The following is a 144179-nucleotide window of genomic DNA, read 5'->3' as shown; positions in this document are numbered from 1 at the left end:
CACATGACTCACGTTAAAAGAACATTTTAAAATATATGGCTGCAATTTTTCTGCCAATTCTTGGTTTTAAAACATCATTAACCCTTCACCCTTGCAGTAAGAGGAAGCTGGAGTCCGGCGATTATCTGGCCTTTGTTTCAGGTGATCTTTAGCAATTAACCTGAACTTTCATGAGATACAAGTATAGGCAGTATCTGTTTAATAGAATTGACTTAGTACAGACTGTAAAAGGTCATTATGGCAACATAATATTTTTTTCCCCAATGGCTAAAAATATATAGAAGATTTGCAATAAACTACTCAGGAATACTGCATAAAAAAAGGCTGAGTTTCAAGATTTCGAGGTGTTAAACTTACTTTATATGAAAGTTGTTACATCTATTCATAGTAATCCTTTACAGGATCATTTCTCATGCTACTGTACGAACATTATTCTGTAACTCCTTTGAAAAAAATATTTACTCAATGGTTCTTACCTGTCACAAATCCCTTCGTGAAATCAATGCTCCCCCTTTGGGGGCCTGTAGAGTGAGTAAAATTGCGGTAGAATTGAGATTCTCGGGTAAATAGGCATTTTCACAGAGGTTAAAAGTTCCATGGATTGCCTTTCGGCAAAATTAACTCTTTTACACAACAAACAGAACAGAGATTACATTAATTCATTCTGCTATATGATGCGGTTGGGGAAGGACTGGGAACATCTCAGGTCAAACACTGTCTCTGTCATGTGTGAAATACTGTTTACAAATGTGGATTAAGGTCCTGATTCAGAGGCTCTCGCTATTTGCGAGCGCTCACTCTGAATCAGGGTGGATTTTTAATAAAAAAAATCCGCCTCCCGGCCGCTCGCATAGCTGTAGGTGACCACCCACAGCTTGTGCGGGCAGCCTGACAATGGTCGCGATTATCATGACCATCGGGCTTGCGACAAGACCCTTGTGGTAGGGTCTCATCCACCGCAAGCCCCAATGAACTTCCTGCTCTAATAGAGCAGGAAGTTCACTACTGACATCACGTGTGATGTCAGTAGGGCCGCCCACAAATGGCAGGCGTTCCTTCAGGAATGCCTCCATTTGTGCAGCCACCCCTCTGACCTGCCTACAAAATGGGGCGAGCTGTTGATCAACATCAACAGCCGCCCCGTTTTGCTGAGAGCACCAAGCAAGTGAAGTTCTCACTCGCTCCAGGGCGCGAGCATGAGCAGTGCGCACGCCGCGTGTGCACACTGCCTGACCCTCGACCCGCTTCCAAGCGCTATGCACTTGTGAGTGGGTCTTAATCAGGCCCAAAGGTCAGTGTTGGCTCCTACCCTATGGGGCTACCCGTGCTGAAGTCTAGACATGGAGGAGACAGTCCCAGGGCCTGTGTAATGGATCAGACATGCATCAGGACTAGTACATGTGCACAAACACTGGTGGGACTGGCAGTGGTGCATGTGCACATACACCAGCTTCTAGTGACTGCATTGGCTGCAGCCCCTAGAAACCAATTAGGGTTGACGGTAAGGCAGAGGAGTGGCTTCCTATTGGAAGCACTATCTCTGTTAATCGCAGCCAGGACTGGCAGTCCCAGGGGTAGAAAACATCTCACCCTGGGACTGCCTGTTCTGTGAGTGATTGGCAGGTAGCACTTTCAATGAGAAGGCACTGCCAGTGAAGCCAGTGCACGGACTGACTGGCTCAGTAGAGGAGGTTGAGATTACTAGGGGATTCAGCTCTGCAGCCCTTTGGTGAACTCCACCACTGAAAAAGATTATTTGCTTTTACAGCAGTTTTCAAATATCCACAAATCTCTAGTGGTTCCTGACATGCAACCTACCTTAGATGGGGTTATTGTTCTTAATTTAGTGATCCCTGAGCATAAAACCAATCTACAGTAAGTAGGGGTTACTATCCTTAATCTAGTAGTTTCAAAGCATTAAACATATTGTATTTAATCTAGTGGTCCCCAACATGAAACCTATCTAAGTAGGGGTAATTATATTTAATCTAGTGGTTCCAACATGAAACCTATCCAAGTTGAAGTTATTGTCCTTAATCTAGTGGTCCCCAACATGAAACCTACCCAAGTATGGGTTATTGTCCTTAATCTAGTTGTCCCCATAATTTAGGCTCCAATGTTTTGTTTTTCTGCCTCAAAATATTCATATTCTTTGTGTACCATTTGCATAGCATATTGACAAATAGAATTTACCCTGCAAAGATATCTGAATGGTCTTCTGGGTGCCGGATTTAGAACAGCTTAAATTCGAATCCTAGGGAGGGATAGTCCTAACTTTTAGAATTATCCTGGATTAACCTTTGAATACCACTTTTGATGATATATCTGTGTACAATTTGTGGTATACACTAGATGGTTAATAGTAGACACCAGAAAAATCAGCATATGGAGTGGGCCACACAGTGAGACATACCCAGCCTGGATTCAGGTTTATTGATGTGTGCAGATGTACAGCCATACTTACAGTATCAATAATAGGTGGTAAAGCAGAGTTTATAGCACACCGTCATATGAACAACAGTATTTGGGTGATAAGTGATCTTTCCCTGAGCTTAGTACCACACAGCCATGTAGAACTGTGGCACTAGAATACAGCAGAACAGATGGCGCCACACATGTGCAGAAGACATATCAGTGGCCATCTTGGTAAATGATCTAATGCCTCAGTAAAGGCATCGTGGAGGCAGGGCAGGAGCGCACTCCTTTTCCAACATCTTTCATGAGACATAAAGTCAAAATCATTTCTGAATTCGACTGCCCTCTTAATCTCTGGCTTGCAGGATACCGCATCACATAATAATGAGCAATTTAAGTGAAAGTTCTGAGTTAAACATTCTGAAGTATGCACAAAGGACTCCTAGTCCTTATTTTGACAGACTGCTCTTTATTATTTGCACCAAGAGCTGCAGGTTGCTAGTTCGCAAAGAATCTTTCCCTTAAGGGAAGAAGACGAGATGAATATACTGAAATCAACCTTTTTTTTTTCAGGAAGTGTCTACAGTGATGTTAGGTACAAGTTACTTGGGGTCAACCATACGTTTAAATAACAACAGAGATGAGCAGAGCCCCGCTAAGATGCCACCATATCTTCCAACTGTCACAGAGCAGATGTAATGGCATGACAAGCGAAAACTGACTCACATAGTGTATATTAATGAATTGTCAACAGTGCTGTCAGCTTGAACACCTATCATATTATTTTTTTTTTTTTTTAATACAAAAGCTCTAGACACTTCCAAGCACAGGCAATTTCAAATCTGTGAAGTTCTGTCAGCCAGGAAAACTTTTACATATATATTTGTGAATATTGAAAAGGGCCCTTTTCTCCAGGAACAAAAATGCCTTCAAGAATAACAGATATAAAAATGCATTTTTTTAGATGATAGATGTACCTTATATTTAATAAACAAGCTTTTTTTATGATTAGTTGCTAAAATATTAGTAACCATTGATTTGCTGTGAAGTGATTAATTGTCCATTCCTGAGCACAAAAAAAGTAAAAGCAATATACTTTTCTAATATGAAAACATAAAATAGTTATCCAAATCCAAGCAGTAATAACATTGCTCTGGTTCTGTCTACAGTATCTATCTATCTATCTATCTATCTATCTATCTATCTATCTATCTATCTATCTATCACTAGACAAGGGTGCCCACTGTTACACTGATCTTTGCTTTGGTTATTGAACCCCTTGCAGCTCAAATCTGCCTTGTCTCAGATATTAGGGGAATGCAATTTGGAAAGGTAGACTATAAAGTGTCCCTTTTTGCAGATGATGTTCTCGTAACTGTAAATTCTCCTCATGTGTCTCTTCCCAAACTCTTTCAGACCTTGGTTGACTATGTTTCCCTCTCAGGCTACAAGAACAACCAACTTTTCTAAAACTGAGCTAGGAAGCTTTCTCTCGTAGCTGGACGATTTTCTGCGCATGCGTACACATCGCAATGCACGTGCGCAAACCAGTGCAAGAGATCAGAAAGCGTTCACTCACTGCGCATAGACAGACAAGTAGAGTGAGTAACAGGAGAATCCATTTGTGAGTGGTGACAGGGACTGGCTATGAACAACGGTGAGTGGAGGTGCGAACGCAGGCATGCCTGAGTGTCTTAATGCCGTTTCAGAGGCATGCATAATTAACAGGCAGCATCATTGTACACGTCACCTGGTTGTATTTCACAATGAAGTAATCGCAGTGCTTTCGGCAGGGTATAGTCAACCTCAAGTGGTGCGATCGCATCCGATGGTCCTCTACACTTCCAGGAGATGACGTGCACAAGTGGGCATATTATAACAGGCTGGTGGGCATCTGCATAAACAATTCGATCACATGCCAAGACATAGTGGGCGTGCTTATGCCTTGCCATGCAATTGCCTGCTTTGCTGGGTGTGTGCCGGATTTGCATAAGCTGGGTGTGAGCGAACGCATCTAGCGAGTGGGTCTGAATGAGCTCCTGAGTCCCTCGCTTTCAATAGCTCACCCACGACCTTAGATCTCCTGCATCACAATTAGAATTTTGCCTGGTACCCGTCTAAAATCAAATATCTAGGAGTCTATATAACAAGTTGGTACAATACCCTATACACAGAAAAATGTCCCCATATCTTTAAAACTATTAAACTAAATCTCCTTCATTGGTGGGAACTCGTCAAGTCCTGGTTTGGCAGGATAGTGGCAGTTAAGATGAACCTTATACCCAGACTACTCTACGCCTTCCAGACGCTCACTGTTGCTGTCCCAAAATCGATTCACTTACAACTACACAAGTGGTTTTTCCAATTTGTATGGAAATCTAAACCTCCACTTATCAGTTTTCTCACTCTCTGTCATCCTACTACCAATGGTGGCAACGGGTATCCTGACGTTGATCTCTATTACTACAATACCCACTTAATTCAGGCAATAGCTTGGTTTGTGTCTTTCCAGTTACCTACGTGACTGGAAGTGGAAGCTAACTCATGCTCTATCCCCTTTGTGTCTTCTACTGTAGGAATGGCTGCATCTGATAGGCCTAAGTCTGCATGTTCACACCCAGTTATTGTCTTCACATGCTCTCTTTCGGATCACTGTAAATCTCACTATGAAATTACCTCCTACCCATCCCACATTATGCCTATGTGGTTTAATCCAGCATTTTCTCTGGGTTTCAAACTCACTCGCTTTTCTTTATGGCTTAGTGGAGTTGTTAAAGTGACATCTGGACTCCTTGATATGGGTGGATTGGCCTCTCTGGGTTCCTTACAAAGTAAATATGGCATACCTTCTATTAACTCTTTTGCTTACATTTAAGTCCAACACTTTGTTAACTCCCTCCTGCTTAGCTCAATTGATAGATCTCTATCCTAATTTGAGTCTTTGTGCCTCCATAGTCCTCTCATGAAGGGTTTTATATCTGTTCTTTATAACTTCTTGCTCTATGCTAAATTACCGGACATTATGGGTCATGAACTCCAGTGTGAAGAAGATCTAGGGAGCCCACCTGATGAGAACACACAGTCTGTGGTACAGGAGAGGGTATTTAAGTACTCTATTTCCTCCTCAATAAAGGAAAATGCATACAAGGCCTACTATAGATGGTACTTGGGTACAATGCCCATTTGCAAAAAATGTATAATTCAGCCGCTGATCTGTATTGGAGAGGTTGTGGGGAGGTGGGTATTTACTTACATATATGGAGGTCATGCCCTAAGATAGCCCAATTCTGGGACGGGTTACCCATCTCCTATCAGAAGTTCTTAAGGTACCACTGACTAAGGGGTATATTCAATTGGTCGCGAGCTTTAGCAAGGTAAAAATTCAATTTTGCACACTCCTGATACCTGCAGTATCCAATAAAAAAAAGTGGTTGCTGGGTTTTCAGTTCTGATAACACTGCAGCGCGAGAAAAAAAAATCTTCACTTACCTGGCCAGGGGTCTCAGGTAGTCTCCGCGGCTCCCCGTGGCCTCCTCTCCATCTTCTCACTAGAGAGGGGGCTGTTGGGTGCCCCAGGGCTGCTGGTAGGCTCCAAGGACTGGTGGGAGGGGCAAGGGCTGCTGGGATATGTAATTCTCCCAGCGCCCATTCCGGGGGGGGCACACAGACTCTGGGGGATCACAAACACCGGGGGTCAGACACACAACACTCATACACACACTCAGTCACTCATATACACTTACAAACAGTCACACTGACATACTCACCCTGCAGCAGAGGACCCAGTTTTCGACGCTGGATGAAGAAGAAGATGCAGAAGGCAGCGCTGCAGAAGGTGAGTAATTATGGACTAATTAAGCTAATTTTATACTTCCATTTACTTAATTAGTCCTCAGGGCGGGGTGCCGCCAAAGTCCCAGAGCAAGTCCCAGTGATTTACCCCCAAAATAAAGATTATGGGAAAAATCACACTTGCTCTGGAGGTGCATGAGAAAAAACCTCACAGAGAACAAAAATGAAAAAAACCAGCAACTAACTGAATAGCAAAATTCCCGCACCAGCAGGTAAAACCTCGCAGGTGCGGGATTTTTGCTATTTATGCACCCAATTGAATATGCCCCTAAGTCTCCCTGGTCTTTTCTCCTTGGCTGCCCACTTGAGGGCCTATACAAACATGCTGATAAGCTCTCTTTACATATCTTAAATGTGGTTCAAAGTCTAATTGCGAATGGAAGGATATTGACCCCTCTTCTGTCCAGCAACATATAAATACAATTTGGTATGTAGCAGACATGGAGAAAATATTGGCTTATCTTCACAATACCTCCTAGAAGTTTCTTATGGTTTGGAGTGACTGGTTTTTATATAATAGCACCACACCACATGGGACCCAACCCTCTGGCTTTTTGGACCTCCTGCTTTAATGTTACCTGTTTTCCATTCTACCATTGTGATTATTTTTACTTTCTTCTTTTACATAGTATGGGGGTTTTTATTTAGGCTCCCCCAATGCATAACTTAGACCCGGATTATGCCTCTTTCCCTACTTACTCTGTCCCTCACAAGACCCTTCTCTTCTCTTACATTTTTTCTTCTTCCACTCTGTTTCTTTTTTTTCTTCCATGCTCTTATGATTCCCATTCTATGCATTGAAATGTTATTTCAAGTTTATTTCAGTATATGCTTTGGTATTTAACGGTTCTGAATTCAGAGTGTTTCACTCAGAACAGTTTATTGCTAACTATGTACCTATATGTTTCTATGTAGATCCATGTGTTTTGTTTTTGTATATTTCTGATACAGTATATTATTTGCCTATGCACATATCTTTCTACTATATTTATTTCTGTAAAAATTAAAATAAACACGTAAAAAAAGGTGAAACATGTACCGTATTATCTTATTCATAAAATTACCTCCAGCATCAGAACCAGAAGTCATGGCTGTAGTATGGATTGTGGGCCTGACTCTGGACATAGGTCAACGTGTTTCTGTATTAAATGAGTTTTAGCAAACTGTCAATGTGCCATAGCAAACGTTCATATCGTTCTGCATCTCTGAGGGATTCTGTGTTGAACGAATCTCAGACGTTTCTCTACATCCATGATATTGGCATTTCTGGGTGTCAACCAGGCAGCGACTAGGCATTCCCATGGAAGAGAACCGTTTTGTGGGAGAGTCGTGGGCATGGCATTGCTGCTTCACCAGTTGCATCCTATTCTCGGCCATGCGCATACCAATGGGACACGATTTTCAGTCCTCTCTCTTGCACCTAGTTTGTTGTAGGTGTAAATGCTGATTCTACTCTACGACTGTGGGCGGAGCGGTCGCAGAGATCCATGTGACACAGAATATGGCAGGAACTCACATTAGATTTCCCGATTGCGGACAATATACAGAACTTTGGCAGGATAGTTTGCAAATCAAAATCAGGACCTACACATGCCTATTGACATTAATTACTGGCATCAATAGATGAATGGATTAGCAATGGTCAGATTATCTTTATGTTGCTGAGATGCAGAGAGCAGAGATTGTGTGATGGAATTGGTAACTGGAGAATGGTGATTCCCCCACACTACACTCCCCTATTTGCTACTTTTCTTCTCATTGCTATTAGAGCACCTAGGGGGTATTTTATTAATTATCGGTTCTTAGACCTGAAAATGATAATTTACTATTGCTGCTAATCGTGGCAATAATAAATTATGTACCACCCGCATGCAGGGACAGGGGCTCTGATGCTATCACTTTACTTTCTGATGCATTACCCCCCACATGACAGAGGTCATTCCCAGAGAGAGATCCTATGAATCCTATAGGCTGCAATGACCAATCCCATCTAAAGGTACATTAGCTATCCATGCCAAGCTACGGAATGCATTACATCCTCATAATATAGCAGCACCCATAGAAACCTATGGGGGCTGCTACTGTGATCAGAAACTGGGCAATCTGGGGTGCCTACATTTTTTGGGTATCCCAGAAAATGTCTATTTTTGGGGGATTTGTCGCAAAATTAAAGATGCTCCCAATCCTTAGTTTTACAAATTTTGGAATAAATATTTTAAACTCAGCTATCCCATTTTTTTTTACTTTTACACTGTTTAGTACTTATTCCCAAAACCAAACATTTCATGTAGTCACCATTCTGTTACCTTTTTCTAACCAGACTTCACTCTTTCCTCCTTTCATTCCTCCTGTCTCTCTCTCTCTGGGGTCTATTTACTAAGGTGAGAGTTTTTAGAAGTGGAGATGTTACCCTTAGCAACCAATCAGATTCTACTTATTTGTCTTGCACCTTCTAGAAGATAATATCTAGAATCTGATTGCTTGCTATGGGCAACATCTCCATTTCTAAAAACCCGCACTTTAGTAAATATACCCCTTAGATGGAGATAAGGTGCCAGCCAATCAGCTCCTAACTCCCATGTCACAGGCTGTGTTTGAAAAAATGACAGGAGCTGGTTGGCTGGGACTTTATCTCCATTCACTTTATCTCCATCCAAGGCTTAGTAAATACCTGACCCCTCTTTCCCTTTGCCCCTCTTGTCTCCCGCCAGTATCATGTTTTATATATGTGCTATCACATTTTCTGTTTCTGCTTTAAAAAATGAAATAAACAATAAACAATTATTAAAACATATAGGGCCATATTCAATTTGGAGCAAAAAGTTGGAATTGGCGATAATTTATCGCCGATTAAGTCATTTTCGCCTATTTTAACTATCCCCGTATTCAATTAAAGACTTTTTGCCAGGGCGAAAAGTCTTTGTAAAAAAATGGGGATAAGTTTTCACCATGTTTTACATGGCAAAAAAAAAGTGCAGAATTGGGGTTTAGGGGTGCAGGCTTAAAAAAAATAGCCTGCACCGCTGGGAGTGTCATGTAAAAATAAACTGTCAAAAAAAGTTAAAAAAAAAATTGGGACACCCCAAAAAATTGAGTTTAGTTTTGGGGGTGAAAAAAAAAGGGGGGATAAACTTCTAAAGTACCTAAATTAATTCCAGAGAGTTTTCCAAATATGTGGCAGGTGTTTTCTTCATTGCGGGCGGTTGTCGCAGGTGTATTTTTGCAGAATTTAAAAAAATTACTTTAGGGACTTAAAAATATGCTTGCACCCATTTTGGTGTACTCCAAATTTGATGGAAATAGTTTAAAAAAATATATATCTAAGTGCTATTCTTCACCCCTTTTTCTTATTTATTTAAGCACCTGCCGCAGCTATTACAAACCCAGACTTCCTTCAGCAGGTAAAAATGGGGGTAGCCATACTGTCTAGATATCTTTAGGTGGGTTCAAGGGACAATTCCCGAAAATTTCAGTTTTTTTGCAATAATTACCTTTCCGCTGGCTCCCGTTTTCGCACATTCCTAATTGAATAAGTGGCTAAAGCGGGCACGCGCCCGATACTTTATCCCCGTCAAACCTCTGATGTGGAGCGAAAAGTCCAGCACGGACTTTTCGTTCCCATACTGAATACCCCTTATAGCCACTTAGACTGGATCCTACCAGTAATGCACAATACTGTATGTAGTGAATAGTGAATTTACCGGCACATATTTTAATACCAGGTATCAATTGCTGCACTTGAAGAGGGCATTTTGAACCCCAAAACATCAGCTACTTTCAAGATGTTACCCTGTTTGTCTGCTCTGTTTAATAAAATAGCTCTAAATGAGCATGTTATGATATTGCAATTCACTGTCGTGTAGCCTTATCATTTATGTGGATAGATGTATCATGTCTTGCAGAGTGATTAAGTGAATAGAGATTTAGGGGAGAATTTACAAAGCAGCGTCTTCTGTAAGTTACTGCTTCCCAGAGTAGTGCAGGTGAATGTTTTACACGTTACACGTCATTCGGAGTCAGGGTAGAGCCAGGCGTGCTCTACACTGACTCTGGCTGCCATTTTAAATATGTACCTGCAATCCGCCAGGAAGTAGCAGCTTACAGAAGCCACTGCTTCGTAAATTCTCCCCAGAGTACCAACCAATCAGCTTCTAACTGTCACTTTGCAGACTGTTTGAAATATGACAGGAGCTGGTTGATTTGTACTTTATCTCTCTCCAAGCTTTGATAAATCTTTGAATTTGTAATCATTATAGCTAGTGATTTATACATTTCCATCAAGAATATAGTAATTTAGATGAATTTTGCATGATGCCTGTTGCCTTATTATAAACATGCCAGTGGGGAATAACACCCTTCTGCCCTTCTACACTCCTTTGCTATCAATGATGGTAATTGCTCTGACAGACATCATTCCATAACTCATCCACCAATTCCATTAATAAACTGGGGATAAACAGGGATATTCAACATGCCGCCCTCCAGCTGTTGTTAAGCTACAGATCCCAGCATGTCATGTCACAGTAACGGGATGCCGTAAAACAACACAGTGGTGGGGCATGCTGGAAGGGGCATATTTATAATAGGTGCAGGGTGTGTGGGGCACATGCAGTGCACACACCCTGCACCCATAAAACGTACCTCTCTGGAGCCCCATGTCGGCTCCGGTGTCTCCACCTGTAAAAATGGCTGGAAAATGTCCACCATGGCCAGCTTCCTGTCGTTTGTGCATGCACAGTACAGGGAAAATGGCCGCCATGGCCATTTTTCCGGAGACCTGTGCATGCACTATAGACGCTAGGCACACTCTAGTGCCCAGAGTCTATAAGTGCGGCGCTGGATGAGAGGAGGGGGCCCGTGTCAGAGACTAGATATGCCACTGCATTCTGGGATATGTAGTTCCACAACAGCTGGAGGTCTGTATGTTGTATATAGGTTTATGTAATAGGGTGCGAGCTGTGTGACCTTAGCATCACTTCTGTGATCTCAACTGAAGATTTAAAGAAGCAGTTATTGAAAAGGCAAAACCAGGTTGTTATTTATGAAATGTCAGCAAGTTCAGCAATTGTTACGACTGTGGTCCCTGAAAACCTGTCCAACAATCAACTTTCAAAGTCAATGAGATATTTTCTTTTCATATGATCAGAAGTTAATTACTTAAATTATTCAGAAAGTACTTGTATGGCAGCACCAGCTTTCCATGTACTTTGTTTTCCCCATTAGCTGAAGATATTTCATTATGTTGGTAGTAATTGTGTATATTTCTTAATGGATTCTATGGGGTAAATGTAATAGCCTAGTTTTGCCTTTTAAATGCTGGCTAGACATGTCTGATACCCATATGCATTTTTTATCACTGTAGTTGACTTTAAATTTTTCTAATGTTATTTTATTTTGCCGATTGATGACTGTTAGTGGATTTGTGTGATTATTACCGAAGTGATTTTGAGTGGTGAATGACACTGATCATCTAGGATTCCTCCAGAAACACAATGAAACACAAGGAAATGTATACATTTTATTTTTGTTCTTTTTAATTACCATTTCACATACGTTTTGTATTGTTCCCTCAGTTTCTTATGATGGAATGAATAGTCCCATGCAGGTGGCGTTGATATATTACAACATTTACAATTAAGGATGAGAACAGCTAATATTGTAGCCAATTTGGAATATATTGTGTGTATAACCATGATAGATCTCACATTTGAGCTAATCGTTGTATTAGTTTAGTGCTCGCTTTATAGACCTAGCTAACAGAGCCAAGCCTTTCTAATATAATTGCACAATAAAGAATCCGATTTTGACTAGAGGTGCAGAGGCCAATTTAACAAAGATTAAAACTCTTTCGATCAAGGCCAGTACATTGCTGGCTCTTGTATTAGAAAATAATACAGGGATAAAATCTTTAATTTCAGAAGCAACTGTATCTGATGTTCTAAGTAATATTTGCAGGTCATAAAATGTGGACTATGATATTGGATTTTAATGCTGGGCACGAATTTCACGAGCTGAGATTATTGTAAACCTTTGCAGGGATTACACTAGTAGGAAGATGCTATCACTCTTGGTTATATTTGCTATGGCACAATGTACAGTATAGCGTGAAAGTCCCAATATCTGAACAAATATGCCGGCATGGAGTAACACAATGATAAAAACATGATATAATAGACAATTAATTTTTCATTTTTTTATTAAAAAAAAAATTGGTGATTTTAGCGATGATCCCTATTTTCTTACAATATATATGGTGCCTCTTGTAACCAATGGGTGCTGGAACAAATTCAGCTTTATTGTAAATCATTCTTCTAGGACTTTCTAAATGCATGTACAAAGTTGTACATTATTTTATGGCAAAATAAAAAATGCACAGAATGAACTCTATGGGAGGGTTGCAATGGGGAGGGGGTATTTTCAATGACTTCTAACTCGTGCAAGTCATGGTAACGTTCCAGTGACTTTGGACTAATAGTGCAAAATGTAATAGGCGGCGATATAAGCGATTGCTACAAATTTTGTTTTTCCACTGATTGGCCGTGAACTGGTTCCAGCGAATAAGTGACCAATCTGCTAAAACCATTGTAGGCATTGGGTGTTAGACGTTACATGAGTTTGATCACTATATCCCTGTATAACCCTTGTTTGGACACAATAAACTTTGATAGGTTTGGGAAGGAGCGGAGTGGAGAGTTTGTTTGGCATTTGTTGGTATTGGTGAATTCAGTTTGGAATACTGATTTGTTTTTCCTTGTGTATTTCTGTATCTAGGTATTTTGTTTTATATAAACTTTTCTTGTCCTTGTGTCTGTTAGACTGTCCAGTTTTTTGTGTGTAATTGTTGTGTGCCATTGTATGTTTTTTAGCTTTTTATTCTGTGTTAAATGTTGGTTGTTTTCTTTAGTGTATAATGTTGAGTGGGAGGAAAGGAGAGGCTGAGTTTAGTGATGAGGAAGATGAGGATGGGGGGCCCCAACACATACAGGGGTATATTTACTAAGCAGTGTTAGGAGACACATTTGTGAGCATCAGTGTATAGTTCCGTACTCTCACTGGGCTATGGCACAGAGAAGCAGCAGAGACTGATGGGGGTCCACCACTTGGAATTGAGTTCTACTCTTATAATGGACCAAGACTTCCAACCAGAGATCCTCCCTGGCCTTCATGTAGAGGGCACCGATGGACCACTGTCGAAGTCCCAGCCTGGTGAGTAACAAACATTTTTTACATCAAAATATGTTTTTATATTTTGCATTTTGAAAAGGACAATTATTAATCCATAATTGTATATGTTAAAAAAAAGAAAATTATTTAGCCTCACCAAAACACAATCTGAATTAATAAAAGGTTTTTTTTTTTTTAAAACAAACACAATTCATCTTCATTGATCTTATTGGTAAGCAAGTAAATAAAAATAATCTTGAATCTGATCCAAAAACTGTAGTAGTAATGGCTGTACTTATTGTCTTGCTGTCCTGACCTTATTGTTTTTGTATTTTATTTTGTACAGTCTATGAGTAGGCTTAAAATGAAAATGTACATACACACATATTATAAATAGCTATTTAAAATAATTTTTTTAATGTAATAAACTCATGCACTTTATAAAGCTTAAAAGTAAAAATAAAAAAGCATAGAGTCAATTAAAATAATCATGTATAATATTTTTTTTTAAGTATTAAATACAATCCTGCATGGTTAGGACAAGTGCTGTTGGTAATTATTTTATTGGAGATACTACATTACAATAATATTAACTGCTTTTGTTTGTTTGTTTGTTTGTTTGTTTGGTTGTTATAGGGGTAGCCTTATCCATACATCTACAGCCCAGATTACCCATTCTGCTGAACCGATCCGCAGATCGCAATCAAAAACACTGATCGCTAATCTGTCAGTGAATCATGGAAAACAACATGTAAAAAAATCCCCAAGTTGCCAATTCCCACATTTCCAACATTTTGGATTTCCCCGATTCCCCGACCCCCGGCATCTGCAGAACGGTGAATTGGGGCAATATGTGCCCCTTTAGGAAACCTCCAAATGTTTTATTTAGAGTAACTGAAAATTATGTCTTACAAAAGTTTGTAGTCATTTCAAGAAAAAAATCATCGGTTGTTTATGATGACAAAACAAAGAAAGCGCCATGCCAGTAAAAATTTAAAAAAAGCTCTGTATTATGTATTTGCATAAAACAATGTTACATTGGGCAGTGTAATACTTACACATTTGTTTGTCTTACACACAATAGAAGTTGCTCTATTAATTTATTGGACTATCACATGTACATAAACTTTAGGGGTTAATATAGACAAGAAAAAACAAGAATTTGCTTGTCTTGTCAAGTCCATCACATCTCATCCTGTAACGACCACCAGCAGTAGAGCCCGAGGAGTCACAGGAGGGCATTTTTCTAACTGTGGTGAATTAATAGCTGACTTAGGAGGCCACAGCAGAAACTAATAGCACAACATGCTATTGCTCAACCACAAGGACAAGAATTGTCAATTGCCAGTACTGTATGTACAGGACACTTGTTGACTTGGCAAACTGCAGTTTGACTTTATGCATGAACAAACAAAGCAATTTATTTGCATAACAATGCTTGACAAGGGGCATTTTAGCATCCCAGTTCACTAAAACAAGACTGAATGACACTTTAGAATGAATAGACAGATGTATGCTTGGCCTCATGCAAGCTATTTGTGATGAAAGCACAAATCAACAATTTGTGTTGCAATTGAGAGTCAAAAAGGTAAAACAAAGCACTTAACCATGACCAAGTGCAGAGACCACACCAACATTTACTCCAACCCTAAGGAGGACAGAAGATATAAATGCCAAAAAGTACCAATGTTGGGGAGCATTCAAAACAAATATTTTGTTGTATGATATAAAGATTAACTATTTTTGTATATTCCATTTTAATTATAGTAAAATTTATGCTATTACTCAAATTTGTGATACTTTATTTTTCTAAAAAAAATAAAAAACATATAGAACACACATTATTTTAAAAAAGAACATTCATGCTTGATTTCAAAATGTATCAGTTATATAACATGCATTTCACTATACAGTATCTGGTGAATTTAGTATACAACATTAACCCATCAAAAATGTTTGAATGTTAATACAGGCAATGTTCTGAGAAAAATATTTATAGTTAATTTTACAAACTTACCAACATAAAGGGGAGCCTGAGTAAGGCCAACATCTTATGTAGGAAGAGAGGTAGAATTTCTTTATTTGAAAAACATTTGTAACAGTGCTGTATTTGTAGTGAAATGGTCTGTAGGCTCATTTCAATTGGTTTTGAAGGGTATATTACTAAAGTACGGGCTTTTAGAAGTGGAGATGTTGCCCATAGCACAGATTCTAGCAATTATTTTCTAGGAGGTGCTAGATAAATGATAAGTAGAATCTGATTGGTTGCTATGGGCAACATCTCCACTTCTAAAAACCTGCACTTTTGTAAATATAGCTCTGAATGTGTTGAAATAAGTCACATACATAATAGGACTTATATGTCAGTTTCCATCATCCAAGCAGACCTGAGGCCCATCTGTTTTTTTGCTAGTTATATTGGTGCAATTACTGGAAAAGTTTCATCTTTAATATTAGAAACATCTGGAGGATGAGATGCATCTACAGGCCTCAATAAATTTTGCCGTGATTCTAGTGAGTTTGCCTGTAGTCTCATTCCATTACATATGGCGACTTGAAACTTGCTGAAAAAAATTTCAGAAATGTGCCATTTTTGCAAAATCGCTGCCTATTACATTTTTTTTTGTACTTCATAGCAAAATTAGATTTACACCCAATTATTATTATGTACAGTATGTTAAAGTTCAAAGGTCCTGTACCCAGTCAGCAAGTAGCCTTGAACAATGTAGTGCAAGTAGAGTTTTTGCAAACTTAAGGGCCAATCTATCAATGAGTTTTATCATACACAACAAGTTTTAAAACTCATTGCGTACGATAATGGTGCTCCAGCCAATCAGCTCCCAACTGTCATCTGTTTGAAAAATTACAGTTGGAAGATGATAGGCTGGAGCACAATTTGTCATACACAAAAAGTTTTGACACTTGTTGCGTATGATAAAACTCATTGATAAATGACCCCTTTAGCATGAATTACATGATGAGGAATAGTGGAATTTCAGTTTTTAGCAGTGATTGTCATTTATTAAAAACATACTGCATGTGTATTACTATGAATTTAATTTACCTGATTGTTAAAAATGCCAAAATTAGATTACTATTACTTCATTCATTAATAAAGATGAGACATAGGAGGCCCTCTGGGTGTTCCTCCCACAATCCCAAGACATATGTGTAGGTTAATTGGATTCTGACTTGATTGGCCCTGTTAGATGTACCTGTGTGCCCCTGCAAGGGATTTTATATTACTTGAGCAGGTACTAGTGAAACTGAAAGAGTTATATGATTTTACAGTGTTGCAGAAAATGTTGTTTCTATGTAATAATGAATAATAATAGCAACATGTATAATGTCAATATTTTACAGTATGGGGTTGTGCCCATTCAACATTGACCAATGATAATGATCAAAGTTACAGTATAAAACAAAAAAATGGTTAATCAGGGCATACAGTAACTCACACCCAATGAACTAATTACTTGTGTACAATTCCACAATGGAACTGAAGTCCCAAATAAAGTTCCATTGGGTAGAAACATGCAACCGCATAGTCTGCTCCAACTGAATTTAAATCTGTAGGTGCTGATGTATACATAAACTCCTGTAAAAATGATCTATATAATCAGTTGGTTCTAATATCATTGCTTATGACTGCTTATCACTACATTGTATACTAGGAGGAAATGTGTATTCAGGGAATATTTACCATTGATTGGGAATCTGATGATGATAATTCCTTATTGCAGCAATAAGAGCTCTGGTCGGATCTCATCCCTGTGATGTGTAAGAAGTAATTGCTAATGCCACCATGTTACTTCTAGGCACTGGCGTTACAAGGCAGGTGATGGGGGTGTGGGCCACACCCGGGTGTCACCAGCTGAGGGGTGACACCAACATGCTGGCTCCCCCTTAGTGACAGGCGCTTAGTGCTCCATTATGTGCATCACTCAGGTCCTAGCACAGTGAGGGAGCCTGCACTTCACACAGGCTGGTCCCCGGGGGCAGCCTGCACCTCCGGCACCCCCAGTGTGACAAAAACTGGTGGTTTGGGCCACGAGGCTACGCCCTCACCCATGAGACCATGCCCACATCCATGAGGACATGCCCCTTATTTGCCAGCACCCAGCTCTGCTGCGTGCAGTACAAGCTCCCCGACGCTGCCCGCACAGGGTGCAAAGAGAGGTAGGGATGCCACTACTTCTAGAGTCAGATGTACTGCACATTTGAGGTCTGCTGACTATGCATGTGCTACCAGAGCAATGCATAGCCCCTTGCCTACAATGGCGGATGCCATCTAAAGATTGTTAGCTATCATGGCCAAGTTCTAGAATGCTTCACATTAGGGGTGAGCGGGTTCGAATTTCGGAAATCCAAACTCCCCCGAGCCCCCCTGATCCGAGGCCGATCCGAGTCAGGCTCGTCTTTTCCCGCCTGACTCGGATCTGAAATCGAGGCAAAACGTCATCATCCCGCCTTCCGGGTCTCGAGGGTTTTGGATCCTATATAAGGTACCCACGTCAGCGCCATTTTCTCTCTCGGCTGTGGACAGTGAAGAGGGAGGGTGGGAGTTAGTGCTGGCTGGGCTTTGTAGTGTAGTGTAGTATTGTAGTGTAGTGTTGTAGTGTAGAGCAGTGTAGTGTTGTGCTGTGCTGTGCTGCGCTGTGCTGCTGTTGTCCATAGGTGCTGTGTCCACTACTTCAAAGTACATAGTGGCTGGCTGGACTGTGTTGTGCAGTCAGTTGTCCATAGGGGCTGTGTCCACTCCAAAGTCCTGTGCAGTGTCCCAGTCCTAAAGGGGTGCTGTAGTGTTGTCCAGGGGGTGCCCTGTCCATCAGGGGTGCTCCCCCAAGTGCTAAAAAAAAAAACATTTTTTCTGTGTTTGTGAATTGTGTGCACTGTGGCTGCACGTGCATCAACAAAGGAGCAGCGCCAAGCGTGCGCCTGTGTCCCATAAGTAAAAGGCCGGCTGGCTTGTCTGTTAAAGGGTGCTGTAACCCCCAAAGGGCACTCCATACAAAATAAAAAAATATTTTCTGTGTTTGTGAATTGTGTGCGCAGTAGCCGCACGTGCATCAACAAAGTAGTGCCAAACGTGCGCCTGTGTCTTAAGTAAAGGGCCGGCTGGCTTGACCGTTAATGGGTGCTGTAACCCCCAAAGTACACTCCAAACCAAATAAAAAAATATTTTCTGTGTTTGTGAATTGTGTGCGCAGTAGCCGCACGTGCATCAACAAAGTAGTGCCAAGCGTGCGCCTGTGTCATAAGTAAAGGGCCGGCTGGCTTGACCATTAAAGGGTGCTGTAACCCCCAAAGTACACTCCAAAGCAAATAAAAAAAATATTTTCTGTGTTTGTGAATTGTGTGCACTGTGGCTGCACGTGCATCAACAAAGGAGCAGCGCCAAGCGTGCGCCTGTGTCCCATAAGTAAAGAGCCAGCTGGCTCATTTCTTAAAGGGTGGTGTAACCCACAAAGTGCACTACTCTCCAGCAAAAATAAAAAAAATATTTTCTGTGTTTGTGTGCGCCTTAGCCGCACATATATATCAATATACCATAAATGGACGACCAAACTTTCTCCGATAAAAATAAAATAGGGAAAGATCAAGAACCACTTCCTCCTAGTGCTGTTGCTGCTGCTGGGAGTTGTTCATTATCCCAGAGAGGAAGTAGGAAACCACTACTTTTACTAAACAATTGACCCTCCAACAGTCCCTAGCGATGAGGATGAAGTACGACAGCAGTCATCCTGAAGCAAAACGTATAAATGAGGCCTTGACTGCTATGTTGGTGTAAGACGTACGTCCGGTATCCACCATTAGTGCAGTGGGATTTAGACAATTGATGGAGGTAGTGTGTCCCCAGTTCCAAATCCCGTATAGATTCCACCTGCATCCTCAAAGCAGCAGCGACAAGCGTGCGTCTGTCTGTTAAAGGGTGGTGTAACCCTCAAAGTGTGCTCCACAAACAATAAAAAAATTCTTCTTTTTTTTCTCTTTGTGAAATGTTTGGGCTGTAGCCATACCTGCATCCTTAAAGCAGCAGCGACAAGCGTGCATCTATCTGTTAAAGGGTGGTGTAACCCTCAAAGTGCGCTCCACAAACAATAAAAAAATTCATTTTTTTTCTGTCTTTGTGAAATGTGTGGGCTGTAGCCGCACCTGCATCCTTAATGCAGCAGCGACAAGCGTGCATCTATCTGTTAAAGGGTGGTGTAACCCTCAAAGTGCGCTACACAAACAATAAAAAAATTCCTCTTTTTTTTCCTGTCTTTGTGAATTGTGTGGGCTGTAGCCGCACCTGCATTCTCAAAGCAGCAGTGACAAGCGTGCGTCTGTCTGTTAAAGGATTACATCGGTGACAGCATCCAAGTAGGCATGTCAGACAGTCCGTACATGTAGAGGCAATTTGGAGGCCCCTGTACAAACTTCCCTCCAGTGTGCACTTCGAAAGAGTGTTTAGTGCAGCCGGGAACCTTGTCAGCAAAAGGCGTAGGAGGTTGCTTCAACAAAATGTGGAGAAGATGATGTTCATAAAAATGAATTATCAACTTTTCCAGGGAGACCAGCCTCCAGAACGTACAGAGGGACCTGTGGTGGTGGATTCCAGCGGGGACGAATTAATACTCTGTGAGGATGAGGATGTACACAACACTGAAGAGGGTGAGGAATCGGTGAATGAGGAGGATGAGGACGACATCTTGCCTCCGTAGAGCCAGTTTGTGCAGGGCCAGATTAATTGCCAGCTTGTTTTATGGGGGCCCAAACGAACCAATAATTTCAGCCACAGTCGTGTGGCAGCCCCTGGCGCTGAAATGATTGGTTTGTTAAAGTGTGCATGTCCTGTTTATACAACATATGGGTGGGTGGGAGGGCCCAAGGACAATTCCATCTTGCACCTCTTTTTTTCTTTGCATTATGTACTGTTTGGGGACTAGTTTTTCAAACTGCCATCCTGTCTGCCACTGCAGGGTCACTCCTAGATGGGCCACGTGTTTGTGCCACCCACGCGTGTCGCTTAGCATAGTCATCCATCTACCTCGGTGCAACCTTTTGGACATAAAAACACTATTATGAGGTGTGAGGTGTTCAGAATAAACTGGAAATTAGTGGAAATTAAGGTTTTTGAGGTTAATAATAGCATAGGAGCTGAAAAATCAACACATTCTGGATTTTAGCTGTTTTTATGCTTTTTAAAATAAAATACAGATCCAAAACACAAAACCCAGAACCCAAAACACCGAAGGGTGGTTTTGGCAAAACCAATCCAGATCCAAAACACGAAGAAAGATCCAGATCCAAAACCAAAACACAAAACACGAAAAGTGGCCGGTGCACACCCCTACTTCATATACTGATATGACCTCATACACTGTGGCGCATCAGGTCTTGTGCAACTCAACAACATAAACTGTGACAAAACTACTCACCTAGATCAATTTTATGAGCGACGTTTGTACATTTATGGGTAATGAGTCTGCATCTGTTTACAAAGTGCTACCTTGGACAGCCACGTTTTTATCTCACGCCAAGTTCTATTGTGTTCCATTTGTGACTTTGAACTGTATGTGTAAAATGAATTATGGTACGGAGAAAGTCACAGCCCAGAATTTCTGGTACACTGTTAGTGGCTCTACGCTGCATCTGCGAGGTGAATAAGATGCAAAATGTAAAGAAAAAAAGACAGTATGCTACATCTCTCAGAGCGGCTCAGTTGCGCAGGGCACCGTGCGCCACATGACCTATAGATGCTAGGTGTATAAGGACACCAGCTTAGTAAGTTTAATTTTAACAGTCTCCATGGAGGCTGCTTTTGCAATCAAAAATGGAGGGATCGCAGCAGATAGATTTCTGCTGCTGCCCCCTTTTCTTCAATCCTGGGGATACATATTTTTTGTGGGTACTACAAAATCCCCTTAGTAATTACGCCTTTATAAAGACTAATGTAATGTAAATGATCCTACCTCTGTGTCTGTCTGTTATTAACAAGTTTTGTTCTATACATTTTTCCAATTGTGAAGATCAACGGAATATTTTGCGATACATAAGAAACTGTTATAAATAAATAAATAATTATACTTTCTATTACAAGATGTTGTTATCCTTGATAGGGAGTCAAAAGAAATTAATAGTTAATTGGCCACTTTTTTGTAACATTATCAGATGTTATATCTTCATTGTAAATGTATGTAAATGCTGGCATAAAAGTATTTAGAGGCCCATTTATCAATGAGTTTTATCATACACAACAAGGGCCAGATGTAATGGGATGCAATTTTGTAACAATGCAAGTTTAGCACTAAACTCACATTTTCAACACACCCGCAAATGTAATAGGGTGCGACTATAGATAAACTCATATTTCTTGCTTTACTATTACTCACAAGAAACAATCTCGCATCCAGATGTTTTCCCATTCACAAGATAGAACTCAGGCAATGTAATAGAGTGCGAGTGCTTGACTCTCACACTACACTGCCTGAAAATTCACAAAAACAATAGACCAGCTTCAAGCTAACAAGTCTAGCCAGAGCAGGTTGGAATAACACAGAAACATGCACATATACATGAGATATGTGTATGTTTCTGTGTGTTAAAAAATAAAAAAAACAATTTAATAAAAAAAAAATGATGTGCCACCAGAAGCATAATGAGCCCCGGGCTCTGTACAGCCTGTCCTAGTTCTTAATTACAAAGGGTAAAAAATGCTTAGGGGTCCCCTGTATTTTAAGAATCAGCACTGGGCTCTGTACAACCTGTCCTGTTCCTAAAAATACAGGGGAAATATGCATAGGGGTCCCCTGTATTTTAAGAACCAGCACAGGGCTCAGCTGACCTAGTCCTGGTTGTGGAAATACAGGGGACAAAATGAGTAGGGGTCCTTTGTATTTTCCATAACAGCACCATCCTGTCTGTACTGGATTCCGGTATTGGTTTTTTGTTTTTTTTATCCCTGTGTATGCCTATATGTACCAAAGAGGATGTGATCTACGCTAGGAATAGGTGAGTATTGATTTTTATTTTACAAGTGTCATGGATTTCTACCAGACAAGTGGATGTGATTGGCTACAGGGATTCTAGGTGAGTATGCATTAATGTGAGTGTGAATTTATGCTTTAACAAAACTTTATTGTCACAGTGTGTGAGTCTTGTTGTTTTAATATTTCTTTTGCAGGTGAACTACTGGTACCAGTGGGCCTTTAACGCCCCCCATGCTGGTACTTGTGGTTCTTCAAGTACCAGCATTTGGGGGAGGCTTGCTGGGACCTGTAGTTCTCCAGCAATAGACAATATTATTTCATCTATTTTTTACACCACACTATACACAATCAACCCAGCACCCACCGGCCAGGGGTGCCGGGGATAGCCCCGGGCTATCAGCCCAGGCCTAGGGTACCCTGGAGAGGGTACCCTTTTATTGGGGGGTCCCCGCCTCCCCAGGGATCCTCGGCCTGGGCTGACTAGTGCAGGTGTAATGCTTTGGCCGGGGGACCCAGTGTATAGTCTGACTAGTGGTCGGGTGTAATGCTTTGGCCGGGGGACCCAGTGTAAAGGGTTCCTCTGGCTATGGCATTACACCTCCACTAGAAAGAGTATGGTGCTGCTTACAGGAAATATATGAGACCCCTACGCATTTTTTCTTCTGTATTTTAAGAACCAGGATAGGCTCTAAAGAGCCCAGTGCTAGTTCTTGAAATACAGGGTACCCCTGTGCATTTTTTGCCTGTATTTTAAGATCCTCGGACATGCTGTACAGAGCCGGGGGATGGTTATGCTTGTGGACGGGAGGGGGGTTGTCATTTTTTAAAAAGTCTTTATTATAAATACTAATTTTTTTAGATAGAGAAGCCTTCATGGATCTCACTGATCTGTTAAGGCTTCTGTTTAACTCGCACCTTTTAATGCTAGTTGCATTAAATTATATGAGTTTACACAGGCAAGTACTCGTACAAATTCACACAGTGTAATAGCCTCGAACTCAAACGTTTGCAGGCTTTTACATTTGTGAGTTCCAGTACCAGCTCGCACCTTCAAAAATCATGAGAAGGTACGAGATAGTTTTTTTTTACTGAACACTCACACGCCATTACATTTGGCCCCAAGTGTTAAAACTCATTGTTTATAATAATGGTGCTCCAGCCAATCAGCACCGAACTGTAATCTGTTTGAAAAATGACAGTTGGGAGCTGATTGACTTGAGCACCATTTGTCATACTCAACGAGTTATAACACTCGTTGCATATGATAAAACTCGCTTTATAAATGGGCCATTTATTTTGGTACAACATTGCCAAAAGTAGTTTATTTAGTGAATAACTTATATATATCAATCTTGCAGTTACAGTATATTTGACTATTATCACACAAAAGAGTCGGTAACATTTGTATTAAATGTGAGCTCATTGGGCAAACATACTGTATGTATAAGGAACAATGCTAATTTAATGTAATATATTGTAGATATTATAAATCCCCTCAGATGTCTGTGACCTGTCGTTTTGTATCATTAAATAGTCACTTAAAATCAACTTCTGGTTTACATTTCAGTGTATGCTACCCCATATATATTTATATCTGATAGAAAGTGACTTAGAGGTGGGGATCGTAATTTTCTCGACATACATTTCAGGTATAATTAATTTAGGTAAAGCAGTCACCCAGTATAGAGGGATGTGACACTGACAGGGTATAATGTAATGGTAGTTATGCACACCGCAGATAAACTAGTGGTACTCTACAGATTACTTGGAGAGAAAGTCTTTTAACGTGCTTGAAGAGGTATGAAATGAATTTCATTTCCTTCTCATTTGCCTTGCCTCTGAAACGTTTCATGCAAGATATGTGACCAACTATTATTGTACTAATTCATCCATGACAGAGCTCAATTTTCTCTGAAAATTTACTTCTGAATGGGATTGAAAAAGACTTGAAAGCTTGAAATTAAAGTACACTGAACAGAGGAGTCACTGAGCTGTGGACAACTGTCTTCAGGAAAAAAATATTTTGAACAAAATGTAAATTAGATTTGAAGATCTTAAAAAAAAAGCAGACGGGACAGACAAGGAGTTTGATGGCACTTCTGTAAACAGAGCTGACATGGAAAAAAATATAGAACCATCTCTGGTTTACAGGATTAATGGCACATTTGTTTTTGTTTGTTTGCATTTTGCTTATGTGGAAACTGGAATTTAGTGCATTGTGCCATTAAATAAGAGTTTGAGATATTAGCTAACATGCCACAGATACTGTAGCAAATTATGTCTAATCATTCACTGTGCTCTCTAAATACAAATACAGTCGGAGGCAGGGCAGTAGCAGAGTGAAAATGTTCCAGCACTGCACCCAAACATGTGACATCATGATATCATGATGTCACTACAAGGGGGATGGGTCACTGGGACCAAAGAATAAAGTGACTTGAGCATACCAACAGATGCCCAGAGAAGCTATGTCGTGGCTTGCTGTCGAGACTAGGGAGAAGATAAAAACCCAGAGCACCCTAAGTATGCTCCAAAGTGACTTTCTAGGCGGCAGGGTTCCATTCCAAGCACTGTGCATGCCAAATACAGGTGCCATGGGGCAAGAATGTGCCATCCCAGACCTTGCTCCTTGGGTGGCACTGTTTGCCCTTTCCTAGTTACAAACCTGGTGGGATATGTCAGTAGCTAATGGTGTAGACTCACCGTGCTGCCAGAGCTAAGGTTATAGGAATACAAGGAAAACAAGGAAGTCAAAAGTCAGGATGGGTCACTAACAGAGGTTCAGACAACTAACGTTACATAAACTAAAGCAGAGTACCATATCCTGAGTGCTATGGATTACCAGGAACAACGATGAGGATAATAGTATTCAATGCTCATTAATAATGTCATTTTTGTTAATAGAATTGTCACTCACTTCAATGCATTGTACATAGGGTGAAACAACCAGTGCTGAGAAAGATCTCCATCTATAGAAAACTTGTGCACTATTATTAAAGCTCATCGGTTCCTCCCAATATTAATGTACATTGGAAGTTTCACTGAAATGAAGAAAAAACTTGTTCATACAGTACAGGTTTAATCTATCTGTGATGAAATGAGGTCCCACTGGGCTGAGGAACTTTTCATGTATCACCTGTGATAACACGATAGTTCTGGATTACTTACAAACCTTACTTGTTATAAAGAGTAATGAAATAATTCACACAAATACAGAATCTAAAATAAATGACAATGCTTTTACTTAAAGACAGCTTAATCATACATATATTTTGTCAATGCAGACTTACAACATAAAACATAGGTTATACCAACAGAAGTAGGGAATGCTTTTAAAATAAATTTGGGACACCCAGTACAGAATAGCAGTCAGTCAATATTTCATACATAAGTAACGGCAATGGCACCCCCCGGCCCTTGTTCTTTGCTCTCTCTCCTCTGTTGTCCGACTGCCCCCCCCTCCCTCTTTCTCTGGTGATATTTATGCTTTCACTTTGTTTATACATCCAATTAATCCAATTAGTCCAATTAATCTAATTAATATTTGTTATGTACTAGGCCCTCATTGGTCATCTGGGCTTTAGACATAATACTGACACTATTCTGTGTTATCTTTTTGTTCCCATGTAGAAATCTGACATGGTGGCCCATTTAGCCTTCATTTCTGCTTATTGCAGTTAAATGCTATCTAAGTTACCTCATTTGTTTATGTAATAACTGAGACTTGCTGTCAGCTGTTCTGTGCATAGTAAAACTTATACATTTTAAACCTATAATTCTTATTGCTAGAACAAATATATAGCAGTTTAACCTATACATATCTCCGCAACTAATCACACCTACAGAAAATAAAACACTAATCTCTACACACTTTTTATTACATCATTTAACATACTTTTGGCTAAAATATCAAACAAAATGGCTGCTGCATCAGACACTCACTAACTTACTTTAGAGAGGAAAGGGGAGGCCTTAACCTCTCTAGGCCTGGGGCCTTTCAACAAGTGCGGCCTTCCACAACTCGCACAACAAATATATATATATATATATATATATATACTTAATCATTTCTATATACTCAAAATTGCATTGCAGGAAAATAAAGTAACATAAGCATGCATAAATTTGTGAATTGCTGAAGGAATATGTATGTCCACATAATCCTATTTTATCACGTGTTTCTCACAGCATAAATATACTTTTTAATCCTTGGCCCAGTCTAAGTGTATACACCAGAGCATCAGTGTACTGTATTATGTGTATTGTTAATTTACGTTATTAGGTATAATTTGCTCTTGATCCTAACAGTAATATTGTATGTATTGCAAAGACCATTGCCATAGTATGTAAATATAGAAGGACAGTCAGAAACCATACTGTATGACAGGATGGAGTGCTAGGCTAGTGTTTGGTAAGCTAATTACCATTTGTGTCAAATGTGTTGTTTTTTAGATTTTGGTCAAAAGAGGCTAGACATGTGTATCATATACTTGCTGCAGTTTATGCCAGTAGAGGTGGAATGTGAGTGGGACATTTAAGTAGAGTATATAAAGTTTGTGCTTAGGTAAGTGTAGCATTCCCCCTGAAGATGTGACATTGGCCCTGATTCAGAGCCGGACGCTCTGACCAGAGCGCTCGCTCTGAATCAGGGCCCACCTCCATTAAAATGGAGCATCCTCCTGGACGCTCGTATAGCTGTGGGTCACCACCCACAGCATATACGAGCGTCCAACAAGATGGTCGCGATGGTCTTGACCATCGCGACCATCGGACTTGCGAGTGAAACCCTGTGGTCGGGTTTCTCAACCGCAAGCCCTGGAGTGATTTTGGCTCTATCAGAGCCAAAATCACTCCAACTGACATCACTAGTGATGTCAGTGGGGCCGGCTTCAGACGGTAGGCGTTCCCATAGGATCGCCTCAGTCTGGCAGGCACGCCCCCGGCACGCCCACCAAAGGGGGCGTGCTGTCAGTCACCATCGACAGCACGCCCCCTTTGATGCGAGACTCAGAGCGAAGGAAAGTCCTTCGCTCGCCGGGTCTCGTGCATGGGCACGACGGAGCTCCCTCCGTCGTGCACATGCGCAGTGGGGAACATCGACCCACTTGCGAGCGTACTGCCGCTCACAAGTGGGTCTGAATGACCCCCACTGTCCTGAGACTCACTTCTTAGGAGGCATAACTTTTTATGAGTACCAAAGATAGAGACTTGTGGTGGTGGTGGTGATGATGATGATGATGATGATGATGACAACAATGGCAACAACAATGATGATGATGGTAATGATAACATCATCAGGAATATCTAGCGCCTCCTGTTTGGTTGCATATTGACCCCTCTATCAGTATGCTGGCTGGCTATATGATATGAAGTTGATGCCATCTTTTCACATTTCTCATTTGTCATTTCCATTTGGACTACTGCAGTACAGAAGAAACATGGATTATTTATTCGGTAGCAGTAAGTATATTTTATGATATTTTAAAATAAAATGTACCTGTAATATACATTAATAACAGTGTCAAGATGCTATTCTCCCTTGTATGTATGACACGTCTTTACTAGAGTTGTGCATGGACCTCCATGTTTTGGTTCTAATTCATCGTCAAAACCAAAACACTTGAGGGTGGTTTTGGCAAACCAAAATAAAAATTTTGCTTGTACCAAAACTATCCCCAAGTGTTTTGGTTTTGTATTTCATTTTAAATTTATAAATATAGCTAACATTATGTAATTTGAGCCTATTTTTTACCTACATTATTATTACCTCATTAACATTAATTACCAGCATTTGTAGTCAATTTTGACCACCTCACAGTTCACAATATTATTTTCAAAAATATTGGCCAGAGGCTGCAGTAAGCTGACTGGCTAAATTAAGTGACAGAGCAGCAGCATAAACACATGGCAGTTTAAAACAGAATATGACACATCTAGGAAACAGAGTGGTACTGCAGTGGCAGACATGATGACAGTTTAACATAAACTATACAATGCTAAACTATAGAATGTATTCTTTAATAAAGAACTAGCTCAGATGCCTGTGGGCAGGGCATGGAGATTGAGGTTTAGTATGTAGTGGAAGGCAGGTAAAAAATAATGATTAATTGATTGAATAATTAAAAAAAAAAAAATTCAGAGATGTGGCCTTTGAGATCTGTTTTCCAACAACTGAGAAGAGAAAAGGCCATACAATAATATAATCTAATAGTTTGGGATTCCTGACAAGGGTTGCAAGAGAAGCTGGCCATACTACCCTCCTCCCTCCTTCATATTTGGGTAACACACCCCTGTAGTACATTTATGAGGTGCACCAGAGAGTATGAGTATGAAATGACATTATATTTTTTAACACAGAAGTTTATTGTAACATTTTTTAACTGTGCCGGAACATACAAGAAACTGCCTCACAGCACCCCTATTATAAGCCGGGTGGCACCCTAATAATAATGTTATATTTTTCAACTCACAAGTTTTATATTAACATTTTTTAACAGTATCTGAAGGCCATGAACACATAACAAACTGCCTCATAGTGCACTTAGTAGTGGTGGTACCCTAATGGCTTTTATTTAACACACTGCCTTGAGAAAGCAGCCCTTGGTGAAACATGCATCGGCATTCCACATGCTGCCGCTGGTCACTGCACTATCATATGCAACTCATGCGGTTATGTTAACTTATTGACATATGTTATTAACATTATGGAAACCTGTATAAATGTGTTATTATAGGGGATATATGAGATTGACAGGGTATCTGGACTAGTTAGAGGTGTGGGCATTTATCCCACATATGGTAGATCACTAATCAAGTGTATAGTATTAAACACTGTCAATGACAGAATACCAAACCATATTACAATTCAATAACACACCATATATATGTTAGTGGTAGAACTATAAGCTGGCGATTCTAAACACTGATTAACCCACGTATCACATACCGGTTTCTATTAATTACTACTTGAGCAATACAGCAGCTGTGAGAAATTGACACACTCTAAACGTCATACCTATAAGGATACCCTTAATTGTAATTAATACTTGATGCTGTTATGGATTAATATATCTGACTAATAGGAAATGAATACTTAATTACAGATATCCACAACAGTATCGCAGGTCACTCAACATAGGTTTAAGTACCCCATTGTTGATAATATACTAACATTTATTACAGGGAAAAGCCCATTGCCATAAAAACAGGGATGACACCACACATATACTTATTGGAGATCACAATTATTTATTGAGAATATTACTGTTTGGATATACATCATAAAACGTTATATCACCAACCACAGTAGGAAATTTTAAACACGTTTTTTTCTATATATCTATACACATCTTTATTTACTATAACTACTGTATGCCTTGATTTTACCTAATATTATTTTTCCAGAGAACAACATTGACAAAATAAAATCCATTGACTCAATAAGTGCACCTGAAGCAATCTTGTCTTTCTCTTCTGTTGTTATACATGTTATGTTGAGATTATCAGGGAGCACCTCCATGAAATGAATATCGATATCAAATATATCAGAGATGCTGTACATTTACTAATGGAGTTTTGAGGTCAATATTAATTGAAATATTATTAATTATCTGGATAAGAGACATTAAATTACTAATTTACCAGTGCGGGATCATAATAATTTGTGTGCCTCATAGTACTCTTAGTAGTGGTGGCACTCTAATTACTTTTTTTTTAACACAGTGCCTGAACACACAACACAGTGCCTCACAGCGCTTCTAGTAATGGCACTCTAATGATGTTATTTTTTAACACAATGCCTGAGCACACAGCACAGTGCTTTACAGTACTTCTAGTAAAGGCACTCTAATGATGTTATTTTTTAACACAGTGCCTGAACACACAATACAGCGCCTCATAGTTGTTACAAATCACCAGCGTGACTTGTCACTCTCCGACACTCCAGTGACCACATCTACCACTTCCGCCTGCCATGCGGGACCTGCATCATTGGTTGCTAAGCGATCTGGATGCCAGACAACGGCAAGAGTACTGTGAACATGGGATGATTGTCCGTAGTTCTAGTTGGTTCTCTTCCTGTTTTTTACCTGACAGCGTCCTCATGGCTTTGCCGGCTATAGTGTCTCAGTAAATGTTCTTCCGGTTCCTGTTCTTGGATTTTGTTCCTGCATCACTCCAAGCCTCACTTTGGTCCCCAGGCCACATCTAGGGGGTCATTCAGACCCGGTTGTTAGCGCCGATGCGCTCGGACCGGGTTGATGGCCCCACACAGAGCATGCGCACGACGGCGCCGGCGCCGTCGTGCGCATGCGTGAGACCCGCTACGACCGACAGCGCCGATCATAGCAGGTCTCGATCCAAAGGGGGCGAGATGTCGATGTTGATTGACAGCTCGCCCCATTTGGAAGGCGGACCGGGGGGGTGGCAGCGCAAACGGAGGCGTTCCCATGGGAACGCCTACCGTTTGGGGGTGGCCCCACTGACATCACTAGTGATGTCAGTGGAGAGCTTCCGGCTCAGACAGAGCCAGAAGCTCTCCGGGGCTTACGAAAAGGGAGACCCTACCCTAGGGTCTCGTCGTAAGCCCCGATGGTCGCGATGGTCTCTGACCATCGCGACCATCACCGGATCAGTCGTTAGAGCTGTGGCTGTTAACCCACAGCCTAACGACCGCAACAAAGGCGGTTTCTGAGCGACCACTTGCATCCTCCGACCGCCTCTGAATGAGGCCCCTAGTCCCCTGGTTCAAGTAACCGCATCACGGCTAACTAAGCCGCACCTTGGTCATCAGGCCACATCTAAAACCTCTGGTTCAAGTATCTGCATCACAGCTAACCAAGTCGCACTTTGGTCACCAGTCCACATCATGGCTAACCAAGCAACATCTCGGTCATCAGGCTGCATCTAAGCCTCCGGCTCAAGTAGCTGCATCATGGCAAACCAAGCTGCACCATAGCACAGGCTATACCAGCCACATCAATTCTACCACCAATGCCACATTGGCCGCATCCTTACCACCAGTGCTACATTGGCTGCATCTCATCTACAGCTCTTGTGGGTGTTCTATTCTGCTCTGGTAGTCCTGGTAGGTCTCTGTAAACCCCTACTACTTCGAGGTAAGTCCAGGTGGCTGCCTAAGTACCGGTGAATGTTCCTAGTTCTAAGGGAATAATGGGTGGCTGTTAGTGGCAGAAGACCTCATCTGCTGAGTTCTGGGGGTTTACACAGGGTATTCAAGGGACACCATAACATTAGTTCTCTTACGAATGGCATGCTAATGACATTGTTTTTTAACACAGTGCCTCTTTAATACAGTGCATCTAAACAGTAGCGGCTCCAAAATTCAAATAGGACAGCCACACCAACTGCCAGTGAGTCACAGCCGATGATGATTTGCAGCATTTGGAAACTTCCTTCCTTCCTTCCTTACCCTGTGTAAACAGTAGTGCAGAAAAAGTGGAGCACTCATATAATAGTTGACCACATATTATATAAATGATACCCATAAACTTAATCCCCACACTCTTTTTCCTTTAAGTCAGTCTGTATTGCTAATATTGCAAAGGTCTAACTCAAGGGTGGAGAACCTTTTTTTCTGCAGAGGGCCATTTAAATATATATATTGTCACATGGGGTGGGGCCACAAATGCCAGTTGATTACAGCAATGTCCGGAGCATCCTGAGGATGCTCCAGGGAGCTGTAAGGGCAGCGATGTGACTGTCTGAAGCGTCCTAAGGACGCTCCAGGTGGCACTACTGCATAGATTCTGGCTGTAGGGTGCCATTCTACGCACAGTGCTGGCAGAAAAAGCTCTGAGGGCCAGACCACATGATACCAAGGGCCTTATAAGGCCCCCGGGCAGAAGGTTCCCCATCCCTGCCCTAGACGATACTGACATCAGCAGTGTCACTTACTTGGGTGACACCCATTGCAGCTGGTCGGACTTATTTTCGTGAGTTGATATCCTGCACGCCACGCCCCCTTAGGTGTGCCAATCTTGGGGGTGTGACCACATGTCATGCCCCCGTTCTCGGCACACAGTGAACTTACCTAGCGCTATATCAGCTGCTGGGGCAGCCCACAGTCTCTCCCCTGCTTCTCTCTGAGTTGCGGCTGCTCACCCCTTCAGGACGGTGTCACTTGGTGCAGCCCGCATCCTCCGCACACCCCTAGTGATGCCTGTGACTGATATCCCTTTGGTTTCACAATTTGCTGAAGTGTAGCTCTAACTAGGTCTAGTTGCACTCTGTTTTCATACTTCAGATGGAGTACACTTTAGTTTGTCCTTTGTAGTATGCAATAGAACAAATGTCACAGAGAATCGCAGCTGCCATGAAAATTTGTCATTATTTTTTATCAAATTAGCACTGACTATAAAGGGGATTGGATTCAAATTACCACTGATTATATCAAATATTAAGTATATTGGATATTTTGTTCCCTCTCCCTGAATGATACTGAATGCCACATATTCCATGAGATAGAGTAACTTAGGTTGCAAAATAATATGTATATGAATCATTATTATACACAATAGAAGAATAGCAAAAAGCAAAAAGTACTCTCCTGTTATAGCTAGTATTATATGTAAAAATAATTTGTTTTAAAGATCTACAGCTTTAGTTGAAGGCAAATGTATGAGATTTTGCAGGAAACAAATGCGCATATTCACTCATCTCAATAGTTATACATGTGATGCACCAAACCCCTATATATAGGCAACACTTACCTACTCTCCTGGATTCTGCCGCAGGCTCCCGACTTTTTGGGTAGGCCCCCGCACCCTTAGAAAAATAGGGTCTTCTTCCGCATCCCCCCCCACTTCCTAGTTTAGTGGGCAGAATCTTACCTGGAATCTGCGGTCTGACATTAGTGGGCGGGGCTTGATGATGTGAATTTATGATAATAGAATAGTCTGGCCCCGGCCCCATCACTGCCTGACTGCAGCTTCTCCTGGGGAGGACAGGTCAAAGGTCAGTAAGTATGCTATAGGCTTGCCGCCAACATCAGTGTTTACTTGCAACTGACTATATGGGCCTGATTCAGATTTGGGAGTAGAGTAAGATAGAGCAAGTAACTGTCCAGGTACAAATCATTTTGCAATGAAAGGGGTGCAAACACATACATTGTTTTTGCATGTTGAGTAAATACTGGCTGCTTTTGCAAGTAGCCCACAAATGCTGGACAGCTTTAATTTTAGAAAAATTAGAGAGCACCCTACAGCCTATTCCGGACTCCAAAGACACACCAAAATGTATCAATTTATTCCAAAGATAATTCCATGATCAAGAATAGACCGTGGGTCTATGCCGGATCACAACAGGTGGGCAGATACCTTTGTATACAACAGCTCTCCTGGATGCATCCGTGACCACAGACCAGGTGAGCAGGTACCTTTGTATAAACAGCTCCCTGGGTGCGCCCACGACCACAGAACGTGGCGGGGATTTTACGGCCCGGCATTTCATCTAAAGCTGAGTAGAAAGATGACTGTTGCACTTACCAGCTTATTACTGTGGAACTAGGCTCTATGCCACAAATACAGAGCTCTATATGGAACACTAATTTAACAGGTCTACCGAGTGGAGATTCTATTTGAAACCTATTATATAAGGCTAGATACTTTGCTTAGGTTAAAGTCCTACATTGGATCCTAACATGTTGCTTATTTCCCAAGGCTCAATTGATACATGTTAACAACCACTGGATCTGCACTAGAATATTCCGCTGGTAATCTGTGTTATCTGCAAAACCAGATTGGGACTGAAATCTATACTGCTGATACTTCAATTTTTATTATTATTTAATATATTTTCTTCTCTACATGCTGAATGGTTTATTCAATTTAGATGTGTAGTTTATATGCGTACTGTGATTTTTATATGGATACTTATCAAGACATGCTCAATAGACCCGCAGTCTATTCATGCTCATTGAATTATCTTTGGAATAAATCGATACATTGTACAAATTTTGGTGTGTCTTTGGAGTCCGGTATAGGCTGTAGGGTGCTCTCTAGTTTTTGTACAGCTTTATTTTTACACTGCAATTTACATTTCAGTTTGGACACGTCCCTCCCAAATCTAAATTTTTCTGCACATTTTAAATCTGCCCCATCTGTAGTGCAGCATGGTTTTACTAAGATACACAGTCATTTGCTCTATCTTACTCTTTTCCGGAATCTGAATCAGACCATATAATTGGATACTTGATCCACATGGGAAAAATTTATATATTGAAGCTTACTGTACATCCAGCTCTGATTAGCCTGAAATAAAACAAAAAATTTCTTACTGATCTTTGCCTACACGAAGGGGCCCATTACGGCCTAGTTGCTCATGGGACATGCAATTGAAATGCATACTGTATGATTCTTGTTTACTATTGGTTCCAGAGCATGCACAGTGTGAAAAGAAAGATAAGCTCCACCAACAGCTTAGATTGAGCCCCCTGCTAATTAATACTTAAAAAATAAAAAAGGTTGTTAACTTGAAATACAGTATATTTATATTTTTAGTAAAAAAAAAACATTATTTTACCATAGACTGTCAAGTGATAGAGCATTTTGCTGGAAAGGGGAACATCTGTTGTAGGTTTAATTTCTAGTAAAAAAAATAAAATACTTCTTCTACTGCTACGATGAATAGAAAATTGTACAGTGATTGACACATGCATTTGACAAAACATAACACATTACTGACAACATAATGAAGTCATTGGGCTCCTAATGTAAAACTAAATTGAAAATAAAGTTTCAGGAACATTACAGTTACTTGTATTTATCATTAGAGATAAAATAGTAAAATAAAATATGACTCCGCTGCATAAAAGTCATTAAGTCATTTGATTTCCATTCCAGTTTTTACTACATCTTCTCTCGGTGTCCAATGTAAAAATACATTTGTGAAAAATGTTATATCAATAGACATTATTAGTGCAGGTTGGAATAAAGCAACAGCTGTCGCCCAAGTATTGCTGGAGAGGTATTTCATAAATGCAGGAGATTGTTTTATTGTTGTGCTACTATGTAGTCTCTCACTCGCCTGTGCACTATCGTTATTGCTCAGTGTGTGATTATTGCTATTGTTACATGTTGTATGCTTTTTTTTTCAAGTTTTCATCTATAAGGCCTTCCTTTTGTAAATATATCCAATGGAGTACAGTATGCAGATCATACTTTCTGTCATTCACATAACAAAGATATATTAAAAAGATATCACTTAAACATGCTAAGAGCCAAAACTCAGTTTTATTGCTAAGAAAACATAAATAAATTGACAGAAAAAAATTACACAAAAAGTCTTTAGCGTATAAACAAAAAAAAAATCAGATTAATTCTACCCCTGCATAAGATTCAGGCAATTTGCATCCTTGTTGCTATTTTGTAACACTGTGCGTGGGTTTGTTTTCTTATAAATTGAATTTCCTTAGCTGCTGGGATAGTGATGCACACAATGCTACTCAGTAGGTGTGATTTTCAGTTTGATGTCTTCTCACTATGGGCCTCATTCAGAGGCGGTCGGAGGATGCAAGCGGTCGCTCAGCAACTGGGTGGCCGCTTGCATCCTGACCGCCCACCTCTGTTTCGGTCATTAGGCTGTGGGTTTACATAGAGACCATCGCGACCATCGCGGCTTACGACGAGACCCTAGGGTAGGGTCTCACTTGTCGTAAGCCCCGGAGAGCTTCTGGCTCTGTCAGAGCTGGAAGCTCTCCACTGACATCACTCGTGATGTCAGTGGGGCCTCCCCCAAACGGTAGGTGTTCCCATGGGAACGCCTCCATTTGGGCTGCCACCCCCCCCGGCCCGCCTTCCAAACGGGGCGAGCTGTCAATCAACATCGACAGCTCGCCCCCTTTGGAAAGAGACCCGCTATGACCGGCACTGTCGGTCGTAGCGGGTCTCACGCATGCGCACGAGGGAGCCGGCTCCCTCGTGCGCATGCGCACTGGCCAAACATCGAGGCGGCCGTGCGGTCGTACACCGTACGGCCGCCTCTGAATTAAGCCCTATATGTGTTGTTCAATTCATCTACAGTACATGAAGTCTTCTATCATGTATGCCCTCTGTTCATGATTGTCTTCCATGCTGCTGTGTTGCAGGTCTGTACAGCGGAGGTAGCACATCATTGGGCAATGATGGCTGGAACTGTATTCACTCATTTCTGGTGGTAATACCTTACTTATCTTTGTGGTCAGCAATGTAGAGATAATTGCCTTCCCCAGACAGCCAGATAGCCACCTTTGCCATCTTGGAAGATGGTTCATTATGGGGGTTGGGTTTTATACTTTCTGGCTGGGATGCTGGTCAGAGGTGCTGGATCTGAACTCCTGATTTCTTATGTTAGGGGCATATGCTAAGTCTTAAAATGTTCACCAATGTTATTGCCCACAAGAAGTAGTGGCCCAGTCTTTAGGTCACATTCTTCTCTTTTCTTTATTATCTGCTGCTTACTTTCTCTATCTCTCAGAGAGTACAATTAAGTACTGGGCTCTTTGGCAGGAGTGCCGTTAAGCAGTATGCAGCTTGTGCTAAATGCTCCAGTAGCAGAAAAGGTGATGTTTCATTGCATAAACTTTGGGGTCCTGAAACTTTCCAATATGTTTCAAGAATGTAATGTAGGGCTTCTTTAGGGATATTGTGAACATACTGTCATGTGACTATGTGTTGTTTGTTTATTTTGCTTTAATGTAAGCCTTTTCAGCCACATAGAACTACTGTCATCTACTGTCTACAGTTAGAATTGCATATGTCTAAAGTTACTATTAGAATACTGCATATTCTATGTCAGCAGTTTATTTATTCGGGCAGGCATTTTATTTTAGCAATTTTAATAACCTGATACAACCGTCTTTTCCTCCTGCGTGTCCTTCACTCTATTGGACTATGGAACATTAGCCTCTAATGCAGGGGTGGGCATTAAGCGGCCCTCCAGCTGTTGTTGAACTACAATTCCCACCATGCTATGCAACAGTTTTTGCATGGTCAGATAGCAAAACTGTGGTGGGGCATGCTGGGATGTGCAGTTCTACAACAGCTGGGGGACGCTTATTGCCACCCATACTCTAATTGCTTACTCTACATCCTAACCATATGACTGCTCCTTGTCTGTTTCTGCTTGTAGGTCATCCTGCCCTGCAGTTCATTTTCAAGTTGGGTCCCTCAGCTCTATGTCCTCAGCCTTTTGCTCTTTTTCCTATACAACTTGTCCCTTGGTGAATTAATCAGCTCTTTCAGACTCTAGTACAGGGGTGGATAATTAGTGGCCCTCCAGCTGCTGTTGATCTACACATCCTAGCATGCCATGACACAGTTCTTGTTTTTTTATAGCAAAACTGTGGGAATGCTGGGATGTGCAGTCCCACAGCAGCTGCAGGACAGCTTAGTGCTCACCCCTGTTCTAGTACAACCAAACTCCTTTCTCGTTAGACCAGCCTACACTTGCCCCCACTCCACTCTGCATGACAACTACCTCTCATTTTTCAGCCTTGCTCTTTTTTTATTAGATCCTAATCTCCAGGGGCAGGTCCTTCTTTCAAATTAATTTCTTGTAATTTCCCATTTAATCATAATGTTCATCTTTGTACTTGCTTCTTTTATATTTTGTGTTATGCTTTATGCATTTCTGTATTTAGGTAGGTCAGAATTATGCTTCAATTTTAAACACATCAACTACATAATTAAAAAAAAAAAGATACAATGCTGCAGATTATTGTGACACCCACTAAATAAACATTATTAATAAAAATATTATGACCAGACAGATTGAATAGACTTCACCTAATGCCAATTTGTTATTAAGAAGTCGTCTAGCATGATGCTACACTGTCAGTAATCTGCTCTGAAATAACAAATCACAAATAAGAATACAGGGAGCTAATCATATTTCTAACCTATATTAAGATTAGTGTCTATAAAATAAATATTACTTAATTTTGTGAACAATCTAAAATCCATTTTATCCTACCTATTGTGGTGTGTCTGCTCATCTCAACAAATAATAATGCCTGATTCAGAGGAGCAAGCTGTTTGCGTGCGCTCGCTCTGAATAGGGGCGTTCCTTTTTTTTTTTCCGGCCTCCAGGCCACTCGCACAGCTGTGGGTGACCACCCACAGCTTGTGCGATCGGCCTGGCGACGGTCCCGATTATCGTGACCCTCGAGCTTGCGGCGAGACCCTGCGGAGGATCTCGGCTCCCGCAAGCCTGAGTGGACTTCCTGCTTTAATAGAGTAGGAAGTCCACTACCGACATCACGAGTGATGTCAGTAGGGCCAACCACAAATGGCAGGCATTCCTAAGGTTACACCTGTGTTTGTGCAGCCACCCCACCTCCCCACCTACAAAACGGGGGGTGAGCTGTCAATCAACATCTACAGCCACCCCATCTTGTAGTGAGCCCCTGAGCGACAGAGCTGCCATCGCACGGTGGAGCTCGCACATGCGTATGCCGGAGATGGCGCATGCGAAGGGGCCAAACATCGACCCGCTTGCGAGCACTATGCGCTCGCGAGCGGGTCTGTATCAGGCCCATGGTACAGTGATGGGCAACAGGGGGAGCTCGGTCCGCATGCAGCCCTTCCAGCCTTCACTAGCAGCCTCCAGTTCCTACCTACATTCTTGTCATAAATATTTCTATAAATTATAATGTTTGTTTAAAAGACCTAATGATATATTATTAGAAATGAGCAGTTCGGTTTTGATAAAAACCCAACACACTCAATATTTGGGGTTCCAAGTAGAACCGAGTTCTGACTCATGTTTTCTCATCAAGGGGGAGATTTAGCAAAGCTTGGAGAGAGATAATGTGGATAGAGATAAAATACCAACCAATCAGCTCCTAACTGTCATGTTACAGGCTGTATTTGAAAAATGACAGAAGCTGATTTGTTGGTAATTTATCTCTCTTCACTTTTTCTCTCTCCAAGCTGTTGTAAATCTCCCCACAAGTTCAAAGCTCAAATGTAAAAACTGGATCTTGTGTATTTTGGATCACATTTAAGTCCCTCCCTTGTGAATTAAGGTAGTCAAAATTGACTGGAAATGAATGTTATTGATGTTAATAATACTAGAGGAAGAAAAACAGGTCCAAGTTACATGATTTTAGCTGGTATTATAAATTGTTAAAGAATTCCAAATCCAAAATTGAACCCAAAACACTACATGTGGGGTTTTGCCAAAAAACAAAACACGGTGATTTAGAACCAAAACCAAAGCACGAGGGTCAGCTCACATCTCCATATGTTATTAGAGATCAATGTCTATTTCAGTAATTACATTTATTAATTTAACTTCCTACTGAGATTAAGAGTAAAGTAGATCCTCTTTGAAGGTTAGAGAGCAGTGAAGTATGGCCCTGGAACTGTATTAGGTACTGATATAGTACTTCTAGACAGTTGGCAGAGAAGGGTAAAGTGTGTTTGCCAGGGGGCCGAGACCAGAGTAGGTGCCAACTTAAGTGTTTTTTCTTTTAAAAAACAGTCAATTACCAGCTAGGTGTATATTTACTAAAGTGAGAGTTTTTAGAAATGGAGATGTTGTCCAGAGCAACCAATCAGATTCTACTTAACTTTCAACTTGCACCTTCTAGAAGATAATAGCTAGAATCGGATTGGTTGCTGTAGGCAACCTTTCTATTTCTAAAAACTCTCACTTTTGTAAACATACCCAAATATACTTTAGTGAATAAAATAAAAATCCCTGTCACTTTGAACATAAGTAATAGTGGGGATGCAAACTGTCCCTTCTAAGCCACACTCATGCATTACATCAGAGCCGTAACTGGACTTTTTGGTGCCCTGTGCCAGAATGAGCATTGGCGCCCCCCTCATTTTTCAAAGGAACAATGCACCCAAAAAGGGCCATGGCTTCATGGGGCAGGGCCAGGGAAGAGATAGGAGAGGCCAGGAGATGCTGGGGATGAAATAAGAGGAAGCTACAAGCAAGAATGATAATAAACAGAAATTTGACAAGCCCAGACAGCGCCCCCTGACCTGTGGTGCCCTGTGCGATGGCACCCGCCGCACTGCCCTAGCTACGGCCCTGCATTACATTCATTCATGTGTTTGTTATACAGACTTTGTCAATCATAATGTATCCAGCTTCACTGTTTCATTTTATTGTGATGATTTTTTTTATTTGTGTTAAAGTTATGAAAATAATTTGCAAAATAACTGACATAACTACTCATTATATCCAAATAAAATACTCACTTTCTGTTTTTATATGAAAACGATCATCACAAAGTACAAAGTCACCTCTAAATAAAGGCTTTTTTGACTTATAAAATGTTCCTAATTCATATCAACCAACTGCTAAATTTGATTGCAGTTTGCAATGTCTTTCTAATGCCATATTATCATACTCATTTTACTCTACGCTCTAACTCTGTCAAAAGGAAAGAATGATAGTGTATGTGATTTAATCATTGCATCTTTACAGCTACGACTTCATTGCTTTTCTCTTCTCATAATAATTGGCCAAATTCATTTTTAAAAGGCATTGCGAGCAGTACTAATGCTAGTAAATATTGTTCATTGTGATTCCAACATGTCTGAAGCCATTTCACAGAATCTGGAATTATATTTTGATTGCTTTACCCCAGAAAGAATTTTATTATAATTATTCTCTAATTGTTTCTAAGCCATATAAACTAAAATTAAGTCAAATGTTTCTTGCAACTGTCTCTTTTTTGTTAAGTAACTGGACTTGAACATAAATGGGAAATCCGTGCTTGGTTTGGAGCTAGTAATAGCTGACTGCTCTAGAAAACTTGAAGGGTGATCCTTGGCACCCATCCTTGCAGCAGGAATGTTGGGCTACATTAGGTTTCTTTAATTTTGTGGCTAGACTTTAAATGTCAGTCATTGTCAATCTGCACATTGCTCATGATAGATAGCCATGTAAAAAAAGAGTTGTTGGTTTTAATAATATTAAAATGTATTGTTTTAGATGTTGCATAATGTGCAATGATGGGCCATTTGTCCAGTAACTTGAAATTTGGTTGGAAATGGATTTAGGTCACCTGATTCAGCATTATTGGGAATTTGTACGTATGCAGGACTCATTCTTCGCATGTGCAGAATGGGTCCTGCGTAATCGCATGAAGAGCAGCAACAGTCTGTCAATGATTGCAGTCTGCTGCCATTACTGGGCAGAGAGGGGGCAGCAAAGGCCATCGTTTACCAAAACAGAGGGTTGTCGCTACCATTGAGGGGGAGGGAAGATGCCAGGATATATGTCAGCAGATGGAGATTTATTGGCATCTTTTGGGCATCTGAGGTGGCCGCCTTGCACTGCCATGTGGTCACTCAGCAAGCCGCAGATGATCTGATGCTGCATCCAAGGATGCAGCTCGGATCAGTAATGTTTGCAGGAGGCGTGACACCTCCTGCTGCATTACCATATTACACCTATCGCAGCTGCTAACATGTTAGCAGAAGTTGCGATAGCCCCAGGCATCCACAGCTGAATCACCCCATTAGTCGTGTATTCTTCAGTTGAGAACACCAACTCAATTTGAAATCCCCCCATAACCTGATTTATGTAATAGGAATGCCCTCAAAAAACACAGAGAGGTAAAGTCACCATTGGGGAGACCCAAATGTCAGTACTACAGAGTGTTGGATCTTTTGATGGTGGATACGTTGTTCCATATGTAAGCAGTATAGTGAGCAGCGTTAAAGTTTGTTGGCTTGCAAGTTCCAAAAATTCAAGTTTGTTGAAACAAAATATAAACAAACACCAGGAATGATTACATTGTACTTTATCACTGTAATAACTTCCTTTATTAGAACATTTAACTTAGGGTCAAATTGGGATTTGTATGCAAATGCAATGGTTTACATACAAATGCGATGGTTCTGGGCCTGCGCAGGACCCATTCTGCATATACAGTAGTGCTTGAAAGTTTGTGAAACCTTCCAAATTTTCTATATTTCTGCTGAAACTTGGCCTAAAACTACCTCAGATTTTAAAATGTCCTAAAAGTAGATAAAGAGCCAAATTAGACAAATGAAACACAAAAATTTGACATGCTCATTTTTTCTTTTTGAGGAAAATGATCCAATATTACATATCTGTAAGTGTCAAAAGTATGTGAACCTTTAGGCTTAGCAGATATTTTGAAGGTGAAATTAGATTCAGGTATTTTCAATATATGGGATGACAATCAGGTGTGAGTGAACAACCTGTCTTTTTAAAAGAACAGGGATCTATTAAAGTCTGATGTTCGCAACACATGTTGGTGGAAGTGTATCATGCCATGAACAAAGGAGATTTCTGAGGACTTCAGAAGAAGATTTGTTGATGCTCATCAGGCTGGAAAAGGTTACAAAACCATCCCTAAAAAGTTTGGACTCCACCAATCGGGATGTAGCTCTTTTACTGGCGGACGGGATGCCAGCCGTTAGAATCCTGACATCGAAAGCCTGACTCCGGATTAAAGATAATATATATGGAAGTACTGAAGCGCTACACCTTGCAGTTTTACTATCTAATAATGCTCAATGTTAATGTACTAAACACACACTGATGTATCAAACTTGAAAAAAATGTTTTTACTATTCAACTGGTATTCAATACTAGACATACATATACAGCAAAACAAAAACCGATGTATAATAGACCAACAGGGTAATAGGTTACATACAGTCAATGTAAATTATGTAATTGCATTGTGGGGGTGTGTCTGAGAGTGGTGCCCTGGGGTTGTTTTCTCTTGAGAAGACAACCCCCGGGGCACCACTCTCAGACACACCCCCATTAACTTTCAACACTACATCAAGTCAGCTAGCGGGACGCCGCAAATCTGACACACGATTATCAATCAGAAACTCTCAGTCTGTCTCATTATCCTCAGAGGAGATAGTGACTATAGTGCTTCTAGCTGTTGTCACCTCATCCCCCGGTCACAACCCCTCATCATTAATTGCAGTGTTCGCACCTATGCAATTACATAATTTACATTGACTGTATGTAACCTATTTCCCTGTTGGTCTATTATACATCGGTTTTTGTTTTTCTGTATATGTATGTCTAGTATTGAATACCAGTTGAATAGTAAAAACATTTTTTTCAAGTTTGATACATCAGTGTGTGTTTAGTACATTAACATTGAGCATTATTAGATAGTAAAACTGCAAGGTGTAGCGCTTCAGTACTTCCATATATATTGCCATTCACCCTCTGGAGATGGGACATCTCTAGCCTTCTGAAGCAGCTCCCTTACAGTAATCACGATTCATTACAATTAAGCGCTGATTCTCTTCCATCCCCCCCCCCCTGTACTGGATTAAAGATAGGCATAGAAATCCAGACGCCTATTTTTATCCCTATGCAGAAATCCCGACATCCGCCAACCCAAATGAAGGTAAGCGGGGCATTTTAGCTCTTAGCTGTGGGGGGGAGGGTTAGGTTTAGGGACCCCCGGATAAGAAGATTAGGGTTAGGCACCCCCCGTGAAATTTAGGGTTAGGCTACAGGAAGGGGAGGAGAGGGTTATGTACCCGCCCGACAGGGTTAGGTATATGGTGTGGGAAGGGGGGTTAGATTTAGGCACTACATGGGGGAAGTTAGAGTTAGGCACCACCTGGGGGAGGTTAGGGATAGGCACCACTAGGGGAGGATTAGGATAAGGGGGGGAGAGGGGGAAGGTTAGGGTACTTACTACCCCTTCAGGATCTTCATGCATTGGGATGCTGCCAGTATGTCATACCCAACCCCACCAATCAACAGTCAGACAGGTTGTGTACAAATGGAGGAAATTACAGACCATTATTAAACTCCACAGGAGTGGGTGACCAACAAAGATCACGCCAAGAGCAAGGAGTCTAACAGTTTGCATGGTCACGAAGGGTTAGGGTTAGGGCCAAGCTAACCTTTAATCAACTGAAGGCCCTTCTCACATTAGCTAATGTTAATGTTCATGAGTCCATCATCAGGAGGACACTGAACAACAATGGTGTGAATGGCAGGATTGCAAGGAGAATGCAGAATGTGTCCTGCTTGATCGCACGCAGTCCCCCACTTAGCCACGGCTTGATTTACATGCTGCAACATTTGGTGGGAGGAGCGACCAGGACCGTTGTACAAGACGGGGACTCATAATCCGCATTTTGTAGGTGTGCCAAGCCCAGGGTCTGAGTCATCAGATGCAGACTTCTGGGACCTGGCAGAGGGGTTCCAACAGCCAGACTTTAAAAGACTAGCCGAGGGCAGCGACCATCGAGACTGATGGTCACGATGATGCTGCACCCATATTGCAGATGTATGCAGGATATGTCTATATCCTACAGATACCTCCTGCTGCATTTACATTTTACTTGTATGATACCATCCACATTGGAATCAGGTCATTCAGTAACTAAACTATAACTAAACTATAAGAAAAAAAACCTGACTCTCACACACCAAAGATAAAGTGTATTAGTAAATTAAGTAACATTTTATTATACTTGTTTATATGATAGCTACTTAGAAATACATTGTATCAATCTTTAAAGTCATGCAAGCTGTTTGATCTTGACTCTTTCCCACTGCCTCCACTTGTGTATGTACTGTGTAACCAACAAATCCAGCACTCAGATGACAACAATATATCAATATTTGCTCATGGTTCCATCCTTAGGTGCATATACCCACATACATCCAACGCAAAGATGTGGCACTCAGAGACTTCAAAACAGTGAAAAAAAGGTTTTGGGGGGTAATCTCCCCATCATCAGAACAAATAAGTGTACAATCTCTTCAAGTATAAATACCTAAAGGTCCGGAATGCCCCTGGGATGATGCTGACTGCGGTAACCAGGAGAGACGCGACCGGAAGTGGGGACGGTGATGGGGGCGCTCCAGACAATTAGGTATTTATACTTGCACTGTTTGTACACTTAATGGTCCTGATGATGGGGAGATCAACCCCAAAACGGTTTTTTTCACTGTATTGAAGTGAAACATTGATCCCCGAAACATTGATGCACTAAAAGCGGATTTTTTTTCTGAAGTCTGAGTGCCGCCTCTTTGCGTTGGATATATACATAAGGGATGATTGAAAAGTAATGAGACTGATTTTTTTATTCAGAGTCAGATGATAGGGTCTGAACATTTTTTATTTTTCAAAATAGCGTACTTCACATTCAATATTTTTTTTGCAGCGTTTCAAAGACGTGTAGTAGACGGTTTTGTGACATCACTGTTAGTGTTGCAGCTGAGGCATTTTTCACTTCATCATCTGTTGAGAACTTATTTCTGTGCAGTTGTGTTTTCAGGGTTGGGAATTTCCAGAAATTGCAGGGCACTATATCCGGGCTATATGGAGGGTGTTCCAGGGCTATCCCATTAATTTCAGTCAGTGCTGACAATGCAACAGCAGCAACATGTGGTCGGGCATTGTCTTGGAGCAAAAAACACTGTTTATTCAGCAAATGATGTCCACGGGGAACCCAGTGCTGTAGGATCATACGTGCACATCAAAGAACAGCAGAAGCATGACTTTACACGCTGAAGGAATCACATGGAATTTTTTGGGCAGAGGTGAATTTGCGTGTTTCCTTACACAGGACTGTTGTTTTAATTCCGGATCATAATGACAAATCCAACATTTGTCACACGACACAATTGATGTCAGGAAATCGTGTTTCCTCTCCAACATTTGAATGGTGTTTTTGCACGATTCAACATGTTGCTTCTGCTCTTCTGGCACACACGAGATGCATTTTCAGTTCCTATGTCACAATATTCCAAATGAGATGCCAAGTGAAGCCGAAAGTTAATGTAAAGTTACCTTCTGTCATTTGCAACATCTCCGCAGCTTTGGCAATGTTGACATCTGTAACCGCTGTGGATGGTCGCCAAGAACGCACTTTGTCAGTCACTTGAGTATTACCCTCTTTGACAGACTTCCACCACAGAAATACTGCAGCACGGCTAATTGTTTCTCCACCGTATGCTTGCCGTAACATTTCTTGAGTTTAATTTCCACTCTTTCCAAGTTTAACAATAAATTCAGTCACACATCTCTGGCGTAATCTCACAGATACGTCTTCCTCACCCGCCATCACAAAATATACAAAGATCTTCCACTAACTGTGACCAAACAAAGTAGACTACGGCAGTCCTACCGGAGGTTCAGACTTATCGGTGTATGAGATACACAATAACCAGCATAGCGTTGCCACATCTTCCTATGGGACAGAAAAACAGAGGCAGTCTCATTACTTTTCAATCAGCTCTCGTACATCTGTATTTGTTTCACTGAAATTTCTGAGCATTAAAAATGTGCTTTCCCATATAAAAAGCATGTGGTGAGTGCAAAGGAATCCAACTGAGGGGGTCATTCAGACCCGCTTGTGAGCGGCAGTACGCTCACAAGCAGGTCGATGTTCCCCCACTGCGCATGCGCACGATGGAGGGAGCTCCGTCGTGCGCATGCAAGAGACCCGGCGAGCGACGGGCTCTCCATCGCTCTGGGTCTCGCACCAAAGGGGGCGTGCTGTCGATGTTGATTGGCAGCACGCCCCCTTTGGTGGGCGTACCTGCCAGATGGAGGCGTTCCCATGGGAACGCCTACCGTCTCAAGCCGGCCCCACTGACATCACTAGTGATGTCAGTGGGAGTGATTTTGGCTCTGATAGAGCCAAAATCACTCCAGGGCTTGCGGCAGCGAGACCCTACCACAGGGTCTCCATCGCAAGCCCGATGGTTGCGATGGTCAAGACCATCGCGACCATCATCATGGACGCTCGCTACAGCCGTGGGTGGTAACCCACAGCTATGCGAGCGTCCACGAGGACGCTCCAAAAAAAGGTAGGAGGGCCCTGATTCAAAGTGAGCGCTCTGGTCAGAGAATCAGGCCCTGAGAGTAAAGGCAGACTATTAAAGCCCTGCACCTCTGAGAAAGAGTTCAAACCAGGTAATTAATAGAGGAACAAGATTCTGCTAAAACAATAACTTTCCCCTATATGGACATGCTACACTCTATGCAACTCATTTAAATGTATTTTAATCAACATAAAATATTGCATTTGTATGTATCTAAAGAATTAGGCACCTTCCTGAATTAATTTAGCAAGGAACACCATGGCGTATCCAATGAGGGTAAATACCATTGTATTGCTATAATCTGCATCATGCCTTTAAAAGGACATACAGTAATGAAGTGTCCTCACTTGCTGGCTGTCTGTATGCATATGGCACGAGGCGCCCCTCACAATTGAGATGCTCCGAGGGGTGTAGCGTACCATATTTGTCTTATTTTGCATATTACTTGTTTCGTAGACACAGAAAAAACCCACCCACAGTGTTCTAGAGATGCTAGGCTGTGACTTTAATGGCAAAGCAATTTGTTTTAACCCACAAACAAAATTGCAGATGAAGAGCAACGGAACTCATCCGCGAACGCTGCTTTGGAGCCCTTCTTACATAGATTCAGGCACTGACGTACAAATGTCGCACACCAAATTGATGAGTGCTAGCTAGCAATGCAGTTTTGAGGTGAAAAATTCTTGGCACAGCCAAGTACCCATGGCCTGGTGCCTTGACTGGGGCTATTCGGTGTGACTGATGTAAGAAACAACACGTACAGTATGTATTCATACAAAAATAGGTGCACAAAACAAAGCAAAAACAACATAATGGCAACGAGTATTTAGCGGAAAAGCTGGAAGAACCTGATCTGTGTATTTTCTTTGGTCAACTAACTCTGTAATTTTATTCAATTCATTTGCTATTAGTGAAGTGTGGTGCTGGAAAAGCATGTTAAATTGAAGTTAAATAGTTTTTTGGACATGTAATTGTCTGATCACTTCTGCATAACCAAGCTTATAAAAAAATAATGTAAATGTTCTGCTCACAATTTTTTTTTCGTTTAGCGGCCTTTATAACCTCAAAATTTCAGTTCCAACTCATTCATTAACATCCAAATGTAGTTTATTTCAATATATTCTTATTAGTTATTTAAAACCTACTTTGCAAGTGTTATGTTGTCTAAAATGCATTTATGAGTAGTCAGGGAGAAACTTGTTGATAAAACGAAACACTTCAGTATTGGGATTAATTCCTTAAATTAGATGATCACTCACTTTAAGTATTTGTTTTTTAAACAATCCCCAGTTGATACATAAAACGATTTAAAAATACTATTATCCATTTTCTGTTGCCATATTGAAAAGTAACATGAGCGGCAACATTCTGAGGGCCTGAATCATCAGTGAGCGCAACTGCGATTATGCACGCACTCGGGCGATTGTTGTGTTCTGCGCATGCGTATGCATCGCAAAACGCATACCAGCCACTGCAATCGGGATTGAGATCGCAGTGACTACACAGACCCATCGCAGAGTAATTTACAGGAATTGGCATTTGTGGGTGGTGACACGGGTGGTGGTCGGAGAAACGCAGGCATGCCAGTGCGTCTGAACGCCGTTGCAGGGGCGTGCATAAATTATCCACTGCGATGGCCTATGGAGCCTGAGGCCTGATAGCGTGCGTGGTTGTTAGCAATTTCTGTGTAAGTGTGCATGAGGCTGCGATGGTACTCGATTGTACCAATAGTTTTGCAGTCTTGCTAAACATTATGGATGTGTGTAAGGTAAAGTGAGCATCCTTATGTAGTGTTGCGGCGCATATCGATCGCAATGGATTAGCATACTAATGCAGTGATACTGCGTGCGTAATTGCTATTACAATCACAGTTGCAATCGGTAGTGAATCAGGCCCTGAAATCGAATGGATTATAAATGGAATTCTAATGCAATTACTGTATAAGCACATACTAATGCGTGTGCCACGTTGGACCGCCCCACTATTCCATGTGCGAGAGCAGCAATCATCATTATCATCAGCAGTTACACCTACCCCATGCTAGGTGCAGGGAATCCGTGTGAATGTGGCACCTTGAATGCATAAAAAACACAAATGAGTATTGAGTATGTACCTCTTCCTACATGCCTACGACAAGGAATGATGCTCTTGTGCTCATTTACATTGATGTTGTCCAGTTGCCACAGAGAAATACCCAACGCGCCCTTGGAAAAACGTCTGAGATAAGTACAAACTGTGAACCATATGTATATTAGCAAGATACAAAAAAGTTAGCAAATAAAATCCTACAGATTTGTCCTGCTACATATTTGCTTCATTCGCCATATAATCGAGCCCTGCTAGTCGCGCTCTGCCATGGTGTATAGAGTCACATCATAATGTACTGAAGCGCCGAAGAGTGTAATACAACTTTTTGTCCACCAGATGATGCTTTTCCTAAACTGCACCACGCATGAGTGGAAACAGACAAAGCAATGTATGTAGTACTGCCCGCTGATTGGCTGACTGAACCTGTCATTAGTACGCTATAGTTGTTATTGATCGAGAGCTGTAATTGAGTGTGTAATAAAGGATTAAATCATTCTGTGTGATGCAGTCAGGAAGACGGCGGACCTAATCCCGACAGCCGGCTTCCCAACTGTCATATTCCGTCAAGGGTCTAAAGACAGGCGTCGATATGCCGACGCCTGTCATTAGACATATGCCAGGAGCCTGATGCCCAGCATCCCGATCGACAGGACGCCAAGTGCCGAGTGCGGATAGCCGTGGGGGGGAGGGTTAGGTTTAGGGTTCCCGGGGGGGATTTAGGATTAGCCCCCCTGGGAGGATAGGTTTAGGCTAGGGTAAGGGGGGTTAGCGTTAGGCACTCCCGGGGGGCAGGACTTAGGGCTAGGCATCCCCACGGGGGACTTAGGTTTAGGCGGCATGGAAGGAGAGGTTAGGTTTAGGCACTTAGAGGGGGGATTAGGGTTATGCACTGGGGGGAAGGATAGGGTTAGGCACCCCTAAGAGAGCGTTAGGGTTAGGGGGTAGAAATAGGTTAGTATATACTTACCTTAGGATGATTGGGATTTCCTCCTTTGCCGGGATGCCACTGTCGGGATTCCAACCGCCGGGCATGGATCCGGCAGTAAATCATTCCAATTCCCATTCAGTGTGCGAGTCCTGAGTACACTTTTCAAAAATAAATTTATAATGTGTTCTGCCATCATTATTACAGTATATTATGCTAGATACACATAAAGATGTGTCCTGTGACATCATTGCTGTGTACAAAGCAAATCATAAACAAAAAATGGCAGCTGCTCAATCAATCTGATAGTACTTTTCAGGTGCATGAAAGGGAGGGGTCATACCAAGTAGAAAAGAGAGGGGGGTTTTAACCCCCTATTGTTCCTCAGCACACTGAATTGTACTAGCAACAACATATGAATACTATATGGTTATAGAAATCAGAGATATTGGTTGCATGCATTTGCAAATACATGGGAAGCTGCTAGGCCTCTTCACGGCTTCTCTGTCACTAGCAGTCCCTAACAATAAGAGGTTCACGTCCGGGGCGAAGTGCACCCCAAAAAATGTCCAGCCCAGGACCCCCCCAGGGCATCACACGAAAATGGAAAAAGAGTGATAGTGCAGTGTAAAGTATAGTTGTGTGCGAGTAATCATTAAGTGTGGAATGAGAGGTTAAAATATATGTGAGAAAATACATGAATAATAAACAAACATAAAAAGGTGATGTGAAAAGTTACTATGTGTATTAAGTGGTGATGCCCTGAGGAGGCCGAGCCAGAGTAGCCTCGGGGGGCCCTACGTCCAAACGCTCACCCCAAATGTAATATATACCAGTTAAAGCCTCATAATGAAGGCACATATATTTTGGCAAATGTAAGGCCTCATGATAAAGGCACTTACCTAAATGCATCCAAATTGAGAGCCAGCTTACCTGGGAGTCACCCCTGGGAACTCCAACTAACACTACTAGAACCAGCATGCCCTGCTAATGCTGGCTCCTTCATGCATCTCATAACCACAAACAAAAAATGGCAGCTGCTCAATCAATCTGAGAGTACTTTTCAGGTGCATGAAAGGGAGGGGTCATACCAAGTAGAAAAGAGAGGGGGGTTTTAACCCCCTATTGTTCCTCAGCACACTGAATTGTACTAGCAACAACATATGAATACTATATGGTAATAGAAATCAGAGATATTGGTTGCATGCATTTGCAAATACATGGGAAGCTGCTAGGCCTCTTCACGGCTTCTCTGTCACTAGCAGTGCCTAACAATAAGAGGTTCACGTCCGGGGCACAGTGCACCCCAAAAAACATCCAGCCCAGGACCCCCCAGGGCATCACACGAAAATGGAAAAAGAGTGATAGTGCAGTGTAAAGTATAGTTGTGTGCGAGTAATCATTAAGTGTGGAATGAGAGGTTAAAATATATATGAGAAAATACATGAATAATAAACAAACATAAAAAGGTGATGTGAAAAGTTACTATGTGTATTAAGTGGTGATGCCCTGAGGAGGCCCAGCCAGAGTAGCCTCGGGGGGCCCTACATCCAAACGCTCACCCCAAATGTAATATATACCAATTAAAGCCTCATAATGAAGGCACATCATGCCAAATCATGCCAAGTATGGCACAAGACTTGTGTCTGCAAGCAGATACGCGCACTGCGTTTGCACCTGCACCTTCATAGGATTGCAAGGTGTGAGCGCAGTGCTCGCCATAGTGTACTTTAGCATATGCTGCTTTGAGTAATCGCATGGCACGATGCGTGCACATGTTTCTAGTGCGATCGGCAAAGATGACACAGGGCACAACTGTATTAGCACGATAACACCTCATTTTAGAAAAGTCAGTGCCAGTCCATGTGACTTTGTGCAGCAGTGATTTGAGTCTGAGCAGCGTTGCATGAAATTATCACTGAATCACAAATCGCAGCACAGAAAGAAGTGTCTTTGGATTACAAACTGCTCGTTCATTTTATGTGCCACACTTGCGGCAATGTCTGCAATTGTATGTTGCTAGGAGTTTGTACAACATGCCGCTAATCGGTACACAGCAGTAAGTGCCGGTCACTGTGGCACTGTAGACAGTAGTGTGCAGCACTCACACAGTAATGGCATGTCTTAGAAATTAGTAGTGGGCTCTAAGCAGCAGTGCATAAAACCATTACTGAACTACAAGTCTCAGCCCAGAAAGAGGTGTCTTAGGATTACAAACTGCTTGTGTGTTTTATTCGGCACACTTGTGGCAATGTTGGCACAGCTATGCCGCTAGGAATTTGTACAACATCTTGCTAATTGGTACACAGCAGTAAGTGCCGGTTACTGCGGCACTGTAGACAGTGGTGTGTGGCGCTCATACAGTGCTTGAATACAGTGCTATAGTTCATGCTTGAACTATAGCCCAGAAAGAGGTATCTTTGAATTACAAAATACTGTGCATTTTATGCAGCATAATTGCGGCAATGTCGGCACTGCTGTGCCGCTAAGAGCTTGATGCTAATCATTACACATCAGTAAGTGCTGGTCACTGCAGCACTGTAGACAGTGATGTGCATCGTTCACACAGTGATGACATGCTTGAGAAATGAACAGTGGGGTTTGAAGAACGCTCAATTAAATCATCAATGAACAACTGAACTTTCAGGGCAAAGATTTGTGATTCAGTGATGATCTCATACAGCGCTGCTAAAACCCCACTACTAATTTCTCCCACTACTAATTTCTAAGGCATGTCCTCACTGTGTGAATGCTCCACATCACTGATGACATTGTCATAATCGCACGGGCAGGCTTTCATAAAATAGCCTGCCATACAGACTTCCATACTACAGGACTGTATACTGTATTAAATACACTGTTTACACTGTGCAGTACTGTACATAATGTGATTGGCCCACCTGTCAGGGCTTACTGTACTATTGTATTCTGTAGTACCATACTGTATCCATCCACTCCTGTATTATTCACCACTGTTATTTTAATCAGTGGAGCACTGGCCACCCAGTGGTGAAGCTGTGTATTGCATGCCATGGATATTGTTGTCTCATTGCGCCTTACCATGCCATGCCACGCTATTCTCATGCCACTGCTTAGAAGCCTGTCATGGCGCTCTATGAGCAAAAATGTAGCAGGGCACATCTGTACAAAAATATCCTACATATGCTACATAAATATCCTACATATCCTACATTCATATGCTACATAATTATCCTACATATTCTACATACATATTCTATAGTACATAAAAATCCTACAGAAATATCCAGTATATCCTACAATAATATCCTACATATTTATCCTACATATCCTAAATAAATATTCTACATATCCTACATACATATCCTACATACATATCCTACATATCCTAAATAAATATTCTACATATCCTACATACATATCCTACATAATTATCCTACATATCTTAAATAAATAGATAAACAGAACAAAAAAACAGGAGAGCAATAAAACACCCCATTCATGATATACACCACTAGATTTTCTTTTAAACTAAATTAAAATATTGATGTATTCATATAAAATATATAACATTTAATAAAAGTTTCATATATAAAATAACATAAGAGGAATATCTCATCAATAATAGTTATTTCTCAAAAACATTACACTTCATGATGATCCACTGAGATAGTTACATTCCTGCAGAGGAATAGCATAGGGATATGATTTTACATCCTCTGCCATAGTGACGTTATCCATCAGCAGCAGTTACAGATCATCAAAGAGGAGTTCATTCAATCTGTAATTGTAACTCCGTTTGGGTAGTGCCATCTTTTCCTTCTTTGTCATGTCATTTTATGTTATTCATTCTTATCATGATCCCCTTAAAGTGCATTGTTATGTTATATGCTGGTGCAGGAGCAGAACTATGGAAGACAATGGAGGCACCTGCTGTCAGGTGCCAGCACTGAAGGGGCACCTTCTCCATTGCCCACAATATATTCACCCTTCTAAGGGCTGTAAATATATACCTGGAGTGTACCGTCATGGCCACCCAATACATGCCACCTCTTCTCAGCACCTAAGAAGCTACCATAACCATATACTAGTGGAGGGCTATATGTCAGACCATCAGATGCCACTTCCATCTATCTATAGCCTTTCCCCACTCAGTAATGTCACTGCTCCTTGGCAGCTTCTTATTCCAGTGTGACTCAAGCACCCCCCCCTCACCCACAACTCCCTGTCTCACTCATCCCTGGTGGCAGCTCTAGCCGCAGACCTGTGCAGCGGGCCCCAGCATAAGGGTGGCTGCAGATATTCCAGTAACTGGATGTCAACAGGGATGCACCAGACTGAGCTGCGGGTAAGAGTGCATGGGAGGTGGGGGCCTGGGGCACCAGTGGCTGAATCAGGGGGCAGATCTTTTGGTGGAGCAACTTCCCAGCATGTGAAGCAGTCAGCAGTAGACTGGGTATTTTATGATTTGTACTTCCACCACAGTGACAGTCTTGCAGTATCTTGACTCAGTTCTCAAAGCCCTCACACCAGTTGCTTTTCCCATCCATCAGGGGTATCAAGAGGGCTCCCCACCCCACATCAGTTGGCTTTCACCTCCATCAGGAGGACTCTGAGCCTCATGCTAGTTGCACCGTATATCCCCGAAGAAGGGGGGGATATCCTGCAAATTTTCTTTAGTAAATAATCTTAATAGAAACAAATTCACATATGCTATATTAGTGTCTTTTTGCGTACGTATAGATGTCTAGATATATAGATATGCACCATACAGTATTTATTTTCCCTTTTTTAGGGGGGTGGCACCAAATTATATCTTGCCTCTGGGCGTCTTGGATGCACTTACCCCACTGTATTGGTGCATTATAAATAAAGGGTAATGGTAATATTTGTCTGTTTTAAATATCTATGTAATCTAAGATGACTTCTGGAGGCCAGAGCACAAGGTACTCTCTCCTCAAATTCCTAAATGGGATTTTTATTTGTGGACCATGGGCCTGTTTCAGCACGGATCGCAAGGCTGCGTTCACACAAATCTGCTTGCTGCAAAAATAGGTTAATGAATGTAATCGCATGGCAACCGCAGCACTATACCAAGACCACTGTATAAATCCGCCCACTTCCCATTACATACATTCGTAAGCCAGCAAAAACATTGGTAACATCGAGTAATATCGGACCCATACGCACAGCTGTGGTTGACCATGACCTTCCACACAAACTGCTAAACTTCCTGTCACCATCTAGACCTCTAGCTGCATAGCAATCACATAGGCTTAATTATGCATGCCCCTGTAATGGTGTTCAAATGCACAAGCATGCACCCCCTTCACCACCCCCAAATGGTCACTTCAATGACTGTACAATGGCACTGCAATTGCCTCCCGATCGTATTGGCTGGTTCATGCATGCACACTACGTTGCAGATGCATGCGCCAAATACATACATCGAACGGGTGCGTATGAATGCAGCCTTACAAACCAAGCTGAATCAGGCCCTAAATTTCCACACAGCATCTGGCTCATTGTACAATTCACTATGCTGTGCACATTAAATTGTTTTAATTAATTAATCTTTAATTAGTTCATTGATTATTTTTCCTAACGTGCATGAAATAGTCTGGAAATATAGTGGCATTAGCAGAGAAACAGATATTTGTAACAGCCAATGGGAAGTCAGTGTATCCTAGGCTAAGTAGGAGCAGGCTGTGGCTAGTTTTGTACAATAGTGCAAATCATATATATATATATATATATATATATATATATATATGTATCATATATAAAATATATATATGTGTGTGTGTGTGAATAGAGGTTTTAGAAAGGTGCACAAGTTTTTTTTTACATAAAACTGGGTGCAATCATTTCCAGTTCAGATTGTGCTACCAGAAAACACGTACATCCTTCTGGTGAAGGTGGCAGCAGTATTCCCGTATTTCCGTGTGGCAACCGGATGAATGTGATCTGGAAAGGGGGGGTTGGAAAGAACATGCGCCTGATAGTGTATAATATATTTAAAAAATGCACGTGCTCAAAAAGAAAATGTGCATACCAAATAGAAAAACTTTAAAGCTTATCTGTAGTTCTTTACAGGGATTCCATGTGGTGGGACAGACCCGGGATTCCAATGGGTGTAAACAGAACATCTCTTCTGTTTAATACCCATGAAGAAAACTGGCAAGTTTATTACAGGTCATTCATTTCTGCGTGCGCCTTTTCAAGTACAATCCTCGGCCCCGGCAATGGTGAGCACTGGTGCCGGTGTCCTTGATTATTAGGGATGTGCGCCGACCCCTGTATTTTGGTTTTGGATCTGGATCTCCCTCGGATTTGGATCTGGATTGGTTTTGCAAAAAACTCACCTCCGTGTTTTGTTTTCGGGTTTTGGTTTTGATCTGGATTTTTTTCTTAAAAAATAAAAAAACAGCTAAAATCACATAAAATGGGCCTTTTTTTGTTCCTACACTATTAATAACCTCAATAACATTTAATAACAATAACATTTATTTCCACTCGTTTCCAGTCAATTTTGACCACCTCACAGCTCAAAATATTGATTTATTTGCATCTAGTTAAAGGGCCAAAAGGTTGCACCCTGCTTGCTGGCTCAAAACTGGTTGATATAATTATTAATAGAGTTGAAGACTGTGCAAAGATGATGGTTGGGATACCCTAGAGGGTTGAAGAAAAGATAGTTGATAGTTGGTGCAGACCCTTGTTGTAAAATTGATAATAAATTAATTAAAAAAACAATTAATTGGTGCAGCCCCAGGCTGAATAATTATTAATATTTTAATTTAAAAAGTAAAAAACAATTCATTGGGTGCATCCCCTGACTGAATAATTAATAAAAATAAATTCATTGGTGCAGCCCCTGGCTGTAAAATTGATAATAAATTAATTTAAAAACAAATCATTGGTTCCTAAACCAACCATAATATTAATTTAAAATGTCAGGCAACAATGCTCCAACCAGCACATAAAGGAAAGGAAAAAGGTGTAAGATGGAATAGTCCTTGGTCTCTTCCACCCAACCTTATGTTGTATACGAAATAGGACATTCACAGTTTAACAAACCAATCATTTCAGCGACAAGGACTGCCAATTGTGGCTGAAATGACTGGTTTGTTTGGACCCCCATAACACAAGCTGCCATTGTGCACTGGACATGGAAATTAAAATGATCCATACCCAAACTGACTTTACATTACAAGTTATCATCATCCTCATCCTTGTCATCCCCATTAGTGTGTGCATCCTCTTCTTCACACAATATTAATTTGTCCCTGCTGGAATCCACCATAGGCACCTCTGTAATTTTTTTATGTAATTGTTGGTAGAGGTCTTCCTCAAGGAATTTTTAATTCATTTTAATGAACATCATCTTTTCCACAGTTTGAGGAAATAACCTCCTATGCTGAGCACTGACAAGGTTGCCAGCTGCACTGAAAACTCTTTTGAAGTACACACTGGAGAGTGGGTAGCTTAAGTAATGCAAAGCCAGTTTGTGTATGGACCTCCAAATTGCCTCTTTTTTCTGCCAGTACTGAAAGGGACTGTCTGATATGCCTATTAGGATGTTATCTCTGAGTCCATTTTGTGAATGGAGACCGTATCACACATAGTCACGGTAGAAGACATGTCACTTGTAGGCAGTTCTCTCAGGCCGACCAGATGTCATATTTTGGTGAACAATCTGCATATCCAGCAGGCATTATGTAAGGAAAATTGAGTATTTTCCTGGCAGCTGCAGAAACTGAAGGAGGTGATGATGGTGTTTCACGCGTGGCTGCAGCTGAAATTTTTTTTTACCAACATCTCTTTGCATAATTTTAATTTTCAGTCTTTTGGAAAAAAAATCACCGGGTAGGACTTAAACCTAGGATCCAGATTGGTCACCAAAATATATTTTTTAGATTTCAATAGATTGACGACATACCTTACGCAATCGCTCCATTTTAGTTCCTCCTTTAGTTTCTCCAGCTGTTTTTGCAAAAGTCTGATGAGGGGAATGACCTGACTCAAGCTGGCAGTGTCTGAACTAACTTCTTGTGTAGCAAGTACAAAGGGTTAGAGAACCTTGCACAACATGGAAATTATTCTACACTGCGCTTGAGTAAGGTGCATTCCCCCTCGACGGCCTATGTCATAGGCCATTGTAAAGTCCTGGTTGGCCTTTTGCTGTTCCTCCATCCACTGAAGCATATAGAGGGTTGATTTCCACCGAGTTACTACCTTCAGCTGATGGCAGGGCAAATTTAACAGTACCTGCTGGTCATGCAATCTTTGACAAGTGGTTGCCAAATGTCTAAAATGTCTGGACACTTTGCGGCCACCGAGAGCATCTCCTGCATGCCCCTGTCATTTTTTTTTAAATGTTGCACCACCAAATTAATTGTGTGAGCAAAACATGGGACATTTTGGAATTCGCCCACATGTAATGCTCTCACAATATAGGTGGCATTGTCTGAAATCACAAATCCCAAGGAGAGTCCAAGTGGGGTAAGCCATTTAGCAATGATTTCCCTGAGTTTTTCTAAGAGGATCTCAGCAGTATGCCTCTTAGTGAAACCAGTTATACAAAGAGTAGCCTGCCTCTGTATCAGCTGTCTTTTGGTAGATTTTGCTGCTGCTATTGCTGTTGTAGGCAATACACCTAGCCAGTGGGCTGTCACAATCATGTAATCCTTAGTTTGCCCTGTCCCACTTGTCCACATATCAGTAGTCAAGTTGACAGTAGGTACAATCACATTTTGAGGACATAATAAAGTTTTTCTTTAATGTCCTTTACAGACTTGGAATTGGTGTTCTAGCAAAGTGGAATCTACAAGGGATCTGGTAGCGACAACACAGGACCTCAATTAACTATTGAAAACCCACTGCAGTAATGGCGGATACTGGACGCACATCTAATACCAGCATAGCTGTTATGGCGTCAGTAATCTGCTGTGCAACTGGGTGATTGCTGTCATACTTGTTTGCCCTTGCAATTGATTGTTTGGCAGTTATTGTTTTTTGGAGGATACACTACAAGTAGTCTTTCTCCTGGTCCCCTTCTGGGATGAAGATCCACTCACAGCAAAAGCAGCAGCAACAGGAATAGTCATCAAGGATCCCTCTGAGGAATCACAGATAGGAGAGGAGTCAATCATGCTACGAATAATAACATTGGATGCAGCAGGACTACTCCCAATCATGAATGAGGATATTGATGATGCAGGTGTTGGAGGTTGAGATCGAAGGTGCTTGGATCCCACTGAGATGGAGCAGGTAGTGGACACTGTACTTGTTACATTTTGAGTTTTGGAATTTGGCTACATACACTTTGATATTTGATGAATGCGCTCCAAGTGATGTAACAAGGAGGAGGTTCCTAGGTGGTTTAGGTCCCTCCCTCTACTCACTCTTGCTTGGCAATGGTTACATATGGCTTAACAACCGTTGTCCAGATTTGGGTGGAAATAATTCCACATGTGAGAAGAGGAATTTTTTGTCTTTTGCCCCGGCATGACAACATTGGGCTTTTGCTTTTACAATCCATGGGCAACAGCTGTTGCCTTACTTACACAAAGGACATCCTCAGCTTCAACATCCTCATCACCAACATCTTCAGCATCCACATCCTCATCATCCTTAGTGCCTTCAACTACCAAAATATCCTCCTCCTCCATGTGCAATTCCACAGAAGCATCCTCACTGACTACGTCTGCAAGATGTTGACTGCCCTTCCCAACATTTACAAAGGGCACACAAATGTTGGAACTTGGAGGATCCTCCAGTACACTAGTATTTAGGTCTGGCTCACACATGTCAACCGTGGACACACTTGCACTCTCCTCAGGGATTTGTGATTTCAATTTCTCAGGGCACACAGTTGGTTTTTCCGGAGCTGTCTTACTCTTCTTAACAACTTTCATTTTTTTAAAGGTACCACCACCACTACTACTACAAGCAGAAGGGCTATCATAACCAGCAGTCAACATAAATAAAGGCCAAGGCCACTTTCCTGGCCACTTTGTGTAGTGAATGGCATATTGCCAAATTTTTGTTCATCTAAAGGCAACTTGCCTTTCGATTTTTTTTTCTTTACTACAGTAAAAGTAGCTTTACCATATCCATGGCATGACGTAAGCCCTGGGGCATGGGCCTTCATAGAGGACAAAGCAGTTGATGGCCTTGCATTATCATGATGACTGCTGGCGGCAGCTACAACATGTGGTTCTTGGCCTTGCTCTCCTGTCATGTGACAGCCCTCCATATTTTCTATGGTATTGAAGCAGTGTCACAAGCACCAATAGTGTAGCCAAGGTGCGGTTACAAAATTCACACACGTGCAGTCGTGTGCACACAGAATAAAAAAAAAAATACACTATTTTTTTTGGGGGGGGGTTCAGAACTTGGACCCAGAGCACAGATTGATGATGAATGGAGTAGGGCAGCACTAGGTTGCAACTTGTGTTGCTGCTGTATCTTGTGCAGAAAAACCTAACACGCACAGACACACAGAAAATATTTAGACAAAAGACACTATTTTTTTGTGTTTTTTTGGGTCCAGAACTTGGGTCCAGAGCACAGATTGATGATGATTGGAGTAGGACAGGACTAGGTTGCGTTGCTGCTGTATCTTGTGCGGCTAAGCCTAACAAACACACACACAGAAAATAAATAGACAAAATACACTATTTTTTATGGGTTTTTTTCAGGTCCAGAACTTGGGCCCAGAGCACAGATTGATGACGACTGGAGTCGGGCAGCACTAGGTTGCATTGCTGTAACTTGTGCGGCTAAGCCTAACATGCACAGACACACAGAAAATAGACAAAAAGACACAATTTTTTGTGTTTTTTGGAGGGGGGTCCAGAACTTGGGCCCAGAGCACAGGTTGATGATGACTGAAGTCGGGCAGCACTAGGTTGCAACTTGCAATGCTGGCGAAAGCTCGCGAGCAGTGAGATTTTGTCTCTATAGTTTTGCCTAGGTTTGAAATTCAGGGCCGGTGGGGAAACCGAACGCACGTTCGGTTCTCACCCCGGATCTCAAAATTCGGATGGGTTTGGATCTCTGAGAGCCGAACCCACTCATCTCTATTTTTTATATATATATATATATATATATATATATATATATATATATAGTATTTTACTTCACATTTTACTTTGTTTAATACTTTGTACAATCTCCACAAACCTGCATCCTGACTGCAAATTTCCAGGCTCACCAAGTATCTCATCTGAAGTGTGTTAATATAATGTAAAGTTTCAATTATAAACACAGTGAAGGTGTTTTAAAAATATGCCTTTCTGAAGTTATACTAAAAAATATTTAGTTCACATCATTGTGCTATCATTAAATAGTGATAAGCAACAAAGAATATGCAAGGGAAAATTAATTAATAGCAACAAAGAAAAACGAAAACACACAGCAAAGATAATTGCACATAAATTGTGATCTAAGAGTTTATCTTACAATCTGGCTTTTATTTGCAATGTGAAAAATTAATTGAAGATAATTGGTACAAGGGAATATATGATACCAATTAATGAACGCACACAGCCTAGGTGAATTATAATAGTGCTCTCAGTTAATACTGTATGCAAAAAAAACCCTGCAATGTTTGTGAATGTAAAAAAAGAAACAAAAAACAACAACATAATTAATGTGATATTGTATCTTCATCTTTTCCACATATTTTTTAAAGTATTACATTATGTTTCTCAACAGTGATTGAATAGTATCATATTTATGATTTCAATTACCTATGCAGTAAATAAGGTAGAATGAGATGTAAATAAACACTTTGCTATGCTTAGGGAGACATACACTAGTTTATTTATTTCTCTGCTCTGCAAAAGCAAAATATATTCAATTAATCAGTGAAGATGCAGATCCTCGTCTTTCGCTATTTCTTTTTCTCTGATATATATATATATATATATATATATATATATTCAAGACACAGATCGCACACACTACAATATAGTATATATGTGGGTTCCAGGTCCAATCAATCATATAAAATGCTCCAAGAATTATCCATCCAGGACTTTCTCAGATGACCAGCGCACCACCATGTAGATATTTATGCAAATAGAGTCATTTTAATGCAGTATCAAAAAAAACACCATCATATAAAAAAAGCCATCATAGGTATGGGGTATAGTTACTCATAACTAATTACTACAGGCAATTACAACAGCAAATAAGCAAACAACTCCATCAAAACTCACAAACACTGGTCTTCATAGCCACCTTCTCTATCTTCCGGGTTGCAGAAAATTAGAAGACTGATAGTTCCCTCTCATCAACTGTCATATAGAAAATTTTATTTATTTCATGTGTTGTACTCTTGAGTTTGCATAATTTAGGTGTTGGACTACTGAGCTGAAATTAGGTGATTTAAGTGTTGGACTCCTGAGGTTGGATGTTTTAAGGCTGGACTCCTGAGATTAGGTGATTTAAGGGTTAATTTCCTGAGATTGAATGATTTTAGTGTTGGAAGTTGGCTGATATAAAGGTTGGAAACTTGAGGTTAGATGATTTAAGTGTTGGAGTGCTGATATTGGGTGATAAAAGAGTTGCATTGCTGAGGTTGGGTGATACAAGGATTGAGCTGCGGAGATTTTGGGATATTCTTTTCTTTAATAATGCTTACTTTATATTTATTTTCAAACAACATGGTCTAATTCATCATATTCTATCTTTATTTATGATTGTGTACTGGTTTCTAGTTTACAAAAAGATGACTGAATTTGCAGAGGACATCACTATTGCTGTCTTAATAAGTTTTGATGCTCAGACAGCATACAGTAATGAAATGGCATCACTTGCTGACTAGAGTGAGGGGAATTATCTGTTTTTATTTATAAAAGGACCAAAAAAATTGTGGTTGATTTTAGAAAAAGCAGATTGTCTCTTCAGCCATTATGCTTGAATAGTCGTGGAGTAGAAATAGTAAATAACTTTAAAAATTTTTTAGATTCTTGAATTGGCTGTTCTAACATGTCATTAAAGATGATATCTTTGGACAAAAAAGTGCATCACACCTTTTTTGACCAAAGATAATTGTGGGCCACAGATTTCAGTAAAGGTACCCTGGTAAATTTCTACAGTTGTGTAGTGGAGAGTATTCTGACCAATGGAGTTATGGTCTGGTATGGTAACAGTATGGCCGCATTCTGTAAATCTCTGGAGAGAATGTAAAATCATGTAGGAAATTTATGAAAATCGGCTCTGAAGGAAGTCTACTACTATTGCAAGCAATCACCTTTCTTACCACCATTTGTTTTACTGTGTTTCCTGCCATCAAAACGGAATTTTAGAACTATGAGATGTCTGCAACTTAACTAGAAAACAGTTTTTACCTTCAGCAATTGGTAGGATGAAATCTAAGTATGACTCTTGTTATTGGTTTTATGTATTGTTATCTGCTTGTATTACAATTTTTAGTATTCATGTATATTTATTGTTGTCAATGCATGGCTATGTTTTGTACAAATGACAATAAGGATTGAATTAAATTGAATTATTCAACCCTCATTTACCAATATGGTGACATCCAACATCTCACATTTTTGATCAAAAACCATGAAGTGCATTACTTCCTTAGCAAGTTGTCATCAGACAATTTGGCTCATGCACTGCTTATGAAAAACAACATCCTGATATGGTAAAGGTCACTTTAAAAATGCTGGGCTGTCCTTGTTGCTAATGTCTAGTGTAGCAAAAAATATGAACTGTTGGATTGGCACTTATTACAGTGCACAAGAAGAGTGCTAAGTAACTTTAAAAAAAAAGGAAATTGTGGCTGTGGATTTGACAAAGTGTCAGTGGCCAAGAAAGACCAACTTGCTGATGTTTCAAGTTCCAAGGTAATGTCAAAATTAAATTCTAAGGAAAAGATGTCATCAGCAAAGGGCAACAGTGGGTGTATATACAAACTCCTGGATTGCTCTATCTGTACCTTAAGTCAAAGTTTAAAAAAATTGATGAGCAACTGCAAATTAATTGAGTACACATTTCTACATGGGAATCAAGCAAGTCTAATGAGATACTGAGCAGGACATCAGGGTTGGGTTGTGGTGCACAAACCATTTACACACCTAGCAATGCATGTTTGTGAGTTCAGTGGTGGAACTAACACAGGCGATAGAATACTGAGAATGAGAGGAACAGGATATGGCCAGAAGAATCATTCCTCACAATGTTCTCAACAAACCAACATGACTAAAAGCCTCCACCTTTATACACTATATGCCTGTTTGCATCTGTAAATTTAATTTTATGGAACACATATTAATGGCATGATAAAGAAGGGAGTCAATGCCCATCACTACTTAAGGGCCCTGAGCTATCATCTTCACATCTTGCTGAAGAATTTATTTCCTGGTGGCATGGTTGCCTTCAAGGATGGCACAATGATGATGCCCAGATAAAAAGAGCCTGTGTGGTCACCGAATGGCTTCAGGTGCACTAATGTCATCCAATAATTAAGACCCACTCACCTACCGAATCCAAACACAATTATGCATTTACAAGTGCTGAACATTCTGCAATAACTCTATGATTTCTATCAAGCATCAGATAAATTAATTTTTGAGTCCTTCCTGCACAGTTTCACACTTTTTTTATTTTTACTTTATGTTGCTCTAAAACTAAATTGTCATTAATTCCATTTTATTTTTATGTCCATTTGTTTTTTAAAAAATGCTGTAACTCCTGATATTGTTAACCAAAAATAATATTAATTTAGGGATAAAATGGACAAATACAGCACTCAGTTGTATACCAAGCAGAGACTCCATGGTTTTGTGTCCATGATTTGAACCTGGAGTTACTCAGTGCTAATATCTGAGCTAATATTGCATTCTCTCAGGCTCCCAGTCACAGCTAAGCTGGAGGATTTACTACTCCACCAAATGATTTTTCTTTTGCTGTGTTCTTTTTGCCAGCACCAATTAGTGTCACTACTTCCAGGTTTGACAACTTGCCAAGTTTACTGAAATGCTTCATTAAAGCACAAACATGGAAGAAGACCTGCCAGTTAGTAAATTAGTTCATATGACAACTATGGTCTTAAAACACTGTTTATATATATATATATATATATATATACATATATATATATACACAGTACAGTTCAAAAATTTGAGGTCACTTACAAATTTCCTTATTTTTGAAAGAAAAGCACACTTTTTTCAATGAAGCTAACATTAAATTAATCAGAAATACACTCTATACATTATTAATGTGGTAAATGACTATACTAGCTGCAAACATCCGGTTTTTAAAGGATTATCTACATACTGTAGGTGTACAGAGGCCCATTTCCAGCATCCATCACTCCAGTGTTCTAATGGTACATTGTGTTTGCTAAGTGCGTTAGAAGATTAATGGATATTTAGAAAACCTTGAAAACCCTTGAGCATTTATGTTAGCACAGCTGAAAATGGTTTGCTCATTAGGGAAGCTATAAAACCGGCATTCCTTTGAGCTAGTTGAGTATCTGGGGCATCATATTTGTGGGTTCGAATATACTCTCCAAATGGCCAGAAAAAGAGAACTTTCATGTGAAACTCGACAGTCTATTCTTGTTCTTAGAAATGAAAGCTATTCCATGGGAGAAATTGCCAAGAAACTGAATATTTCCTACAATGGCGTGTACTACTCCCTTCAGAGAACAGCACAAACAGGCTCTAACCAGAGTAGAAAGAGAAGTGGGAGGCCCTGGTGCACAACTGTGCAAGAAGACAAGTACATTAGAGTCTCTAGTTTGAAAAATAGATGCCTCACAAGTCCTCAACTGGCAGCTTCATTAAATGATACATGTAAAACGCCAGTGTCAATGTCTACATTTAAGAGTCGACTCTGGGATACCGGCCATCTAGGCAGAGTGGCAAAGAAAAAGCCATATCTGTGACTGGCCAATAAAAGGAAAAGATTAATATAGGCAAAAGTACACAGACATTGGACAGAGGAAGATTGGAAAAAAGTGTTATGGACAGATGAATCGAAGTTTGAGGTGTTTGGATCACACAGAAGAATATTTGTGAGATGCAGAACAAGTGAAAAGATGCTGGAAGAGTGCCTAATGCCATCTCTCAAGCATGGTGGAGGTAATGTGATGGTCTGGGGCTACTTTGGTGCTGGTAAAGTGGGAGATTTGTACAAGGCAAAAGGGATTTTGAATAAGAAAGGCTATCACTCCATTTTGCAACGCCATGCCATACCCTGTGGACAGCGCTTGATTGTAGCCAATTTCCTCCTCCAACAGGACAATGACCTAAAGCACACCTCCAAATTATTCAATAACTAGGGAAGAAGCAGGCAGCTGGTAATCTGTCTGTAATGGAGTGGCCAGCGCAGTTACCAGATCTCAACCCCATTGAGCTGTTGTGGGAGCAGCTTGACCGTATGTTATGCAAGAAGTGCCCATCAAGCCAATCCAACTTGTGTGAGGTGCTTCAGGAAGCGTGGGGTGAAATTTCTTCAGATTACCTCAACAAATTAACAGCTAGAATGCCAAAGGTCTGCAATGCTGTAATTGCTGCAAAAGGAGCATTCTTTGGCGAAAGCAAAGTTTGAAGGACAAAATTATTATTTCAAATAAAAATCATTATTTCTAACCTTGCCAATGTCTTGACTATGGCCCTGATTCAGACCCACTCGCAATTGGGCGTACGTACGTTCGGCGTACGTAAAAAAATATTTAAATTCAAGCACTCGCTCATATTTTCGTACGCAGCAAAAAAACCGCCCCAAACTCAGCCGACCCCTCCTCTAACTAACGAGTGTGCCAAATAGCGAGCGTACATCCCCGAAATGGCTTGAAGGGAACGCACGCACAAGTACAAACCGGAAGTGGGACTGTCAGATTCCGATTACCTGCTCGTTTTTTCTGCCTACCTCCCTCAATCGTATCATGCCAATCAATGTATCAATTAGCTTAATTGTTTTTTTTTTTTCAACACAATGCAATAAACTTTAATCTTGTCCGTGTTTGTATTTGCTTGGAGAATACGTACGGCTGAAACCTTCGCTTTTATTGTTCAAAAGACATGTTAGCCCCAATTAAACAATTGTTCTATTTGTTTGTCTCCCCACAAATTTTCTGTGGTTCATTTCTTTATTTAAATTTGCTTACGCATGTCACTGCATCAAGCCTATCATAACTCTCAAGAGATTTGTGGCCCTGTCGAACACATGACTCATACACTAACCAATAGAATTTGTCCTGTTAATTTCCCAAATACATTAGCCAATCAAATTTTTTTGGGGTGCTTTATTAAAAATAATTTGCCAAAAAAACACCATTGCCATCATGAGATCCGCCGCATTCACCAGGCGCGAACTGCTGGTGCTGATGGAGGTGATGGACAGGCGGATCACCAGTCAGCCTCCACCCATCTCAAATAGGCGAAAGCGTTCCGCATATGCGGAGGTACGTCGCCGCCTGCGCTCCTTCGGCTCACGCCGACATATTGGCCAGCTGGAGCGCAGGTGGTCGGACCTGCACTGGCGGACGCCCCGCTTGCTGGCATGCTTTCGCATGCAGATTGCGGAAAGTAAGTTTTCTGGACTGTGGTTTTCAAGTTTATCTTGTGGGCCCTAACTGCGTGTGCATGTTTTCATGTCTGTCCTATTGAGTCATTGTAGTCATATCTGCATGTGCATGTTTTCATGTCTGTCCTATTGAGTCATTGTAGTCATATCTGCATGTGCATGTTTTCATGTCTGTCCTATTGAGTCATTGTAGTCATATCTGCATGTGCATGTTTTCATGTCTGTCCTATTTAGTCATTGGTTTTTTTTTTTTTTTTCTTTTTAATTTGGATTCCTGTTGAAACTAACCACAATTTTTTTTCCATTTTTTAGGGGCACAGCAAAGACTACGGCGGCATCGCCAGACAAGACGCCGGTCCCGGCCCCTCTCTCCAACCCCCAATTCCTCCATTATCCCCTCCTCCCCAGACCCTGTGGCCGAGATTTCCGGTCTACTTCCCCTCCAGCCCAATTCCCCCTCTCCTCCATCCATCCCTCCTCCAAATACCCCCTCCCAGGATTCCTCAAACACACTGCCCCTTGGTTTGGGGAATGTAGCCACCTCCGAGGTGGTCCAGGGAGTGGCTTCTGTCTCTGGCGTTTTGAAGAACGGTATGTTTTTAAATTTTCTTTTGGCCACCACAAACTGTTTGTATGTAATCATGTGTCGTCCCCATTTTTGTTGGCTTTCTGTCGCCTTGGGGTATTTTTGGGGGTTGTCTTTACCTGTTCCTGCTGATGACACCATACACATATCACACCTGTGTGCATTTTTTTAGGGCCCTTGTATTTTTGGCCTACGACATTTTGGGGTGCTGGGTTTTATCCGTGTAATGTTTTTTTTGCCCACAAGCTTTTAAGTTTTGGTTTGCTTGTTTTGTGTTTTTTTTGAATGTTGCTTCATTATCGATTTATTAATCCCCAAACTTTTGTCACCCACAGAGGAACAGAGGCGTCGGGAACAAATATTTAATTGTGTGGGCTGTATGCGGGAGCAGGTCACCGGGCTTATGCAGGGCCTTGACCATCTGTTGGTCCTCCTTAGGAATTAGTTTTTTTTTTTTTTTTTTTCTAATTGTTTCATAATAAATCAGTTTTAAATCAAGCTCTGTCTCATGCGTTTGGAGTAAATCCAAGATTCTTTACACTGACATAAGTAGACTCTTCAAGCAAGGATTACCACAGAATCTCACTACAGATTGTGTGTTGTATTTTGAATGCAAACAGGCACAAGAAATACCTCCCAGTACCAATGTCATTTTCCTTTTTCGTGGTGGTCAACATGATAGTTTACACCATTTTTCAGGTTCCTATTTGGTGGCCAAACTGCTTAGGACAATCTTACGAAGGCAACTGATTGTACAGGATTCCTTGGTGTATTGGTTAGTACCCCAAAAACATATTACATTTTAGCTCCACTTGCTTCATTACTGGGTTACCCCTTAGGTAAAATTAACGTTTGGGAGTTTGTTTACACTTGCTTCTAACGTGCCCAAAAAGGAAACAAATTACACTCTCCAAATATTTATTCACAACAGAAATCAAAATACAAAGTGGTCACTCACAAACAAAACACACAGTGATAATCAGAAATACACCACATACCAAAAACACGAAACAAACACACAACAAATCAAGAACTGGTTGACGAAGGTCCATGCCCACATGATTTCAAAAATATGGCGTTGCAATATTGGTGTCAGAATATATTCCCGAAGTTTCCACATAAAGGTTTTTGAAGGGTAGCAGGAAGTAGTCATCGTGGGAGTGCCAAAGATTATGCAAACAAACAGAAGATGGTGCAAGAATTAATATAAAAAAAGATGAACGCAAACAAACCGTATCACATTGGGTATACACACTGTTGTTTGGTCAATAATTACCTAAAATATCGGGCCACCACATCATCGCGTATGGCCCCCCCACATACTGACCTCCGACCAACCTCGGGGGGGCCATCCTCAGGTAAGGCATCCTCTGGCTGCATTGGAACACCACTCCTTATGGCGATGTTGTGAAAGATCCCACACAGGACCACAATTTTTGAAACCATATCCGGCAAATACATGAGCTCGCCACCAGAGCGGTGGAGGCATCTGAATCGGCCTTTTAAAAGGCCGATACAGTGCTCCACCACTTGCCTGGTGGCTGTAAGTGCGGTATTAAACTCACTTTGTGGACCTGGTGTGTGAGCCAAATAAGGAGTGAGCAGCCAGGGCATGCAAGGGTATCCACTGTCTCCTGTGAAAAAGAATAGACAACATCAGGATCACTGTGTATCAAGCTTAACATTGTTATGTACTAAAGGTCTACACTTACCCAGAAGCCACACATCACCAGCTTGTAGGTTGGTTAATTTGTGCCATATCCCTGATTGCCGGATGACGAAGGAGTCATGTGCAAATGATAATTGGTAATCTGGTAATTTTGCATTCAGGGACAGGATCTGGCGGGAGGCATCACATACCACCATTACATTCAGGGAGTGATAGTGTTTTCGGTTGCGAAATATTGCCTCCAGCCGTGCTGGAGGCTGAAGTGGTATGTGAGTACCATCCACAACCCCTATGATGTGTGGGAAGCCAGCTATTTGGTAAAAATTGGCCTTGGCCACACTAAGGGCACCCATATCCAAAGGCATTTTAATAAAATGATGGAGGTGCTTGAAAAGTGCCTCCATCACTGGCCTCAGGATCCGGGAAAAGGAGGATTGTGAGATGCCCGCCACTATTCCCACCGTTGTTTGAAACGATCCTGAGGCACAGAAATGTAACACCGCCATAAATTGCGTAAGTGGTGGTATTGCTGTTGGACTGTCAATTTGCCGCTCAAGATCACTCTCTATTAATGAGAGAGTGTCTATGATGATTTTGGGAGGAAGACGGTAGCATCTTAATACCTCATCATCGGGCATTCCAAAAAGGGTGACACATGTTCGAAATATCTGGGGCCTTGCACGCCTACGATGCCTACGCCTGGGACGAGATTGAGGTTGGTTGGCTTCCGGTAGCATGGCCAGAACAATCCGCCCAAGATCAACCTGAAATGGCAAGATTGGAATGTAAGGCTTTGGACCCACCCCAAAAGAAAATTAAGAACAACTTAGCTTGATGATACCATCCATTGCTGCTTACATGCCGGGGTATTGTCATGATACGGCCAAACTGAAATTAATCCCAAAAATAATTTGAAAAATTTTAGTGTGTGCATTTATGTTTCTAAATTTTGTGATAGACAAAACTTAAAATATGCGAAACACACATTTGGCCAAAGAGCAAAATGACATTGCACACAGTACATCAAAATGGGTTGAAATGTAAGCCAAAAAAGTGAATGGGCAACCACCAAAAATTTTACAGGATTAATAAGCATTTAAAAATGTGCTAATTAGTTCGCAAATACAAGTTAATAAACAAACTGAGAAAAATGTGCTAATTAGTTCGCAAATACAAGTCACTATACAAACAGAGAAAAATGCGCTAATTAGTTCGCAAATACAAGTTAATAAACAAACTGAGAAAAATGCGCTAATTAGTTCGCAAATACAAGTCACTATACAAACAGAGAAAAATGCGCTAATTAGTTCGCAAATACAAGTTAATAAACAAACTGAGAAAAATGCGCTAATTAGTTCGCAAATACAAGTCACTATACAAACAGAGAAAAATGCGCTAATTAGTTTGCAAATACAAGTTAATAAACAAACTGAGAAAAATGCGCTAATTAGTTCGCAAATACAAGATAAAAAATGGACTTACCAAGAGCAAATATATAAGATTCCAAATCAAAAGGTCTTTGGGTCCGAAATTAAAAAAATGCTAAAAGATATGAAATTATGGATCACAAAATTAAAAACAAGAAGAAACACAATGAGACACCAATTGAACCAAAGTTAGACTTCACAAAACTTACCAAATCAAGAAACGAGGCCAAAAAAAAATATACAAAAAAATCGAACGGAAAATTAAAACGCAAATCTAGCAAACAAAATAAACTCCAAACGCCAACTCCTTTATCCGCAAACAAGAAACTCCAACCAAGGTAACCTCCAACAATCCAAAAACGCCACCTCGACTCGAGACACACCAAGCCATAAATAGTGTTTCGTTTCCCGCACAAATTAAGGAGGGATCATAGGAATGCACAATCAATGATGCGGCCGCAAAATAAGGACGCATGTATAAATTCGTCACGAAAACACATTTAAATTCTGGTGTATTTCTCGTTTGGACCTCAGACATGGCTACAGACCAGGGAAACAATGGCCAAGAGTCAGGCGGTAAGTCTTTCATGCATTTTGTATCAATGATTAATTTGAAACATAAGATTGGGCAAGTTGTGAATTAGAGAAATCTGAATATTTACACAAATAGGTGAGGAGGATGACATGGAAGAGGCTGCTGGGCCCAGTATTCCGGCCAAAGCTGCAAAAAAAAAAAGGCAGCCACATTTCACAAGAAAGGAGATGGAGGTTTTGATTCAGAAGTGTGTGGACATCCTGCCACAGGCAGACAGGAATATGAGTATAAGCCAGAAGTGGAGAATGTGGGAAGAGGTAGCCGTTGCTGTCAATAGGGTGGGTGATTATGTCCGTCTAGCCCGGGATGTCAAACGGCGGTCAGTAAACACTTGCCCCCCCTAAAAACAAACCACATTTTAAACAAAAGGATAATGGCTTCCATTTTTTCCCACAGATGGGCCGACTTCAAATATCGCCTAAAGCAAAAACTCGCGGACAGGGCTAGGCATGCAAGGGGGACAGGTGGGGGTCCCACCCCTGTGTCATTGGAGTTGACGGATTTAGAAGAGCTGGCACAGGGGTGTGTGCAGCCTGTGGAGGTGTTTGGCGTGTCCAACATGGATACGGACATGCCAGACTTTGCGGCTCCTCATGTTGTCCCAGGTAAATCTTGTGATGTCACCAACTCTGAAATGTTAGTGTGCCAATATGTAGATTCTAAAGTGAGTCTTTTCTCATTTTTCCTAACAGAGACATAGGCGGATGAGTCTGCTCCAGAGGGGAGCCTTGGCCGCCGAATTTCTGCTGGCTCTGCAGGGGAGGAACCAGTACATCCGGCTGAGGACCCTGCAGAAGCCAGTCCAGGGCAATCCCCCTCGCAGGCAGTGGCCCTCCTCACAGAACTCAATTTCAAATCGGATTTCCATACGGAGATTCTGCAGAGGATGGACGCCAGTCTGCTATGGGTGGCTGAGGCCCTGGAGCAAAATGCTGCGGCCAACGTGACCATTGGTCAGGCCCTGGCGGAAAAAACCAGGGCCAACATCCGCATCGCCAATACCCTGGAGCAGCTCGTTCGCCAGCACATGGTGGAGCCGACCTCCCTTCCTGCCGGAACATCAGGATCCTCCACCTCTGGCACAACATCAGCCAATCCTCCAAATGTGCCTAGCCCTGTGCCTAGTCCAGAGGCCACAACATCTGCCTCTGGACAGTCAAGCCCGATGACATCCCGGACCCGGTCTGGCGCCCTCCCTCCCCCAGCCAAACGGGTAAAAAAACGGTGACAGCAATGGCGACTTTTCCCACACTCCTTCTGTGCTTGGCTCATATTCCTTTCTGGTCAAAACTTCCCTCTCCTTTCTTGTGAATTGTTTTTAATTTTGTGTTCTACATTTCATAAATCTTTTATTTTGGCCCAATTATTGTAACTTTGAAAATGAACCCTGCAAAAAAACTTTGGCCAAAAATTTTAGAATTGTGATTTTTTCTTTGAGCAATAAAAAAAAATTAAAAAACTGACATTGTATTCTCATATTATTGTCACAATGTATTACATTTAATCCTGGGCCAAAAGGCACAAACTGGCAAGAACCACATTTTACATGGCCCCCAAAAAAATGGCTCTTTAAGAAACGTTTCAAATTTAACATAACGAGGCAAATTCAACAGGCCAAAAGAAAAAGGTAAAAACCAAAAAAACATGATGACATTATTGTTACAATAGGCCCTAACCAACAAATTGAGCCCCAAAGAAACAACCACAAATGTACGTAAATTGATTGTGTAATCATCACATTAGCAGCTATGATTTCCACCTGCGTACGCTTTTGTGCTGACACAAAAAACTACTTTCAATACACATACCAAGCCGGTTTTCAATCCACCACTAATTGCTGTTCAGACCACCCGCGATTAATCGCAGCAACATCGAGGAGTGCCGGGAAGGAGGTGAAGGCCATCGCCAATGTGGTCGAGTAATCCAGACCCTAAGCTGTGCGAGCATTTTGAAGGGAAAGAGGATCATCCAGTGACGTATGAGTCGGTCCGTACACATTTGACGTTCGCATCTGCTAATGTATGTACGCCCCAAAAACGCATCGCCACGCCTGCGTTTTTCCATCTCCACCCCCGTCAACACCCAAAAACGCCCTGTTCTGTCAATCACATTTGACAGGTCACTTCCTGTACGCTATTTGACGAACGAGACCAAAAAAACTCATAATCTGCCGTACGCACATGCGCAGTGTTACACCGACGCATGCGTGGTTTGTCAACATCAGAACGCAACGAGCGTACTGCTGTTTGCGAGTGGCTCTGAATGAGGGCCTATATGTTCTATTCAGTTTGCAACTCATTTGATAAATAAATTACAGTTTTCAGGTAAAACACAAAATTGTCTGGGTGACCCCAAACTTTTGAACGGTAGTGTATATATATATATATATATATATATATATTAGGGGTGTGCACCGGCCACTTTTCGTGTTTTGTGTTTTGGTTTTGGATCTGGATCTTTCTTCGTGTTTTGGATCTGGATTGGTTTTGCCAAAACCACCCTTCCGTGTTTTGGGTTCTGGGTTTTGTGTTTTGGATCTGTATTTTTTTTTTAAAAAGCATAAAAACAGCTAAAATCACAGAATTTGTTGGTTTCTCTGCTCCTATGCTATTATTAACCTCAATAACCTTAATTTCCACTCATTTCCAGTCTATTCTGAACACCTCACACCTCACAATAGTGTTTTCATGTCCAAAAGGTTGCACCGAGGTAGCTGGATGACTATGCTAAGCGACACGAGTGGGCGGCACAAACACATGACCCATCTAGGAGTGACACTGCAGTGGCAGACAGGATGGCAGTTAGAAAAACTAGGCCCCAAACTGTACATAATGCAAAGAAAAAAAAGAAGTGCAAGATGGAATTGTCCTTGGGCCCTCCCACCCACCCTTATGTTGTATAAACAGGACATGCACACTTTAACAAATCAATCATTTCAGCACCAGGGTCTGCCACACAACTGTGGCTGAAATGATTGGTTCGTTTGGGCCCCCACAAAACAAGCTGGCAATTAATGTGTCCCTGCACAAACTGACTCTACGGAGGCAAGATGTCATCCTCATCCTCCTCATCCACCGATTCCTCACCCTCTTCAGTGTGTACATCCTCATCCTCACAAAGTATTAACTCGTCCCCACTTGAATCCACCACCACAGGTCCCTCTGTACCTTCTGGAGGCTGGTCTCCCTGGAAGAGCTGATAATTCATTTTGATGAACATCATCTTCTCCACATTCTGTGGAAGCAACCTCCTACGCCTTTCGCTGACAAGGTTCCCGGCTGCACTAAACACTCTTTCGGAGTACACACTGGAGGGGGGGCAACTCAGGTAAAATAGAGCCAGCTTGTACAGGGGCCTCCAAATTGCCTCTTTTTCCTGCCAGTACAGGTATGGACTGTCTGACATGCCTACTTGGATGCTGTCACCAATGTAATCCTCCACCATTCTGTCAATGGTGACAGTATCATATGCAGTGACAGTAGACATGTCAGAAATTGTTGCCAGGTCCTTCAGTCCGGACCAGATGTCCAAACTTGGTCCTGCCTGCCCTGCATCACCGCCAGCGGGTTGCTTAGGATACCTAAGTTTTTTCCTGGCAGCCCCAGTTGCGGGAGAAAATGAAGAAGGAGCCGTTGACGTGTCACGTTCCGCTTCAGCTGACAGTGTGTTCACCAGCAGGTCTTTGCACCTCTGCAGGCTTGTGTCGGCCGGAAAGAGAGACACCACATAGGCTTTAAACCTAGGATCAAGCACGGTGGCCAAAATGTAGTGGTCTGATTTCAACAGATTGACCACCCTGGAATCCTGGCAAAGCGAATGAAGGGCTTCAACCACAAGTCCCACATGCCGAGCGGAATCGCTCCGTCTTAGCTCCTCCTTCACTTTCTCCAGCTGCTTCTGCAAAAGCCTGATGAGGGGAATGACCTGACTCAAGCTGGCTGTGTCTGAACTGACTTCACGTGTGGCAAGTTCGAAGGGCTGGAGAACCTTGCACAACACGGAAATCATTCTCCACTGCGCTTGAGTCAGGTGCATACCCCCTCCTTTGCCTATGTCATAGGTGGATGTATAGGCTTGTATGGCCTTTTGCTGCTCCTCCATCCTCTGAAGCATATAGAGGGTTGAGTTCCACCGCGTCACAACCTCTTGCTTCAGGTGATGGCGGGGCAGGTTCAAGAGTGTTTGCTGGCGCTCCAGTCTTCGGCACACAGTCGCTGAATGGCGAAAGTGGCCAGAAATTTTTCGGGCCACCCAAAGCGTCTCCTGCACGCCCCTGTCGCTTTTCAGAAAATTCTGCACCACCAAGTTTATTGTGTGAGCAAAACATGGGACGTGCTGGAATTTGCCCAGATGTAATGCCCGCACAATATTGGTGGCGTTGTCAGATATCACAAATCCCCAGGAGAGTCTAAGTGGGGTAAGCCACTGGGCGATGATTTCCCTCAGTTTCTCTAAGAGGTTGTCGGCGGTGTGCCTCTTACTGAAACCGGTGATACACAGCGTAGCCTGCCTTGTAACGAGCTGGCGTTTCTGAGATGCTGCTACTGGTGACGCTGCTGCTGTTGCTGCGTAAGGTGATACATCTACCCAGTGGGCTGTCACAGTCATATAGTCCTTAGTCTGCCCTGTTCCACTTGTCCACATGTCCGTGGTTAAGTGGACATTGTGTAAACGGCATTTTTCAGGACACTGAGGACACTTTTTCTGACGTTTCTGTACAGTCTCGGTATCGCCTGCCTAGTGAAGTGGAATCTAGACGGGATTTGGAACCGGGGACACACTACCTCCATCAATTGTCTAAATCCCACTGCACTAATGGCGGATACCGGACGCACGTCTAACACCAACATAGCAGTCAAGGCCTCAGTTATACGTTTTGCTTCAGGATGGCTGCTGTCGTACTTCATCCTCCTCGCTAAGGACTGTTGGAGGGTCAATTGTTTAGTAAAAGTAGTGGTGTTCCTACTTCCTCTCTGGGATGATGAACGACTCCCAGCAGCAGCAACAGCAGCAGCGGCAGCAGTAGGCGTAGCAATGCAGGATCCTCCAGAGGAATCCCGGATAGGAGAGTCAGTCATGCCAGTGACATGGCCTGCAGGACTACTTCCGATCCTGACTAAGGAGGAAATTGACGAGGAGGGAGTTGACGGTGTGGTTTGCAGGCGCTTGGATACAACAGGACAACGGGATTTAGGTGTCCCTGGACTGCTTACGGTCTTAGCCAAAGTTTCTGAACTTGACAGTAACTTTTTATGAACGCGCTGCAGGTGCCGTATAAGGGAGGATGTTCCTAGGTGGTTGACGTCCCTACCCCTACTTATTTCACCTTTACATATGGTACATATGGCAAGACAGTTGTTGTCCGGATTTGGATAGAAATATTGCCAGACCAAAGAGGTGGAATGTTTGGTCTTCTGCCCAGGCATGACCGTGATGGGCTTTTTCATCCCACGGACAACAACTGTCTCCCCCGGAGCCTGATTTAAACAAACCACATCACCATCAGAATCCTCCTCGCCAACTTCCTCCTCAGCGCCAGCTACACCAGTATCCTCATCCTGTTGTACTTCAACAGTGACATCTTCAATTTGCATATCAGCAAGTGGACTGTGGGTGCTCCTTTCAGCACTTGCAGGGGGCGTGCAAATGGTGGAAAGAGCCACCTCTTCACGTCCAGTGCTGGGAAGGTCAGGCATCGCAACCACCACCACACTTGGACTCTCCTTGGGGATTTGTGATATCTTCTTAGAAAGCACAGTTCTTCGCTGTGCTTTTGCCAGCTTAACTCTTTTGATTTTTTTAGTGGGAGGAGGGCTTCCATCGTCATGTGAAGCTGAACCACTAGTCATGAACATACTAGGGATCGACCTTAGCCGTTCCTTGCCACTCCGTGTCGTAAATGGCATATTGGCAAGTTTACGTTTCTCTTCAGCTGATTTAAATGTCTTTTTCAAGGTCATTTTCCTGAACTTTGCCATTTGGGATTGTATGTGCCCTCTACTATGACATTGGGCATCGGCCTTGGCAGACGACGTTGATGGCATGTTATCGTCTATGTCATGACTAGTGGCAGCAGCTTCAGCACTAGGAGGAAGTGGTTCTTGATCTTTCTCTATTTTATTTTTATCGGAGAAAGTTTGGTCCTCCATTTATGTTATATCAATTTGATATATACGTGCGGCTAAACACAGAAAATAATTATTTTTTTGGTTTGGACTGGAGTGTACTTTGGGGGTTACAGCACCCTTTAACGGTCAAGCCAGCCGGCCCTTTACTTATGACACAGGCGCACGCTTGGCACTACTTTGTTGATGCACGTGCGGCTACTGCGCACACAATTCACAAACACAGAAAATAATTTTTTTTTTGGTTTGGACTGGAGTGTACTTTCAGGGGTTACAGCACCCTTAACGGTCAAGCCAGCCGGCCCTTTACTTATGACACAGGCGCACGCTTGGCACTACTTTGTTGATGCACGTGCGGCTACTGCGCACACAATTCACAAACACAGAAAATAATTTTTTTTTTGGTTTGGACTGGAGTGTACTTTCGGGGGTTACAGCACCCTTAACGGTCAAGCCAGCCGGCCCTTTACTTATGACACAGGCGCACGCTTGGCACTACTTTGTTGATGCACGTGTGGCTACTGCGCACACAATTCACAAACACAGAAAATAATTTTTTTTTGGTTTGGACTGGAGTGTACTTTCGGGGGTTACAGCACCCTTTAACGGTCAAGCCAGCCGGCCCTTTACTTATGACACAGGCGCACGCTTGGCACTACTTTGTTGATGCACGTGCGGCTACTGTGCACACAATTCACAAACACAGAAAATATATTATTTTTTTAGCACTTGGGGGAGCACCCCTGATGGACAGAGCACCCCCTGGACAACACTACAGCACCCCTTTAGGTCTGGGACACTGCACAGGACTTTGGAGTGGACACAGCCCCTATGGAGAACTGACTGCACAACACAGTCCAGCCAGCCCCTATGGACTTTGAAGTAGTGGACACAGCCCCTATTAACAACAGCAGCACAGCACAACACAGCCAGCCCCTATGGACTTTGAAGTAGTGGACAACAGCAGCACTACACTACACTACACTACACTACACAGCCCTAACTCCCACCCTCCCTCTTCACTGTCCACAGCCGAGTGAGAAAATGGCGCCGACGCGGGTACCTTATATAGGATCCAAAACCCGCGAGACTCGGAAGGCGGGATGATGACGTTTTGCCTCGATTTCAGATCCGAGTCAGGCGGGAAAAGTCGAGCCTGACTCGGATCGGACTCGGATCGGGGGGGCTCGGGGGGGTTCGGATTTCAGAAATCCGAACCCGCTCACCCCTAATATATATATATATATATATATATATATATATATATATGTATATATATATTTATTTGCTCTTCTTAAGAGTAGTGGAATTACAGTTTTGATTTAATAATGTTTGTATGCATATAGTACTATACTCTCTCGGCCTTGCTTCAAATTAAACATTGCCAAAAATGTGTCAAAAGTACAGGTGAGCCCAAGTGTAACTATCCTTCCAAACAGATATAAGGGAAGATTTATCAAAGCTTGGAGAGAGATGTAAAGTACCAACCAATCAGCTCCTAACTGTTATTTTACAGTCTGTGTTTGAAAAATTACATTTAGGAGATGATTGGTTGGTACTTTACCTCTCTCCAGTTTATCTCTCTCCAAACTTTGATAGATCGCCCCTAACTTATAAATACCGACTTTGGCTGATATGCTAATGGAGGAAAAAAACTACTTTTAATAAGATATCGCAAGCTAGTATTCTGTACAGTTTAATAGAATGTAAGCTTTTGAAACCTTTTCACAAGTTGTGATACATTATAATGAAAGGTTTTTGTTTTACTCAAAGCCTCACAAATGTCCAGCTGGATGTACAGTTAAATGAGTACACATCTCTACTTGCAAAGATGCATCTGAATCATTGTGTTTGTGAGTCCTAAATATGAAGATTCCCCTGGCGTGTAAACCTGAAATCAGAGAATACATTCACCAGCTACAATTATCAATTTGATAATGATGATGACTGGCAAATGTTTACACTGTATATAAAAGTACAAAACCCTCCACACTCCAAACTGATACCCATCTCTGTGGCTAGAATCCATTCCTGTCCTCTGAGCACATGATTGGAGCTTCTGAGGGGCTTACAAAATAAACAGGGAAATTCCACTCGAAGAGCCAACCAGTCCCACGCTAATTTTTAATTAGGAACTTATCTTAAGTAATGTAAATTGTATAAAAATGATCGTCAAATAAACAAAATAACAAAATAACAAAACTAAATAATAAAACCTACATAGTACAGTTAATGGGCCCAACTGATATTTATTGAGTTTTGCAGCTAAATAAAATCAATTGAAGTGACCTTCTGGTCCATTCCCACTCACAAGCGACCAATGTAGCAAAGCCACTTGTGGTAGACTGAGTAGATAGGGAGCTTATTTGCCACACTAATGGTCCCTACATTTAACATTTATTGCTACTTTTCTGGCAGTCACAGACCCACTACACCCCGAGGCTACAGCACTATACTGAATGGGCTGAGACTGTTTCCTGCTATAAAAGGAAGACCTTACCCTGCAGGCTTTCCTGTTATAATGGAAGCAGTATGGTATGTCCTAGTTTGCTGCTGGTTATTGCTTTTTAAACTGTAAAATGTTCCCCTTTCTTTAATGGTAACCCGCCTATAGCACTGGTTACCATGAATGGTTTTAATGTGATAGGCAAGCTACATTCTTTATTTTTTTCTTTATATTAATTAATTAAAAATACTGTATGTGCTAGAACGTCAGCATTACCAACTATCTTTATACCAAGGTTGGTGTAATAGATATGCCTCTTAAGGGGACTATCTCAAGATGTAAAGAAATAAAATAATCCAGGCACTAATGTCTATTGGTGTCCAACCTCAGCAAAAGTACAAAAAGGAAAACTTTACCCCCATTTGCTGTTCACCTCACAGCCAAGAACACAAATAACAAATGGAAGAGATGCTAGCGTGGGCAAATATTTACAAAATTAATATATCAAGTTTAAAGCAATGAATATAAAATGCACAGTGATAATGAATCTAGTAAAGACAACATATATATTTTATATATATATATATCTACTATATAAAATCGAAAATGTGTCCTTCTGTCTTTCTATACAAATCCACAGTTTACAAGCCAAGATCGTGAAATTTTACATACGAGCGTATTAAAACACGGCGGAGGCAACTAAAAAAATTGAAATCGAAATTAATTACTGTTAATTTTTAAATAATTACAAAACACAATTTTTGCATAGCATTTGCCCTCTACATGTCCGGTACAGAATTAGAAAAGGATTTAGCCAACAGTTTACATGCCAAGATCTCTCATGGTTCTACACCTAGAACACCAAAGAAGAATAAAAGCATTGTCCTGTTTGGTTTATTGTTAGATGCAGATTTGGACACCATTCTTCTTTGGCCATCATTTTTGTTTCATTTCATAATTTGATTTTATAACATGCATTTTGCTAGATACTAAGGAATTATGGAATTTTATTCTGTAGCATATAATCTAAGTCTCTGAACATCATTTACTATGGCTCTCACATGGAGTTTACAGTACCTTTTTAAATGCTCTATGAATTTGTTAGGGATGAGCGGGCTTGGTTCTCAGAGAACCGAACCCACCCGAATTTCGGGGATCAGGGGCGATCCGAGCCAATCTCGGATCTCCCTTTTTGCCCTGGATCCCTCACCCGAGGCAAAACCTTGTCATGCCGCTGTCGGGTCATGAGGTATTGTATTGAGCAGGCTTAATGCTGATTGGCTGAGAGAGCCGTCTGTCACGGCTCTCAGCCAATCAGCGTTAAGCCCATTTAATATGCACACAGGAAGCAAAAGAAGATGGCACCCACCACCTCTTGCTGCCTGGCACCCCCGCTGCTGACACTGCCGGCACCGCCACTGCTGACACCACCGCTGATGACACTGCTGGCACCCCTGCAATGCTGTCCCACATACTCAGGACACCCTTAGCGACCCCCACACTGCCGGAACTCCCACACTGAGGACACCACCAGCACCCCTGCACTGCCAACACTGTCAGCACACATGCACTGTGGACACTGCTGGCACCATCGTTCTGCCGACACCACCGACACCCTGCATTGAGAACACCCTTGCACTGCCAACACAGTCAGCAAACCTGCACTGAGGAACCACTATTGATATTAAGCCAGGCTTTTTATGAGTCTTAATATGGTAAAAATTGATATCTGCATCCATGAGGAGAGATCCATCTGATTTACAGTCAGGCCTAGAAAGATGGCAACTATACTGGGATGGAAAAACGCAGCTCTGCAGCACAAATTTTTATTTATACTTGCGCATACATCAGCTTACACAACTAGCTGGTGTCAACAGTGTTTTTTGTCTACCTCCTTGGTTGCTGGACCGCACTATGGAACACACAGAGGCTATTTCCGGTTCATTCCTTTGTCAGCCCCTGAAGGGTAAAACCGATTGGATCTTATACACTGTGGAGACCCTGAATGCCGGAAACAGCTGCACAAGGAACTGGAAGTAGTTGCTGTGCATTTCATAGTGCAATCCAGCAACCAGGAAGTACTCAGTCATCCTGGTATCAGAGCAACAGAAGCTCTTGGCCGTGTTTACACTGTACATCTGACAAATTTTGAAAGCTTCTATCTCCGATGTTTGCTTTACACTGTTACAGGTCCTACTTCCTTCAAAGACCTTAGGACTGTGGATAGGGAAGTTTGTCACCACTTTTTGTGAGGACTGCCTAAGGAGAGGTTTGTTAGAGGATGATGTGTAAACAAACATTCTTAAAATCCTGGGCAATGCGGGTACTCCAGCTAATATATATATATATATATATATATATATATATATATATACATATTTACATACAGACAGACAGACACCTTAATATATGTAAACCTAGTGTGCATACCAGAAATCTAATAAATCTAATTAACTAGCATTTAAAAAATTATGTAAGAAAGGTGAAGCAGTCTATCTTTAGAATTAAATCATATTGGTTAATAAAGCACAGGAGCAGGGTCAGTAAAATTTGATTGCCAGCAAATCAAATTGGATGTTAGTGCAGTTTTTGCAAATTGCAACAAGCCAGAGATGAGCTGCAGTAAATATAAGGAGTTGAGTAGCAGTGAAAAGGGTCACAGTGAGAATATTATTTTATTGCAAATCTTAAGGAAATCTAATACTGGAAATGAATAAGCCATCTGAGCCATAGGGATCCTTATAGCACATGGACGCATACTAAGCTGGAGAAACAGAAAATCTTGGGGACATTCTCTGTGGGTGGAACAACTTCTGTGACCAGCTACCTGTACTCCTCTCTGTATCCTAGAGGGCTATGGGCCATATTCAATTTGAAGCGAAAAGTCATTTTCGCGTGTTTTTGGCGAAAACTTTTCGCCGATGATGTCATTTTTGGCTGTTTGGGTTTTACTCCTAGGTGGAAAGTCAATGCAATGTAATAGGCAAAAAAGTTTCGCCTATGAATGGGAGGTGGAAAAAAGTGCAGAATTGGGGTTTTGGGGTGCAACATTGCGGGAACCCCCGTGCAGCCTTCAGACAGTTCCCTAAAGATAAACTGTGTCAAAAAAAAAAAAAAACACTTAAGAACACCCCAAAAAATCACTTTGATTTTGGGGGCGAAAAAAAAAATATTGGGTGATAAAGTGAAAAACTAGCGAACTTGACTCTGGGGGGGTCCCCAAGTATGCCCCAGCTGTTTTTTTTTGCAGGTGCTTGCAGCAGGTGAATTTTTCACAGTTTTTTTCAACTTAAAATTAGCAACTTTTAAATATGCTGGCCCCCATTTTCAAGTACCCCAAATTTGCTGGCACTAGTTATTTTCTGGAAAAAAATACTCCTGAATACTATTCTGCACCACATATAGAAAAACGCTATTTAGCAGCTATTGAGCCCATTTAAAAACACAAAATACCTGCAGCAAGCCAAATCGGGGGTATCATAGGGTACCCCATGTCAGTTCCCCAAAACTGACAGTACTTTCCACCTGTTCAAGTTTCGACGGGTCCAGTTTTCGTATACTTCCATATTGAATACGGGGTAAAGCTGGCATGGCCGCGATTCTTTTCCGCCTATACAAATACACGATGTAGGCGAAAAGTCTGGGAGGCGAAAAAGTATCGTGGATCCGCTCTAATTGAATTCGGCTCTAAATGTGATTTTCAGCAACTCCCAAGGTACATACCAGTATCTCCCAGTGTCTGTCAGCAGTTCTTAGTAAAGGATCAGTGGTTCCTGGCAGCTGTCAGCGGCTCTTAGTCAATCTCAGCTGCTGTGAAGTGGCTCCCAAGCATCTGCTCAGCAGTTTGGATTGTGGATCACAGCAGCTCAATAAGACTTGGAATCAGTGCAATGTGCAAGCCATGTACACACTGCTTGCTGCTTCCTGGTTTGGTGTCCTTTGACACTAAAAGTCACCAGATACCCCTCGTCTATGGATAATTGGACATATCATGAGTTATTGGAAACTGGGATGCCAAATAAAGATATTATTAGTCCAATATCCACACCTAATTGAGGTACCCCATTCACTTTCAATTCTGATCATATGGACCTAGGGCAAAATTGAAAATACTTCACATAACACTAAACTACCAATGAACAAGAAAAAATGAAAACAGCTAAACAAAGCATTCCAAGCCAGGGACCAGGAAAGGAATCCCTTTAGAACAGGGATGGGGAACCTCAGACCTGGGGGCTGTATAAGGCCCCCGGAATCATTTGGTCTGGCCCTCAGAGCTTTTTTCTGCTAGACTCATCTGGCTAGCACTGTGCCTAGAATGTCACCCTGCAGCCAGAGTATATGCAGCAGTGCCACCTGGAGTGTGCTTAGGATGCTTCAGACGGTCACACCACTGCCCTTAGAGCTCCCCGGAGCATCCTCAGGGTGCTCCGGGCATTGCTGTAATCACTGAAGATTGTAACCCCGCCCCCATGTGATGTCACATGGAGGAGGCGTGGCCTGCACCAGGCCCGTGAATAATGTTATATATATCACAACGGCCCTCGGCAGAAAAAAGGCTCCCCACCCCTGCTTTAGAAGGTAAAAAAATCTCCTGTAAAATAATATTGAAGATCCACAAGCCAATCAGGTTAAAAAAAATTATATATTTAATCCATTCCAGACTCCCCAGTAAATCTCAGCAAGCAGTATAATCCAAGGATTTGCCCATGCACTGAGCTCAATACTACCAACCTTCCCTATCCCTAATATAGCTTCCAACAAAACAGTTCTTTATTACTAAAACCTGGGCTGCCTTTTACACCTGTTTAAAGCAAATGCTAGAGAATACAGAGGTGTTCACTGATTTGTATTACAATCTACAAACATAAAGAATATATCATAGGAAGTAGACATCTTCAATAACATAACATGTAGCCACAGTTTATTGAGAAACATATGAAGTAAAGACTTAAGGGAGGATAACAGATTTCCCTTCAGCTCATACTTCTTCCTCAACTTCATTAAGAGCCAACCAGTCTCATGAGCTCTGTGTTCATTTAAATGTTTGAGCTCATGACATTAATGGCAACCACATAATGTTTTTTGTTTCAGTTGATCTCTGTGTATATGGCACATGTCACCTCTATAGCTGATGTTTGTTTTCTCAAATGAAACACGTCTGTTATGTCCCATAATTTGATGTTCTTCAGGGTCCTGCCAGGAAGTGCATCATGAAAAACAACTTTTTGGTCAATGGACTAATGTACATACAGTAGATTCAGTGATGAAGATGACCCAAAATAATGATCGTATGAAATAACAGCTGTTGATCATGTGCAAAATTGTCAATGCTGATAGAGTTTAGCCCGTAAACAAAAAAGAATGGCAATAAAATGACAAATTTTCCCAGCATGCAGCCTTGAGGAGTGTGATACCCCTACTGTTCATGTTCGTTCCCTATCCTCTTGTGCTTCTCCCTACTTTAGTTTCACTAAACACTAGGGCACCTAACACTTGGTTGCTTACGCTCTGTTGCATATCTAGGTGTTATGGTCACTAATGTAGCAATATATATTATCCATGTCCTGGTCCTGTATTGTATTGTTCTGTAAGTCGCTTGTCTACAATTTGTTTATGTACTTTGTAAGGCACTGCAGAACACTTGTGGCATCATATAAAGAAATGATGATAATAATTATAATTTATAAGCGTGGGTTATCCACATGCACACTACTGTACTAACTTGTTATTTACAAGGAAAAGCCTAAAGAGAATATCATCATGTGTTTCTGTAGCTTGGAAAGCTCATCAAGTGATTGCAGGACAGGTTAGGTAGCAGCTGATACACCTGTACGCCTGGGATTTTATTAAAATGCACCCACTATTAATGAGTTTGTAACATTAGAGCAAGCCAAGTCCCTATGCAAGCCCTTCAGAGTACAGATTTTAAAAGCATTTTCTCATTAACATAAGAATGTGTTGGTTGACCAACTGGCCACCAGCCTCTGGGAGAGCTGCAAAGAGAAAATAGGATATCAGCACCTAGAAGATAAAACGAGCATCTAACCTTGTAATTCAAATATCAATTCAATTAAATATGCAGGCAAGAAGGACACAAAGTAGAGGAAATCTAGCTTTATCATCCAACTAAAGAGTGAAATAGTAATTAATACTCAATTTAGTAGACAATATGGGGAACTTTGGGACTATTAGGTCCCAGTATCCCCACTGTGCATCTTACCTCGCCCTTTATGAGGAATAGAGTCATATTACACCTATCACATATGGATGTGTAGGATCTCAGTTTATGTATATCTACTATATTATTAGGTTCAATAAGGAATTATCTGTTGTGTTTATCTGTATTTTATTGTCTTCCTATGATTTCAATTTATATGAGTATTAATATCATCCAATTTTGGATGTTAATTATTCCTTAGTATTTAATAAAACTAAAGGAAATGCCCAACAAGATATATTAAATTGTTGGTGAGGGGGATAGATTCCGTAAAAATAGTGAATAATAACAGTAAAAGAAGAAAAGAAATATATATATAGAAAACAAAGAAAATGTAATTATATACTTTTTATGGTTTTAACAGATCTATTCTCAATACAGGCACCCATTTACATCCAAACTAAATTTAAGTACTATCATTCACAAAAATGGGGTTATAACTATTATTATAAATATTTACTATTGCTGATAAAATTATATGTTTCCTATAATTATAAGATCAAATGATTAAAGATTAAAAGTTACCAGCTAATAAATTAATATGTATCTTTATGACACACCTTATAATCAAGGGATTTTAAACTTTCCAATGTGTCTCGAACTGTATCTTTCTTCATGCAACAGTGTAGCTAAACATTAAACTTTTTACATTTATGCTACCTTGTAATTTTATATTATGTGGGGGAAACCTTCACAATAAAAAATGACATTGAGAATGATGTGTTCTCCAGACATTTTCCAATTAGCAATCAAGGAAGCAGGCACCTTTATTAAGAGCACTCGGAGACACCCTCTCACATTGCCTCTGATGAAGCTGTATTCAACAGTGAAACATGTTAGCCACTTCTTACCTGGAGGGTACTATTGCAAAGGATTCCATCCTACAAGCTTAGAAACCTGTGTCATCTATTGGGATCCCATGCATTGCATACCCAGTGGTCCTTTGCTAACCGGACAGCCGTCCTACGGAGCCCTTGAGGTACTAACATACAGGTGACTTTTAGTGACCGGTGACCCACACATTGGAGAAGCCGCACACCTTCACCTCATACCAGGGTGGACTTATCTGCAGACTGCAGCTGCCGATCACCACCCCACACCTGGCTCTCGTTGTGCCCCAGGACTAACAACATTGCTGCTATTCAACCACTGTCAGCACCACCTTTCTACGGGGACACAGAGCTTCAGCCACGGGAGACTGTCCTATGTACAGAGATCCATCCATTCATTTACACGGCTCCACAGGGCTCCTTATGTATCTACCCGCTGATTGCACAAAGGAACTAAGGTACTGTCACCCATTACATTGTGGATAAACTTGGGACAATCCAGTCTACAATATCCAGGGGATTGACACGGCACCCATGCACGGTTATCCCGTTTACGCATGACTTTGGAAACACACTATACTGGCTTAAATTGATGCCCAATTTTAAAATTGTCAGGTGATAGCACTTGATACGATACAATATATTGGAATTTAATCTAAACCATAGCCAGTTTATGTGTTTTGTATATACTGATATACCCTCCAGCAATCCATATATTTATATATGTTGTGAGTTTTATAGGTATTTTACTATTTTATATTATCTTTGGATATCTTTTCCATTTTATACTGTGATTACTACTCATTTAGGCAATTTGCACCATCAAGTATTTATATCTGCATATTCATATTAAAATATAATTCATTGATTAAATGCTACAAGCGCTGCCTATCGTTTTGTGACATATATCTTTGTATTAGACCAGGACACTACCTGATTCTTTTTTGTTGCCGCAGCTACAGCATTTACAGATAAGGAATATTTATTCCTGTATATAAGAGGACTCTTTCTAGTGCTACTTATTATTGCCTTGTATTCTCTTTAACTGTTAATTACTCAGAACACTTCCTTTTTATATGACCAAGTACTGAAAGCAGTGGTGTTAAATGGTAAATGTCTTATACAGCTTCAGAAACCTTTTTTTGGTGAATGGCCTTGTGTTGGCCAATTATGTGCCAATAAAGTTGGAAAGTTTCCTCATCAGTAAAAAAATCACATGCTGTCCTATGGTTTAGTACTAATCAGTCCAAGCAAAGGTGTACCTGCCAGGTGTGTCATATTCTCCATGTGTCTACTCTGGCTATAGAGGCCAAGGTGACACGTATCAGAACTTCCCATGAAATAAGGGGTATGAGCTGTTATAGGATAACAATGCTCTATACTATGTACACATTGGTATTATTATGTGACACCTCCACCATTATTCTGTACACCCTCACAATTGTAGTGGCTGCCATTGTCATGTATGCTGGTGTGCTCAATAATTGGAAGAAAATTCAGTCAAAATGCCAGGAAAATCACATCTATTGCCATTTGTTGGTGAAGCCAGTCTTATAGTATGCAAAGAATATTTGAAATGCTGGTTTAGAAATGAAACAGTTTCCATCGGCCAAAGGGCACCCACACTTCATATATCGGTTGGTTTTGCTAAAAGCCGTACACACTTGAACTTTGGTGTTCACAACTGAGTTCCAGTTCGGATCACTTTGGGGTTCTGAGTAGAACTGAGTTTCAACTCAGGTCTTCTCACCAAAGGCCTAATTCAGAGATGGATGGTAATGTGATCGCAGTTGCAATTTTGTATGGAACGCAGCAGTGAAAATATGCTGTTGGTCCCAAAGACCACTCAACTGCTGCCTTCTTATCTGTGTACAATGTCGCTTTCCTGCATAAATATCAGTAACAACGATGCACATTGAATGGCCATTTTGCCCTTGTGGCAGGTCTGACCAGCCACAGACTCGGCAGCTCCCCTGACATGCAGAGGGCTCTCATGCTGCGTATGCAATCGCAGTGGCTAATTTAAGCTTGCCCATGAAATTATGTTCAAACAGACAGACACACCTGCATTTTCTTACCACCCCCCTGTTACCACCCCCAAGAGCTGACAGCCTGTCACTCACTTTGCGATGGATTACTCTGTATGTCCACAATCGCAACACAATAGCCACGTATGCACTGTGTGGCTTATATACATGCGCAATTGCAGACAATTGCTCGATCTGCGCAAATATCAGCATTGCGTAGATCTCTGAATCAGGCACTAAGCTTGGAACTCAGATTTAAAAAAACGGGATCTTGCATGTTTTGGATTGCATTTAAGTTCCTCCCTCGTGATTTCTGGTGCTGTGAGATGGTCAACACTGACTGGAAAATACTGGAAGTTAATGTTATTAATTAAATTAATGTTATTGATGGTACTAACACTATAGGAACAAAACAGGTTCAAGTTAAATCATTTTGGCTATTCTTATACATTTTTACAGAAAAAACGTAATCAAAACAACTGAGGGTGGTTTTGCCAAAACCAAAACATGGTGGTCTGCCACATCTATACTCTGAACAATATAATTCAACATGTGAATTATGTTTTCCATTAATAAATAAATAAAGATGACAAGACATAAAACAACTGTTCACACAGGGATCTGAAATTTAGCCAGGTCTCATGTCTATTGTAGGATATAAAGCTGCTTTACAATTAATGGTTAATAGGCATGAAGTATTTACTTACTGTAACTTACAAACCATGTTCTACTGATGAGTTATTCTTTGGTTCCCAAATAAAAAAGTGGGTTATTGACAAGCTGGTAATTAAACATACTGTGCTGACCATATGGTGAGTAGTTCTAACTGAAAGAAGCTAAATGAGAATTATATGTTAATAATCTATAGGGGAGGCAACAGGAGGAGTGTATAGATGCTACAATAGCTGTCCCTTATGTTTTCCCAATAGTTTTCCCATGCAAACTGTATACTTCATAGAGTGTACAGTGCTCCATATTTGGAGAGAAACTAAACTAGACCCAATCAGAGTCTCATTTAATCTTTAAACAATTTTTATTGTGTGAAAAATGATTTGTATTATACCATCAGCAAAAGTGCAATTTGTGAAAGGGTCTGCATTATGTGGATAGGACATAGGAGTAAGCCCAAATGGACCCACAGCCCAAGAGGGAATTCACAGAGACCGGCCCTTCTGAACTAGGGATGTGCTCTGACTCCCGTGTTTTGGTTTTCATTTTGGATCTGTATCTCCTTCAAGGTTTTGGATCTGGATTTGGTTTTGCAAATCACCCTCAAGTGTTTTGGTTTTGCTTTTGGATCTGGATTTAAAAAAAAAAAAAATAGATAAAAAGTTTTAAAAACAGCTAAAATCATGAAATTTCTGCAATCCAAAACCCAAATTCTGAACCGCAAAAAGATCAGAACAGTGAACTGTATTTCCTCAAGAGATAAGAACCGTGGCTCGGATTTACCTGGATCTCCTCAGGAGATTAGAACCACAATTCAGATTTACCTGGATTCATGAAATATGGGTGGATTCGGATTACTAGAGAACTGAACCGCACATCTCTAGTCTGAAACTCAGAAAAAATCATCAGGGAGGAAAACTGCTCTCTGATACCATGATTAAATCTGAAAATGATTCCTAAAAATGTCACAGACCCTTTCAAGATATGATTTACTCTGCCATGCCAAGATCAATTACTCTAAATTAGAGACAAGCAGTTTGGTTTTGCTGAAAACCCAACACAACTGAACTTTGGGGGTTTGAATTGAACCGAGTCCTGACACAGGTCACTTTGAGGGTTTCGAGTAGAACTGGGTCCCTGCTTGGGTCTTACCACAAGTTGGATCTCAGGTCTAAAACCAGATCTCACGTGTTTTTTATTGCATGTACTGTAAATCCATCCCTCATGATTTCAGTTGCCAAAATTAGACAAAATTGCATGGAAATGACTGGAGATTATTGTTATTGATTTTAATAATAAGCTCACCTGTACCAAGCTACTATGCAGCAAGCATTAATATCACAACAGCAAAACATTTATTTAGAATTCATGTAACTCAGTTTGAAAAATTAGCATGGTTTTATAATTTACAGTGATTCTTGAACATTGCCCAAATATTAAGGTGGAGACTTAGCTCCCAGATCAGCTTTGAACCAACCACACAGGTGTCACTAACTTGTAACCAACATCTGGAGCCATGTGCCCTTAGTGCCTATAGTGAGGCTTCACATAGCAAACATTGCTAGGTGATTGTACAATGTAACAGCTATGGACTAACCCCTGCAAACCTCTGCAATGGCTTATTACCTAGGATATACCTCTGACAACACTTTTGCCAATTAACTCTTCTCAGATTGCCCACTGTCATAAAACTATCAAAATTCGAGAACAACTTGAAAATTAGTAAGCCTGCAGTACAGTGTTAAAGAGCTACCAAAAGGGTCCCAGAACACCACACTGAGCAGCACTACTGGGTAAGTTCTGGAATGTCCTGGGTAGGTTCTGGGAGGGAGGGAGAAAATCAGACAGGCAGGCAGTTGGATGCTAAGGCTGAGACAGATGACAAGAACAAAGAGCAATAAAAGAGGGCAAAGAAATATAGAATGACGAAGGGAAATTTCAGATAAAGGAATAAGACATACAGTAAGGGCAGGAGATAAGGGAAAGATCTATAAAATACTCAGTAAACCAATACCTAATTGCATAGTTTTACTCCCTGAGAAAACTTTGAAGCCAAGAGACCAGGGTAGTTGATGCCCTTCCTTAAATTTCCACCCAGATTGTATCTAGAATGGGTGCAGAGTGTGGGGTGCACGTGGACTTTTGATTCAATGTGGACCACACCGCTCACCAAATTGAATATACATTTATTTCCATTCCCGTTGCATCACCAGAATTTTCCTTGAGATATGCCCATGTGTAGTAGCTCTGACACAGTGTCAGAGAATTCAAAGATCATGGTATGCACGTGACAGAGGGAGAAGGGCCCACATCAGTGGCGTAAATTCATCTCAGGTGCCCAGAGGCAAGTTATAATTTGGTGCCGCTAAATAAAAAATGAAAAAAAATATAGTGCATATCTATCTATCTATCTATCTATCTATCTATCTATGCTGGGAAGAGGTGCCATGTATTGGGAGGCCGTGATGGTACACTGCCAGTACATATTTACAGCCCTAAGAGAGTGAATATATTGTGGGCAATTGAGGAGGTGCCCATTCAGTGCTGGTGCCCAGCGGCAGGCACCTCCATTGTCTCCCATAGTTCTGCCCCTGGCCCATATACAGATTTCACACTGGCAATTACCCCTGGAGAAAGCCTATGTAACCACTTATAACTAATCTGTCCCTAATATAAACACAATAGTTCCTGCAACCTAGTAAACTCCCCAATAGCAACCCTTACCCATTTCATCTACTGTACCTAATCTGATCTGCATCTATTGCACAAAGATCATTGGCATTCAACCACTTTAAGGATTATACATCCTCCAGTTATTCTTGTAACAGGAACACAGACTACTTCCCTTATAGGATTCCCATCCTCTATCTTCACTGATGGTGATGGCAATCTTCACCCAGACCTGTATTACTCCATTAATTTCCTAAGTGACAGGACACACAGAGCACAGGAACACTCCACTTATAATCACTGAGTAATGCTGAAAACGGAAGTATATTTATATAATGTTTTAGCTCTAGAATGCATGGATAGAAGTAAAACTAAGGCAATCACTGTGCCTTATTGTTTTAATGTACTTACTCTATATATGTCTTTATGAAATATTTTTTAATAATTATCATTAGCTGTCTTCCCTTTTTCTTACCTATTTAATTTCTTCCATTGGAAAACCATACTACTCCTGGATTAAAGATATTATAGACCTGTTAAGGTTAAACCCTAATCTACTGCCTAGATATTGTATGGCCTAATTTATAAATATAAAGAAATACATTTTTGGTACTGAGTGTGGTTGTAAAGAAAACACCTTTTTCTTGACCAATAGATTATTTTTTTCCCAAAACTCACTGATATGTTACTACTTATTTAAGCAGCAAAAAATATATTTAAATACATTTTGATTCTTCGTATTTAATGACATGGTTTAATGTGCACAAAAATGTTAATTTTCTATTGAAACTTTCAAAATCAAAAGCTGAAAGCTAACCATTTATATGACACTGTTAAGTAAGCCTTAATAATGTGAATTTATTCAATGTATTCATTTTTGCATTTTTAATAATATTTGTCACTTAAAAGCTTCACTTTGGGTAATGCATAATGAACAAACTGTGATTCATTTATAGAGTTTACTTTGGGTCAGTGAAAAACATAAATCAAATGAAAATGTGCTGAATTCTGAACGGTAAAGCTCTCCACACTTAGGGGTAAATATACAGTACTTAGGTGGGAGTTTTTAGAAGTGAAGATGTTGCTCATAGCAACCAATCAGATTCTACTTAACATTTAACTAGCGCCTTCTAGACAATAATAGCTAGAATCTGATTGGTTGCTAAGGGCAACATCTCCACTTCTAAAACCTCTCACTTTAGTAAATATATACCCCTTACAGTACACATTAACCAGATTTTTGGGCTGATTCTGAGTTTAGAGCAAAGAAAAAACAGCCAGTAACTTTGCACCTTGGTAAAACCAAGCTGTGCTGTTGGGGGGGCAGATACTATATTTGCAGAGAGTTTTAGATTTAGGAGGGGTGTGTCCAAACTAAAATTTAAATTGCAGTGTAAGCATAAAACTGTCCAGCAATTGTGAGCTACTGTACATGCAATAGCAGCCAGTATTTACCCTGCATACAAAAATTACAAAACATTTTTGCCCCCTTGAAGTGCTACATGGTTGGAGCTACATTTGTGCATTGTCCCCAGTGTTTTGGTTTTGGATCTGGATTCATATTCATGTTTTGGTTTTGCAAAACCATCCTCAAGTGTTTTGGATCTAGGTTTTTTTTTCTTTTAATTATAAAAAGTTTTTAAAAACAGCGAAAATGATATACATTTTGTAATCCAAAACACAAAAATTTGGACTTAAAATCCAAACTCCGAACCGTGGGAAGATCAGAACTGCAACTTGGATGTATGCAGATCTCCTCAGGAGATCAGAACCATGACTTGGATCTGTCCTGATTCATGAAATTCGGGTGGATTCGGATCTCTGGAGAACCAAACCGCACATCTCTAGTTTGTCTAGGTGCAAAGGTACTTGCTTTTTTTTTAATTGCTCCCAACTCAGAATGAGTGATCTGATTTATTGTTTTAAGCACCGACTAGCCAGGTCTGTTCAACATATGTGGTCTACATGTAGAGACAAATTTTGAGATGCTACCATATAAGATTATAAAATATCCTCTATATCCTGTATACTAGTGGAAACATACAAACAATGTGTAATGCAATGAAATGAAAAGAGGATGTTATTGGACACTCTATAGTACGTTGCAGATGTCATGGTTATTTCCATTTGCTTCAATTTAAAGAGTGTAATAACAATTTATCTAATCAGGGGACCAACTAATCAAAATTCTGCAATAGAGACTTCCTCAACAATAATATTATTTTCTTGTCATTATGAGTGTTCCTATTTTTATTATTGAGTTTTCTGCAGTAGACATTCCAACCAGCTTGAAATTGCAAAGTCAGTAGTTGTAGCTTTTTTATCCCATAAATCCCATTACTGTACAATGGTACATATCACAAATGTTATTTATTTTCATTACTGACTGTAACCCAGGAGTAGACAGCGTCCAGCACACCAGCTGCTGTGGAACTAAACATCCCACTTCATCCTGCCACAATTTTATCATGCCCTAAAAGCAGAACTGTCAGAACATGCTGGGATGTGTAGTTCCACAGTAGCTGGGATGTGTAGTTCCACACTAGCTGAAGTGCCGCACCTTGCCTCCCCCTGCTGAAGCCAGAGCTGCAGATCTGCCCAGCTGCTTTTTTGTCTGTTGCGCAGCATCTGGCACCATGCGTGGTGTGAGATGGACTCCCGCAATAGGAGACGTGCATTTATGTCTCCATAGGACATAATGGAGATGCACTCTCATGATCACGGATGCGCATTTGCGTCTCCATAGGACTTATGTTCCGCGTTTGGCAGCAATGAACATGGGCGCATCTGTGGTCTATGAAATTATTTTTAAGATATAACATTCTTAACATCTTGGCTGGTAGATCACAATAAAGTAGGCAGCTGAAAAGAATGATAAAATAGCTATATATATATATATATATATATATATATTAGGGATGTGCAGGCTCGGATAGGTTCAAATTTTCCAGCCAAATATATATATATATATAAAATTATATGTTCATAGAAGATATCTTGCAAAACATGGGTACACTTTTGGCGATATATCGCGATTGCACCAAAAATGTCTGTGACTGACGTTGTTCACAGACATAAAAGATTAGCCCTGCAGCACAGCCAATGATGATATATCTGAAAGATATATTGGTGCATCTGGCTGTGTGTACCATTGACCCACCGACCACTCGTACACAGTCTGCAGAGACACTGACATCTCAGCTGGATAGGCAAATTTAAATGCCCGGCCAATAGTGATGTCAGCCCACACACATCGAAAAGCTGATTAGTCTGCTTAATGATATGTCATCCTAGTGTGTACTCAACCTTAGTAGAAGGAGTTGTGAATATTCCTGTACTACAATTGATAACACCTCAGGTTGTACTTAAGAAACAAGGGGACTGATTTAGAAATTTATGCAACCCCAATTTGCCTACAATGCCAAATGTTGGGGGTCTGCACAAGTGCAGAATGGGTCATGCGTGATCACTCACCGTCCCGCCTTACCTGCAGTATGATTGACATACTCTGGCATTTCGGTGGAAGAGCAGAGGTGGATACAAGGACCATACTCCAAAATGTGGGGGTGTCGTGCTGAGGGTCATGGTTCTACTTTTTAATTATCTCTTTCTCTGACCAGTTGTCCATTCATGAATTATATAAATATTAGAATGGTGTTCTGCAAATGTGGTATAAATAGATAAGGTTTGCTTAAGTCTTAAACTGAATGGCATGTGGGGGGAGTTTTAGACTAAAGTTAGGATGTGAGTTCTTGTTATCTTAGGACATGAGGTGACCTTTTCTGACAAGTTTCAGGTCTAAGTAAGTGAAAAACACTTTTCAATTATGCTAAAGTTCATATGTTTGATATTATTTTACATTCATTTACCTAGTTGGATAATAAATTTTAATTTTACACAGTATATCTGGCGTGACCAAAACAGTACACAAAAACCCCTAACATACCATGTTTTCCAGACCACTTGAGGATCTTTAAAATGTGTCAGTTAGTAATAAATAAGCCTGTGCACCAGTTAGGTGTTCTGGAAAACATGAACTCTTAGGGTGCTTGTGTGGTAACTCACCGCTTTCACACTGCCACCAAGTAACCCAGGTTACTGTGCAGTGTGAAAGGGTCCAGTTGAAATAACCTGGGTTGAGCAATCTGGCATTTCAACTCAGGTAACAAGTAGGGTTGAACACAAGTTCAAACCGGCTCGCAGTGCAGTGTGAATGGGTAACCCGGGTTGAGGCGACTCGGTTCCATTCACTGCATTGGGAGAGCCAATCTTGGAGATAATCTCATCTCAAAGTGCCGGCTCAGCAGTGATGGCGGTGACGTCATCGACCCAACATTATTGCCGGGTTGGACTGCCAGTCTGAAAGGTTTTTCAGCCAGGTCGCACCTAGGATGGACCTGTGTACAAATCCCGGGTGCGAAACAGAATTTGCGATGTGAAAGGGATATGAGAGTGAGGGCCGGGCACTTGAAAATTGTATCCTTTTTTCAACACAACTTTCTACTCAGGATATCTTAAACTTCATATTGTCTTTTTGGTACCTCAGAAATCTGATTTTACATTTGATCAGTCAGTAAACAATTCGCACACATATACTGTACAGAACAAATAAATATTAGGTATACTGTAGTATTGGGAATAATATTGTGTATTGGTAACTTCTTTTCAACTTTAACATATGTCTTCTGGCTAATTCCACTGATGACAAATAAACATGGACATTGATGCCAATACAAATTCTGATACTATTCTTCAGATTTCATAAATCTCCTGTATGAACATAAGATATAATGGAGTGTATGGCTAGTGTCCCTTTTGTAATTTCAAAGGGATTTCACACTTGCTGATCTTCCTGGAGAGTTGTGCAATACACATCCTTTCTCAGCCTGTGAAAGAGTCACCAGGTCTACCTAAATGTGAAAATTAAATTAGGAAAGGGCATTTGCCATTGTAGGGTAAGATATGTGAGAGAGCCATGTGAGACTGTTAGTATAGCTAATTTAATCACTATTTTACTTTTTGCAACAGTGAATTCATGGGGTCATTCAGACCCGCTCGCGAGCGCATGACGCTCGCAAGCGGGTCGATGTTCCTCCACTGCGCATGCGCACGCAGAGGGAGCTCCATCGTGCGCATACGGGAGACCCGGCGAGCGACGGGCTCTCCATTGCTCCGGGTCTCGCACCAAAGGGGGTGTGCTGTCGATGTTGATTGACAGCACGACCCCTTTGGTGGGCGTGCCGGGGGCGTGCCTGCCAGACGGAGGCATTCCCATGGGAACGCCTTCCGTCTGAAGCCAGCCCCAATGACATCACTAGTGATGTCAGTGGGAGTGATTTTGGATCTGATAGAGCCAAAATCAATCCAGGGCTTGCGGCAGCGAGACCCTACCGCAGGGTCTCCGTCGCAAGCCCGATGGTCGCGATGGTCAAGACCATCGCGACCATCATCGTGGACGCTCGCATATGCTGTGGGTGGTCACCCACAGCTATGCGAGCGGCCAGGAGGCGGCTCCATTTTCATGGAGGAGGGCCCTGATTCAGAGAGTGCACTGGTCAGAGCGTTCGGCTCTGAATCAGGCCCTCAGACATTACATGCAATTCATAATTTAGCAATTTTAACACTGTTAAATGTCATATCTATGTTACAGGTGTTTGGGAAAAGACGAGGTGAGGAAAACTGTTTTTTCATGGTTACCATGTGTTTATCAAAATATTTACTGCAGTTAGTTAAGGCCCCTTTTTCAGCTAGTTTTACATGTCATTCTGTATCGTACAATTGCCTACAGTAAGTCATAGAGTGAGGTGCATCAATTGTTAATGAGGCATATAAAAACTAAGAAGCAATCCCTTCTATCTATCTATTTATCTATCTATCATCCATCAATCTATCTATCCATCTATCTATCTAGTGACAGTATCAGCATAGAGGGTGTGTCATGGATTGTGTGTGGGGCTCGAAGCTCCACCCACACCTGGAAAAAAAAAAGGATTTGTGACCACACCTAAGAGCTGCTGAGTAGAGTCAGTCCAAGAAGGACTCAGGCAGACCAGTCCAGCTGCCTGTGGAGACAGTCCAAGTGGGGCAGTGACAGCCAAATAGCCCAGTGTGCTTGGAGACCAGTGGGGGCCAGGAGGCTCTGTCCAGGCCTGCGAGCCAGGGAGGACAACAAATCTCTGAGACTGTGTTTTGTGAAGTTGTCGCAGCCAAGCCAGACAAGTGGGCATTGGAGCTGTGAAGGTCAGGCTGTGTCCATACCTGTGAGGAACAGAAAAGACTTAGACTGTGTTACATTTACAGACTACAGTAGATGATCATTATAATTAGAGTTCAAGCAGTGAGGTAGTGCCCTGAATGGGGGCTAGGCTTTTGTTATTTTTGTTGCTGAAAAATGACACCAGCAAAGCTCCATTTATTTTATTTAAGCTGGAAAGCTGAGTGTGGACCCTTATTATGCACCTAAACACTGTGCCCCTAACCTATAAGCAAGTCAAGTTACCCCAGTATCACAATATATATATATATATATATATATATATATGTGTGTGTGTGTGTACTGACTGAAATGTAATGAGACTGCCTCCGTTTTTTGTCTCATAGGTAGATGTGGCAATGATAGGCTGGTTTTTGTGAAGCTCATACATTGGTGTGTCTGAACCTGAGGTTGGACTGCTGAAGTCTTCTTTGTTTGGTCACAGCGTGTGGAACATCTTTGTACATTTCATCATGACAGATGAGGAAAACATGTCTTTGAGATTACATCAGAAATGTGTGATTGAATTCTGTGTTACACTTGGAAAAAGTAGAAATGTAATTCATGACTTATTACGGCAAGCATACGGTGGAGAAACAATTAGCCATGCTGCAGTATTTTGGTAGTGGAAGCACTTCAAAGAGGGTAGTACATTAGTGACTGACAAAGCACTTTCTGGAAGACCAACCACTGCAGTTACAGATGTCAACATTGTCAAAGCTGTGGAGATACTCCAAAATGACAGAAGGTTAACTTTACCCAAACTTTCGGCTTCACTCAGCATCTCATGCCAACGGGTTCAGCATATTGTGGAAAAGGAACTAAAAATGCATTGCATGTGTACCAGATGGGTACCCAGAAATCTCACAGAAGAGCATATGGGATGATTAGTTAAATAGTGCAAGAACACCGTTCGAATGTCGGAGAGGATACCTAATTTTCTGATATCGATTGTGATGTGTGACAAATCATGGATATGAAAAAATATGGAAATACGCAAATTCACCTATGCCCCAAAAAATTATGTGTGATTCTTTTGGCATGTAAAGTCATGCTTCTGCTGTTCTTTGATTTGCATGGTATGAACCTACAGCACTGGGATCCCCATGGACAGACAATGGTGACTACTATGCAATTGTCCTGAAAACCCATTTTTGTAGAGCCATGAGGAAGAAAAGACCAAATTTGCTGAAGAAACATGGATTTTTGCTCCAAGGCAATGCCCGACCACATGTTGCTGCTGTTGCATTGGCAAAACTGAATGAGATTAATGAGACAGCACGAGAACACCCTCTATATAGCCTGGATTTAGTGCCCTGTGTTTTCTGGGCATTTCCAGTCCTGAATAAACAACTACATGGAAAGAAGTTCTCAACAGATGATGAAGTTAAAAATGCCACAGCTGCAACTCTAAAAATTATATCACAAAATAGTCTACTGAATGTCTTTGAATTGTTGTTGAAATGCTGCAAAAATGTATTGAATGCGAAGGACAATGCTTTGTAAAAGAAAAATGTTAAGATCCTGTGGAGCCATTAGATTCTGAATAAAAAAGTAAAGTGGTTAATCCTGACAAATGATCTAAATTATGGATTATAAACTTGTCTGACTAGACATACTGTAGTACATCAGTGCTGAATCTTAAGCTTATCTTAAGCTGAGATTGTTGATTATACATATATATATATATATATATATATTTTTTTTTTTTTTTTTCATTCTAGGGGAAATTGTGAAACAGAAACAAGTGGGAGTTCACATTGAACAATGGAAAGAAAATGTAACTGTTATTGTTGTATTGTTGATGATGATGTCGTTAGTGATTCAGGTGATATGGTAACTTGTACTTCTAGCACAGATACTACTCTACTTTCTAAACAACACTCAACTAGAGCACATTTTAGCTCTGCGTGTAAAGGTGGTGTCACAGGATTTGTTCCACATATTACTTAAACGTGACATTTGATGTTGAATTTGATAGCAACAAGAAGCTATTAAATTTAAACATAGGCCTTCTCCAACTGGGTTTCTTAGTAAGCCAAATAGAAAATGCCAATTAACGAGGACAGAGCCATAACCAACTTCTTTCCCACCTGATAAAGATGGCAGCCAATTTCCTAATTCCATTCTAAATTGTTGGGTAAAGAACAATTTGCTTGTGATTATTTTGCCCGTTGTTTATTCTGCAAACTCCCAGAAACACACTGTTTAATTTTGACAAGATAAATTGGTTGTGGACTTTCAAAGGTTAAAAAAAAAATGACAACAAAATACTACCATGAAAATAGTAATAGTCCCCAAGTATGTTATGCGGAATGGCAAAATTTGGAAAATAATCTTGCAAAAAACACTACAGTTGATAGTTTATTGTGGAAAAAAATACAGAATGAAAGACAACTGTGGAAAGCATAATTACAAAGATTTCTAGATGCAGTTCTGTTTCTTGCAGAACGCGAATGGACTTTTATAGGAGCAAGCAACCTAACGACATCCAACACACGACAATTTTTTAGAAATGTTAAGAGATGTACGTCGCTCTGACCCTTCGCTTGCAGAGCATTTGAAAAATGTTAAACAGGCACAAATGTAGAAAAGAAGATTACAAATACATTATTTGTCTGCTGGAATTCAAAATGAATTTATATCACGTTGTGCTTAATATGTTTTTAACTGGATTCTAAAGGAAAGAGAAGCAGTAAAGTATTTTTCCATCATTGTGGATGTGACACTAGACTCTGCACACATTGAGAATACTACATTAATTTTACATTATGTTCTTTGTGTAAACAATGAAGGATGACATTTTTTAAGCATTTTTGGAATTTGTAATAAAAAATCAGGAGAAGAATTGCAGATTTAATTCTGCAAACACTTCAAAAACAAAATATTCCAATAGGTGATTGTTGTGTACAAGGCTACAACATATGTAAGTTCTAATATGAGTGGAGCCTACAAGGACGCATAAGCTCAAATTTTACAGGTCAGTCAGATTGCTATTTTTTTCTTGTGACTGTCACAGTTTGAATCTGTGTGGTGTCCATGAAGCAGAATGTTGTCACATTTTTTTGTTTTGTACAAAAGCTGTACAATATATTTAGCAGCAGTCCTCAGAGGTGGGAGATTTTGACAAAGAATGTTAGTGGAGGGTGGAGACCATCAAATCCATTGCCGAAAGACTGCCAGGGATCCAGAAGACAATTGAGTCAGTGTTAAAACTGAATCTAACATCAGAAATCCGAACAGATCTACTTTCTGTTAGTACCTACATGGAAACATATGGTTGTGTTTTGATGGCATCTATTTGGCTAAAAGTCCTTACAGCTGTAAATTAAAAAAGCACAGTTGAAAATCTCTCCAGTCTTGTAGAAGATTAAAAAACAATCAGAAATACTGTAATTGGCAAACTATCTTAAATCAATCCAGACTTGTTGCCGAAAAATAAGGCATACTACACCAACTGATTTTAGATATTTATCAGGAAAGATGCCAAAGAAACCGAACAGGATTCTTGATGACCCATTGACTGAAGATGCTTTCTCTAACTTATCTCCAGAGGAGATACTTTAGTGCAAAGTATTTCCCATTCTTTTGGACAACAGTTTTAAAAGGATATAAAGATTATATCAGTGAAGCTATTGGTAATGATCTAATACACCATAAATCAACATATTAATCACCTTTAGGAGAAGATCCTCTTTCACTTATCACACTCACAAACAAACTGAAGCACCTGAAACTTGATCCGCAGTTTCCAAATACAGTATTGTCATTGCCTTAAGGTTGTTATTCACAGTACCCATAACAGTGGGTCAAGCTGAACATTCTTTCAGTTGTCTCTCAAGAGAATAAGAGATGTTTTAATATGCCTCCTGCGACTCTTACATAGTTTAGCACAGCTGCTGCATACAAAAGTGCAGCGGCAGAAACACTAACATAAATCCATGAATCAGGACCAAAAAAATTATTTGTGCAATACTCTGTCACCACAACATGTAACTGAGGACTATTCTCAACCACTTGGGACTCCTGGGTCATAAACCCGGAAGCCTCCACACCACAAAGGTGAGATGTTTTCAGGAGAGCTGTCCTTTGCTAAAATCATCATCCGTATGTTGTTACTAAATGCCAGTATGAATGCGATGATTGGCGGAATCCCTCCCCTCCTTATATTATATCAAAATTAAGTTTTTCTATCACTACAACCAAATTGTATTTTATTTATTTACTTACTTGTTCTTTACATGATAATGTATAACATAAAGTAGTAATTTGTTTCATTCTAACAACTTCATACAGTGATTCCTGCTATATATGCAGCTGTTATGGGACTGTCCATCTATCCTGATAGTCAGGACATTTGTCCCAATGGGATGCAGTCAGGATACCAGTGGGCGCTATGCCACCCGCTGATATCCCTACACTAACAGCCTGACAGAGGACTAATGATAGGCATCAAAATCCTGATGCCTATCATTAGCCCCACTACAAAATACCAACATCTGAAATACTGAATGAAGGTAAGCCGGGTGTTTTAGCGTCTAGTCAGGGGAGGGGGAGGGTTAGGTTTATGGACCCCCAGGGGGAATTAGAGATAGGCACCCCCCGGGAGGATTAGGGATAGGGTAGGGAAAGGAGGGGTTAAGGTTAGACACCACTAGGGGGTTAGGGTTAGGCACCCCCTGGGATTCTTAGGTTTAGGTTCTGTTGAGGGGGGTTAGGTATAGGCACTAATTGGGGGAGGTTAGTGTTAGGCACTGTGGGGGGAAGGTTAGGGTTAGGCACCACTAAGGGAGGGTTATGGGGGAGAGTTAGGTTACTTACCAGCCCCAGACGGGAATTAGGTTCGTCGGGGTTCTGCTGTCGGTAATTGATCCAGCGGCTATTCAGCCACCAGCATTAAATACAGATTCCATCCCAATTGCATGGGTTTATGTAATGCTCTGGTGAGTAGGTTCTTCTCACATGCTATGTATGACATCAGAGTTGTGCAGTCACACCCCCAACATGCTGTGGCCACACCACCTCCTGGAGAGGTCCAAGATGTTGCTGTTTTCAGGCACGATATTCCTTTTGACGGCCATGCCCATAGCAGCCAATCAGATCCTTACTATCATTTCATAAAATCACAGAATGTACTATAATCCGATTGGTTGCTTTGAGCAACACCTCTATGTGTCCACTTTAGAAGGTTTGATAAATCTTCCTTTTGAAACCATCACATATACAGCAGTATATAAAAATAAACCATTATGGGGGAGATTTATCAAAGCTTTGAGAAAGATAAAGTGGAGAAAGATATAGAGGAGAGAGAGAGAGGGATAAAGCCTAAAAAATGACAATTTGGAGCTGATTGGTTGGTACTTTATCTATCTCCACTTTATCTCTCTCCAAGCTTTAATAAATCTCCCCCTCTTTACATTACTGACAAGTTGGAGCATTGTAACTTTGGGATAGATGTACTCAGCACTGGAGAGAGAAAAAGTGGAGAGAGATAACCAACTGCTTCCAACTGTAAGTTTGCAGGCTCTTTTTGAAAAATGACAGTTAGGATCTGATTGGTTGGTACTTTAGCTCTCTCCACTTTATCTCTCGCCAAGGCTTTGTACATCTACCCCAAAGTGCCAAAAAGTAACATTTATATTTTTACTTCAAGAAATAAACTTCAATCATTTAATTTAATTTAATGTTAAATAGCACACTGAACACAATTTTAACTTGATGATAGCTTCCCTTAAGCGACTATCAAAGCGTAACCAGTATATTTTAAATATTTTAAGATCTATAAAACAAAACTGATGTGGTATAAAACAAACACTATCCAGCCGAGTGGTTATCTGTCTTAAAGAGTTTATAATCATTAGTAATTTAGTTTGCTGTATTAATGCTAATGTTTTAATCTGATGAGCGCTCTGCAGTCTTGCATCATTGAACTCTAAATGAAAGGCTTTTCTTCCTAAATCACAGGAGCTGCTAATGACGCCAATTAAATGTTGCACACGCCATTTGCCCATGTTTGTTAACTTAAATTAATAAAAGAGTGACACTTAGAAAGTATGGTAATATTGGTAATTTTGGATAACGCGACAGGAAACACTTTGTGTCGACACATTAACAGGGTCACAACTTTGGTCATTGAAAGCAAATGCATATTAAATATATTGTATATGATGAGCTGGAATCCATCCGGTCAGCAGAAATGTCTATTCAGTCTCCTCTCAGCACTATGTAAAGTATAATATATATGATTTCCTCTTTTTTGCACAGTAGAAAAAGCAAGAGAGATTTTTATTTTAGTAACTTTACTCCACGGTTTCATTTATGCCCCTTCATCGTAATGTATTATAATAGTCTGTGGAGCAGATTCAATTAGACACGAGCTGCTGAATAGTTAAAACTGGTCCCCATTTCTACTGTTTTTAATTAAAAACAATATACAGTATATTTAACAGTATATCTACTTTAAATCTATCTAGTAAGATCAATGCAACATGTAACTTCTAGTAAACAACTGAAATTAAAGTTTACTCTCATAAAAGTCTCATTGGCTGAGATTATTTATACTTGTGTGGGAAATATTATGAAATTCATTTATATTTCATATACACCTTATAAACACAGCCTGAAGTTAATTGTATACAATATTTTTAATAATTTGTGCCTTAGACAAAGTTTTTGTACATTGAAACATCAAAAATCAAAGGTTTCATTATCTCAGTCATGCCAAAATAATTCCGTATTTCGGAATATTCTGTATTTCGGAATATTTGGATATGGGAGAGTCAACAAATATTCATTTGTGGCCTGTGTTAAAATATTTCCGTGTAGATTTTGTCTATGGTTTCATGTTAGAGTTACTGTAGTCAGCAATTTTGGCGCCAATTTACTAAATGGACATGAAAAAGTTGACATATCTCCCAATACAGCATAGTTTGGCTGAGAGTGATAACATTGCTATCACTGGAGGTAACACCCTCTCTAGTGATGATTTGCCCTTGATGTTACTCCTGAAATTACAAGCCTCACACAGGAGGAAATGTATCAAGCCTTGGAAAGAGATAAAGTTGAGCAAAGCAACCAATCAGCTTCTAATGGTCTGTCATTTATCTAGCACAGTCTTTGAAATAACAGTTAGAAGCTGATTGGTTGCATTGAGCAACTACTCTACTTTATCTCTCTCCAGGGCTTGATACATCTCCCCTACAATCACCATTGTAATGCAACTCAAACAATTTGTGATGGTAGAGTGATAAGAAGCTTTATGATTGACATCTTCTTCAATAAATAATTCCCAAACTAATGTGTTTATTGTGCAAAAATAAGAAAATATCTAATGATTTAGTCTTTCGGTATAATTAGACTTCTGATACACAGTTACATGTAAAGCACTTACAGTTGCTGCCACTTTGCACATTCGTAAATAAATTCACATCACTGTCTGTATTCAGGGTCAGTTACAGGGGCATAACTAGACCTAGAAGAGCCCCATAGCAAAATTTTCAAAGGCCTCCCTAGGACCCGGCCCCCTGTCTCATCACTCCCCCATCCCCCTCCCCTCTTTTCATCTTACCTCTGGTGATTGCATCCTCTTTCAGTGTGTGCTGCCCAGGGTAGGCACACCTCCTCTTCCAGTCAGCTCCATCTCTCCTCACTGACTGATGCTGGGAGGAGGCGGAGCCGAACGGGAGGGCAGAGCACACTGCTGGAGGATGCAACCATGGCTGGCCTGGTACCATAGGTTCTACAGCAAAAAGGAGAGGGGGGGGAGGAGCAGGTGCACACTATAAGCACTAAGAATACAAATGATCAAAATATCTATAATAGACTGCAATAATTAATATGGTTTTAAATGTAAGGTTTCTTAGTACATGTTTGGCCAAAGATGTTTGCCCACCTACCACGTCACAGTGAACCTTATACAGGTGGGTCCCTAACATCTCTAATACTAACACACTAATTCATTTATCTAGGTCTTACCTATCATAGAGCCCATTAGATGTGTGTACTGCAATGCAAGGACCCATACCAGTTAAAATCACCTGGGGCAGGCAGGAAGAGTGCTAGCCCAAAGAAGGGGGTCTCACCTTCAGAATGTACCTTAAATACACACACAGGAAATGGGAGGGGCTGGGCTGCACATCCTAATATTAAACATGATAATAGGTGCTACCATGCTGAGACCAGTAGTTCTACAGCAAAAAGGAGAGGGGGGGGAGGAGCAGGTGCACACTATAAGCACTACCATAGGTGCAGGGGGAGAGCCAGGCCCCAGAGGCAGTCCAGGCCACAGCAGCCGCACCCCCTGCACCTACACTAGTTACACCAGTGGTCCGTCATATCTCTGCAACATCACTGCTCCCATCCATACACTGGTAAAAGCACTTTTGAAAATCTTAAGCAAACATATTAATAGTTTTAATTTAATATAGTGGCAGTACTATATTTTTATTTAATTTTAACATTTAGGACACTACATTTCATGGGTCCCACACCATTACAGTAGAAACAAAGAAATATTGGTTATTCCCACAAAGGCCCAGAGTTTTGGAACTGCCATGCTTTTAGTTTTTATACAGTGTATTATCTTGGATAAATATTTTCCTTTTTACATGAGTCCATATAAGTTCTAGGTTTTTTCTATATTTAAACAACTTTTTTATTAATCTAACTCGGTATTTAAAGCACTGTTCCTAATCGCATCAGAAAGTATAGTAGCAACAAAAATATAATCTTTATATTGTAACAAATATTATCTTTTCCAATCAACCACAGTGGAACTTTCCTTGTAAAATTTCAATCCCAATGTTGGTTCGTTACAGTAAAAAGAAGAGTTGAGGAATGTTACTGCCACTGTCCAAAAAGACACTCATTGGGTAACTCTTGAAAACTGGTAGTTTCAGTATAGTATGCGGTTCTAGCAACTCATCACTACAAGTTTCAAGGTTTCTTCTTTAGCCAAAATAAAGCCCCCTTTAATCAAAAATATTTTATTTATTTTAATATTACAGATTAGAGAGATCACAAATATGTGGGAAGTGGGAAGGTAGAAATATAACATGACACAGCATAGGGCTAGCAAGTTACAATGAAACATCACACACTAATTGCAGCATGCAGCGTCTTATCTAAATCCAATCACTGTTATTTTGAATTTTCTTAATATACTGTACTGTACATGTCCCAAGGCTTGTGGCACGAAAATGTCCCAAATGTTGTTTTGTGAACCATGGGAAGTGGTGGTAACTGAATACAGGATTCAAGGTATAGATGTCCAACTTTGTTAAGCAAAATGTTTCATGTGATTTTCAACACTCGCTGGAGATCCCTGTGGGGGCCGGGTACTCGGCTTCATATTTGGCAGGAGTGTCCTAGTCTTGTTCCACTTCGAAGAGACATTGTTGTCCTTTTCACTGAAATACTGGACGGGCTGTTGCTGGCTGACCCTGGATTTTGTCTGTTTAATATTACTGATACCCCAATCTAACAGTTTTTTCAATCCTCAAACATCTGAGCAATGCAACCAAGGTGGTGATACAGTAACATGAAAGACAACCTCAACTACATCAGTAATAGATCGGTTCCCCAGAATAGAGTTTTATAACAATATGGATCCTATATACTGTAGATTTGCAGAATTAAGCACAACTTGGTATTCCTGCTTGTCATTTAAAGAGACAGATAAATATAGATCTTATATCACACATTGAATTCTGCACTAGTTTAAAAGAAATATGTTATGTCTGGACAGAACCGGTGGTGCCGGACTCCAGCCGACAATTTTGCAGTGTACTATAGATGAGAGCCCCCTTCCTATTTGTTTCCTTGCCATCTGTTTTCCCCCCAATATGTTGCTGTGTGTTTTATTTCTGCTTGTTGTAGAGTGACTTATTCATATAGGCTATCCATTTTCCATACAGGTAAAAAAAAAGTCAATGAGTATGAGTACAATCTCTGTTACTAATTTTACTGTAAATTATAATTTCTTTGGTGAAACAGGTTTGTATAGAAAGAAAAAAAAACTACCATTTACAGGGTAAACGACTTAAACCTTCTAAGGATTGCCGATAGCAACCAAACAGCTTCCAGCTATTATATATCAAATGCATTCTATAAAATGATACAGTTGGTCCATGCTATTTGGTTGCTATGGGTAATTTCTTCAGTTGACCTCTTTAGAAGGTTTTAAACATCTCCCCCATAGTGAGAGCATGAACAGTTTATTTACTGTGTGCTCTCAATATTGCTCATACATGTGTATACCCTATGTTTTTGTGAGCCCCCGCTATTGCTCCTACATGTGTATACCCTATGTTTTTGTGTGTCCACGCTATTGCTTCTACATGTGCATAGTTTACCCTATGTTTTTGTGTGTCCCCGCTATTACTCTTACATGTGTATACCACCCTATGCTTTTGTGTGCTCTCAATATTGCTCCTACATGTGTATACCCTATGTTTTTGTGTGCTCTCAATATTGCTCATACATGTGTATACCCTATGTTTTTGTGTGCCCCAGCTATTGCTCCTACATGTGTATACCCTATATTTTTGTGAGCCCCACTCTATTGCTCCTACATTTGGTTACCCTATGATTTTGTGAGCCCCCGCTATTGCTCCTACATGTATATATCCTATGTTTTTGTGAGCCCCCCGCTATTGCTCCTACATGTGTTTACCCTATGTTTTTGTGAGCCCCCGCTATTGCTCCTACATGTGTATACCCTATGTTTTTGTGTGCTCTCAATATTGCTCATACATGTGTTTGCCCTATGTTTTTGTGAGCCCCCGCTATTGCTCCTACATGTGTTTGCCCTATGTTTTTGTGAGCCCTCCGCTACTGTTCCTACATGTGTATACCCTATGTTTTTGTGAGCCCCCGCTATTGCTCCTACATGTGTATACCCTATGTTTTTGTGAGCCCCCACTATTGCTCCTACATGTGTTTGCCCTATGTTTTTGTGAGCCCCCCGCTACTGTTCCTACATGTGTATACCCTATGTTTTTGTGAGCCCCCCGCTATTGCTCCTACATGTGTATACCCTATGTTTTTGTGTGCTCTCAATATTGCTCATACATGTGTATACCCTATGTTTTTGTGTGCCCCCGCTATTGCTCCTACATGTGTATACCCTATGTTTTTGTGAGCCCCCCGCTATTGCTCCTACATGTGTATACCCTATGTTTTTGTGTGCTCTCAATATTGCTCATACATGTGTATACCCTATGTTTTTGTGTGCCCCCGCTACTGTTCCTACATGTGTATACCCTATGTTTTTGTGAGCCCCCCGCTATTGCTCCTACATGTGTATACCCTATGTTTTTGTGTGCTCTCAATATTACTCATACATGTGTATACCCTATGTTTTTGTGTGCCCCCGCTATTGCTCCTACATGTGTATACCCTATGTTTTTGTGTGCTCTCAATATTGCTCCTACATGTGTTTGCCCTATGTTTTTGTGAGCCCCCCGCTATTGCTCCTACATGTGTATATGCTAAGTTACAGATTACAGAAAAATTTAACAATTAGTTAAATACTTAAAGTTTACTTTTGCTTTAACAAATGTATTCATTTTAAATGTATTATTTGTTTTTTATAGATACCTATATCTTCATAATCTTCATGAAATCCCTAAAAGTGCTTCTATGCAATGCAAAGATCAGACGATTATAAAGTTAAGTTTGTAATAAACAGCTATAACAGATAATAGTAACTATATTGGTTATCTGTATTGAGAGTATGATTAATATGCGACTCCTAACACCTGGCTCCAGAGTCACAATAATAAAACACGTTGAAGAAAATCAGTTCTTTGAATTACACAATAATAGTCTTTCTGCAACATAAATAATCTGAGAATATCATTTTCAAGCCATAAAAACAATGTTAATTGACCGTGATAAAGATCTTGTTGTGATGTATTTGCCTATTCCCTCACTCAACAAAAATGCTGTATATATTATTCACAAGTTACAAAGAGGTTAATCAGAAAATGAATTACTGTATTCAATGACAGAAATTACTGCCTTCTTGCTCATTTATGTCACACACAATGGTCTAGTTTCACTGCAGTGGATAAGCTTCGAGCTACTAAGTAGCTTTTCTGTTTTCTGCTACCTTTATCTCTTGGTATGTTTTATGTGGGTTGTGAACAAAGCGTGGCCAAGTAACAATAAAATGCATTGGCATTAAATGCATATTTCAAATGAATATGATTCTGTTGTGACTTCTTTATATAATATATAGCTTTCCTCATTAGTCCAAGTACCACTTTGTTTAATTAAACTAACGAATGATGTGGTCCAATTGTTTTACTTTAAAAAAACACAAAAAAATAGGTTACTTTCCCAGATGTAAATATACAAAAGAACTATTGTCTGAAAATGCAATGTAATAGGAGGAACTCGTAAGATAGGTCTAAAATAATCAGCAAAACTAAAAGTTTACAAATATATCCAGTTGAGCCGTTAAAATCGGCAAAAATTTAAGGCACAATATTTATAACGGCCTTGTACTGCAGAGATCTCACTATAGAATGCTGACATATTAAGTAGCGATATAGAACGAATGTTTAAGAATTCAGGTCCTGCTCCAGATAAAATTATTTTTTTAAGGAGGAAATCTGAGCAGTCAAAAGAACATATGAAGTTTACCTTGTTGTAAGGGAGCCATGACATCCACTGTGCCACCATGCTGAGCAGATGCATTTTATTTCTGCAGGGCATATGTTGCAATGATGTTCTTGCACACATAGGGGTCAAGGCAGAGTTAAACGCAAGTTGGTTTTGTGAACGTATCTGGAGTATTTTCAAACTATGCACGCTTCAGTATCGACAGTAGGCAAAAAGGTGTGATGCACATGTGAAGGTTACTCAAATTCACCTTCACTTGTAGCTGACGTGATATACTGGGGTTGGAAATGGGGCATTCACACACAGGTTTAGTTCAGGGATGGTGCGAGGATGGTATTGTGGGCTATGTAGAGTTGTGTGCCCAAGTTTTTATGCCAGTTTAATTTTTGCAATAGGGACAGAGATGGTGCAAGTGTGAACCAGTAGATGAGGGGGGTCTGGCTTCAAAGAAGCATATAACATAGAAAACCAGGGGGGGAATTTATGCCTTTATTCCCATGAATGCAAGGAGGGAACAATTATGGTGGACTTACGTTCAACCCTGCCTAAGCCCCATAGTTATTCAGCAGTGCTTAAAATGACACAAAGAGAAGATAGATTCTAATTAGTATAGAACATTTCTTTGGTAAATTCATATTTAGAAATGTAATTTACAGTGCTGTGATAAAACACATGAATGGAGTATTGGGGATTTAGAGTGACACCAATATTAGACTAATAATAATAATAATAATTCTTATTATTATCATCAATATACAGTATTTTTTATGCTTTTATAAAGAAAAAAGTATGAATACAGATGTGTCCACATACATCTAACCTCCGTGTGCTACACATCATTTTGCACATAACTCATAAGCGCTGTGTGACTTGGTAGCACCGAACGTTTTTTTTATGCATTTTTACCCCTTTAAATGCATCTTATTCACACAGCAATGTGGCTATAGGTAGCACAAGCAGCATCTGCTAATTAAAACGATATGCAGCACGACTACAGTATATTCTGTATGCGACTGAGGGGGTATCTGCATGCAAAACGCTACATTACAGTGTCACAGCCGCTTACTTTAAACAGCAGAAGCAGATTGTGATTCCTATCCATATCGCTGTGCAAATAAGATGCTTTGAAAGGAAAAACTTGCACGAAATGACGCTCCGTGCTACCGAGTCACGCCACGGCATGGCCCGATTAGAAGGACTGTTTAACATCTAAGGAGGCTAGATGTATGAGGACAAATCTGTAGTAATAGCATGAGGAGAAGTTTGTGACAGACTTCCATGTCCTGTACTGTAGGAGCTGTGCTGATATCATTAACCTTATGGCGCACCAAAAATCTATATTGTTGCTGTAAGCAGTGATACAGAGTTTTAGTTATCACATATTTTTAATGAACAGACTTAGGCCTATATTCAATTTGAGGCAAGAAGTCCAGACTTTTCACCTGCTGGACTTTTCTCCTCCTTTACCTGTTTTCCAGGCGGAAAAGTATAGTGCACATGCCCGCTATTCCCCGTATTCAATTCCAAAGTAGGCAAAATCGGGAACCGGCGAAACTTGGATCAGCAAAAAAATACGGGAATTTTTGGGAAATAATTTTAGGACCCCCCTAAAGATGTCCAGACCTGGGGGATCACTATGGGTACCCCGTTTTTGCCTACAGAAGAAAGTTGGATTTTTAAATAGCCACGGCAGGTGTTTTTTTCCCAACATTGAAGAAGTGATGCAGAAGAGCACTTAGCTTTTATTTATTTTTTTAAAAGTGGTCCCATCAAATTTGGGGTACATGAAAATGGGTACTAGCATATTCTTATTTCTTTAAACTAATTAAAAATTCTGCAAAAATGCACCTGCCGCTAATAGCCTATTCTAGAAAACACCTGCATACTTACAGAATACCCCTGAACCTATTTTTCGATTTTTAAACACTGTTCCCCCTTTTTTTTTTTCTTCAAAAATTTTAAATGATTTTTTTTGGGGTGATCCAATTTTTTTTTTACTTTTTTTACATATTTCATTTTAAGGGGGCATTCCCAAGGATGCAGGCTATTTTTATTAAGCCTGCACCCCTATATCCCAATTCTGCATATTATTTCCCCTGTTAAAGGCAGGCGAAAAATTATCCCCGTTTTTTTTACATTGACTTTTCGCACTGGCGAAAGGTCCATGTAATTGAACTCGGGGATATTTCAAATAGGCGAAATTGATGTAACTGCCAATAAATTATCGCCGATTCCATCATTTCACCTCAAATTGAATACGGGTTTTACTTTGTTATTCTTCTATATGGAGTTTACAAAGAAAAAGAGTAAGTTTAATAGTGTCCAGTTCATCTTCCTCCTATATGATTAAGCCTGTGCCTGAAATGTTCATATATACTTTTGTAAATATCGCAAGCAGTTCTCACATAAACCTTACATTGTGGATCAGTTATCTTTTAAGGGTAGTTAGTTTCATTGGGTATATAGAAGCCAGTCTTCTCACAAATGAGCTAGCTGCAAGAGCTAAGGATATATACAACTTGGTTGCATCATTAACATCATGAAGTTATAGTTTATATATAATTAGCTTATTTATTCTTAATGTGTTAAATGCATACTGTTTATAGCAGGAGCCAAGGCTCTGTATGTGTAGACCAGTGTATAGCCATGCTTTGAAATACTCTCTCTGGGATTCGATACATGTTCATCTGTAAAACGGAATTAAAAATGAGATGTGTTGTGATTAACAAAGATGAAACCCAGGACTGTGAAACATTTAAAAGAAACTCATTACAAGCTTCAGTACACAATTAGTAAAAAGCTTGTGAGCAAGTATTTGCATGACCTGTATCTCTTGGGAAATATATGAGAACATATGAAGCATAAAAAAGGTTATGGTTTATTTAAAAATTACCAGTGCTAAAAGATGTACCTGGTTTCTTTCTCATTTTTGTTAAATAAATATAATATATCTTGGGTCAGCGACTGACATAGTTGGAACTGAAGAAAATATAACTGAAGGGAAAAATTTAAGTTTTATATAGTATAGCCGTGACCTTTTCTGTGAATACCACCTGATTATTACACTTACTTTGATTGCATCAATTTCAGAAGTTCTGTCGTTCAATCAGTTGCTTTATAAATTAATTAGATTGGTTATTTTTGTCATTCATGGAGAAGCAAGAGCATTTTCTCTAGAAATAGCGGTTGAATGTGTAGATGAGAAATGTAAAAAGCTTGTCAACGGAACTGCTGCAGAAGTTAGTTTTTAGGTTTAGAATGCAATTACTGTGTGTACAACTTTTCAGTTGACAATGACCGAAATTGCCATAGTTCAGTTTGCACTTCATAAATTCCCAAATATTTTATTATTGATTAAAGAAACACAAGAAAATAGCTATTAGGGAATAAAACATTTGATTTGTTTATGTTCATTTGTTTAATTAGCTGTTATTTGAAATTTTTTTAAAGTAATTTTGACTCTACAAATTTTTTCATGCCATAAACTTTTGCTGTCTTTGAATCACATTTGTTTTATAAATAATTTTATTAAAAGCAACAAGAGCTTAGCTGAGCAAGTATTGGGAACTTGAGAACAGACCAAGCTCCTCGGGTCTCAGAGGTGGAAATGGGGGTGAACTAGCATTATCAACCCCCTCTAACCTTTGAGCCCCATAACAGCTGCACCCCTGGCAAATGAAGTAGTACTTTTCAATGAGTGTGGTATGATATGTTTACAGTCATAATGTCAACAAACATCAAGAGAGTGAACAATATGCAAAAGAGAGGGCGTTCTAGTGACCACCATACAATACAGTGCACATTCTAATGATCGTACATAACTCAGAGAGCATATCAGTGATAGCCATACAATACAGAGAGTATCCCAATTTCAGATATACAATACAAAGAAAATCCTATTTTCTAACATAAAATACAGAGAGCATCCAACTGTCTGCAATATAATACAGATAGCTTCCTACTGTCTGCCATATAATAAATATCTTTTTAGTCACTGCCATACGATACAGAGAATAGGAACCCACTATGCGATGAGAGTAAGTGTGGTAGCAAATTAAAATGCAGCTGTATCATTTCGATTTTCTGCTAGGCTGACTGTCATAATATGCAGTCTGCCGGCAGGGGCAAACACCGGATTTATACAGGGGAATTCATAAATGCCTAATTTCACTATAAAGCAAAGCAAACAGCAGTAAATGATTTCTGTCACAACAGACCAGCAGCAAATATATATATTTTAGTCACATTGTTTTAGTATAAATTACAGGTATGATAGTGTCAGAAAGAACTGCTTATTCACAGAAGGTAAGATGTAGTGCAGTGAATTGAACATAACACTATATTTAATATTAATTGTTTTAGAAAACAGTTATCATTACAATGCTGTACACATTTACACAAACACACACTGATCCCAAGGCTGCCAACTGTAGGTGTTCCAATGTTATCAGCTGATCTGACTTCTTCTGCTGTGCCTGGTCTGTAGGTCCACTCCAGCCATGTTCCGCCCACCAGCACATGTGATCTGTTACTGACAGCAGCATTATTCTCCAGCATGGACTCTCTCTCACACTTCCCCTTCCTCCAATCAAACAGCAACTCTCCTCGAACCTTCTCTTTTTTTCCCAGATATAGGGGTCTATTTACTAAGCTGTGTTAGGAGACAAAGTGAACGGTGATAAAGTACCATCCAATCAGCTCTTAACTGCCATGTCACAGGCTGTGTTTGAAAAATGGCAGTTAGGAGCTGATTGGCTAGTACCTTATCACCGTCCACTTTATCTCTTAACACAGCTTAGTAAATAGACCACCTCAGTCTTTGTCCCATGAGCTATCTCTCCTTCACCTCCTCTCTCCTGCACCCACCTTTATCTCTCCTGTATGTTATCTTCTCTAGCCCTTCATTCTCTCCCAGCTTTCCCTCTTTTTCTATTTTATTGTTCTCTCTTCTCTACCCCAGCTAATCCTGTGTTCCCTTCTAATCCCCCTGCTGTCTCTTTTCTCCCCATAGACTCAACATACAAAACCCCCTAAAAAAGAGATGATCACTGACATGTTAGATATAATATTTTATTCTAGTGATCAATGGCTAAGAGGCATCTTGTTGTCCAGAAATTGTATATGGTCATTCTACACATTGAGGAGTCTATTTACTAAGCAGTGTTAGGAGACAGAGTGAAAAGTGATAAGGTACCAGCCAATCAGCTCCCAACTGTCATTTTTCAAACACAGCCTGTGAGATGACAGTTGGGAGCTGATTGGCTGGTACCTTATCACTTTTCACTCTGTCTTCTAACACTGCTTAGTAAATAGACCCCTAAGATATTAATGGGTTTATGTAATAGGGTGTGGGTTGTGTGAGGCAGTTCAACTTTGACGGTCTCGGCGGCAATAATCTAGTTTTGTCATTTAAATTATTGCCAATTTAAATCTGCACCCTAGATCACTGAAATCATCCTGCTTCATGCTACTCGCACCTTATTATTAAACTCTTCAAGTTTTCTTTCTAAAAACTGTAAATAGTGAACAGTGGAAGGAGAAACATCCCGGGTGATTAAATGTGCAGTGATGGGCGATCATTGTGAAAATGGCACTTAGTTAGAGGACTCCAAAATGTATATTGCCCACACTTCTACCATCCTCTATCTTGGTGTTTGTAATAAAATAAGCCTTGTACATTTTTGAGATATTTATGTTATAAAATTTCCATTCCTAAAATAAAACAAATCATTTCTAAAATGTACTTAAGAAAATGAAGACAATAGAATGTAAATGAAAGTACATAGTGTGCAACTACAAATAAATGCCTTAATTGCCAGAAGGCCCAGCTTCGCTTTTGCAGAATATTAAAATCTGCAAAACATATTTTCCGATCCACCGGTCTGCACCGTCGCATGTGTACAGATGAAAGGCAAAGGAAAAACACCACAAAGAATTATGCCTGGTGCCCGTAGCAGTTGTTGCTGCTTTGAATAGACTTGTAATCCACTTTAGGATTTCCTGCCTCATTGTTTAAGGTAACAAAATGTTGCAGGATAAGCTAGAACAGTCTGCATTTGAAGCAAGCTGAGAGAATGAATTGAAGCAGCCCAACGATATGAAAGCACTGAGAAATGTTTAACTGTTTCATCCCAAAACATTCAGAGACCTGAATTTCCTTTGTCTTCCAAGTGTCATTGACTGCAGATCATTTTTACTGCACCTTATCCTAAAAATAACTTTGTTCCATAAACAAATGAATACATTTACATGTACAGTATGGCATAATTTGCCGAATGTGAGACTTAAATGATTTACAGTAACAAGTCAAATAATTGATCCTATATATATTTTGGAGATCTGCACAAACACCAGTGTTTTAGCTTTGGTTCTAAATCATCGTCATGTTTTGGTTTTGGAAAAACGACTCTAGTGTTTTTTTTATTTTTCGGCTTCGGTTTTGGATTTTTATAAAAATTGATAAAAACTGCTAAAATATTATAGCGTGGACCTGCTTCTGTTCCTACAGTATTATTAACATCAATAACATTTATTTTCAGTTTTTCCCAGTCAATTTTGAACACCTCGCAGCACCTGAAATCACGAGGGAGGGACTTAAATACAATCCAAACTACGCTAGTTCTGGATTTTAGATCCAAACTCCAAACTTGGGAGAAGACCCGATTTGGGACTCAGGGCCTGATTCAGGTCCGTTCGCTAGGATGCGTTTGCACCCAGCCATCAGCAGCCAAAGTATGCAAATCCCATGATTGCTAGCAAGACATTAGCATGCCCACTATGTCTTGCTGTGTGATCGTGGTATGTATTTAAATGCCAACCAGCCTGACACAAGACGCCCACTTTCCCTTAGTAACATACGTCATCTGCAGGAAATGTATTAAACAATCGGTAACATCGAGTAACATCGGACCCATACGCAGCACTTGTGGCTGACCATACCCTACCGCAAGCACTGCGAGTGCTTTAGTGTATAATTCAGCCATGTGACGTATATGCTGACGATGCGTCTTAATTATGCACGCCCCTTAAACGGTGTTCAGACACACACATGCCTGTGTTCGCACTACCACACCCCCCATTTCCATCGACCACCTCCTGTCACCACCCACAAACGACACATCCTGTCACTTATGCTTGCGGAGCGTCTTTATACTGGGTGTAAACTCGTGGACTAGTTTGCACACGCCCACTGCGTCTTGTACGCATGCGCAGATTGCAAACATCGGCAGGCTACTTGCGAACGCAGCCTAGCAAACGGGTCTGAATCAGGCCCTCGGTTCTATTCAGAACCCCAAAATTTGGGTGTGTTTGGTTTTCAACAAAACGTATATTTGTCCTGTTTGTCCAAAATATGGCATCACCTTTAACCCTTTGCCGTGGTTCAATAAGAGGCATTTCTGGATGAAATGTACAGCAGGTGAGTATGTAGTATGCATCTGTTGATTATGGAGATTGAAACATATATTCAGTGAGGTTTTAAAGAACATACAGGGGAAGATGTATCAGTTCTTGGAGATAGTTAAAGATAGAGCACTTTCCAAAAGCTACAAATCAGCTATTAGCTCTCTTTTCAAAGACTGTGCTAGATAAATGTCAGTTAGAAGCTGATTGGTTGGTTTGTCCAATTTCTCCCCTTTATCACTCTATGAGGCTTGGTTCTTCTCCCCCCGCAATGATGTATTTAAGAACTTACAATCTATTAGACTTGAAGAACTGAGGCAATTGCAGATGTCACAGAAAAGCCCATGAATATTTATTCCTACCATGAATATTAAAGCTGTCATGAAAATATAATAGGGAAGAAAGTGAAAGAAAGACATTACACAGCTGTAACACATAGTAAATGTAACATAGAGTACAGTATCTTTATTTCTATTGTGTCTCGTAAGATGCATGAATATTGTATGTTTTCTCTAAAATCAACAAACAGTCATTCCCAAGTAAAATTGCAGCAAAACTTTGTCGATATCAGCAAGCTGTTACACATAGATCCGGCTATACAACCTTGCAGTTGCGTTTTTGCATCACAATTACACACTGTTATTGTAAATTTACATTTTACAAAATATGTATTCTATTTATCAAGCATAGCACTGCAGGGGATTGGAATGCCTAACCTTACACCCCCTGTAAGTGCCTTAACCTAACCCTCCCTTCCCCGCAGCCTAAACCTAAGTCTCCCGGAGGGGGTGCCTAACCCTAACCTCCCCAGGGGTGCCTAACCCTAACACCCCCTTCCCCTAGCCTATCCCTAACCCTCCCAGGGGGGTGCTTAACCCTAAGCCCCTCGGGAGCCACTAACCTAACCATCCCCCTCCACAGCTGTCTGCGCCCGCCGCTCGGCTTAACTGCCGGGATTAGACAGTCGGGAAGCCGGTGGTCGGCCTTTCGACCATTGGCTTCCTGACTGCATCCCCACTGCAGAGAGGGCGAATCATTTATGCCCACTTGAGAATCACACCGATCACATTGCATGGAATGTAAAAACATTAATCCTTCTACAAAAATCTCAGGTGATGGTAATAAAAATCTCAGGTGATGGTAATAAGGTACAGCGTACATTGCAATACTTATATGTGCTCAAATATATGATAAAAAAGTAACATATAACTGGAGGATCCAAAAAAGTTTGTGTGAAACACTTAAAAGACAAGAAGTAAGAAAGATACCTATATAAAAGGGGTCTGCGCTCTATTTAAAATAACACTTTGAGGTCCACAATGGGACAAATAAAAACAATGTTACTGGAACATTATTTTTTCTTTCATTGTGGACCCCACGGTTTTGTTTTCAATACAGCGCAGATCCAATTTATATAGGTATGGAATGTAAAGAAGCCAATCGCCCAACAAATGTAACTCATGTATACAATTAATAATAATTGAAAATTCCCAAAGCAGATGACAGCCTCCACTGTTCCAAAACAACACAGCACATCTGCATAATCCAATGCAGTGGTGAGATGTTGGTGCACATGTTTATCATATTATTACATGATGTTATGTTGCCTGTCAGAGCCCTCAGTGCTGTCAGTGACAACTCAGCTTGCATTAAAATTGGTCATTGTGTTTCTAGTGGTGCTGTAATGTCACTATGCAGTCGAGTCCAGTAATAATGAAGATACAGTAATGATTGGTGGCATCATGATGGATAGGTATAAAGTGGAAGAATAAAAAGATTAATTATAGATGTAAGGAATTGTCCTTAAACAATCTGGATATTTGGAAATGTACTTAAAGCATATATTTTCAAATCCAAATCATACAGCAAAGTCTTATGTTTTAGGAGACACCATAAGAAGTGAGTAATTTTCTGTGGTTTCAGAAGTATCAATTGAAGTGGTTACATCTATAACAAGTAGAGATGTGCTCGGGCCCCCATGTTTTGGTTTTGCTTTTGGCAAAACCACCCTCAAATGTTATAGGTTTGGTTTTGGCAAAATCAAACTCAAGTGTTTTGGTTCAGTTTAGTATTTTGTAATTGATAAAAACAGCTAAAATCATTTTAGTTGGACCTGCTTATGTTCCTATAGTATTACTATCATTAATAACATTCATTCCAAGTAATTTCCAGTAAATTTTGACTAATTTTGGCACCTGAAATCATGCTTAGGGACTTATACGCAACAAAATACTGTACATGCAAAACCCGTTTTTTAGATCCGAGAACCGACTTGTGAGAAGACCAGACCTGGGACTCAGTTCTACTTGAAACCCCAAAAGTGATCCAAGTTGGGACTCTTTTTGTCTCGGAACCCCAAAGTTCAGAAGTGTTCGTTTTCGGCAAAACCGGATTTTTCATCTCTAACAACAAGTACTGTACAAATGTAAAATACATATGCTTTGAAAAGGTATCAATTGGTGGCTTCTCAATATTAAGTAGTAAATAAGTATTACATACCTACTCTATTTTTAATAAGTGGTATAAAACTTTATTTTTATAGTAAATACAGAACTTACAGTATAAAAATATATTTATATCATTGAATGAAATTTGATAAACAGTATTTCGGAATTGTTATCACTGAACAAGACAAAATTCTCTCTATACATTCTATTAATAAAATATAATGTGGGGGTGGTAATAATGATAATGGATCTGGCTGACTTTGTTACTCTCCTCCCATTCCTTATCTCAAAGGGTGACAGAAGACCATCCCCAAGTATTCTACTTGTGGGACACCACATTTGGTTAAACAGTGGTAATGTTAAAAATCCTAGCAGTTTTACTTTTCTAAATGATTGCTAAGTGTTACATTTTACATTCCTATAGGTATGTTTTTTTAACAGACAAGGCAACATTGATTTGTCTGTAATGTAAATTATACGAAAACTAAAAAACATAAATAAAAAATAACCAGAATACAATATAGTAATACAATATTGATAAAGTTTAGTTTGAGAAATGGTTTAAATTTAGCTCTAAATGATCATAACAGACGCAGTAGACAAATGTAAATTTGGCAGCCGGATGTTGAAAACAGTTGGAACAAAAGGTGATGGGGAAGTGACAGAAGCCGGAACACTGAGAACATTTTAAAAGACTAATTATAACTAAGTAAGGGATTGTGTGACAATCCAAGAAATGTTATAATGTAATTATTCATACAACATCGGAATCACCAATTAAAAAGGATAAAAAACAACCAAATTATAATATTAGCATCAGCAGTCCCACCCTCCAGCAGTCCACCAGTGGCAACAGGATCAGGGAATGAAGGCTCCAACCTGTAAGCAGAGTATCATGTCATCCAAAGTGAATCTCAATCAAATGATGGGGCTTGAGATTTTAGGAATGGTAATCACTGGCAAAAGCATCTTAGGGGCTTGCTGAGGCTATGCACAATTACATAAAAATCCTGATCACCTTTGGACAACATTTATGCACGTATGCAATTAGCCGTGAAAAGTCCATTGCTGGACTTTTCGCCGTCATCGCTAGTTTTGGTGTGAAAAAGTATCACGCTCGTCCCTGCTTGTCCCCGTATTCAATTCCAAATCAGCGAAAAACGGGGCCCGGTGAAACTAAAATCGGCTAAAAGTTCTTTCAGTTTTGGGGAAATCTGCCTGACACCCCCCAAAAGATGCACTGACATGGGGGATCACTAAGGGTACCCCGAATAGTCCTGCAGAAGGTATTTGGCTACTTTAAATGGTCTCAATAGGCGCTATTTTGCATGTTTTAAAAAGTTGTGAAGAATAGCATTTCGGAGTTTTTTTTGTGAAAATAAGTAGTCCCATCAAATTTGGGGTACATGAAAATGGATACTAGCATATTTTGAAGTTGCAAATGTGAAGTTTAAAAAAAATTTGAAAAATCCACCTGCCTCAACCACCTGCAATCATAAAAACACCTGGGGCATATTTGGGGACCCCCCTGGAGTCTTTTTTGCTAGTTTAGAAGTTTGTCACCCAACTTTCTTTTTTTCACCCCCAAAACAAAAGTACTTTTTTGGGGTGTCCAGAAGTGTTTTTTTTTTATTTTGACATATATATATATATATATATATATATATATAACTATCTATATATATATATATATATCTATATATATATAGGCAGCACAGATGGTGTAATGGTTAGCATTACTGCCTCACAGCACTGAGGTCATGGGTTCGATTCCCACTATGGCCCTAACTGTGCGGAGTTTGTATATTCTCCCTGTGCTTGCATGGGTTTCCTCTGAGTACTCCGATTTCCTCCCACACTCCAAAAATATACTAGTAAGTTAATTGGCACCCCACAAAATTGACCATAGTGTGTATGTGTGTGAGCATGTGGTAGGGAATATAGATTGTGAGCTCCACTAGGGCAGGGACAGATGTGAATGGTAAGATATTCTCTGTAAAGCGCTGCAGAATATGTGTGCGCTATATAAATAACTGGTAATAATAATAATAATAATAATAATAATAATAATAATAATAATATAGGGAGGCTGTCCCAAGGGTGCTGGGTGTTTTTTTTTAAAACTTGTACCGCAAACCCCAATTTTGCACTTTTTTTCCATTCATATGCGATACTTTTTCACCTATTACATTGCATTTGTTTTCGTGCCAGTGAAAACACGCTACAATTGAACATGGGGATAAGTTGAAACTAGCGAAAAGGATGTCATCGGCTAAAAAGTTTCGCCGAAATGGACTTTTCGCTTTTAATTGAATATGGCCCTTAGTCACAGATGTAACAGCCCAGGTGTACACAGCGGCCCATGTGTACACAGCATGTATAGTGTACACAGCATCACACATTGGTCCATGAAAGGCACGCAATGCACTATGACTTCCCTCTGACTTCTGTTGCTTCCTATTCCCCTTTGTCACTGTGATGTCCATGATGGTAACTGCAAGGTAGGAAAAGTGACATCTCTAGGTGAGGAACCACAAAGAGCATTTCTTCTCATGTTCTCTCAAAGCAGCTGATAGTGTGATGAGCCTATTATAAGTAGAGATGAGTTTGGATCTCAGAACGAGCAAAACATAATTTTTCATGGACATCTCAGCACAGATGTCCATAAAAGACGATGTTTTGCCTCGTTCTGAGATCCAAACTTAGCAGGAAGATCCGAGCCAAAACCGAACCACTCATATTTTAATTATAATGTATTTCATAGCTGCAAAATGTGATGCAACTTGATGCAGAATGGAAACAATAAGAGAGTCCAGTTGAAAGAATTCCACAAAAATCATGGCCCATATTAACATTGGATCACTTGCCTATCACGCACACTGAAAGGCAAGATTAGCTCCAATGTGGCCAATTTTCCTGTGATAAAATAACCATACAATAATACTGTGTAAATGGTGATGATCAATTTCTGCTTTATAGTCATGTCTACTAACAAGAAAAAAAAACATTATAAAACATTACTTCCACCATTAAGGAACAGTGTACCGAAACATAATTTATTTCATAATTTATTTATTTATTGTATATGTATACATGTTGATTTGTTGGATAATATAAATAACATAAAATCAGATGATGAGATACTACTACAGAAAATATTTAACCATTCTCTATAAAAAAAATGCCAAACCAGCATTACCACACTGTTCCATAGAAACCCCCGGCTCTTATTTATTTTTCATTCCTTATCGCCTTGCTAGGACATTCCATCCCCTGACACTTCTATGATGAGTCCCATTGGGTGACAGTATGCCACTTGTGTTTCTAAACTAATGACTTTTAGTGATACAATGTATCTGACAAAAATACAGAGCATCCAAAATCATACAGGACAGGGTCCTACTTTTAGACTGCATTACTTCCTATAGTGAGCCAAACTTTTTGATTTAAGCTGTACCTTACTGTTCGATTGATGCACTGGGGACTCTGATAAATTGAAAGTGCAAGTTTCATTATACCTGGAAACGTGATGAGTAGCTCTGGGTCCCCTTATTGTGCCACTAATTATTGATTTCTCTTGTTGACTTAACTGGAGTGCATAATAAAGTGTTTCTGAATGGGTAGCTCTTGACACCGACTTCTCCTCCGAGTCCTAACCTACTAAAAAGTGTCACTTAAGAAAACTTTGCAACAACAAAGTTTAACAATGTTAAAAAAAACATAAACAATAGCACTTTTTGAGCTGAATAACGTATTCATTTGGAATGTTCATCTTTTACATTAAATATTTTATATTTCCTTCTCTATCTTGTGTGCTTTGTCTATCTTATCCTTTTAGTACACTGTATATGTCTTATGCCTCTTTGTTCTGAGTCCACTATTTCAAAGTGAGTGCAAGCTTTGTGGGACATGAATTTCTAAACCAGCCATGTCATCAATTTTCTTGTTTGCATTTATTCAAGCATTTTGAATTGAAATGATTCACATAATTATTCTGTAACACTGCACCATTTACGTAAATATATTCTTTCACATCCAATACAATAATAAATTATAGTAAATTTATAAAAGCAAAAAAAAAATCTTTGTCATTGCTTCACTTTAAAAAATTAAGGAGTATTAAAATAAAACAATGAAAAATGGAATATAACTTTAATTGTTATTTGATTTTGTCAGAACACTGTGGAAAAAAAATCAATGGCTTGGATTTATTCAGGTTTGGATTTTCTGTAGTATTCTCTGGGCGATTTAAGGGTTCTCCTTCAAGATATTGTTCATCCAACTCTTTTGAACTTTAAACCTTTTACAGATATAACTGGATCAACAAAGTGAGATCAAATCTGGAAATCACAGCTTGAATCGCCTATCTGTGTGAAGTCATGCAGAAAATGAAAGGTATCTGACAGAACAAGACTGCGGTCGGAGTGACATGACAAAGCAACAGTAAAGGGCAGAAAGATGTGTACAAAAAAAAGAGATTCATGGACAGGAGGTGGCCTCATGGTGAGATCTGGAGATAACGGAGCTTGTATGGAAAGTGAAAGGAAAGTTCAAACTTTCAATAGGCACTTTGATTGGGGCAAAGAAGGGCTACAGTATTCCTGATTTTTCAGTTAAAGGTCTTCTTTTGTTATTATTTTTTTTTTCATTTTTGAATTTACATAGAATTTCACGACAGAAAAAAAATATTCTGGAATTATTTCCTTTTTTACAGTGTTGCATTATTTTATTTTGATTTTATGTTTTTTTTCTGATAATCTTCTTTATAATTAATTTGAAGTATTCATTCAGTCAACAGATTTAACCCAGCAAAAATAATGTTTTTTATGCCGTTTTGTACAGAATAGTGACACATTGACATGCACTATACTGTAGAGAAATAAAGATAATACATGTCATATAAGCTCATCAAAGTCTAACCTATATGCATACCCAATAAATTAAATAAATAAAGGGTGCTAATGGATAAACACATACTTACCTACTGTTTACTCCTATACTCCTGGATAATCCGAATTGGAGATGCAGGTAACCAATCTGGTTGCCAAGCTCATTAAGTTATTAGGCCCCGCTCCTGTTGCTGCATAATGCCACAAATCACAGGTCTGTGTGGAGGAGGTGGGGCTAACATGATGTAATTCTCACTGAATCATATCACATTGACCCCGTCCATATTGACCCTACCCCCTCCCTACGGACCAGTGAATCCCAGTTGTATCTACACTTCACTAGGAAGCGGATGGGATGTGGGAGATCCATTCACTCTTCCGGAGGTCACGGGGACTATACCCGAAAAATCAGGAGTATCCCGCACCTTCTGGGAGAGTAGGTAAATATTGGTAAAATCCCTTTTTATATATCACACATTTATCATAAAATTAAAATATTGTAAAATACATTTATTCCAATTAACACTGGTCATACAAAATATCAGCAGCCAGGGGCTAATTTGCTGATCATGGTAAGAGCACTGTCTACCCTATTTTCAATGCCTGCACTTTCTCCATCAATCTCAAATGACCTTGTTCAACCTCTATGAGTGATATGGCTTTTTGCTATGCTGACTGTCTGACACTGTAGTGTTTGTGGTGCTTATAAATGATGATGATGATGATGATGATGATGATGATGATGATGATGATGATGATGATGATGATGATGATGTGTACCCCATATAACAAATATTCCCTACTAAAAGGTTGTTGTGCTTAATAAACAATGTCCCATCAGCCAGACCTTTATATTAGTCTCTGATGCCCAGTCTTATGCCAGGAGAAGAATGTAGGGATTACTACACCTCACTGCAAATAGTATTATGAAGGCCCCTTAGTGAGGGAGATACTTTTTTTATACCTTGATTTTCTATACTTCTGAGAGTACGGCAGCAATTAGCCTCTAGGTCCCTAAGACAGTAGTAATGGGGAGATGTATCAAACCTTCTAAAGAGTGGAGGAGTTGCTCAAAGCAACCAATCAGTTGCTATCAATTAACAAATTGTATTTAAATGATAAATGTTGATTGGTTGCTATGGACAACTTCACTTGTCCACTTCTCCAGAGAAGGTTTGATACATTTCCCCTTGAGACACTGAGGGCCTGAATCCGAGTTGCAGGAATTGCCGATATTCATGGAGTTGAGTCATTTTATTCCTACTGCACATGTGCAAATATCTCTATAAACTCATATGGCGTCTGCACCTCATTGTGCGCACATAGGCGCAGTTCCGATTGAGGTGCACGGAATCAGAAATGTATTGGAAATGTGCTTGGCGTTCCTGGGTGGTGACTGGGAAGCGACTATTCAGGCACATGTAATTGGTCCATGGGTGTGTTATGGGCGTGTTGCCTACACAGACACTTAATCGCTCACACTGGAAACCATACTCAGACAGAAATCTGCTCCTAGCATGGGACGGGTACAGGTTTCAATGGTACGACAGATTGTGACATCAAAAGAGGCACCAGGCGGTATTATTGCATCTGAAGTTGCGCAAAGTGGGCATCTCAGTCCTTGCACAGTCAGATGCATGTGTGTACATCAGGGGAAAGTTTGATACTAGCGTTAGCATGTAGTTGCAGATGTGACTTTGGCAAAAGATGCCAAAGTGGTTGCAGCAGCATGGGACTAAGGGCCTGATTCAGAGCTGAACGCTCTGACCAGAGTGCTCGCTCTGAATCAGAGCCCTCCTACCTTTTTTTTGGAGCGTCCTCATGGACGCTCGCATAGCTGTGGGTTACCACCCACAACTACAGCGAGCGTCCATGATGATGGTCACGATGGTCTTGACCATCGCGACCATCGGGCTTGCGACAGAGACAATGCAGTAGAGTCTCGCTGCCTCAAGCCCTGGAGTGATTTTGGCTCTACCAGAGCCAAAATCACTCCCACTGACATCACTAGTGATGTCAGTGGGGCCGGCTTCAGACGGTAGGTGTTCCCATGGCAAAGCGTCCGTCTGGAAGGCACGCCCACCAAATTACCATCAACAGCACACCCCCTTTGGTGCGAGACCTGGAGTGACAGCTTGGCTGTCGCAGTCCGGGTCTCGCGCATGTGCACGATGGAGCTTCCTCCATCGTGCGCATGCGCAGAGGGGCAACATCAACCCATTTGCGAGCGTCCTTTGCTCGCGAACGGGTCTGAATGACCCCCTAAGGGCCTGATTCAGAGCTGGACGTAAAGGCGATTACAGATCGAGCAATTGTTTGTCATTGCACATGCGTATAAGCCACACTGTGCTTGTGCAGTGATCCCACTGTGACTACGGACACACAGAGAAATCCATCGCAGAGTGAGTGACAGGTTGTCAGCATTTTGGGGTGGTGATGGGGGTTGTCTTAAAAACATAGACGTGTCTGTACATTTGAATGCTGTTACATGGGCGTGCATAAATTAGCCCACGCAAATGCATATGCAGCTCTGAATTTCAGAAAAGCTCCCAAGGTTGCGGCAGGTCAGACGTCCCGCAAGTGCAAGATAGCTGCTCGATGTGTGTCGATGTTACCAATGTTTACCCAGGTAAGCAATCTCGTATGCATATGAGAAGGCAGCAGTGGGTTCCTTATGCTCGGGTAAGCTTTGAAACCATTACCATATTTTCGCTGCTGCAATGGGTACAAATTTCAGCTGTTATGTTATTAGCATGCATCTCTGAATCAGGCCCTAAGGCCCTAAGAGCCTGATTCAGAGTTGGGAATAGAGAGAGAGATAGCACTTGACTGTGTACCTGGACAAACCATGTTGCAATGCAAGGGGTGTAAATACATGTAGCCCACAAATACTGGACAGCTTTATTATTACTCTACAATTTAGATGTCAGTTTCGACACCTCCCTCCCAAATCTAAATCTCTCTGCACATTTTAAATCTGTCCCACCTGTAGTGCAGCATGGTTTCACCAAGATGATCAGTTAAGAGAGCTATCTCTCTCTATTCCCAACTCTGAATCAGGCCCTAAGTCTGAAGCACTAGTCGTGAATTTCACACAAATCAAATTCCATGCTGGTGAAAAAAGGTTGTAGCTACAATCCTCAAGCTCCACTTTGCTTTACCACAAATTAATTCTGCTCTGTCATTTGGCTGTCTTACAATGGACAATATCTCAGTTTAAAAACAATATGGAGAATTTTGCGTATTTTGACTAAAGGAACATGCAAAAATTCCAGGAGCAAAAATGTAATGTGAATATTCTTCTGCATAGTTTTTGAAAATTTAGCAATTACTTTTTCTACCTGGGGATTATTTAATTATCTGCTGCTAAAGTACTGAGTGATATTTTATTGTCTGCTGCTGAAGCTTATGGGGTTACTTGTATTTCCCAGCTTCCACTGCATCCGAGGGTCTTTTTAGCAAGATTATATCATTTGAGCGTTGAGAACAATGTAAAGCTAAAGACAAAATTATGGTATTTTACTTATTGGTATACTGAATGAGCCACATCTTTAGAAAGGACACATCCCAGCCAACTTCACTGTCAAAAACTGAAAATTGTCTCTTTGCATGTGTCGCACGATGCATATGTGATACCCAGGGGACGCGGTGGCCTTTCCTTCCTACACAAATTCTTCTATTTTCCAGATGAATAGTAAGATATCATCGACAGCTCAGAAACAATCACAATTGGACTTTCCGAAGTAGAACTCGACTTTATTGTCACAAGTTACTCTTCTCTTTTGCAGGATTTTTAAAGTTGTTTTAAAAGTCTCATGAAACACTTGCAATGACAATAGCATACAATTACATGGAACATCACATGTGTTAATAAACCCTACATGTAACACTTTAATAATGTTTTATCTTTAACAAGTATATAAATATATAAATTCAATCACATGTATTGGCTATACCATGGGCCCCCGTAAAGAAATATTACTCAGTTCAGCTGAGTTGGCCACAGTTGTGCACGTTAGAAAGCTGAGATCTTTTCAGGGTTAAATATCTGGATTTTCAAATCAGAGTAGTAAAATTGAGCATCAAAGTCTAAGAACTGGATAACTTTCTCTATCTGAGTAGATAATGTTTCTTTCTCTGGAATTGAAAGAGTTGCAGCTCTCTTACACACGCAAATGTCTTTTACGCCCCCATAGATGCTGAGGTTATGTTGTACTTTATGGTTCTACAGCATACTGGCACAGACTGAGGAGAGTTAGCAGGCTGACTGATTGTATACTGGTTTGCCTACTTCTCTTTATTAGCTCTTACTAACCTCACAGTCTATGCTGGTGGTATGATAGCTGACTGCCTAATAGTTTGGACTTAAGGCCTGAAAATGGAGCGGCCTCCTGGCCGCTCGCATAGCTGTGGGTGACCACCCACAGCATATGCGAGCGGCCAAAAAGATGGTCGAGATGGTCTTGACCATCACGACCATCGGACTTGCGACGGAGACCCTGCGGTAGGGTCTCCCTGCCACAAGCCCTAGAGTGATTTTGGCTCTATCAGAGCCAAAATCACTCCCACTGACATCACTAGTGATGTCAGTGGGGCCGGCTTCAGGCGGTAGGCGTTCCCATGGGAACACCTCTGTCTGGCCACCACGCCCCCGGCACACCCACCAAAGGGGGCATGCTGTCAATCAACATCGACAGCACGCCCCCTTTGGTGCAAGACCCGGAGCGATGGAAAGCCCGTTGCTCCCCGGATCTCGCGCATGCGAACGACGGAGCTCCCTCCGTCGTGCGCATGCTCAGTGGGGAACATCGACCCACTTGCGAGCGTACTGCCGCTCGCGAGTGGGTCTGAATGACCCCCTTAATCAGTTCACTTCTGTCTGTTGGTATATTAGTCCTTTAAACTTGCAATAAGATATCTATAGCACACTATGCTGGGTTAGGTGGTAATCGCTGGAACTCTCACTGTTTATTGATGGAGAAAGGTGTAGTCAGTTACCTGAAGCTTACTAACCTCCATCTAAGCATTTGCTTTAACCCCTGAGCTTGCAGGACCTGCCCAAAGATCTGATGTTCCTCCCTCTGGCAGTCTATTATGTAGGAAGACGTGCCCCTGCACTGTTTTGCTCACCAGCAGCTGTACTGAAGAAGGGAGCGCTTCTCTGCCTGCCTCCACTGGGAGTGAACAAGCTGCTTGCTTGGCAGAAAAATGTCACTTGGACCAGCTTCCCCTGGGACCCCTTGCAGCCCAATGCCACTGCTGTTTGAGAGCCGCTCTGCCAATCTCTTGTCACTCAAACAGCCTCGGTCTCACCACACTGATCTAAGGTCACCGGGAACACCTCTCTGTCTCAGGAAAGTGTGCTGCATCTCACCACTCTCCTCACTCTCTCCTCAGTCAGTACTACAGTAAGGGAGTCTGTGGAAGTTCAACTGTCTCTGCTGCACCTGCCGACTCCTACCCACCAGCCCCATATTCAGCATGCCAGCCATCTAGCAATTTCTGGAACTGCAAACTGCATCCTATAAAGAGTCTTATGTAGGGCAGCATTAAATTGGCCATTACCACAAAACAATTAGAATAAGTGCAGAGTCCAAAATTTTACATTAAATGCAAATAGTCCCCTTTACTACAATAAATGAATGCTCACATAACTGCTTATTACAAAGTGTGGGTAGCCCAAAACTACCCAACCAACTAGTAGGGTACCACACATATGTATGTGTATGGATATTATCCATTTCTTAGGAGTTTGTGGATCAAGATGGGATACCAAATTTAGACTGATCTTTTGTGCCTATTATGGGGATGATGTAATTCTAAATACTACAGATCATGCATGTGAACGTAAATATGGTGGATGAGCCTGCCAACTACATAGAGATGAATGGACATTCTTACATTAGCATAAAGTACTGTAGTATGCAGGCTTGCACAGCCATACAGAAAATATCAGTTTAAGCCCCAATATGTGTAACACATTAGGTAGTGATTGAATACTGGCCCACATGCTAAAGGTGTGATATTCTAAAATTATCTTGATACAGTGGCTGAACTCCCGGAGACAATGGAGTCATTTGCCGCCGGGCGTCAGCCCTGAAGGGGGCACTTTGCTCCTTTATCCCCGGGAGCTGCATGGAGAAGCAGTGCCGCTGATCGGCGCTCCATCTCCTTTGGCGTAACTACGGAGGGTGCAAGGGGTGCACACTCCATTTGCCGGGCGTCCGCTGAGTGTGTCACCAGCAGGCACCCGGCTCCTATTCAAACCACCGGCGGCAGCCGGAGGACGGAGCTCCCTCCGTCTTCCAGGTACCGCAGTGCAGTATGGGAGTGACGTCATAACGTCACTACCATAGTGCCAAGGAGCGGACGCCGGGGACGGAGCTCAGGAGTGAGCTCCATCTTCCGGGTCCAGCAGTGCACTATGGGAGTGACGTAATGACGTCACTCCCATAGTGCCGAGGAGCGGACGCCGAGGATGGACGGCAGCAGCACTGAAGTGGGGATAAAGGTAAGTGTTTTTTTTGTTTGTTTTTGTTTGTGCGCGCGCTCACTACTGGGGGCAACTACAGGGTGCTCACTACTGGGGGCAACTACCGGGTGCTCACTACTGGGGGCAACTACAGGGGCCTCACTACTGGGGGTAACTACAGGGGCCTCACTACTGGGGTTAACTACAGGGGCCTACCACTGGGGGCAACTACAGGGGCTCACTACTGGGGGCAACTACAGGGTGCTCACTAATGGGGGCAACTACAGGGGCCTCACTACTGGGGGTAACTACAGGGGCCTCACTACTGGGGGCAACTACAGGGGCCTCACTACTGGGGGCAACTACAGGGGCTCACTACTGGGGGCAACTACAGGGTGCTCACTACTGGGGCAACTACATGGGGCTCACTACTGGGGGCAACTACAGGGGGCTCACTACTGGGGGCAACTACAGGGGCTCACTACTGGGGGCAACTACAGGGGCCTCACTACTGGGGGCAACTACAGGATGATCACTACTGGGGGCAACTATAGGGGCTCACTACTGGGGGCAACTACAGGGGCCTCACTACTGGGGGCAACTACAGGGTGCTCACTACTGGGGCAACTACAGGGGGCTCACTACTGGGGGCAACTACAGGGGGCTCACTACTGGGGGCAACTACAGGGGCTCACTACTGGGGGCAACTACAGGGGCCTCACTACTGGGGGCAACTACCGGGGGCTCACTACTGGAGGTACTGCATAGGGGGACCATTACTGGGGAGCACTACATAGGTGGGAACTGCATAAGGGAGGCGGCGGCAGCTTGGGCTGGCATAGGTGCCTGGGGGGTGGTACATTTTAGTTTGTGGGGGGCACAAACATTTATCTTGCCTCCGGGCACCTGGGATGAAGCTACGCCACTGTCTTGATACCATTTAATTAGTATTACTACATGGAGTATAGTAGGCAAAATGAAATTCTCTCAAGGAGCCAGGGACGGATTTTGCCACTGGAAAATTGGGAAAGTTCCCACTGGGCTGGTCCCATGCTCTTTTATGGCTGCCAGGTTGGCCAGCAGCTATGGCAATCAGAGCTGAGAGCTCAACTCTGATTGGACATTCTATAGTAAAATGGCTGTGGGAGGGTTGCTGCACATGCCAAGCCAAAGCAGCTCCTCCCACAGGCCTTTGCAAAGCTTGTGAGTCACACCTCATGACTCCACAAAGAAGAGGAGCATCCAGAACAGAAGACAGAGGAGAAAGGTAAGAGTAGCCTGGAGCTGGAGAGACACATGGGGGCCTGGAGAGACACAAGGGGGCCTGGAGATGAAGAGACACAGGGGACCTGGAAAGACACAAGGCCTGTAGATAAAGAACCACAGGGGATCCTTAAGTCCCACAGTGGAGCGGGAGTGACACAGGTGGACTGTAGCCTGAGACTGAGAGTCACAGGAAGCATATGGCTGGAGATGCATGGGGAGGAGGGGGGAGGGGGATAGTGCTGGAGATGCATAGGGGAAGGGGTAAGGCTGTTGGACAGTAATTTTCATTAAAACGCCAATTCAAAACAGCAACAAAAAGGAAACATATTACTGATACCAATATTACCAAATTAGCAAATATTTCAAGAATATAAAATTATTTGATCAGGAAAATTCACATATTACCCTGCACAAAAATATTCTGTTACTTTGTATTATCTGGTTAAACCTCACTTATTCGATGATAACATTTATTAAATTTCTATGTAAACAGGCAACATCCAGACAATACAATCTCCTACATGAATAGTGAATACCAACTAATGGGGTACCCAACATGCACTAGCAAGTCGCTCTGTCTGAATCCTAGTCTCAATCACACAAATCCTTTAAATTGGTGTTTTTAGGCATCAACCTGGTGGAGACTTTGCGATTGTATGGAAATGATTAATCTCTTGGGAGTGTGTGGATCAAGATGGGATGCTGTCTGCCCAGTGAGGCTCAAATTCTTCAGAGGCTCCCCATTGCAGAGAAACCACCATATAGGTAAGAAAAGGCTTCCAGCCAAATGACCTGTAACCTAATGTGGAGTGACGGGGGGCCTAAAAAAGTGTGTATTGTCCCACCAAGATTTCTGTTGCCAGCCCTGATCCCCTCAGTGGTTTGCCACAGCCCCTCCAGCCCTATGAGGAGAGAGTATTCTGCAACACTTCATAGAATATCAACAACATACAAACCACACTTTGCTTCCAAAATCCCACCCTCTCCCTACAGACTCAACTCTCATATGGTTGGAAATGGAAACCTATTATAGGTCCTTATTCCATGCTGATATTTGACCTCTACACCACATATAAAGGATAAAGAGTAATATAGAGACTACATACAAATTGGACTTTGAACTCTATTGGTCTGCTAAATAATAGCAACATATTTTTCCATTGACAATAGTAATTGAGAAGTGCCTGTGTTTTGCAATCTTTTAGCAATTGTTTTATTCATTGGATTGTGTCTAGTTAGATAACAGATGATACCATTTATCAAGTGAGCAACGTCTATACATTTATTACATTTTTACCTGCTTATAGATACAATTGTGTTTTTGTGTGATAGGAATGTGTATTTTTATTTTTTAGAATGTCTAGTAAATGATTTAACTGTGAGTTGGACTACATCATTTTAAAATATTGGAGTCATAGGCACTCCAAATAATTTTATTTGAAGACCAACACTACTGTATGCAATAAAAAAATTCCCAAAAATGTAACATCACAAACATAAGAAACCTCATACAAACATGCATCATGCATTGGTCATATGGTAAACATTCTATAAGAGCTTGTTACACACATTCAACCACACAGTAGTAGTGTCTAGGATTCATTGCATGCCACAGGGAGTAAATCTCAAGCCAACCTTTAGATTACACACAAAGTAGTATAATAAATAAAAGCTTAGATCTATTCGAAAAAAATCTGTCTCATATTCTAGAGACATAACTGAATGTGCTTTAGGTTCTTCCTTTGCTGCTGTATTCCCATTGTAATAATTACAAGATATATGATTTTGAACCAGTGCACTTACACTTAAATACATGAATGCTATTGATTCCCTTGTTACTTTACTGCGTAGTGCTCTATAGATTGCTGTTAATTGAGGTTTGGAGTGAATGGATATATGGTTGATGGAAACTGGCTGTGTGAGGCTGATATTTATAAATACTCTAGCACTGTGGCATCCTGACATGAGAATACTGTCAATGTAAGGGTAGGGGATCTCATTCCCCAGCCTGTGTATACCGGCTGATTTATTCTACACATTAGAGGAACTGCTTGTGCTTACAGATCCAACTCTGATGACGGACGTTTACAATTTCTTAAAAAAACGAATTCACAGTTTTAAGAAGCATTTACCTTTCCCCTGATAGTAAAGCACATAACTAGTGTTACATCAAAATCTCATGGAGGGAGATAAAATGAAGCAGGCAAAAGGAAAACTGCTTAAGCATTATGTTAAAAAATGTCTTAAGTTGCAGATATTTCCTGTTAAATAATACTAGTGTACTATGGCCGATTCAGAGCCGCTCGCTGTCGCTACCCGCACGCTGGTATTGTATGTTTTTTTTTGTTTGTTTTTTCATCGATGGCTCGCAAAGCAGTGGGAGACCACCCACAGCTTGTGCAAGCGGCCTGGAGACCATCGTGATAATTGCGATCATCGACCTTGCAACGAGACTCTACGGTAGGGTCTAGGCAGCTGCAAGGCCGAGTGGACTTCCTGCTCTAATAGACATCAGTAGTGATGTCAGTAAGACCTCCCTACAAACACCAGGCATGCCTGCGTTTGTCCAGCCACCCTCCTTACCCACCCACAAAATGGGGCGAGCTGTCACTCACCATTGACAGCCACCCCGTCTTGTTGTGAGCCCCGTAGTGACTGAACTTCAGTTTCTCGGCGGGGCTCATGCATGATGCAGTGCATGTGCAGTGCCCACACATTGGCCCACTTGTGTGTGCACAGTGATTGCGAGTGGCTCTGAATCAGGGCCTATGTCTGAGGGGTGTCTTTTCTCAAAAGTTATTTCTTGTACCAGCCAATTCGTTTTGATAATGTTTTCTGGATAATTTGACTATTAGGTGACCATTGTAATATATACATTACTGATTCACTAGAGGGCCATTTGAAGATACATTAAACACAACAGGACCATCAGAATATACACTGACCAAAAGAGGTCCAATCAAAAATACACTGGCCATTGGATGAAAATTGGAATATAAACTGACCTATAGGGAACCACTGGAATGTACACTGACCATTAGAAAACCATTGGAAAATACACTGAAAACAAGAGGACCATTGAAATATACACTCACCACTAGGAGATCATTGTTATATACACTGAACACTGCAGGACCATTGGTCTGTAGAATTGGAAGCTAAAGGATCACTGGAATATATACTTACCATTTTGGGGCCATTGTAACATAAATTGACCACTTAAGAAGCATTGGAATTTACAATGACCACAATGGGATTATCATTGTATATACAGTACACTGACCACTAGAGGGCCATTGGAATATACAATGAGCACTAGAGTACCACGGTATTATGCTATAACCACTAGGGGATCATTGCTATACACACCAACCCCTAAAGCAGCATTGTAATATACAATGACAACTAGAGAATCACTGGAATATATACTGACCATTATGGGGTAATCATTACATAAATTGACCACTAATAAAGCTATGGAATATACATTGACCACAATGGGATCATCATTAGAAATTACGCTGAGCACTAGTGGATCATTGGAATATATACTGACCACTAGAGGACCAACTTAAAATACACTGACTACTGGAGGACTATTATAATATAAAATGAGCATTAGTAGACCATTGGAATACACACTGATTACTAGGGATCATTGTAATATACATTGAACACTAAGAACAATTGGAAAATAAACTGACCACTAGAGAACCAGTTGAAAATGCATTGAACATTACAGGAACATTGGAATATACAATAACCACTAGAGGACTTTTGGAATATACACTGACCACTAGAGGACCAATTGAAAATACACTAGAGGACCATTGTAATATAAAATGAGCATTGGTGGACCATTGGAAAACACACTGATCACTAGAAACTATTTGAAAATAAACTGACCACTAGTGGACCAGATAAATATACATTGAACATTACAGGACCATTGAAATATAAATTGAACACAAAATACCCTAACCACTAGGGGACCACTGAAATATACACTGACCACTAGAGGACTATTGGAATATATAATTATCACTAGGGGACCATTGGAATATACACTGATCACTAGAGGACCACTGGAATATACACTGACTACTACTGGACCATTCAAACATAAATTAAACACTAGAGGACCATTGGAATATACACTGACTGCAGTAGGACCATTGGAACATACAGGGGCCATTATTGGACCAATGGAATATACAATGACCACTAGGGTATCATTGGAATATACTCTGATCACTAGAGGACCATTTGATATATACACTGTCCACTGATGAATCATTGGAATATGCACTCACCACTATGGTACCATTGGAGTATACACTGAACACTACAGGACTATTGGAATATACACAGGCAACTATGACACAATTGGAATGTAATGTCTCTATATACACAAACCTCTAAAAACCATTGGACTGTACACTGACCCCTATGGGACCACTGGAATATAAACATACCATTCCATAGTATAAGTGGGTCTGAGATGAGGGGTACAATTAGAATATACACTGATGGATACACAGAATTTGATCATTGGACCTTGTGGACTTGAAGCTGGTGTTCCTTCCAGTTGAGCCACAACAATTGCTGTAGGTCTAGTTTTATAGTTAGTGTTCTAAAACTAGCCACACTCAGGACCTCATTAAGAGTTGGTCGTTGCGGCCGCACGGTCGTACGCCACCGATGTTCGCTATACTGCGCATGCGTAAAGTTTGCAATGCACGTGCGCAAACTAGCCGCTATGATCAGAAATTTCTCTCTCCTTGAACACAGCCAGGTCTGTAGTTTGAGTGACAGATGGAGGCGTTTGTGGGTGGTAACAGGGGAAGGTGCTTGAAAACAGGGGAGTGGAGATCCGAACGCAGGCATGCCTCATTATGCGAACAGCATTTTATGGGAGTGCATATGGATTATGGGAGTGAATAATTAACAAAGTAGCGTCATGGCAAATGTGACATGGGAGGTTTTTACACTGACATGATCGTAGAGCTTAAGAAAGGGTATGGTCAACCTTAAGCTCTATGACCAGTTCCGATGGTTCCCGATGGTCTCGATTAATCCTTATATGCCCGGAGATGACGTGCAATGCATACGAGAAGGGGGCATATTTTTTTGTCTTCCAACCGCTTCCTCCCCTGGTCGGCCAACTACCGAGCTTAGGGACGCAACTTGCGGGGGAATCATTTGAATATCCGGCCCCTTTTCCCGTACGACCGTGCGGCTGCTTCGACCAACTCTGAATGTGGTGCTGTTTATAATGTCTGTCTGTCTGGATTGTGCTAAGTCTGCTGCATCTCCATTGAATGACCCAGTTTAATCAATTGATATTGCTGCCTTCTGGATGCCTGACATCAGCTTGTTTACTATTTATTCTTCTTTATGCTGCTTGACCTGAACTTGGATTATGAACTATTTATTCTTCAATTTGTTGCCTGCTCTTAACTCAGACTGTTTGACCATTGGATATGCCTTCTTCGAACCAGGAGGGCCATGGAGGGCCATTATATGACACCATTAAACCAGGTAACAGGGACTTGGACCATGATTTGTGACAGTATTCCACTTCCTCTTACAAGCAGCCACTGGACACTTAACAGGAAACACATTCTGATTTTTAAAACTGGGACTCACAGCCCAACACACTGATACTTAGTAGTGAGACTCTAGGAAGAGTGGATTCTCCACAGCTTTTTTGCATTGAATCTCCCACTGGACTAGAGAGATACAGTAGCATGATCTTCAGAGGTCAAGACGGTAAGAGACTGTCCATGGCAAGAGGGACCTCAGGACAAAATTTTTGTAATAAGCCATTCATATACAGAAGGTCTCTTTTGCTGATTCCCAGATGAGAGGGTGTGAAATAAATACGACATCAGGACTAATAGATTATCTACAGTCAGTGCTTGTGTACTCTTCCATTTGTGTTTTATATAGTGTATAGGGTTGGTGTTCCTAGGAACGGTACCAGGCAGCAGTCTTGGGTGCTAGTTATGGCTTATTTATTGTATAACTTTGGGCTATGCTGTTGTAGCCAGGGGAATCAAAAGACCAAACTTTTAGAGGGCAACTTTACAATCTGCCAAACTTTAGACTACGCCTTGTGACCTGCACCAGTCCTCCCAGTTTATTCCCTGGTGTCCTGTCTACTCTCTCCAGCCATGCAGTACATGGAGAGCAGCATTCTGTGGGGTATTCAGCAGTTTCGATGAAGACCAGTCCTAGTGTGCATGTATCAGAATCATTAATCACAGCTCTCACTTCAGACCTGGGTTGACCTTCAAGAGCAGATAGGGATTCAGGACTTTTCTCCAACTGTCCCCCTGCCTGCAGGCAGGAACAATTGCCCAGATTGACCATTTACACCAGGAGGAAATGTAGAAGATAAGAGTAGGTTGGATAGTTATGCCCACAAGATTGTAGGTAGTTTATGTGACTGGTGGTACTACCCTAGAAGAAATAAACATATACATACTGTATATATAGTACATAAATCTTAACTTTTAAAGTTTGATTATATAATTCTTAGAACATCATTTCATATATGCTGTATAAATAAACAACATAAATCAACACATAGCATAAACTGCCTCAACACAGATCTTATATTTCACATCTGATGGACATGCAAATTCAAATATCTATCAAAAAGACAAATATCTCAAAAATCTACTTATTTTACGTCTTATATAATAATTTACCTTATTATATTGTTACAATTTTGATAAGGTGACCTTTTATACACATGACATTTGTTGATTCTTGATGATAGCAGAGATGTGTGCGGACCCCCATGTTTTGGTTTTGGATCCAGATTCATCTTTGTGTTTTTGTTTTTATTTTGCAAAATCACCCTCACATGTTTTGGTTTTGATTTTGGTTTTGGACCTGTATTTTAAAAAATAAACGAAAAGTCATGTAAAGTCATGTAATTTGGACATGTTTGGACCTATTTAAGTGCAATCCAAAACTTGAGTTCAGTTTCAAATCCGAGTTCTGAACTGTCTGCAGAACCGAACAGGGACAAAATGATTCCGGACTTGGTTCGACCCCTAAATTTGGTTGTTGTCGGTTCTCTGGAGACTGGACCCACATATCTCTAGCTGATAGGCTTCTTTCCAATGAAGAACCAAATGTTTCCCTAAGAAACCAGATAACAGGAAAAATGTGCTAATAAATTTCAACAACTTTTCATTTGTCACTCGGTCCAATTCACATTTTCTACAACATTGTTCGTTTGCCTGAATGCCTTTTTCATGACGTAATCCCCCACAATTCATTTATTTTACAGACTCCATTAGCAAATTCAATCAAAGCACAGATTTAATTTTCCTTGACAATTGTATAATATTGAACTAACAGTTATGTATTTGGAAAAACTCAAAGTAAATTGATTCATGAATGTCTGTCTCCCCTGTTTGATTAGCATAGCTTCATGAAAGCTATCAATGGTGACAACAACTTGCTGAAAAAATCAATAGTTTGCCAGTTATATTTATTACAAAGATATGTTTTCACAAAGAAGCTAAAGAATAATAAAACGTCCTTTTTTTTGAAGTGTTGCAAAATGTATCTGAAATATTTTTGGATGGCAAAAGAACATTCCTCCTCCTTCTCATTTGCGTACTGTAGCCACTGGCATTAGAATGAAAATTCCAGGTACAATGTAAATAAACAGATTAAATATACTATTTTTATTCTTTTGCCTACTGTAAATAAAATAAGAATAATAAAATACAATATTATTACTATACAAATTGCTGTATGTCTTAATTCCATCCATTCCTTATTTTGCACCTGTAGCCTATGTATTTTTTCCAGTATTATTCATTTTCTTATCTTCCCCCAGAACCCTCATAACAATCTTGTTCTAATTGTCTCCCTTAATGCATGATGTGGCCCTGCTGGAAAGTACATGTAGATTGTAAGCTCCTAGGAGCAGGGTCCTCCTCCTCACTGTCTCACAGCCCTCTTCTCTAGCACTTCCTATGACAGCCTTCACCTTCCCAGCTATACTGTGTATGGAGAATTGTGTTGCTAATTGTTACTTGTGTTCTGTTTATATTTTGGTTACTGTATTGTAATGTAATGTTCTGTATACCCTTTACTGTATGTACGGCGCTGCAGATCACTTGTGGCACCCTATAAATAGAATGTAATAATAATAAAAATATGCAATTGTTGGAGGTTTTGCATGATGCCAATTAAATTGATAGTGTGCAACAGGGTAGCAGGATAGCATAAAATATAAGGTCAAAGAGGGAATTTAGAAAGTAGGAAATAGGAAATGGACCTCAGACTGCACACCTTTAACATATATATACATAATTGGAGGTGCTACCTGTGGAGACATTTGATATATGCACAAAAAGAAGAAATACAGGTGCTCAACTCCAAATTAACTGATTGTATATGAATAAATACATTTTTGCAGTGAATAGAGGTTTTTGGCATAATCTCGGCCAAGGTTATGAGCCTACCCACCACATCCGGGGAACCTCTGTCGGGTAGGTCCCTAACATACTAGGTTCAAATCCATAGTGCAGGACACCTCCAAACTGGCCCAGCTAAGACACCCCAGGGCACCGCCATAGTTAGAAAATTGCAGTGTAAAAGAGATAGTTAAGACCAGCTACTGCTGCATATAAGGAATGAAAATAAAAAAGTGAAGTACATGTATAATAAACACACAGTGAATGGTTAAAATGTGTTATAAAGGAAAAATGTGTTATAATGTAGTGCCCTGAAACAGATCAACCAAAGCAATCCAGGGGGACCCGTGCCCCAAAAATGAACCAAAACTGCACTTCACAATCTAAATATTTGCAGGACTTACCTCTATTGTGCCTCTGACTGGGGTGCATATTACTATGCCAGACTCCATGCCCTAAACCAGTGTAGTAAGGGTGCTAGTCTGAGTGGAAAGTGTCTCAGGCTTTCCAGGTGTGCAAAGCAATGCAGTTGATTGGGCTTATATAGAAAAAGGACCTCAGACTGCACACCTTGAACATATTATATATATATATATATATATATATATATACACACAGGTTGAGTCTCCCATATCAAAAATGCTTGGGACCAGGGGTATTGTGGATAACAGAGTATTCTGTATTTTGGAATAATTGCATACCATATTGAAATGTCTTAGGAATAGGGCCCAAGGCTAAACACAGAATGCTTTAATGATTTATATATACCTTATACACACAGCCTGAAGGTAATTTTATACAATATTTTCAATAATTTTGTGGCTTAAACAAAGTTTGTGTACATTGAACCATCAAAAAACAAAGTTTTCACTATGTCAGTCATGCTAAAAATATTCCGTATTTCGGAATATTCCGTATTTCGGAATATTTGGATATGGGAGACTCAACCTGTATATATATATATTTGGAGATGCTACCTGTGGAGACAATTTATATATACACAAAAAGAAGAAATACAGGTGCTCAACTCCAAATTAACTGATTGTATATAAATAAATAAATTTTTGCAGTGAATAGAGCTTTTTGGCACAATCTTGGCCAAGGTTATGGGCCTACCCACCACCTCTGGGTAACCTCTGTCTGGTAGGTCCCTAACATACTAGGGTTCAATTTCAGAGCACAGGACACCCCCAAACTGGCCCAGCTAAGCCGCCCTAGGACACTGCCATAGTTAGAAAATTGCAGTGTAAAAGAGATAGTTAAGAGCAGCTACTGCTGCATATAAGGAATGAAAATAAAAAAGTGAGGTACATGTATAATAAACGTAGAAAGTGTTG

Source organism: Taudactylus pleione, unplaced genomic scaffold (genome assembly GCF_031769625.1).
Source record: "Taudactylus pleione unplaced genomic scaffold, aTauple2 ptg000189l, whole genome shotgun sequence".
Lineage (NCBI taxonomy): Eukaryota > Metazoa > Chordata > Amphibia > Anura > Myobatrachidae > Taudactylus > Taudactylus pleione.
The sequence above is the reverse complement of the archived record's forward strand: the minus strand, read 5'-3'. Positions refer to the sequence as shown.